The sequence below is a fragment of the Glycine max genome, chromosome 8, assembly GCF_000004515.6.
Source record: "Glycine max cultivar Williams 82 chromosome 8, Glycine_max_v4.0, whole genome shotgun sequence".
Classification (NCBI taxonomy): Eukaryota; Viridiplantae; Streptophyta; class Magnoliopsida; order Fabales; family Fabaceae; genus Glycine; species Glycine max.
Window position 1 is genome coordinate 37,217,253 of NC_038244.2, and position 144,179 is coordinate 37,361,431.

Here is a 144,179-nt window from a genome sequence, read left to right on the forward strand (position 1 = left end):
CACAGGGTAAAGAAGCCAATCATCCTATAATAAAACACGAAAAGAAAAACATTAATTATATTGCTAAATGCGAGTGCACACTAAGGAGATACAATTCAATTGGTTGAATAAGATGTGTAAGTATAATAAATTTTTAATACCGTGCTTAATTCTTACCAAAAAAAGAGTGGTGTGTACATAAAACTTACCTGAAGAAAATTCATTGGAGAGGTTCTTGATGACACCCAAAAGCGCCTTGTTTGATGCCTCCTCCACCACCTTGCAGCAGCTAGGTTTATAGCAAGGAACCAGCACTGCAAAACCATCATCACCATTGCTCCGAAAATCAGAGGCTAGAGGCTCCAACCACCCAATGGACCAATCTGAGTCATCAGATTCAGAACCAGACAAGCAACAATCACAGTTACAATCATTATCACATGGTACCAACACAACATCATCATCGTACTCTCTATCCACTCTTCTCTCTTCCTTGTTCCTTCCAACTTTCCTATGTGGTGGGCCCATCTTTGTCTCCTTAGCAAGACCCCATTCAGAAGATTGTTTGGAATTCAAAGCAGAGGCTTTGGAAGAAACGGGCTTTTTCTCCTTTCCTCTCCCTCCCCACATTGACCATGCCAAACGGGTCAAAGAGATAGACATGCTTCCAACTCCAACACCAATTCAAAGTCTTTTAGGAAGCCAAAGATTTTGTGAAGATAAAGGGAAGTCGCTGAATTTTTTTGTTTATATCATAAATATTTTCCACTAGAGATATTTTTGTTCGAGTAAGTCATCGAATTAAGGCCAAATATAGAACACCAACAAGAGTCGAAATGGCGAGTGGTTCCTGCCAGTGCAGTGACACCACTACATTAGGAAAATGATTAATTCAAAAATCAAAAAGGAAAAGAGATCAATTCAACCCAACAAAACAAAACAAACCCTGTTACTACAGAAAATAAGAAAGAATTAATTAAATCAAGTCTTTGAGAAAGGAAAAACAAGATTCAACAAGTGCAGTAAAAAAAAATGAAATGTCTTTCCTCAAATATCAAAATCGATTCAATTCCAAAAGGTACAAGTTAATCAATTGTGCTTAAGTCTAGATTAAAATCACTGGTCTATTTTCCAAAATTGAAATATATGAAGAAAAAAAACTTATATTTTTGCAGAATTCACTAAAACAATTTCATCAATACAGCAAAAAAATATTCTCTTCAGGGTTCAGGCATATGACGTTTTCATAAGACGCTAAAAAATGCACAAGAAAGTTTATTATTAGAACACCAAACCAATAAATTTTATCTTTATTTTTCTGCAAAAGCCAGAAATAAAACCGTAAAGGACTGAATCAATTCAAAGCCAATATAGCAAGTAGAAAATTTCAGTAAAGACTTTTGAAGTTAAAACCGAATCATGTGATCAATGAATCGATTTGTGTTCTCCTAGTGCCACCGGAATACGTAAAAAATTTGCTGGAAAATCGAAAAATAATGAAAGGAGGGATCGAAGCAGAGTTTTCTCCGGTTAAAGGGAGAAGGATAAAAAGGAGATTAAAATGTAAGATTGACTCAGTGAGTTGAATTTGAAACCCTAACTCGGTACTCACTAACTATCACTCCATGGTCGTCTTCCTCAGTTGCGCTGAAGAAAACCGAGTCAAAACTCGAAACTCAGGTTTAATCTCTTCTGAATTTAAAGAACTATTTTCCTTTCCTTTTTTGCACTCTTCATCATGTAACATCCAACGGTTAAGGTTGTGCCCAATCATGTGGTGCAAGTGCGGTCCAACTTGTCCACACGTGAGAACTAGTCAGCCTCCAGATTTGAGAATTTATATACATAATTTTTTTTAAAAAAAGTTAGCAATAATAACAATAATCTTTATATTAATAAAAGTAACAAAGTCTTTGAGCGGAAAAAATTTAAATAATTTATTTTTAAATATTTTTTTATAATTATAAATTAATTATTATCGGATAATCATGATAAGTATTGGAAAAGTAAAAAAGTATTTGAGAAATCCTTATATATTTGAGAGAAAAAATAGATAAATTTATTTCTATATAATTTTTTACAATTATAATAAATTAATTATTATCAAGTAATTATGATAAGTATTTAAAATTTTGAATCGTTAGATTAATTATTATATATATATATATATATATATATATATATATATATATATATATATATATATATATATATATATATATATTTTTTACAGAGATCATTCTATAATTTTAAATTTATTAAAAAAATAATCTGTAATGATAAATATTTAAAATTTTGATTAACTAGATTATTTATTATTAATCTAATTTAAAATTCTAAACAATTAGTTACATATTTTGTTATATCTTTTAATTTATTTATTTATTTGAATAAAATATGTTTTTAGTTCATTAATTATTTAAGATTTTTTTTAGTCCCTCAACTACATGACTAGTCTATAAAGATAAATATTTGAAATTTCAAATAACTAGATTAATTATTATCGATCTGATTTGAAATTTTGAAATTCTAAATAGTTAGTTACAAATTTTGTTATATCTTTTAATGTATTTATTTGGATAAAATATATTTTTATTCTCTCAATTATCCAAGATTTTTATTTTTAGTCACTCAACTAGTTATTGACTAGTTTTGATTCTTGAACTATTTTTGCGTTTGATTTTTGGTTCCAATATAACATATTTTTACAATTTTTAACCACCAAAAATTATATCGTGAACATTTAAAATGTGGTGGTGAATCATGATCTGACAGTTAAAAACCCCCCAAGAATTACTTTGCTTCAACTTCAAACAACTCAGTTTAAAGTCCAACCCAGAACCATATTATTTTAGTTCATCAAACAAAACCAGACAAGCATCGTAATAAAACCCAATATATGAATAAAGAAAAGAAAATTAATTTGTAAAAAACGAAGAAAGAAGAGAAAAAATAAACAACACAACAACAAAGACAAAGAGAAAGTTGTTCTTCACATTCTCACATTCCATTAATCAGATCCAAACATTTCAAATTCCTAGATTTATTTTCCCTTTCAATTTGCAATCCATCTACACTCCAATTTCTGATTCATGATTTTAATTTCGTATATCTAGAGATCAAATGGTGTGCAACAAAGGGATGAATCAATCAACGTTGGTGGTGTTGGCATCGGACGCATCGTATTTAGGTGTGCTTGACTTGGAGCAATTATGGGATGGGTGACTTTCTGAGAAGTTCCCTGAGAAGCGTGTGAGTGAGAACAGAACACACTGAAAAGTCTTGTGTTGGTTTATGAGGTCAGTCAATGATTTCGAAAGTAGTCAGGTGTTACAAGAGGTATAAGAGAAGGCATCTCTCTAGTACGGTGTGGTTCGAGGACGAGCCAAGCGAAAGGTAGTGGACATGTAACATCCCGGACATTAACGAGGGTAGGAAGTGATCACTGGTGCTCAAGAGATGTGGCACAAACAAGGAGCGGCTCCTGACAAGCTTCCAGCAAAAGGGATACATGAACAAATTGAATGCACACTATAATTAGAGGGGTCTAAAGGTTGTGCATGTATGAGAATGTACAGTTAAGGGTGACTTAAAGGAATTCATTGGTACTACCTATACCAACAATGTGCATATACTTTTTCGTAGCCCATCACTTAAGAACTTCATAGTTAAGTGTGTTTGGCATAGAACAATTGAGGATTAGGTGACCTTTTGAGAAATTCCTCGAGAAATGTGTGAGTAAGAACAAAGTATACTAAAAATTCTTTGCTAGTTTATGAGGACAATCAACAATTCCAAAAGCAATCATGCGTTACAATAGTATCCTAGACATTTATATTTCTTTTGCTCAATAGTCAGGAGGTTATGAGAGAGTACAATTTGAAAAGAAGAACATGTATAACCAAATTGACAAACAAAGTACAGAACAAGGGTGTGATGTTGAGGTTGATTTATAATACTTATAGTAATTATGATTGAATGATCCATTGATGTTTATAAGTCACACAGAGGATGAGAAGGGAAGGTCACAACACTTGTTCTGGTGTGATGGTACAAGTTAATTAGATTCTAAGCTGTTTGGAAATATGTTGGCTTTCGATGCGACTTACAAAAAATATAAAGGTTCAATAGTTATTTTTTTTGTGTCAACAACCATGATAATACTATTAGGTTTGCTACTACATTTGTTTCAAGTGAGACTGATGAGATATATATTCAGCTCCTTGAGCAACTTTTGGAGGTCATGAAAGGAAAGGTGCCCAATTTATTGTAACTGATGGAGACTTGACAATGAGAAATGCCATAAATAAAGTGTTTCCAACTGTTGACCATCGACTTTGTGCGTGGCATTTGAGTCTAAATGCATGAACTAACATTCCCAATCCAACTTTTTGTTGGAAAATTTGCAACTTAGATATTGGGTGACTATGACATTGGACACTTCAAACAGAAGTGATAATGCAATACTTTCAAATTTTGGGTCGGAGGAGAATATTTGGGTGAAAGACATATAATAAAAGGAATATGTGGGCAATAGCTTATATTCATGGAAGTCTTTTTACTGGTTTTTGGACAACATCTTAGTGTGAGGCATTGCATGCACTTATTACTATGTTTGTCGGTTCAAGGTACAACTTAACTGAATTATGTCAACATGACCAACATTTTATGAATTGCATTTGTTATGAGGCAATGGGGGCTGATTTCACATCTTGGTATGGAAACCATACTCCATGAACAAGGTTTATTGGACTTGAGATGTCAACTGCCAAATTTTACACCAAAGAGATATTTGCATTATTTATGTAAGTGTTGTGTATGGCTTCCATGTTTAGAGTTGTTGATTGTAGACAAAATTTAGGGTACTTCATTTATAAAGTTGTCAAATATAAAGTAGAATGCAAGGACTGGCATGTGTCACATTATCCATCAAGTGGTCAACTTATATTTTCTTGCCTAAGAATGCAATCATATGGAATTCCATGTGGTCATCAAATTGATGTGTTAGTTTCTTTGAACATTGAGAAATTGCCACCATCTCTTCTCCTATATAGATGGAATACGGTTGCAAAGGACAAGTACAAAGGGTGAAACATTGATGCATCAAATTTTTGGGACACACATTTTGTTGGAAGATATGTATGGTTGGTTGAGTCATGCAAAGAAATGTGCAACTTGGGTTCACAAAGTGCTGAAGATTTTAACTATGTCAAGAAAAAAGTGGGTGAAAATGTTCAATATTCAAAAATTAAAAACTCATATGGATACAAATATCCTCAATGAAGCTTGCAATATGACTTTGGGAAATCCAACAACTTCAAGACATAAGGGAGGTTGCAGTAGCAATCCAAAGGACGATTTGGCTCTAAGATCAAAGCAAACAATAAGGTGTGGTGTTGTTAGCGTACTGGGTCACAACAAATTAAATTGCCCTTTGGCAATAAACTATCATAGTGCATTGGACAATGTTAATGGTCAACCAATGGCAATCGAAGAGAAAGACATTTTTTCAAACAACAATGACCTAACATGTCATTGATCGACATGGTTACTCTAAAGAATGTCTTATGCTTTCAAATTTCTGATTTTTTAATAATTATTATCAAAAATTGGTGTGAAATATATTTAACAAATGTTTGATATTTTTGCCAAGGTAGTCGTAGTGGTTATTTGTATAAATGAAGTTGAAGAAGCTTATGACGTAATGAACTCAATATTTATTGTTATTTTTTATCAATATTCTTTTCATTTTCTAATCCCCATACTTGACATCAGACGAAAAATTGTGCATCCTCCAAAATATGTCCATAGGAAAGAACACAACACAACAAAACAAGAAGAAACTCACGAAAGTCCATCTTGAATCGAATGGTGAGTATAATGGTTGCACTAAATGTCAGTATATGGTGGAGATATACCAATGAGAGGAAGAGAGATGCAAATGCTAAGCCTAGTTTTCTCATGATTGAAAGAAACATCACTACAAAAGCCAATGATCTAACAAGTGCCACAAAATGTGTGGCAGTGAAGAAGAGAAACACGAGAGTGTCGTTGTTTTGATCAGTGCCACTGCCACCCTGTTGGGATGGTGTAAGCCACAACAAACACGACCATGGCAACAAGGACAACCACGATGGAACATAAGTACTAAGTTGTTTCCTTTATCCACACTTTTGCTTCTTTGTGCATTTCTAAATGCTCAATTTCCCAAACATCCTTAGTTGTTAGCAAGCCCGTCCAAGGCCAGCCCTGGGCATAGTCCAGGGGTGTGACCGCTCAAGGCCCATAATATATATGTATATAAGTTGAAGTAGGTTTGATTCTTATAAACAAGATTTTGGGTTTGAGCATTACTTGAAAAAAACATGGTTAAAAGAAAAGACTTTATTAAAGATGGTTAACCTTTTTTTTGTGGAAATCTTCAATAAAATTAGTAAATATTTCACACAAATAATATAATTTTGCCTAGGGTTCCTCAAATGTCAAGAGCAACCTTGAGCCTGTCTTTGTCACAATGCATAAGGTAGTGAGGAAGAACCATGTTTCTCATGCACTTCATATTCATGCACAACCAATTGAATTAGTAATTAATTTCTTAATTCCTTGAGTGTTGAATAACATGCATAAAAAGATAAAGGTAATTTATAGTGAGCGATGGATATATAGGGTGTTTACATGAATGTTGAAAAATTAATTTTGTAAATCAAGCATTCTACTCAAATTATGTTATTATCTTATATACTATTAATATGTGTAAAATGTTAGATCAATTAATTAACTAATACTACCTCTGGTCTTATATATAAGCAACAAATGATATTTTTCTTTGGTCCTAATTATAAGCAATAATGACCAATTTTCAAATCTATTCAGAATTAAATGTCTTTTATGCCCTTAATTTATTGCTAATTTTATTTACTAGACATTCACTCATTAGACTATAAGTTTTAACATTAAATGAGACCATCACTTACAATATTTAAACTTAAGGCTAAATTGCAAAATTGGTCCCCACTTTATCTCTAATTTCGGATTTGGTCCCCCTATAATGTAATTCACAAATTTGGTCCCTCAGTTTTATAAATACCTACAAAATTGGTCCTAGAAGCCCAATTTGGACGTTGACCGTTAACTTCAGACGTTAACTGCCACATGTCAATGTCATGTGTCAATGTCTGAGTGGTTCCTTGTAAAGTCTTCATTTTTTGTAGGTAAAATTGCACTTTTGGTCCTCCAGATTCACTCCAATTTTGATTTTGGTCCCTGTCATACCCTAATTTCGTCTGGGAACCATTGTTTGATGGCATGCAACCTTTGCTTGACCGCTTCGAGGTACTTGGCACCCATTGTTTCACAATACGTAAAGTTCCATAACGTGCCAGAAGTCAAAAGAGAGCATTGTTGCACGATCCGTGAAGTTCCGTAACATGCCGAAAATCAAAAGGAAGCATTGTTACGCAATCCGTGAGGTTCAGTAACAATCCGAAAGCCAAAAAAAGGATGATTACGTAATCCGTAAGGTTCCATAACATTACGGAAGGAAAACAAGTATTGTTACGGAATTCGTAAATTTCCGTAACGTTACGAAAAAAGAATCAGCAAAAAAAGGTAGGGGTGTATTTAGTAAACAGGGGCGGTGCAAATAGCAACCAGGCCCACTTGGGCCTTCCAGGATGTTCCTCTAGAAGGCGGTGCCTTCTGGAGGAAGCAACCTAGCTCGTCTAGGCAAGCTAGGTGGCAAGCTCCTCCCTCATTTTCCTATAAATAGGGGGAGGAAGGAAGAAGAAAAATGTTCAGCCCTCCTAGTATCTTAGGATCACTTGAAATTAGTGAAAAAATCGTTTCCATGAAGAAAATTCAAGCTAAGGCGCTTCTGTAACGCGTCCGAAACGTTTCCGTGGGTGATTCCGTGAAGATTTTCCGCCATCTTTCGTTCGTTCTTCGTCGTTCTTTGGTCTTCAACCGGTAAGTTCCCGAAATCGAACTTTTTAATTCATTCTATGTACCCTTGGTGGTCCCCACTTGTTTCGCGTACTTTTATTTCCATTTCATTTACTTTTCGTACCCCTTTTGACGTGCTTTAGTCATTTATTTAAGTCATTTTCTCGCCTAATCAAAAAATAAAATAAATTTCCACCGATCATTTGAATTGTAATATCTGTTAATTTCTGTTAAAATGAAATCCAGCCGTTCGGTTGTGCCGTAACCACGTTGGAAACCAAAAAAGAGGTAAAGTAATAATATAATAATAAAAAATATCTTTTAGTAAAATAAAACAAAAAAATCAATCGAACGTTTCTCTTTGGGATTCTTCTTTCTTAATTGAATTGACTAATAACTAAAGTGAAACTAAGGCTAAAATCAACTCACAAAATCAAGCTTTGTCCGCAAAAATCACTGAAAAAACGTTTTAAGGTCCAACGCCTCAACTTTTCTCACCAAGTAAAAATGGATCATTTTAAGGTCCAACGCCTTAAATGATCCCCTTCCAAGTAAAAAGAATAACTTGATTCGCCCCTTTTGAAAGAACTACGTAGGTCTGATTTCTTTATCGCAATTGAGGAATACGTAGGAGCAAGGGAAACACCCTTGTCGACCACCAAAAGATAAAAAATACAAAAAAGGCATAAAAAGACATAAAAAACGTAAAAGGGAAATAAAACAAATTGAAGTCATATTTGCACACTTGATTAAAGGTTGTCATCCCTTGTGACAGACGCGTGGGGTGCTAATACCTTCCCCGTGCATAAATACAACTCCCGAACCTTTCACACTTAAAGTTCATAGACCACGTCTTTTTCGGTTTTTCTGACATTTTCCTCGAATAAACATTGGTGGCGACTCCACGCATTTTCCTTTCTTGGAAGACTCACCCGTGAGCCCTCGCGTCGCCCTCCCACCGAAGGGTAGGTTGCGACAATCCCCCTATTATTTAATTCACACATTTGGTCCCCCAGTTTTATAAATGCCTTTATAAATTGTTCCTACAAAATTGGTCTTTTGAATGGTTTAGCCACTGGTGCTAGAGACATGGTAGGTCTTGATAAATCTCGTACTTCTTTTTCATCGCAAGTTTTTCACTCACTTGGAACCCAAAGAAAAATCATTATTTGTCTCTCTCCCACTTCCAGGGTTGTTCAACTTGGGAAAGTGGTGCATGAATCCCAACCTGGGTCTGAAATTTTCAGATCTCTTACTTTAACAGGTTCTGTAATAATCCCCTCTTTTTTTCTTTTTTTGCTCCCCCATGCGGTATTATGTGTATACGACTGCTTAAGTAGCCTATGTATGACAATGGTATTTTTGTTTGAATTTTGAAATACAACTTCTCCAGTAATGAAATTTGGTTGAATTTATAAAGGGATTTATAAAACTGGGGGACCAAATGTGTGAATTAAATTATAAGGGGACCAAAATCGAAATTAGAGTAAAACTGGGGGTCCAAAAGTGCAATTTTACCTACAAAAAATGAAGCCTTTACAAGGAACCACTCAGACGTTGGCACGTGGCAGTCAACGTCTGAGGTTAACGGTCAACGTCCAAATCGGGCTTCTAGGACCAATTTTGTAGGGATTTATAAAACTGAGGGACCAAATTTGTGAATTAAATTATAGGGGGGCCAAATCCGAAATTGGAGATAAACTGGGAGACCAAAAGTGCAATTTTGCCTAAACTTAAGGACACTTTTGGAATAAAATTTAAATTTAAGGTAATATTACATGTGACCACCACTTTTCTTGGTCTTGATGATTTGTACTACGTTGCTTATATATAGGACCAAAGATAGTATATTTTATGAAATAATGTAAATTATGAAATATCTAATTTTGGTCAAATAAAATTATCCATTTTGTATCTCTTTGTTTTTTTAATTTTCTTCTTAATTAAATAACTATGCTAACTTTTAAAAATAAATTATTTATTAGTTGTGGAAGCAAAGCTTTCCAAGTTTATTTTGATGATGCCAAAGACTCAAGTCAAGAATCAAGAGTCAAACAAGTTTCAAGAATCAAAGAGTCGTTCAATCAAGAATCAAGATTCAAGTGAAGATCCAAGAGAAGACTCAAGATATGCAAGAACTTCAAGAAAAGCATCAAGATAAGCATAAAAATATTTTTTCAAAAGAAAAGATTGAATAGCACAATTTGTCCAAAAGAATTTTTCAAAGAAAAATCTTTTACCAAAGTTTTTACTCTCTGGTAATCGATTCCAGAAGGCAGTAATCGATTACCAGAAGCCCAAATAGTTTTATAACTGTTTTACAAAGTAGTAATCGATTACCATGAGCATGTAATCGATTACCAATGTTTTTAAACATTGGATTTCAAATTTCAAAAATCACAACTTGTGATAAAACATTTTCAAACTTGTGTAATCGATTACACAATATTTGTAATCGATTACCAGTGTTTCTAAACGTTTTGATTTTTAAATTTAAACATGAAGAGCCACATCTGTTGGTGTGTAATCAATTACACTATGATGGTAATTGATTACCAGTGACTTGTTTTGAAAAATAAATTACCAAAAGTCATAATTCTTAAAGTGACTAGTTTCTGAAGATTTTTTAAGAGTCTCAACTTTTAAAGTGACTAGTTTTCAAAAAGAGTCACAACTTTTAAAGTGACTAGTTTTCAAAAGAGTCACAACTTTTAAAGTGACTAGTTTTAAAGAAATTGTCAAGAGTCACAAACTTTAACTTGAGTCATCAAATGACTATAAATATGTGACCATGACACGAATTTCAAAAACAGATTCCTTTCATTCAAAAAGAGAGAACTTTCTTACTCATTTCTCAACATCTTTCTAAGAGTTTTTTGTTCAATACTTTCTTTGTCAAGAAAAGTTCATTGGTCAAAAAACTTGTGCTATTCTTTTGATTCATTCCTTCTCCCTCTTGCCAAAAGAATTCAAAGAACTAACCGTTTGACAATTTTTTTTATTCTTTCCTTCTCCCTCTTGCCAAAAGAATTCAAAGAACTAACCGTTTGAGAATTCTTTTGATTCCCCAAACAAAGAATTTAAAGAACTAACCGTTTGAAAATTCTTTGCCCAAACACTGAATTCAAAGAACTAATTATCTGAGAATTTTGTGTGAGAAGCAGGTAGCTTCTAGGTTGTAATAGTGAACACAAGGGAGGGTACATCCTTTGTGGTTCACTTCAAGTAGAGGGTATATTTACTTGGTTGTTCAAAGTGAACAAGGGAGAGTACATCCTTTATGGCTCTTTGCTTGTAAAGGATTTTACAAGGTTATTAGAAATCTCAAGAACCGTGGGTTGTTTGGGGACTAGATGTAGGCATGGGTTGTGGCCAAACCAGTATAAATCTTGTGTTTGCTTTCTTCTTCCCTACCGTCTTTACTTTTCTGCTGTGCACTTTTTATTTCCGTTTTACTTTTGTCTAAGTTATTATTTCTATTCTTTACTTTCTCATAACTTAGTAGTAAAGCCTAATTGAATCTAGTGACATTAAGAAGCATAATTTTTAATTAGTCAAGACATGTTTATAATTAATTCAACCCCCTCTTAATTATTCTGAGGCCACTTGATCCAACATTAGTATCTATATATGTATATAATACACATTTTCAATTTGATTTTTATGAAAAACTAATTTAATTTTTATATGTTTATTTATTTTCAATTTAGTTATACAACTATATTGTGACAGTTATAGTATTATTTGTTAAAATTTTAACTTAATAAAATATAAAAAAATAAATTAATATTATTTTCAAATATAAAATATAATACTTCTGATTTCTATACATGATAATTATTTTTTATTCAAATTTTTATTAAATTTTCATCACCAAAATAATTGTTATCATTATAAACAAATGTCATTTTTTATCATTATGCTAATAATTTATAATTTATATGTAGTGTACACACACACACACACACACACACACACACACACATATATATATTACTTATTAATTTACTAATTAATAGAAAGCTTTTTAATTGAAAGTTGAAATCACAATTTCAAACCCTCATTTGCATACTCGCTCGCACCCTTTACATCACACATAGGGGTATTTAGGAGTACGGGTTACCAGTGAATCCAGATTGACCAAAATTGATCCGAACAGTTTGGGTTGGATCATTTATGTATTTGAGTTAAAACCAAATCGAACCGATCAAAACTGTTCATGTACGGGTTGGGTCACGAGTTTAGATTTATAAATTTGATCAAAATCGAACCAAACAGATCAAAATTTTGAGTTTTTTAGTTTAACTTTAAATACTGTTAATATTGGGACTCCCGTTGACTCCTTGTCAAGTGTACCGAGTTGTATGAATAATATTGAAACAGTAAGAAGTATCGAATTCCACAGGGACTATATTTGTACTCAGAGTTATATATATCCAATGATTAAGTAGTTAGTGACTCAAATTAAATCTTGTTCATTGATTAACTACAAATATAACTAAGTGAATTTACTACTAAGCAAGGAACATGAAAGGTTAAGAAAACAAACACTTGAATATTATGAGATGATGTTGTGATGAGTTATGGAACGTGTTGGGGGCTCTGCTTGCCAGAATTACTCTTGATGTGATCTTAATAGATTTTTCACTTTTTAACTTGAATATGATTATTACCCGCACCTTCTAACATACTCTAACCATGATCCCTCAAGTGAGAGAGGCTAAATTATCTAATATCGTTCCTAATCCCTTAAGAGTTATATTAAATAATTTGCATTATGAGCAAAGATGCATACATAGGCTAAACAATTTCACTCTATCCCTAGACATGGATTACCTATATATTCTTCTTCAGTTCTCAACATATAAATATTTATCAATGTCTAAATCCTAAAACAATTCATGAAAATGGATGATCAGACCAAAGACATGTGAATGAGCAGAGAGATGAACAATAATATCAATATCACATTAATAGATAGTTTAAAATCATTACATCAAAGAGAGTTTGGTTTGCAGAGCTCTCAACAATGGGTGGTTTTAGTCTCTTATTGTCACGAGAGATTTACAAATATAAAAGTGGGATGAAAAGAAAGAAAATGGAAGAGAAATGGATTGAAACATATCAGAAAGAAAATGCACTGCCTTCTTTGCTTCTTTGTTCCTCTGTTTCTTCTATGGTTACATCGTGCTTAGGAAATCAAATGTTTTCTTTCTTTTTATATGCTTCACCAACTGATGGATCAATAAGAACTTTCCTATGCACTTAGCGCGACATTCGCGCTGAGTGCACATGTCCAGTTGCATCAAGTGGCCATTGGCTAAGCTGCAGAATGCGCGCTTAACACTCTTACACATGACATCTGTCTTCCAATGTGGCTTCTTGCACTAAGCAACTTTCTTAGGCTGAGCGATTTTGACTCGCTGAGCGAGGAGGTCACGTTAAGTGCAACACTTCAATTCTTCAATCCTCTTCCATGTCTGTGCTACAACTATACACAAAATTCAACCAAAATTACTATAAAATCATTAACTTAAGCATCTACTGGAAGAAGCTAAGCTCTAATTGTTTTAACACAAAATAGACAACAAAAGAGAAGAGAATGAGATAATTTCTATGCGATTCCAATATACAAATGACATATGCATAGCACTTATCAACTCCAAGTGTTTGAATTGCAAGTGTTGAGACTACTAGTATTGGAACTTCTTAAGGTATTAAATTTGGATATGTTGTTATTTGTTTTACCTTTTTTCATATTTATTTTCCTATCATGTTTATAATATTAATGAATTATGTTTTGTTCATTTGTTTCAGCAAATCTAGTTGTAGTAAATCTGGTTGTAGAAAAGCTTATTGTAAAAAATTAATTTGTAGAAAATAGTTATGATTCAGACTATTATAATAAATCTCGTTAAAGAATATTTTGTTTTAATTTGTATTAGTCTATTTTAGAATATTACGTTGATGGTATTAAATGAATCAAGTTTACTACTTTCAGATATTTGACAATATTGTGTTAATTGTATTAAATATTTGGATGAATCATGATATAAAATAGTAATTCTAAGAAGAAGAAAAAATTTAAATGGATAATCCGTTGGTCTGAACCGAACAAAATCTTTTATGAATGGGTTGGGGTGGGTTTAAAAAAATTGTGAAAATCAAAGCGAACCAAACTAATCAAATTTGATTGGGTTGAGTCCTAAATTTGGTCAAAACTGGCCCGAACCAACCCGCGAACACCCCTAATCCCATGCTGCAACCTATGCTTGGCTGTAGTTAATCGACCATAGGTACGTTTCCTCATCTTCTTCTCCCACCCGCCTTCTCTCTCTATTGTATGTGCAATTTTTAATTGAAGCTAGTTCATATGCTTCTTCACTTTCAATTCACGATTCGAATGAATGATTGGCAGTGTCAAATAACGTTTATTTATTTTATCGTATAATGTCTGCCATGTAAGATATATACATACTGATCTAAACATGCAAATGAATTTAAATGCCATATTCACGTCAAACAACGGAAGCTAAAAAAAAGAGCACAAGCGTACCTCTAGTCATTGCAGATCAAACATGAAGCGGCACAAGCACGAATCCAAAGGCAGCTTTGTTTTTCCAAAACCTTACTCACTCTAAATAGATGGTGTATTTTTCTGAATAGAGAAGTAGGCTTGGTGATACAAAACTGAGAGCACCCCATTCTATTTATAGAATCTACCCATCACAAAGCTCAACCAATTTGTATCAGAACGTGGGTTTGCGGATAGGGACGTGAGTTTGTTACTGAACGTGGCAGAGATAAGGGTTGAATGTGGGAGGAAAATGGGCCAGATTTAGAAAACAAATTCCCAAAAAAACTGCAACGGGAAAAAATAATGGAAGGAGAACATGGACCCATCCAAAAATTCCATCATTCTCCCACTTGGTCCATTTAACCCAACATCAACCATAACAAGAAACATAATATATGAGTCATGGTGATAGGTCCTCTGATGATGAGTAATATCTTCCATGTACAACAATATATCAAGTCTCTCAACACTAGCTCTCAACTTAATGAATAGACCATATGTTTATTCTAGATCTAAATCGAATGATTTTTCTCGAAATAAATAAATATGTGCACAAATCAATATGAGAAAATATCTAACTGAATAAGAGTTTCATTGAAAATAACGAATGTACGTACAATGAAATTACATCATGGAACCAAGTCTCATTCCTACTACATGATCCTTAAAATTCTTTAGTGGCATGCCTTTAGTTAAAGGATCAGGAATCATCAATTCAGTGCCGACGTGTTCAATGACCACTTTCTTCTCTTTAACACGTTCTCTTATGGGTAAGTACTTGATGTTGATGTGCTTACTTCGACTTTCACTTTTGTTGTTGTTAGCCATAAACATCACAGCAAAGTTGTCACAGTACAACATTAATGGCCTGGAAATAGAGTCCATAACTCTAAGGCCAGACATGAAACTCTTTAATCATACACCATGCGAGGTAGCCTCAAAACAAGAAACAAACTCAGCCTTCATAATGGAAGTAGCAGTTAAGGTTTGCTTGGCAATTCTCCAAGATATAGCTCCACCAGTTAACATAAAAATATAACCAGATGTTGATCTTCGTGAATCAACGCAACCAGCAAAGTCTGAATCGGAGTAGCCAATCACTTCCAGACAATCAGTCCGTCTGTACATGAGCATGTAATCCTTTGTCCCTTGAAGATATCTCATCACTTTCTTTGCAGCTTTCCAGTGGTCAATACCTGGATTACTCTTATATCTTCCCAAAACTCCAACAGCATATGCAATGTCAGGTCTAGTGTAAATTTGAGCATAAATAAGGCTTCCAACAGCTGAAGCATATGGAGTATTCTTCATGTGTTCCCGCTCAAAATCATTTTTCGGGCACTGACTCAAAGCGAGTTTGTCACCCTTCACAATGGGAGCTATACTTGGTGAACAATCTTTCATGTTAAATATCTCTAAAACTTTGTTAATATAAGTCTCTTGAGACAAACCCAAAATGCCTCGAGATTTTTCCCTATGGATCTTAATGCCAATGACATAAGATGTCTCTCCCATATCCTTCATATCAAAGTTCTTCGAGAGAAATTGTTTCACCTCATATAGCAAACCCTTATCATTAGTTGCAAGTAAAATGTCATCCACATATAACACAAGAAAGCAAATCTTACTCCCACTGGCCTTTTGGTGTATACATTGATCCATGATGTTCTCTTCAAAGCCAAATGAAGTGATGACATCATGAAACTTCAGATACCATTGGCGGGAGGCTTGTTTCAAGCCATAGATTGATTTATTAAGCTTGCAAACTAAGTGCTCACCTTTAGTAGAGGAGAATCCTTCAGGCTGTTTCATGTAAACCTCTTCCTCTAGATAACCATTAAGGAATATCGTTTTCACATCCATTTGATGTAACTCAAAGTCAAAATGAGCTACTAATGCCATAATTATTCGGAAGGAATCTTTTTTAGATACAGGAAAAAAAGTATCTGCGTAATCAATTCCTTCTCTTTGAGTGAATCCTTTGGCAACAAGTCTTACCTTATGTCTCTCAATGTTGCCTTGTGAGTCTTTCTTGGTTTTAAAAACCCATCTACATCCAATGACTTTTACACCACTAGGCAACTGTACAAGATCCCAGACTTGGTTAAATGCCATAGAATCCATCTCATCTTTCATGGCATTGTGCCACAAGTTTGATTCTTTAGAACTCATGGCCTGTGAAAACGTTTTAGGATCATTTGAAACTCCACTATTGTAGTCTAATTCTTGCATATACACTACATAATCACTAGGAATTGCTAACCTTTTGACTTTAGTAGATCTTCTTAATGTTACCTCATCACTTTCTTAAGGAACTTGTTGCTCAACTAGTTGTTCAATAAGTTGTTCAATATTATCTTGATATTCCTCATCAATAACTTGATATGTATGATTGTTTCCAATAATTTGTGGATTTTCAATCATTGGCTGTCTAACACCTGTTTGTACTTGAGGGGTGTGAATGACAATCAATCTATCACTTGAGCTAGAGGGTTGAGCTTCATAGTGATCCTTTTCAAAAGCAATGTCCTGAAATTGATCACTCCCACTAATCAAGTCATTCTCAAGAAATTTTGTGTTTCTTGATTCCATAATCCTTGTGCTATGTGATGGACAATAGAATCTATACTCTTTGGACTTTTCAGCATATCCAATGAAATATCCACTAATAGTCCTTGGGTCTAGTTTTTTCTCTTGTGGGTTATAAACTCTCACTTCAGATGGGCATCACCAAATGCGTATATGTCACAAACTCAGTTTCCAACCTTTGAATAACTCGAAAGGTGTCTTTAAGACAGCCTTGGTTGGAACTCAGTTTAATATATACACAGTTGTCTTTAATGCTTCAATCCACAAGATTTGAGGAAGTTTTCTATTACTTCTCATACTTCTTACCATGTCCCTTAAAGTTCGGTTTCTTCTTTCTATCACACCATTCTGATCCGGAGAACCAGGCATAGTGTACTGGGCGACAATCCCATGTTCCTGAAGAAACTTCGCAAATAGACCAGGTGCTTGTCCATTCTCCATGTATCTATCATAGTACTCTCCACCTTGATCAGATCTCACAATCTTAATTTGCTTTCCACATTGTTTCTCGACTTCAGCCTTAAAATTTTTAAAGGCATCCAAAGCTTCATCCTTAGTACGAAGTAAGTAGAGATACATATATCGTGAATAATCATCTATAAAGGTGATAAAGTATTTCAGACTACTTGCATCCATATCTGGACAAAAAATATCTATATGTATAATTTCTAATAAGTTTGAGCTCCTCTTTGCACCCTTTTTAGACTTGTTAGTTTGTTTATCCTTAATGCAATTCACACAAGTCTCAAAATCAGCAAAATCCAAAGTACTAAGTACTCCTTCATTTACCAATCTCTTAATTCTCTCGATAGAGATGTGTCCTAATCTACGGTGCCACAACATAGAGGATTCCTCATTCACAACACATCATTTAACCCCGGCAGTAACATGCATAAAATTATAAGCAGCATCATTTTGCAATTCAATATAGTAAAGACCATTAAGTAATGCACTAGAACCAATAATTCTAGATTTATTAATTAAAGTAAAACCAGAATCCGAAAAATTAAAAGAAAAACCCAATGGCGTAAGTCTCAATATAGACATCAAATTCTTAGAAAGACTTGGAACATAAAATGTTTTTTCTAAATGTAAAATGAAATTGCTGCTTAAAACCAAATTGCACGTCCCAATGAACTCCACATGTGAGCTCATCTTGCCTCCTGAATAGATGTGCTGCTCACTTCCCACTGGCCTCCTTAGGTTTTCCATACCCTGCAAGGTATTAGAAACATGGATTGTAGAACCAGAATCAATCCACCATGTGTTATGAATAATACTAACCATATTAGATTCATACCAAACAAAAGCAAATGGAGTACCTTTCTTGTCCATCCAGCTCTTAAACTTTAAGTAGTCTTTCTTCATGTTCCCTTTCTTCTTGCAAAAGAAACACTTGGACTCTTTCTTTATGACTGGCTGAGCAAGTATCTTGCCCTTGTTTTTGGGTTGATCCACTTTGTTCTTTCCATGAATGGTTAAGTTCACCCTTTCGCCCTCTTCCATAATTAACCTTTCCTCTTCTTAAACACACATGGTCATCAACTCATTAATTGACCATTTGTCTTTATGTGTGTTATATAAGATTTTGAATGGAGCATATTGCAAAGGCAGAGTACACAAAATATAGCGTACTAGGAAAGAATCAGACATGGTAACCTCCAAGGCTTTTAGTTGAGCCACTATATCCCTCATGCACATGATGTGATCACGTACACCCTTATCCTTTGGAGCTTTAAGGATGAGAACTACATTATAAGGGTGTTGGCAAGGGCCTTATCAGATGTAATAAACTGATCATTAATGGCCTTCAAAAGATCCTTGACTTTTTCATGCTAATTGACAGAACTACGGATATTAGCAGATATATTAGTCTTTATGAACATTACGGACAAATGATTAGATCTCTCCCACTTTTCATAAAAATCGACGGCGCCTGGAGTGCTAGTTTCAGTAATGCTTGGTGGTTCGTATTTCCTAATAGCATAGTCAATATCCATCCAGCCTAAATGAAGGAGAATTCTCTCCCTCCAAACCTTATAATTGTCCATTTTCAATTCAGAAATATCACACTTAATATCAGAAATGTTTGCAGATTGATTAACTGCAGAGTTCAAAAATACATTCTCATTATTCATAATTTGAGACTCAATAAATTGTCATGTTTTACCAATGTAAAATATATATTAGTTCATGAACCTAGTGACACACAACTTGCCTGTGGGCCAATGTCCTACTCAATTAGATTCATACTTATGATAAAACTATCAAATTATGTTCCTTTTTCTCAATTCCTGTGGATAAATTAAGAAATATAACCTGGTATTTTATCCTAATTAATCATACAAACATAACAAAATTCTTGTGGGCATATTTTATCAACATTAATATGATTAATCACAACCAATGTTTTTTAAATGTGATTTTTTTATACTTAATATATAAATCTAATCAATTAAAGATGATGTGACTATTCTTTAATTAATTAAATCATATTAATCACTTAACATTAATTCTTAATAAGAGCTAAATATTTACATAATATTCTAAATAATGTAAATAAAATGAATAACATTACATAAAAATATTCAAGATAACTTTGCATGTATAAAATCATAAAATCATACACACAAAACTTCAAAAGTAAATAAATAATATATGCATACGATTATCCAATATTTGAAACATATAAGCTCTTAACCATTAAATTTAATGTGCATAAATTATTTAGCTTAATATTGCATGCTTAAATACCAAGATAAACATACAATTTATCTTAATAAATAATTCAAACACACTAAAAGGCACTTAATAACTCATTTAAATCATATTGATTAAGTAGATAAATAATAAATTAATATGCCTTTTCCTATAGGTGAAAAATGGCCTTATAAACTATCACAACTCAATCGAAGTTTCTAAATTTCCGTCGATGCAACAAAATCTCATATTGACAGCCTGGTGTAGTAAAGCACTGCTTTACATAATAAATTATTGAGATTTATCAAGACCTCTTATGTTAAAAGTAGAAGGAGAGGATCCAAAATCTTCTTTTCTTTCTTATTTTAACATATAAAAGTTTACGCTTTCAAACTTCCGTGATATTTCTTCCAACGGTGTCGTATTATACCTTATTCTAAATGATCATTACACTGTTCATCTTTCTTCTCTACTTTTCTTTCCATATTGAACAGAACAGAACATCATTACTCCATATAATTCCAAAACAGAAGCAAGGTAGAGGCATTTTAGCTCTAATACCAAATGTAATATATATACATACTGATCTAAACATGCAAATGAATTTAAATGTCATATTTAGATCAAACAGCAAAAGCTAAAAAAAAAAGAGCACAAGCGTACCTTCAGCCATTGCAGATCAAACACGAAGCGGCGCAAGTACGAACCAGAAGGCAACTTTGTTTTTCCAGACCCTTACCCACTCTAAATAGATGGTGTATTTTTTTTAATAGAGAAGTAGACTTGGTGATATAAAACTGAGAGCACTCCATCCTATTTATAGAGTATGTCCATCAGAACGTGGGTTTGAGGATAGAGACGTGAGTTTGTTACTGAACGTGGCAAAGATAAGGGTTGAACGTGGGATGAAAATGGATCAGATTCAGAAAACAAATTCCTAAAAAACCTGCAACGGGAAAAAACAGTGGAATGAGAACATGGACCCATCCGAAAGTTTCATCATTCTCCCACTTGATCCATTAAACTCAACATCAACCATAACAAGAAACATAATATATGAGTCATGGTGATAGGTCCTCTGATGATGAGTAATATCTTCCATGTATCATAATATATCAAGTCTCTCAATACTAGCTCTCAACTTAATGAATAAACTATATCTTTATTCTAGATCTACAACCGAATGATTTTTCTCGAAATAAATAAATATGTACACAAATCCATATGAGAAAATATCTAATTGAATAAGAGTTTCATTGAAAATAACAAATGTACGTACAATGAAATTACATCATAGAACCAAGTCTCATTCGTACTACATGATCCTTAAAATTCTTTGGTAGCAATCATCAATTCTTTGGTGGCTGTGTCAAATAACGTTTATTTCTTTTATCATATAATGTCTGCCACTGATCCCAATTCTGCAATATATGTGACTGATTCTATAGAGAAATATAGGTAATTAGGGGCAAATCTTTAGGTAGATTTACCAATCAAATACCTTGCCTTCTAATTTCCTAGAAGATGATGATGAACTTGAGCACATAAAAGTAGGAATATGGAGGGTGCATGCTAACTGGTGAGGTAAAGCAGTGCCTAATTGAAGTTTTGACTGAACTCAAGGAGAAGCGTCGTAGGGCTTGGTGGATGCATTTTATGGCTCTCAGACCCTTTCCCCACATGTTTGACTCAAGTTATCCTGCTTTTGTCTGCCCAAATATTGCTCGGAGATCGCTCGATAACTGGATTTATTTTGATTCTCAATACGGAAATGGGTTTTCTATGCATCGATTTTGTTATTTAGACTTGCTATCATCAAAATGTGTATCTTTTTTTTACCACAACTTGATAATTCAAATGGCAATAAATTTAGTTCGCCTGAAAAAATGGCTAACTGTCATGTCGCTTAACATTTGGAGTTTCCAAATATTATTTTCCTTAAGTTCGTGCGCCCATTTTGAGTACACTGCATGTAGCTTGCCTTTTGGCAACTTTTCTTTTTTCTTTTATTTCATATGTGATATGATTTTGTTATAAGAAATCGTCAACTTGGTTCATTCGTTATTCCTCAATAATATTGATTGCCACTTTGTAAACTTCCTAATTCAAGGACTTTCTCTGTAACGAAGGCAATATGTCACCTGATGTGAATTTCAATACCTCTTGTTCTGGATTAGATCAATTATGCAATAAATAATATATTGGTATTAAAATATGCTACCTGTAATTGTAAATTGTGGAACTTATTATTGTTATCACAAAACAAAAGCCAAGAATGTTTGATTAACCTACCACGCATTTGCCATGCTCTCTGCAGGAGTAGATGCCTGTCTGCCCACATCTGCAGTTACGTGGTACTCTAATTTGTTTGGTTAATTTTAATGAAGATATATATTCTATTTTCTTTTTAAATAATTTTGCTAAACTGTAAACTTTAATATTATCCGTAAAAAAATAGTATTGGGCAGTGTGCTGATATGCTCAACAGTATCATGTATATGTGGGTTTTCATATTAACTATACAAGTACAGCTTCATCAATAGGGCATGGTTGATGCAGGGTCCTTTGGAAAGAAGGGTTTATTGTGCTCAATTAACACAAGTCACTTTTGGTTAAGCTTCTCCACTCTTGCTTAAAACACCATTTGCTACAGAAGGCAATTGTGTGGATTGGAATTTGGAAACTCTTTTTTGATTTATTTATTTTATTCTTTTGATTGTTGCCACCCAGAGCCACTTTATATTGATGACTTAGAAGACATACTGGATCAAGGTATGCTTTCTCTCAATGTAGAGGTGGAGGATGGCAGCACTGAAGAGGTATCAATTTTCTTTTTGAATTTGTTGGCCTCAAATTGTTGCATTAATGATTATTTGTTATTAAACACTGCTAATAACTTTTCTAATAAGTATATACATGGCTAAAAGGTTTGAGAAATCATTGCGATTAGGTTGAAGGAGATAATATTGTTTATGTCGACATTACACTCACCCTCTGGCCTTCCCCATCTAAAGCATAATACATGGCGCTATTTTTTTTCTGCTTTGAAAAAGAAGATACTATTCTATGCTAATTTTTGTGTGTACATCATTATCATGTATTACTATTTTATTGTTAAAAGTCTTCCCTCTATACATGTATTTTATATTTTTCTTTTGAAGGATTTTTGAATCCCTAAACTCTACTCTACTGCCTTAGATGCATTTATTGAAAAAGAAGCAGCTTTAAATACTTTTATGGTATCCATATGATGCTACATAGACTAAACTTAATTACGTCCCAAGCATTGCTATCAATGGCAGATGGGAAAACATGACGGAAGACCAAAATTCTGCTATAGACACGCTATTGCAGCCTATGACATAGTGGGAATCCCTTCACAAATTGCCTATGGTGGTTGGAAAAAAACCATCACACAATTCCACCATGGTGGCCATAGGACCGCCATTTAACAACACTGGTCCCAAGTGATGAATCATATTAATTTTCTTGGGACTCAAATCAAATATATTTTGAGCTTTGTATATTCATTTGCTAGTGACTTGTTTTTTATATATTTATGTTTTGCTATGTCCCCTTGTTCTTTTTTTTCATATCCCTGTTCGTGATTATGTAGGTAGCTGAAAATCTCAGGTAGCTGAAAATCTCAGGAAATTGCCTTCTTTTTTTTTCATATTTATGTTTTGCTATGTCCCTTTTCATATTTATGCACGGAGAATTCTTAGAAGGCAATTTTAGTTCTTTTGAAAATCTCAGGAAAGCCAATCTCGAGGCTGCTCGTCCTCATGTACCACAGGTAAATTGAAGCCACAATATGCTCAGAAAGAAACCTTACTATTTTTATAATTAGATTAGATTCATAATATCAAATTTACAAGGTTACATATATTCTATAGGATTACTTTAGGTTTTTCATTTTCTACATGATGTGGTATTTTATAGGGGATGAACAGTAAGTTAGTATTTGTCATAACACGTGATTTTGGTATCTCCTATTCTATAACTATGTGCAACAAGATCTTATGAAGTAATGTATGTATAGTATTTTTGTTATATGGCATTGGATTGAAAGGGAATATGGCCTTTACAACCCTATGATACTTTAATCAATGCAGAATATTATGTACTGCCTCTCTTCTTGCCTCTCAAACTACCTGTCAATTTTAAGTCTTGAAAACTTTGCCATGGTAACTCAAACACAATCTATTATTTTTGCATATATTTGGGTACTTCTAGTATTTCTGTTTCATTTCTTGTTTCATGGCATAGAAGTTGGAATAATGGAATATATTCCCAAAACACAGATAAGTCCAGAATCATTATATTTCTCTATACTTGAAATAAGGAAAATATTAGGATGCTTCTTGTTTGTGAGTAGTGAAGTGATGTATGAAAGTTATTTATTTGTTTTTTAAACATGGTTATTGTTGGACTGTGACCAAAATCCATATGAAAGTTTTTTCTGTTATTTTTCTGTTTTGTCCCCTGTCTATATAAGGTAAGGATGACCTGTATTTTCGATATAGAAGAAGCTTCCACTTGTATATTGCATCAGTAATAAAAATTTTCTGTTTTCCCTCCCGTGGATGTAGCCTTATTCAAGGTGAACCACGTAAATCTATTTGTGTGTTCTTTCTCTCTCTCTTTCACCTTGCTACAATTGTGTGTATGACATTTCTGTTCTGCTGCATCTACTAATGCTGTTCTTGTTTGTTCTTCATCACTTTCATAACAGTTATGTTATGAAATAATACTGTTATGAAATAATATAAACAGGGACTGCTTCATCCCTGGACTTAAGCCCACTTCCTTTTTGCCTAAAATTTCCTTCCTACTCTATACACTAGTTCTTAAAACCTCCTTGCTAACTTCCCAAATGTGAACAGCTTTTCTGATGATCTGCTAACATGGATTGGAACTAGATGATGGTAATTGTCAATTGATTACATATGTTTGCTGAGCATGTTTGGTTGGTGTACATTTCTCCTTGTTTACATATGGCCTAATAATAATTGGATGATCTTCTACTTCCCTTGAATTTGAATGTAGTAATAAAGTTAGACACTTGTGATGTGCTAGATTGTAAATGATGATGAAGACGATACGGATGAAGATGTTGATAATGATGAAAACATGATTGTGGATGATAATTCTTCAAATATGAATCCAGAGACTTCAACATCTGTTGCAAACACGAATTCAGTGAACAGGACAGATAATGAGCCTCTGCCAAATGTTTCTGGCGAAGCAGATGATGAATGGGTTGTAGTTTCAAACAGAAAAAAATAAGGGTAGGAAAAATTAGATAAAAAATATTTAAATCTTTGTTTTATGGATCTGTAGTCTTCCTCGGTTTTCTTGTGCTTTTTGAGGCATTGTAAACCTTATTGAGGTATGTAACTATGTATCCGGATTTTTTGTTTTACTTCATTTTAAGGTCTCCATATGAGGTCTTTAGAAAAAAAAAAGGGATGAGCATATATTCTTGGAAATCCTACATTACTTTTTTGTTTGTCTGCCAGACATTTTATGTTTTTAGTTTATGCTATTGAAAGTTGTGTTATATCTTGCAGTAGAGCGATCCAATTATCTAGTAATGTTGGTCACCTTGCTTGTTCCTCGGCAAGCACACTTTTTCACTCCTAACTATATGACTAATAAAAACTAATAACTAACCTTGTCCGATAAAAAAAAAAAAAAAACAATAACTGATCTTCATTCAATCTTTACATCCTTGCCAATTTTCACTTGAGTACTCACACTTTGATCTTGGTTCTTATTCACAAACACATCCTAAGCTAAGCATACATTTTCTTCAGACTTGCAACACCAAAACCTTGTCTTATTTACACAGCACTAATTTTTCTATCCTCGTCCATACACTAAACACACGGGGAAAAGGGAGAGGGAAAGAGCACAAAAATGGCATCACTATTTCCTATATAACTGTTTCCTCCCTAACTCTACTATCCATGTTGACAGAGTGATTTGCATAGTTGCATTGAATATATTGATTTGATTAATGGTAACTGTATGAATTCATGAAATTTTATGGTGTTTTGTTCTCTCTTACTAATTACTTATGTCATGAACCAATCCATTTACTAGTTAGAGAATAGAAATGAGAAGAAAAAGAATACATGAGAAGAAAAAGAATACATACGACTTTATGAGATAAAAGGTGACTTAAGGAAGGAGGTTTATTTAATAGAAAAGAATGTAATTATTTTTTCCCTTAAATAACTTTCAAGTCTATGATATATACTCGATTTTTGTCTTAACTCCCTAATAATTTTTTGGTTGTTCTCAATCTCTCGTATATTAAATGTTTTATTTCAAACATTTTTCGTCAATTAAGTCATGACGTGACATCATTTCAACCACTGATATATATTAAAAGAGTTATTGAGACGATGTTACATCATTATTTAATTTAATTGACGATAATAATTCGAAACAAAACTTTAAATAGATCAGAAACTCAAACCAATGAAAAAATTTATAAAAGACACAACAAAAATTAAATATATATATTAAAACTAAAGGGGAATAATCTTAGGAAGGTCAACTTCATTTCAAGAGATACAGGAATACTAAATTCAGATATTATAGCATCCATGGAACTGATTTAACAAAAATGCAACAGTCAACTCAACATTTGTTAAAACGTGTGTTTTCCCGGCACGAAATATAATGTATTCATAATTACTTCCTTCGTAGTTAATGGAGCAACTACCCCTGAAATTCTGGAGATAAAACCTCTAGTTTAACTCAGTACTTTGGATCTCTTCCCATTGTTGACAAAACCTTACTTTGGTATATTCTCATTACTCACATTCTTGTCCACATTCTCTTGGAAGTAAAAGAAGAGACCTCAAAGGTGTAACCTAAGGTTAAGCAACTTAAGCTTATGTTAGGATATCCAAAGGACAACTAATAGAAAAAATCAATCATGTGATACTGATTTGTGTAACTTCGAATCTGATTGATTTCTAGATATAAAATAAATAATATTAAGAGTGGAATACTCATCTTCAATGCATTTACAATCCTCAACGAAGATTAATCACTAATCACTATTTCAGTAGCGGACCTACAGCCAGTCGAGGATGTGCATTTGCACCCCCTCATTTTTTAAAATTCATTAAATTTGTAAACAAAATCTTATATTTTTATATTTTATTTCATTTATATTTATATAATTGAACCCATTGATTTTTTTTTTTATAATTTACACTCACTGACTTGGAGTCTTGGATCCGCCAGCTTTTATTGGAAACAACTGTATTAATATTATGATAAAAAAAAAAAAGAGAGAAGATCAATCAAATGACATCCTGACATCCAACACTAAGTACATAGCAAATACCATGCAATTTCAAAGAGCTAATGTGTGAGATATTATTAAATGGGTATTAAATGTCCATCTAAGTTCTAAAGCAAGGAGCACGATAATTCATTAAAGAATTTGTAAGATGCTATCATCTATACTAGCAAGCTTATAAAAGTCGAAAAAGTACTTAAAAGACCTGAAGACACTTTGTATCTCTTGTATACGACTAATATACTTTTATACGTAAATCTTATGAGCAATTTCATACACTTAATTAAACTTTTGCCTTTCTATATTCATTTTACATTTATTTTTTGTTTGCTCTATTTTTTTATCATACCCAAGATTTTGCAATACCAACCATATATATGGAATAAGGTACTAATATTAAAAAAATGGCTTTATTGGAAAAGATAATATTTACTTCATATCTCTAATATATATAACTTATACATTTTTCAGTATACAACTTACCTATTTTTTTTCATAAAGAATATGTAAGTCATACAATATACGATGATGCAAACTTTTCATTTTATTAAAGAAATCATTATGCAAGTCGTATATTAGATACTCAACTTCTATTAAAAGAATAACTTTGATAACTCGTATTTTGAAAACATGAGTTACCTTTATATAACTTGAACACTCCATAAATAAATAAATAAATTGAAAAGTTTCACGCTAAATTAATAGTTTTAAAATAAAATTACAATGCTTTGATTTAAAAACGTGGCTAAGAAAAGAAAAAGAGTAAACTACAATAATTACCTGAGGTTTCGTGAAATTAGATAAACACCCTCAATTTTTTGAATCTTTACAAATTTACAATAAAATTTCTTTTATGGGATGTTAGTGTAACATATAAGTGGTGTGAGTATAATGTTTTCAAACATAAAAATGATTAGTGTAAGAATAGAAAGAAAAACAAAGATTGATGTTATACGTAATTTGAAAAAAAAAAAACTTAGGTTCAAGCGTAATTTACTAAAATATAAAAAGAATCTACCACTATGCTTATGAATTGCATTTCACATATGGGGATTTTTTTCCTGCACCAATCATTTTTTCTTCTACACAAGTAAGTGAAAAACCAAAAATATTATAGATTGACAATTCGTATGAGTCTTATGAATTGTCAATCCGTATGGTCTATATGGATCATTAAAAATATATTTTACCAAATAATTAAAAATTAATGAATCATGCAGATTTCAAACTTGTGACTTTCGTGTTATTATCACGACACTCTAACCAATCTGTATGGACCAATCCGTATGACCCATACATAAGGGTAATGTTGGAATTATCAAAAATCTGTTGGGTATAAAGAAAAAGGATGGGTGCAGGAAGCGTCATGGGCGTAGAAGAAATGATGGGCCAAACTTTTAGTTTCTTTTTTTAATTTCTCGATAATAATAACAACAAACTTTCAGTTTCAACGGCTAGTTCCATTTCGAAAACAAGATAACACTAAGTACCCTTTTTGTTTTTTTATCTCACTTGAAAAAGCGGTTGGTGCACTATAACGGTAACTTGCGATTTATTTCTCTTTCCGATTTGCATTTCACCATCTTCACTCACCAAATCACTCTAACACAACACTACTTTCTTCTGCTCTTCAAGCCAGGTTAGTCAGTTTATGGATTCCTCCTTTTTTATTTTGAAACTAGTTTCCCTTAAAATCTTGGAAGTATTGACAAGTTTTTCTATGATTTTGATCTTTCTGCTTTGCCCAAAACCAATGATTGCATGTAATTTGATGAATCGAAAGCAAAATACGAAATTAGATTATTTATTAAGGTTAGCAAGGAACGAGATTTAATTTTATGTGATTTCTTGTAGTCTGTTTATTCATAATTTTCAGGTCTTTTAGTCTTTGGATATTATAGGGGTTACTTTCCTTTATATGTTAAAGCGAACCAAGTAGCCTTCGTGTAATGTAGAAATTGATGGTTAAACGAGGAGTCGTACTATACACACTCTAACACACTTTCTATTGTTGGTTAAAAGCTTAAAAATAAATGGAAACTATAAAATCATGAGTGAAATTTATTAAACTACAAGCAATTTATTGGTAAAACACTAAAACTTCTAGCATTTCTTATGGTTCAATAATGTTCATTTTTGTTTGTTGAAATTCCTGGGTGTTTGGGGGTATGCTTTTCAACAAACAGGACAGGAGAGTCTTTCGGAGACCTAAAATGAGATATTTTTTCTTGGATGATTTTGATCATGATATCTAGTTATCCTAGGAAATACTCTTGAATGAATTTTGAATAAAATGTTCCCTGTTCAATATAATTTGTTATTTAGCTTCTATCATTTGACAGTATTGTACATACAGATCAGAGTCAATTTAATGCATATTTGGGAACCGATTAATTTTAGGAAACTGTGTTTTATTTTGATTTTTTCAAAGTACTTTCAGGATGGTTTTGATTAAAAACATATTTTGTTTCAAATTAAGTTTACCCAAACACGTACAAGTTAACTGAAATGCCAAGTTTGTGTTTTTACATCTATACCTCTCAAATTGATGTGCTATGATTTTTCGATTTTGGTCCATTGTTCTTCTTTCTTTACTTTTTTTTTCTTGGTATTGGTCAGGAGACATGTCTAATGTAACACTTGTTTTAATTTGCACACTGCTTGCAAAACAGGTATTTCTTGCATGTCATAAATGTGAAAAGAAATGGAGAAGGTTTATGAAGAGCTCGATGAAGCAAAAGCAGAAATTGAGGAACTCAAGGCACAACTAAGAGCCAAAACAGATTCCCTTGAGAACTTGAAGAAATCCCATAATGCACAGGTCAATCAGATACAGGAAGCAAGGTTCAAAGCTGAGAATCTGAACCAAAAACTTCTTCAACAAGCTGATGAAATCTCTGAGGCAAAGCTGGTTTGTGAAGATCTCAAAGGGAATCTGAATAAAAAGGAGTCCATCATCAAACATCTCAGTGCCGCAAATGATAGACTTCTAGTGGATTGTGATGACAAGTTCAAAAAGTGGGAAGACGAAAAAAGAGGGTTGGTGTTGGCCTTAGAAGAGGCAAATGAGAAGACACAGAACCAGGAACAACAGATTCATCAATACAAACAAGAGATTGAAAGAATGAAAGGCTGTCTTTCAGTTTCAGAGAAGAAGTGTTTGGAAACAAAGAAAAATTTAAAAGCATCCAAAGAACTAAGAGAAAGAGATGACATGTTCCAAAAGTTAGAGGAGGAATGCATGAAGGTGGAAGATCAATTAAAATGGAAGAAGGAACAGTTTAAGCATCTTGAAGAAGCACATGAAAAAGTCCAAAACCAGTTTAAGGCTAGTAAGAAAGAATGGGAGATGGAAAAATCTACATTGCTTGATGGGATTTCTTCACTTCAGAATAGGTTAGACTCTCAGATCAGAATATCAGAGGATTTACAGCATCAGTTACACACTTGCCACCAAGTTCTTGCTCATGTAGAAAGCCAGAAAAAGCGTCTGGAATTTGAAGTTTCAAATCTTAAGGTGCAGCTTGATAATGCTAGCAATGAGTACCAGGATGCTAGGTTACAGCTAGATTGCTTAAATACTCACCGCGACAAAGATATTGCAGATTTGAGATATTTGCTAAAAACAAAAGAGGCATATCATAAAGAATCAAAGTACAGGATGGAGAAGCTAGAGCAAGAAAATCAAGAGCTGTGGATGTCCCTCAAAGAACTCCAGGAAGCTCAAATTCAAGAAGCAGGAACCTCATATTCACAGTCAAAGTTGCGGTCCAAGCTCAGAAATTTGGAACAAACTCATAAAGAGTGTGCCTCTACTTTAAAGGCTAAAGAAGCTGAATGGAACTTTAAGCTAAAACAGTTGACAGCAGACCTGAATAGATGTCGGTCTGATTTGGAAATTAAAACTGAATCAGTGGAAGACCTCCAGATGGAGTTAGAAAGCTCTCAATCTTTAGCCATAGAGATGAAGTTATTGAATGAGGAGATGTCTGTGATGTTGATTGTGTTGAAACAGGGAATTTCTGAGGCTCAATTGAAGCTTGCAAGCCATAAAGATGAGATGAATCTTATCAACAAAGCTAGTGAAGAGAAGACTTTTCAACTGATGTGGCAGTTGGAGATGAAGGACGCTGCTTTGATCAATGCCCAGAAAAGCATAAATGAAGAACGTGAGATAGCAGCACGTTTGATGAGGCAGGTTGAGTCTTCTGTATCCAACAATGAACTGCAGCATGCACTGCAAAATGAACTTGATAGGCACAAGGAAATGCTGGAGGAATCAACAATGAGTCAGCTGATCCTCAAAGAGAAGGTTTGGCAGATGGAATGTAACTTTAAAGAACAGTTGGAGATGAAAGATGCTGCTTTGACCAGTGCACAGAAAAGCATAAAGGAAGAACGTGAGATAGCAGCATGTTTAAGGAGGCAGGTTGAGTCTTATGCATCCAACATTGAACTGCAGCATTCACTGCAAAATGAAGTTGATGATAGGCAGAAGGAAATGCTGGAGGAGTCAACAACGAGTCAGCTGATCCTCAAAGAGAAGGTTTTGCAGATGGAATGTAACTTTAAAGAACAGCTTAAAGAAATCCATGATGCTTTAGACAGTGTAATCATTGAATTGGATGAAACAATATGTGAAAGAAATGAAAAGGAATTTGAATTGCAAATATGGAAGTCAATTGTTGAGCGCTTGAAGAATGATCTTGAAGAAAATCATGTACTGCGTAGAGAACTGGAAACTTCACTTCTTGCACAAGTAGATTTTGGTGAAAGCCTCAAGCAAGAAAAAGTTAGCTTGGTTTATAAGTTGGAAGAGAAAGAGAGGAGCCTAGATTATCTGCAGCGACATGTTGAGCTATTGGAACGTGAGCTAAGAGAAAGGGGAGAATCAGAGGTGTCCTCTGAGTCTGATAATGTCAGGTATCTCCAGATCATAGCGGAGAAGGACAAGATTCTAGAAGAGCTCCAGAAAGAGGTTGTTTGGCTGGAACAAGAATCATTCAAAAAAGAATTTGAAAGTGCTGTGATTGAGAAAGGCACAATGGAAAGAACCTTTGAGCATGAGAAAGATTATCTTATCCAGATTATGAAAGGAAAAGACAGGAGAATGGATGAACTCATGCAGCAGGTGACTTCACTGGAGCAACAGTTCACTAACTCATTGACCACCTTTTCTTCACAACTTGCTGAGAAACAGGCTGAAATTAACCTCATCCGTGATGCTTCTGACAAGATCACAGCATCTCAGATTCTAGCTGCTCTTGAAATTAAAGAGAAGAAGTTGATGGTAGTGGAACTTGAGGATGATATTCATGCTATACAGCAGAAACTGAAATTGCAGGAGGAAAAGTGGAGCCGATCAGAGCAACTTGCATTGGATACTGAAGTAGAATTGGCTGCAAAACAGGTAAAGGCAATGGAGTTGAATGATCAAATGGAGACTACTAAGCTAAGAAAACCAGATGCTTTGCTTCAGAAACTACAGATGGAGAATAGAAATTTACTTGATAGTGCCACGAGACTGTCATCAGAAAGGGAAAACTTGTTGGCTTCTGTTCAGGAATTCAGTGATAAAATCTGTGAGTTCTCTACTGCAGACACGATACTAATGGACAAGTTGAGAAGCATGGTGCAGTCTTTTGAGAATGGTTGTCCAGTAATGATTTTGAAAAAGGATGATGGTTTCCTTGTAAAAGAGAATATGTTGGTTCAGTCTCCCACGAGGATAAAGAAACTTGAAGCCAATTCTGAAACTAGATCACCATTCAAGGAGCTAAATTTGCTAGAAGAATAGGATGTGTGCAGTCCTGTATTTTCAGCAAAAAGGTCATGCAGTTTGAAAAATGTCCATTCTTTGGATTGTATATGGCATTTATTTATTTATTTGTATTCGGTTATTTACACATTTACACTTTTTTTTTTGTCAATGCAGCTGTTCCACAAATATCCCTTTGTTACTTGAGCATCTAGAAATTAAAATCAAATAATATATGAAAGAAGATAAATGGAAACTAAGGGGGAGAAATTCCATCCCCAATACATACTAGAGAAGAGAAAAGGTAGAACAAATTTAGTAACCTGTGGCAGAGCCATAAACATATGCTGCAATTTAAAAAGAATGGTTTGCTATATATAGAGATAGAGTTGTAGATCTGGAATATGTAGTTACCTTTTGATTTTAATGATTGTCTTGTGTATGTAAACTAGGATGATGATTCTTCGTGGATGATTTACTTTTTTCGTCTTGTTTTATTTGTCGTTGATAGGGAGAAAGTATTTTTGTAGCTATGATTTTTTGGATATCATGAAATTATTAATTTGTTTTATTAATCATAAATATTTTTAGAAATATTTACATATGTTTTTTTAAAAATAATTTGTTCTATATTTCATTTCTATAGAATTTCCTTGAGTATATAAGTATTTTTTTTTCAAGAATACTTTTTCAGCAAAATAACTTCATTACATGACTATTTTTAAACTTAAATATTATTTTTTAATATTTTTCATTTACTATAAATCTTTATTATTTAACACATTTCATTATTGTTAAAATAAGGAAACATTTAGGCAAGTAGTTTTATTTAACTCGACAATACATTTCCTTGGTCTTAAGTATTTTTAAATACAATGAAGAGATTAAGTAGTTCTTTAAAAAATAATAGTATTTTCTTAACATGCCCTTTTTTTTATTAAGGTAATTCATATAGAGAAATAATATCAACATTTTTTTATTTTTGATTGAAATTTATTATAAAAAAAACAAAAGAGTTCAATATGCTAATAGTGTAAAATAATTTTATATTATTATTTAATATTAAGTTACCATGTAATATAAATTTATTAGCTTTACAAAATTATCTTAAAAGTCATATCAATAATGATTTGTTATTGGAGATGGTGTAAAATAATTTTATATTTTTAATGCATCATCATTAAATTCATAAAAAAATATTTGAATATATGTTTCGTCCTTGCATTTTCTTAATCCTTAAAAATTATGTTTGTTCTGTTTGTTGTCCCTATTGCTAATCTCCTCTACTAAAATGAAGATGTGGCAAACAAATTGATGATGCCATCATGCCACATTAGCGCGAGAATGCCACATCATCATTAATTTGTTGTAATATATGATTAAGTGGTTGATTAAGGGACAAAAATCAAAACAAAAATAATTTATAGGAACAAGCAAAAAAAATAACATATTTGTTGTAACATTATATTTTTCATAATATTTGATTAGGTGCTTTTAATGACATCACAAGAGTTATTAAATTTAATTTAAGTTTTTATAATTATTCGATAAATTATGAGGTAATCATTTGTGATGCTTGTATATGTGATTGTGATTAAGTATGTGAAAACTTTATTTTAGGTGTGAATAGTAAGTTTTAGAGTGGTTGGATCGATGAGTGGACCTTGAGTGATAGTGATGAGCTGGTTGAGTTTAGGAAGTGAAGGGGTGTGATTAGAAGGAATAGAGAAAGTCATTAACTCAACATAATGGGGGTTCAAATTTGAACCACACGACCTTGTAGCAGTGTTTTATCCGAGTTTAAGGGCTAGTTTAGTGGTAAGGAACTTTGTTCCTCTCATCTTTCATTTTCATTTTTCCTCCATACATGAGCACTTTTGGAAGTTCATATCATTTACATGATTTTAATGTGATTTCTGTTGGTTTTCGAGGTTTTGGTGTTATAGATGGTGTGGAGTTGTTGTGTGAGTGAGAGAAAGCTTCCATCTTAGCCCTAAAGTCTCCTATTTTCTTTGTAACATTCCATTTTTCATAAACTAATTTAAAAAGAATTGTTATTTATAAATAAATAGAGTTTAAAAAAAAATGATCATGTTTTTATAAAGAAATCAATAATGAGAAATAATGGTTTTAAAAAAAATATTTGATTTATTCATTTGATAGGGAATAAAATAGAGTTTCTTTTTATAAAATATTAAAAATAAATAAATAGAGTAATAATAAGTTGGGTGTATCCTAGGTATAAATAGCGATGTTAGGTCAGTTTTAGATGTCTTTTCTTTCCCTCATTTTCGTTTTCTCTCTACTCATCTCCAAAACTCTTTCTTTTTCCGCAGCCCACAAAACCTGTCTCAGAAAAATGATGATCTCGGACTCATTCACCGTTGGATCATCGTGAAATTTGAGTACCACGTTCGCAACCAAATTTCGAGCATTTTCACCGTTGGGAATTGTAAAAACATGTCAGAGCTAAGAGAAATACCCTTCGCACCGTAGCTTTCTCTTTTCTCGCAGAAACCCAAAACGGTCTCAGTAAAACTATGATCCCGGTTTCGTTAACCGTTGGATTTTCATGAAATTTGGATATGTTGTTCGAAATTCAATTGCGCATACTTTTACCGTTGGGATTTGTGAGATAAGATTTGTGGAGGGAGAAAAAAGAATCGCATGAAGACAGTACAAGTGGAGGCTTCAATATCTTCTCCGTCTCTCTGATGTTTGGGAATTCTATCGGAGCAGTCGGAGGAATAACTGGAGGAATCTTAGGGAACCGCTAGAGATACCTTTATCGCTGTCGGAAGACACGTGAGTCCGTTCAGAGGTAAGGAATGAGTTTATCGCAATTGGGGGTTAGAATAAATATGTGTAGAGATTCTTAGAGAACTAAATTTGGGTTTATTTTGGGATGTTTATTGAATTATAATTTTCTCTTTATGATTATAAATACAATATTATTGTGTTCTATGTACCAATTGATGTCCTGATGAGAATTGATTGATAAACTGGAGTATTCTTGATGTCTTTTTGTTTAACCCATGAATTTGATTAATTGATTTTGATATAATTGTGAGAAACTATTTCAGGGATTTTACACCCCATGTTGTGATGAAATCTTTTGTATAAATTGTTATGTTGAGGTTATGAAATGATGATTCAAACTATGATTATGTGATAAATTGAACAGTGACGGATGATGAAATACATGTGTATTGAGATGAGATGTGTGTATTGAGTTGTGAACTATGAACTGTGCAATCACACAATTGTAAGACCCTTTAAGGACGACGAATATTGTGATGGGATCCATTGTGGGAACCCGACGAGTTAAAATGATTTTGAAAACAATTGAGTAGTTGTGTATATTGCATAGTTCATAGGTAAAGTGAATATGATTCATGAGAAGTGATAACATGTTATTTTGAGATTATACCATTGTGATTGAGATTGAGTGTATGTGATAAATTGTGTATGTATGTGATTGAGATGTTGTGTGCATTGAGTATTAACTATGAATTGTACAATCACACGACTATAAGTCCCTTTAAGGACGACGAGTTAATGCTAAGTCCCTTTAAAGACGATGAGTTAATGTTAAGTCCATTTTTGGGCGACGAGTTAATGTTAAGTCCCTTTAAGGGCGACGAGTTAATGTTAAGTCCCTTTTAGGGCGTCGAGTTAAAACTATTTTGAGAACAATTGACGAGTCGTGTGTTTTGTACAGTTCATAGATAGAATCTGTGTGTTAAAATGTTTTCTAGGTTGGACCTAAATTAGGAGGGAGAGGCCCTGACGGACTCTTTGAAGTGTAGGCCTTGGAGGTCACACGGATTGAGTGCTCCTTTAAGCCTATGTTGATCTCATATGGTTGGAGCATTCTCGCAAAACACTGTGATCCTGACTGGTCTCCCTATGATATTACCTAGTGAGAGTGACTTGACTTGCTAGTGTGTGGTTTGTCTTGTCATGTACTCCTAGGCGCTCGACGAGGTTTTTCACTGACATGGTACCACATTGCATATAGGCTTGAGTCTTAGCATAACTGTTGCATACGCTTGCTAATTGTTTATTATGAAATTGATGTGTTATTATGTCTTGATCGGAGTGTGTGATTGTTGTGTATTGTGATTGATGATTGAAAAGTGAATTTGGAATGACAAAGTGATGAAATAATGTGAGATATGCTAAGTAAATTGTATTTGACTACTATATGTTGTCTTGTTTCTCTCTAGTAGTTAGGAATGTGATAACTCACTCCCAGTTTGTTGTTTGCGTTTGGATCCTGTGATGATCTTGAACTTTGTGTTCGGGGGAGCAGATGAATAGGTGGATGACTATGAAGAACCTCATGCTAGAGGACACGGGAACACAACGCTCTGATAGGATGTGACATTAGGATATAGGTTCTATATTAATTGTATGATGCTTAGACGGTCTTGTTTGAGCCGAGATGACTTTATTATTTATTTGGACAAGTTTGAATATGACGTAGAAGAAAGCGAATGTGAGCCTTTTACCCCTTTGAAAGGCTTGTATTTAAAAATATTTTTAATTAATATTTGAATTTTTATTCCTTTATTAGTATATATGTGAGGAGTAGAGGGTGTCACATTCTTCACTTCATCTTCTCAAAGCTAGTTCATTGAATTTGGATAAGTAGAAGAAGCTGAAATCATATTGTGTGTTGAATCATTGTTTTGAGTTCATTAGATGCGTTTTAATTTGATATTCTTGTTAGGCATTGAACGATTTTGAGTTGGAATTCATTTGGAATCCAATGGAAGGGATTTTTGAAGCAAAATCACAATCTCATAGACCTGTCAAGAAAGGGCACTTAAGTGCACTTTGAGTTGCACTTAAGTGTAATTTCTATCAAAACTTCCTTTTTGCATATTCAAATGAACTTCAATGTTAAAAGGTTCTTGTTGTATGTGTGAGCCATAAATGAAATGAATGGAGTCTATTTATTATTATAAGCATGTAATGAGCTTTGTTTTAAGAACTAGTATAAGATGCTTAAGTTATGTTTGGGTAAATACATGAACATAAAGATTTATAAATACTAATTGTTGAAGTGATAATCCATGAATATGTCTTAATTACTGAAGTGATGATGCATGGATATGTCTTAATTGTTGTAGCATGAAGTACTCATAATTTGGCATTGAAAATGATTCTTTTTTAATGCATAATTGAATAGACTATAATGTTTTGGAAAATGACATGAGATGTGGATGACATGATGTTGTTTTATGATTTGAGCTGATTTTATGTTGAGATCATGAAATTCACATTCATATGAGTTTTGGTGACTTGATTGCAAGAATTCAAGGTGTTGGAAAAGAGAGATTTGAGTGATATTAAAAGTGATCGGAAATTATGATTCACTAGTACCAATTTTCTCCCAACCATGCTCCTATGAAATTCCTACCCAAGTTAATTACCAATTCCCAAAATCACTTAAAGCCTTTGGTCTAGGTCAGAAGATGCTTCTTCCTTAAATCGATATTCCAATGGTCATGAATATATCAATTTAAGTCAAAGGAAAAAATCAAATCTAGGGATGCCTAATTTAAAGATAAACTAATTTATTGAAGATTACCTAAATAGTTTGGTCATGCAGTTTGGTATAAAACGTTCGCTACCTAGATCTACCAAACATACACAAATATTCACCACTGTATATTCCATTAAGTTATTAATAACGTCTCAATTAACAATAAACACAAGGTAGAAACTTAATTAACATAAAACATGAGAAATTTCATTAAGAATAAGGGGAAAAGTACAATTGGACAGTTACATCATAACCCCCCGGACTAGGGGAGATTAGTCACTCATGATCAAAACAAAACTAGAAAGCCTAGAAGAAATTAGCTTAGACAAACCAATAAGAAAGGAACGATGGTCATGATTTGTCCTCGTGTGTTGTCCACGCCTCAAAAATGCTCAAATGCTCTAAAAAAATGTAAAAGTATCAAAAAAGGTCCAAAAGTGCAGACTCTAGCTTCTTATTTACAGACTCCTAAAGATAATTACTCAAATTAGGCACACTACGGTTATGGTAAATCCACCACGATCGTGGTTGGAAGTTTGTGACATTGAAGGCTTGAGACGTCAAGACTTTTCCATGGCCTAAATGAATTAACCACGGTCGTGGTAAATTTTACCACGACTATTGTCGAAAGTTAGAGGCACTGGAGGCTTGGGACATCATTAAATGACCACGACACTTATGAATTGACCATGATCATTGTTGGTGATTGTGACGCTAATGCCTTGGGCTGTTGTAAACTGGTCATGACTCTCCTAATGAAATTGACCATGACCTTGTTGAAGTTGACCACGGTCATGGTAAATGAACCACGACCATTATCAAGTGAGAATAGCACCAAATCTTCATAAACATGTGCACTTTCCAACTCTTTCACTTAATTAAGCGACTATACTTCAGCAAGGTAAAACTAGTGTTCAAAACATGAGTTTTGCCAGGAAAATGACACAAAAACACACAAAAGTATCATTCAAAATATGGTTTATCAAGATAGTAGCAGTGAAGTGAAGGTGGCGATAATGGTGGTGTTCGTGGTTGTGTTGGTGGCAATGACGATAGTGATAAATTGTTTTTCATGGTTGAAATTTACAAAATCTTGATGGTGCTAAATGTGTCACATTATTAAATACACGAATTTTAATATTTAATTTGAGCTTTATTTTAATATTTAATTTGAGACTTAAAAATAATATTTTCATTCCTACAAATATATATATATATATATATATATATATATATATATATATATATATATTTAGTCCATGTAAGTTATATTGATTTTGGTTTTAGTCCTGGTAAATTAATGATGTCATAGCACCCTATGTTGAGGTGACATGATGGCATCATCATTCCATTTGTCATGCTTATGAAATGAAGACCGATGATAAGGATGAAAAACAAAACAAACATAATTTATAAGAACTAAAATAAAATTATAAGGTTGAAAAGAAAAAATATTAAATTGAAAGGACAACAAATATATTTAAGGCTAAAAAAAGTTACAAGTCTCTCTCATAATTTACACTTTTTCACTAAGTCTTAAACAATGATAAATAGTATGCTAAAGAATATGTCTTTAATATCCCTAATACTTACATAATTAATTGATTGTGTCAATTTTTATCATAAAATAATATTATTTATCTAAAATATCTTTCTATATTTTTTTCTCAATAAAATATTTTTTTTGTTATCATAGTAGTCAAGTACATAATCCATTTATCTAATTTTATTTATAACTTTTGAAATATTTTTTGTCTCAAACTATATGTCACTTTAGAATATAAAGAAAACAACAATAACTTTTTTTCAATAATAAGCTCAAGAAATAAATGCATTAATATATGTATAATTACAATTATGTTTGGAAAATATTTTCAATTTACTTTTAGTTTTTTTATTAGCTAACATTTTTTTTTCAATATTAGTAGTATTTATTAAATAAGTTTTTTCCTAATAACTTATAACATTCTTTCATACACTACTTCAAGTAGAATTTTAGTTTCTATTTTCTACATTCTTATATTTTATTTTTTTATCCTTAATTTATTATGGAATGATATATTTATTTTATTTTAATTTTTACATTATGTTTTAGATATGTTTTATTTTCATTTTTTTTCATTTCAGCCATAACATTATTTATACTGTTTTTTTATTTTAAAATTGTGCTTCAAAATATTGATAATTGATTAATATAACATTACTAATATGAAACGGTATTTTAAAGTACACAATGATGTTACCATACTAATTACGAATTAACATAGTGAAAATTTCGTATCTACTTATGTAAAAAAAAAGTATGATATGTACTTAATTTTATGTTATTTTAAACTTCATTCTGAATAGTTTAATATGTAATATAAGATTAATAGTAGAATGCATGTAAAATAATATATAATAATTTAAACTAAAAATTATAATCAAAATAATTGATCTTCAAATGAAAAATTATAAGATTTTAAAATAAATTAAGAAAAAAAATTAATTACCTAAATAATTTTCATTCATAGAATAAAATTAAAATTCATAAGAATATAAAACTATCATATAAACATATTTATTTCTATCATTTTACGTTTATTAATTACTTCAATAATAACTTTATCGTATAATTATAATTTAATATTTTATTTATTAACTTAGTTTTCAGTTAATACTTTACCAATTAATTTTTTTGCTTTGGTGTCAAAAAGAAAACTATTTTTTTTAGCATTTAACTAGCTTTTTAGCTTCTTTAGTTAGGCCATATGTACAATATAGTTAATCATGTAGAACAAAGGTATTTTTATCAAATAAAATCATTTTATCATGATAATTGATATAATTAATTGTTTTCTTAAGATGTGTATTATATTTTTATTGATAAATAAGGAGTCTAGAAATTGATTAACACGTTGAAATATAGGAAAATAAAAGTAATTAACACTTTATTGTATTTTATTTAATAATACAGTTTATTGTATTATAAAATAACAAAAAAATTGACACAAAAATATTTGGGTAAATGTCCAACTTTAATTCCTGTATTTGTAGGTTCACAATTTCGTCTCGAATATTATGAAAATGATCAATTTAGTCAACAAATGTAGATGTGACCGTCAAGTTACCTATATTTGTATTAACGATAAGCGCATACATGACATGTTGATGTTGGCGTGACAAATCCTTCGATAGAGGGGACATTCCACATCAGCCATCAATATTTTGGACTAAATTGTTAGTAAAACTTCTTTTTAACTATTCTATGAAAATTTACAAAGATAACTGATATTTTGAAAAGAAGGATGTTCTTTCTAATTTGATGCTAATATGTTCTTATGCAACAATAGAATGACTCCTAACAAATATAACTTAATGATAAAATGGTTAACGTGCATTCAATTGGAAGAATTCTTATTTCTTTAATTTCATTCTAAATCTAAATTTGAATCAATTCAAAGTTTTAAACCACAAGATCTCAAATTTAGGAATTAGGATTATTAACTTAAAATCAACAAATCTCTTAACCAATTAATTTCAAATTTCAAATCCTCCAAAATCCAAATCAATTTATGCACTTCAAAACAACTAAGATTCAGAAAAACAACAACAACAAAGAAACCAAACAAATCCATGACATTAATCAGTAAAACAAACAATACAAAAAATAAAATAAAAGAAAACAATGGAACATCAATCAATGGATGATTGTCGTTGGTGACCCAAACGGGGGTAGAGTTGAAGAAACCTTGTGATGGGTCATGGAGAGGGGGACGAACCACTCGATGTTGGTGATCTCTATGTTGACGTAATCGTAAGAGAAAACAGAGGAGTCAAATATGAGTGGGTTGGGTAAGAGACGGTGGCGAAGGAGAAATCGAAGATGAAGGTTGAGTTAGTAGAGGTCTTTGTTGCATTGGCCTTGCTCCGCAACAGCGAAGGAGACAAAGATAAGGGATTGAGTCAGAGCCCAAAGAGGACAACGGAGAAATCAAAGATGAGGAGGTTGAATTCACAGAGAAATAGATACAAAGAAAACATATGCAAAATGGTCAATTGTTAGCCACGGGTAATCCAAAGAGATGGAAGGAGCACACTTAGCAATGATGAATTCATCCTCTCTCCCACAAAAGGTAAAAATGAAGCACATAGATGAATGATCACTTTTGTGTGATGACTTTTGGAGGTAAAAAAATACATAGAACTAGCAATTTGGTAAACAAACACTTGGCCCAAATTACTTTCGTCACATGGATTTGTCATGTTGTCCTTCACATGTCACGTCATTAAAAATGGACTAAAATAGGCATTTACCCAAAATATAATACACGAAGATAACTTGTCGGTCAAATTAAATTATCAGTACAGTTGCTCATTTGTGAACTAAAATGATCATTTTTGTTATATAGAAATGAAATTATCTCTACCTACAAAATACCTAGACTAAAGAGGACATTTACCCAAAATATTTTAAGCCTAACAAAGAAAATAAGACGAAGCTAATATTGACATCATAATTTCTCTCAAATTTTCTATAGTTCGAAGGTTATATTTGTTACGTATTAAAGTTTGTATACCGGTCACGTCTTTAGTTTAAGTCATGATATTCTAAGCTTAGCCTATGTTCCTTTATTTCCGTCCCTACTCTAAACTAAAATAAGACAATAATAATTTGAGAGAATCCAAATTCTAATTTTTTTATAAGCAGCCAAAAAGATTTTTTATAAAGGAACAAGTCATTTATTTATATATTTTATAAGTTTAATTATATACTGAGATAATTAACAAATCATTCCAATTATGATACTCCTCAAATTTTTAACAATTTTGAAAAAAAAATCAATAAATCAACTTAACATTACAATCACAACTAACAAGTCAATGGACCCAATGATAAGTCCTGTAAGTAAGGTATGGGTTCAGACCTTGTGAAATAAAACGTGATGGGAAGGAGAAAATTCCACTAAGGATGATTAGTTAAATTTTTCAGTAAAAAATAATCATAAATAAAATCATTGGATATCAATAATATTATTAAAAAAATTAAAACGTTAGAGTTTTAAGCTAAAAGATAAGGTGATGCATATTGGAAATTGAATTTTTATCATTAAGATTTAGGTGGCTTAAATGTAAAGTTGAAGATTGTATTTTACTAAATGAAGATTATTTGAATAGATGCATTGAAAGTTATTTTTGTTTCTAACTTTCAAGAAAACTGATTTGTTGGATTATAAATAGAGAAAATAATTGATGAAAAAACAACACATGAAAAGAAAGTGTGTGAAAATAGAGATTGTGAAACAAAATGATTTATTGGGAGAAAAATATTTTTGTATGATAGTGTTATCATTTTTTGTAATTGAATAGTATTATCATTTCTTGTAATCATTGAGTGCAGTTTTATTTAGTGATACCCTGTTTGGGTGGATTACAATCTTAAATAATTTTATTTGTGTGGAAAAGTTGATTACCCAATAAAAACATTACAATCCAAAAGTCATATTTTATTATTCTTGGATCTTCCTACGGACAACGGTTCCCAAACCCACACCACTCGCATGTAATTACGGTTACGAAAGTGGTTGAGGAGTTGAGCTGCCCAACTAAACCGTTTTAAATTCAGTAACCAAATACACGAAATGAAACCTCCTCCTCAATAATTAACTAACACATCCTTCAAATATTCCTCTTCATTCTTCCACTCTTGTGTTGTCTTGTGTGTGTTTCTTTCTCTGTCTAGTCCTAGATCTCTCTCTCCAATGGCTGGTTTCTTCTCTCTTCTAAGACGCCTCTATCTCTCCCTTTACAATTGGACCGTTTTGTTTGGATGGTACACACACCCCTTCTATTATTCATCATGGTTATATATTTCTTACCCTTTCTCAAAACTCTCTCTTTATTAATCTGCGTAGGTGTCAAGTTCTGTATTTTGTTCTCAAGACATTGAACGAATCGGGTCATCAATATGTTTACAATGCAGCAGAAAAGCCTTTGCTTTATGCTCAAACCGCTGCTGTGTTAGAGGTACTTGCTTGATCCAACAAGTTTTTATTTGTCTGAACTGTGGACGCACCCTTTTTGTTTGTTTTTCCAAGAATATGCTTCTAGTGGGAATTATCTCAAGCTTTTTCTAACTTTTTTCACTTTCTGGTGCGGCGTTGTATTGAATTGTGTGGTAGATTCTTCATGGCTTGGTAGGTGAGTAATCCTTTGCTCAATATGTCATGCTTAATGAAGATGAAAATTGATGTTGGAGTTGGTTTGTTTATGGAATTCTCTTCCTTTTTTTTTTCAATGGTGTAGGATTGGTGAGGTCTCCAGTAACAGCAACATTGCCACAGATAAGTTCAAGGCTTTTCCTGGTTTGGGGCATCTTATGGAGTTTTCCTGAGGTGAAGAAAACTTTGAATTTGTTTCTCTTTTTGTTGACGCCATTTATTTGTTTATTCAGCATTCAGTCATATTATTTTATTGAAGAGTTGCAACCTTTTTTAATGCCAGACTCGGTCCCATGTGCTTGTTACCTCCCTACTAATCAGCTGGTCCATCACAGAGGCAAGTCTTTCATGATTGCTCTTTCATGTGACATTAAAATTATCTGTCTGGCTTTTTGTTATTCTGTTTGATTTTTTTTTTCTTGTCAAACAATAGCAATTAGTATGTTATGTTAATGGGGGGATTCGAAGCCATGACATCCTTATAACTCCAACCCTTATGTCCCTCCCCCCAACCACCAAACCACCTTATGTTAGGATATAAGGAGAAGGGAAAGTTAGTTAAGATGGTTAGACTAATAATGAGTTAGTTACTATAGTTAGGATATTGATCAGTTAGTTAAGGGGTTAGTTAGTTAGTTAGAGGGGTTTATTAGATATAAATAGGGGAAGAAGGATAGGAGAAGGAGATCTTATCATTTTTAGATTGAGCATTAGCTCTTTGTGCAAGGAGAAATCCTTTGTGATGGGGAAACCCTTGGAGAAGAGTTCGCTATCCTATTTTTTGTTCTTTTCTTACTAGTCAATAAAATCCTTTCTTTTCTTTCTCATTTGAATTCTTGGTTCCTAACACCTTATGACTCCATGTTATTCTGTTTGGTGTTAGCTAGCCATAACAAATAAGTTGGCACTGGCTGCTATAGGATGGTTATAAATTATAGAGCACTTCCTGCATGAAGATGATATTACTTGCTATATTTTTCCCCCCAAAAAAATGATTAATAAGTCTTAATGAGTGTTAACACACTGAGGGTGAGCATTAAAATTTACAATATTTTTGTTGTAATTTGTACTTATTCACTTGTTATTACATGCCCTGTCACAATTTGTAATTTCAACTACAATACTAAATGGAAAAAGCAGCAAAAACCACTGTATATTTATTAACTGACATTAATGATTGAGTAGAGTTTCCATTGTAGAACCCATGGTATAGAAGAAGGCAACAACATTCTAGGGATAAATTCTCTTACAAGAGTTGGCTATTAAAGTGAAGGAAACTATAGATTGTAGACTGTGTTGGGAAACATTTTTTCTTAAGTCCAAGTCACTAGTGCAGTAAGAAAAGAAAAACACTGAATTATTGTCACTGCAACTGAATTATCTTCAGCTTGCTTCTTTTGTTATATAATGAAATATATAGGCCCAGTAAATTTTTAAAGTTATCTCTTTATAGATTTTAATTAGTCTATGTTAATGTTTGAGAAAATATGACTGGTGCGAGAGACATAGTAGTCAATAACATGCTATAGAAAAGTAGCGCAGCAAACTATGGCATTCAAATAACAGAGCGTTTATCAACAGCTGCCAAAATTGTGGTTTTTTTCATGGTCTATAGTGGTGTTACCATGAAATAGGCTTCAAAAATTCATATTTGCACCTGAAACAACATTGTTTAGGATTTTTTGGGTAAAATTGTCCCCCACCCCCCATTCTAAAGCATATTTTTCCTTACATGATACAATTTGAAACCTTTCTTCCTTGACCATTACTAGTTTTGACTTCTGTTCCTTCACACTTTTCAAGACTATTTTTTTGTGTGTTCCATTCTTTCTTCTTCCTTTAGACTTCCCACGTCACATTCTGCTACTTTTTATCTGATTTGTTATGTTCTTATTTTATTAATTTCACCATCATCTTTCATTTTTTGACTTCATTAGTAAGTTCATATTGCTCCTAGATTGGTGGTGATTGTGTGTCTAAGTGAGATTTATTTTAGAGATATAATTGCATTAAGTGGTTAGAAATATTGAACTGAGTATCCTGGCATATGCTATTTTTACTTTGGCTGATTATAAGAAAACGCTTTTTTTACGTTTGTGAATGCATATATATGTTTTTGTTTTCTGACTGAAACAGAGTTGCTGGTGTCTGGTGGTCTCTCATTACAATTCACAAATCCCTGTTTCTACTGCCAAATTGTAGAGGAAATCTTAAGATGTCATAAAAAGCCTGCTCCCAAAGCAGAACAAATGAAAATGGTGCAACTGGAGATTGACCGTGCCAATAATGTTACTTGAGTGTGTCTGTCTTGCATAAAAATATTGATAATCTGAAATTTAAAGTATTGGCTGGAATGACAGTAAACCTTTTGGCTTCGTGCCCTATTTTCCTCAGTAATTGCTCTTTTGTTTCTGGTATCATATCCCTTTGTTTCCATGGTGAAGTCAGTGATTGAAAAGGTAAGAGAAGGACTAATGAAGATTAATATTCATCTTCTTTGTTATTGCAATTGCAGATCATTCGCTATTCTTTCTTTGGCTTTAAAGAGACTTTTGGATTTACTCCATCATGGCTTTTGTGGCTTAGGTATGGAGTTCAATTGTTACGCCTTGTTCATAGAGTATAGTACTGGGGAAATCACTTTTTTCTCTTGCATCAACTACAATTCTTCTTTTGCAGATATAGCAGCTTCTTAGTTTTGTATCCAACAGGCATAAGCAGTGAAGTTGGTCTAATATACATTGCCCTACCATTCATTAAGGTAAATAATTTGAATAGCAAATGTCCACAAAGCGTTTAGAATCGTTAGATCTAAAGCTGCAGGCTGTATGTTGTTTTTGTTAATCATCAATATATATCTACCAATCATTTTACAAAGGACAAATCTTCTAAGAGGATTTCATATTTGGAAACCTTGACCATCTGCAATTTCATAGCATTCCGAAAATGATAGAAGAGAAACGGAGAATAGTCTATCACTTGTGATTTACTCTGGTGGAAATATTTGATAAGCTGGTTTCTCAATAATTTGGAATTTCAAGCTAATGACAGTACTTTTCAGGCATCTGAGAAGTATTGCATAAGGATGCCAAACAAATTGAACTCATCATTTGATTACTTCTATGCCGCGATTGTTGCAATGGGAATCTATGTTCCAGGCATGAACAAAACATCTTTCTCACTGCTGCTGCTGATGTCCTTAGGCTAATATTTATTTCACTGACCTTGTATAGTTTAACTGGTTGAATGGCATGTTTTATGCAGGTAGTCCTCACTTGTACACGTACATGCTTGCACAGAGGAAGAAAGCTCTCTCCAAATCGAAGAGAGAGTAATGCAACTTCAGTAGTTTTCATTGATTTTGGGTCAAACATAGGATATACACATGTCATGTCTTGGTTTGGATCCACATATAGGTATCAGGGAAACTCTTGCTTTTCATGTTAATGTATCATTAAAAGGCAACATGCCAGAGATAAATAAACTAGTTATTTTGTTCTTCTGCAACGTGGTGCGAAGCAGCTTCCTATAGTTGATTGTTGGTTCTTAGTCATCTGCTATAGATATTCAACGTGAAACATAATCATAGTTCAAACAATTTGTTAGAGAATTGGCTGGACATTAACTTTAAGTTGCATGAAAAAGTCGAAATGCGATAAGCAAAGTATGTGAATTCACCTGCTAACTGCGTAGATACAACTTTGGGTGATAGGAGCATTGAGATTTATAACTATAGAGGTCTGCATTTCATGAGATGATTATGGGTGAATTTGTTTAAATTTTTTTTAAAAAAAACAACTTTAAAATAAGTGTTTTTTATATAAGCATTTTTTTAAGAAGCAAATAGGATTTGCTTATTAAAATAAGATAAAACTTTTTTTAAGCAGAAGAAATTTAGACAAACACACTTAAAAAATAGAAAGTTGTTTATTTTATTGAAATTAAAATAAAAGTTTATTTCAATAAATAAGTTTAAATAAACTAGCTTATATGTATTGATTGATTTGGAAACTGGTATGTTTAAGTGTGCAAATGAAGGGGAGTTAGGAGAGTCGTATTAAACTTTGGAAAAGGTGAAAAGCTAGGAAAGAAGCTCTAAAGGGTTTTGTTAGGTGCACCTAGCATTATTGCTGGTGCACCCAACATTTTTTAAAAATATCAAAACTACCCCTGCGCTTTCTTCGCATTTGTGATGCGTGTGCGTGAGGGTGGTCTATAAATCTTACGGATCAACTTGATCCGTAAGCCTTTTATGGATCAAGTTGATTCATATGTTGATATTAAGCGCATACGGATCAACTTAAAGGCTTACGGATCAAGGATATTTCAGTCTTTTCCCCTTAAGTGTAGGGTGCACCAGCAATAATGCTGGGTGCACCTAGCAACACCCAACTCTAAATATGAAAGTCCCGAGTAATAAAGTGTAGGTTAGGACTCTTAACGGCTCTACCATCCTCTAGTGACCCTATCTAGTGATGAAGTTAATGTTTTATTTATAACTAGATAAAGTGACTTGTGCAAATGTACCAACAAAAGATCTGCATGGATAGCTTCAAATATTTTATTGTCTTTAATTTTGTAATATTTATTCTTATTATTTGATTTTGTCATTCTTTTTTGGATTTTGATGGGACTACTATTTTGTGACACTTGTCTAAAATGAGAAACACTAACATCAACTAAAAGTTGAAACCATAGCAAAAGCGAACGACAAAAAATACTCCATGAGGACCACTCTTTCTTCCATGGAAGGACTTCTTACTCTAGGTGGGTTTTCACCTCTTTTTTTACTACAACCACTTCCCTCAGCCACCACCTTTATCCTCGCCTCCCTTTCTTTCTCTCTCAACCGCCATTTACGTCTTGTCATCTTTTCTAACTATCTAGTTTCTCTATTTGTGTATGGTGTCATTCTCTTTTACCTTACCCTTCTTCACATTTCTCCTTTTTAATGATTCTTGTTAGAGTCACTACTAGAAAATAAGATTTTTACATCGGTTATTTAAGACTTTCAACATTGGTTATTAACCGATGTTGAAAGTAATATCGTTAATATCGGTTTTTCAAAGCCGATGTTAACTAACAAATACAATATCGGTTATTTAAATAGCCGATATTATATGATAAGAATTATGAAAAAAGAAAGTTATAAATCTACATATCAACATCGGTTTTTTTAAAAAAATTGATGTTAACTGGCACTAACAACATCAGTTTTTTAAAAAATTGATATTAACTGGCACTAACAACATCGTCCCACAAATTCCCATATGCTGGAAAATCATTAATGGTACAAAAAAATATTGCACGCAAATGAAAAGTCTCATTTCGAAACCCATCAAACACTAAAACCCCCTTGTCCCACAACTTTGTCAAGTCTTCAATCAAGGGACTTAGATAAACATCAATGTCATTTCCTGGTTGTCTTGGGCTCAATATCATCATAGACAACTGCCACGAACTATGTTGAGTGCTTAAACTGCCATATGGATTCATTCCATCAGTGGCTAGTCCAACCCTAAGATTTCTTGTCTCTTTGCCGAAATCCGGATACAGACGATCTATCTTTTTCCACTGCGAGGAATCAATTGGATGACGGAGTATTCCATCGTAGTTTCTCCCATTTGCAAGCCATGTAAGGTCTTTTGTGTCGTCTCCATTAGAAAACAGACGCTTAAACCTTGGAATGATCGAAAGATACCACAACACCTTCGTTGGGGGGCCCTTGTTTGAGTTTTCATCCCTACTACACTCCTCATCATCCTTGACTTTGTACCGTGATACCCCACACCTAAGGCATTTCGACATTTCTTGAAATTGATGTCTGTACAATGTGCAGTCATTCGGGCAAGCATGAATCTTCTGATACTCCATACCCATCGGACACAATATTTTCTTCGCCTGATAGTAACTATTAGGCAATGTATTTTCCTCTGGAAGCATGTCTTGCACTACTTGAAGTAGCGAACTAAAACTTTTGTCACTCCACCCATATTTGGCCTTGACATTAACCAGACTTAACACCGCCAACAACAGCGTCAACGAATTCTTGCACCCTGGATACAAAGGTTTCTTTGAATCAGTTTGCAATGTATCATACATAGGGGCATGTGCTTGCAGAAAAGACTCTTGTCCAAGGTCACACTTGAAGATTGAGGTGAGTTAAGAAATATTCTCACTTTCTCTCTCTGCTTTATTGATTTCAAAATAACACATAAATACAAGATACAAGAGAGAGAGAAGGACAGCTGACAGTGACAACACACTACTGCCTTCTGAATAAAGCTAACCAACTAAGCCACCACACATAGAGAAATATTAAAATATTCAACACTCCCCCTCAGGTTGGAGCGTATAAATCATATGCACCAAGCTTGGAACATATAGACTGAATTTTAGATCCTCTTAAGGACTTAGTCAAAATATCTGCTGGCTGATCATTAGAACTAATGAACTCAGTGACAATCTCCTTGGACAGAAGCTTCTCCTAAATGAAATGACAATCAACCTCTATGTGCTTAGTCCTTTCATGAAAGACTAGGTTTGAGGCAATATGAAGAACAACCTAATTATCACAGTACAACTTCATTTGCAACTCTTCACAGAACCTCAATTCTTGCAGAAATTGTTTAATCCAGATGAGTTCACAAGTAACCATAGCCATAGATCGATATTCAACTTCTGCATTGGACTGAGCAACAACAATTTGCTTCTTGCTTTTCCAAGAGATAAGATTTCCTCCAATGAAGACACAATAACTGGATGCAGATCTCCTATCCATGGGACAGTCAGCCCAATCAACATCACAATATCTCGATAGTTGCGTATTACCCTTGTCTTCATACAACAATCCTTGTCCAAGAGCTCTCTTAACATATCTTAGAATACGCATGACAGCATTCCAATGGTCCAAATGAGGATTCTGCATAAATTGGCTAACCACTTCCACAAAAAAGGAGATATTAGGTCTGGTAATGGTGAGGCAAATGAGTTTTCCCACAAGCCTCCTATATCTCTCGGGGTCAGGATAAACTTCACTTTGATATGTCATGAGCTTCAGATTTGGATCCATAGGGCTATCAACAGGTCTACAATTTCGGATACCTGTTTCTTCTAAAATATCAAAAGCATACTTCCTTTGGGAGATCACAACACCATCTCCTGATTGAGCCACCTCAATACCAAGGAAATACTTCAAATATCTCAGATCTTTGGTCTGGAAATGACTGAATAAGTGCTCTTTTAGCTAGGCAATCTTAGTAGTATCATTCCCTGTAATCACTATATCATCAACATAGACCATTAGATAAACACATTTTCTAGGAGATGTATGACAGTAAAAAACAGAATGATCAGCTTCACTTTGTTTCAGTCCAAAAAGTTGAACAACATGACTAAATTTACCAAACCAAGCTCGAGAAGATTGCTTTAACCCATAGAGAGATCGGTGAAGCTTACACATAAGGCCATACTCCCCCTGAGCAACAAACCCCAGAGGTTGCTCCATATAAATATCCTCCTCAAGATCACCGTGGAGGAAGGCATTTTTAATATCAAGTTGATGGAGGGGCCAGTGACGTATGGCATCCATAGCAAGAAATAGACGAACAATAATGATTTTGGCTACAGGAGAGAAAGTATCACAGTAATCAAGACCATATATCTGTGTGTAGCCTTTAGCTATCAAGCGAGCCTTAAGCCGATCAACTTTACCATTGGGCCCAACTTTAACAATATAGACCCATCTACAACCCATAGTTGTCTTGCCAGGAGGAAGAGGAACGAGCTCCCAAGTACCATTATTTTCAAGAGCTTTCATTTCATCAATCATAGTCTGTCGCCAGCTAGGATGATCAAGTGCCTCATGGACATTGGAAGGAATAGTAAGGGAAGACAACGAGGAAACAAAGGAACCATATGAAGGAGACAAACGGGGATAACTTAAGAAATTATAAATAGGATGAGGATTACGAGTAGAGCGAGTACCTTTCCTGATGGTAATGGGCCAATATGAGTTAGAATGATGAGAAGAAGTGGAAGGAGAATAAGGATCCATGAGTTGAGGGCTGGTTGAGGAAGGATGAGGATCACGAGGAGAAGCTTCAAGTACTGTAGATCCAACCTGCCTTGTCCTGTGTTGATATGTAATCAGAGGTGGAGAAGCAACTTTAGGTGAATTTGGTGGGGAAGATGGGACTACACTGACATTTTGGTCTGAGTTACCTAGAGGACAAGGAGAAGGAATAGGAAGAACTTCCTGGAGGTAAGAAGGATGGTCTACGGAGGGTGAGAAGAAAGGTGTGTCTTCAAAGAAGGTTACATCCGCAGACATGTAGTATCGTCTTGTGGTTGGAGAGTAACACTTGTAACCTTTTTGAAGATGAGAGTAACCCAAAAAGACACATTTGACTGACCTAGCAGAAAGTTTGTCTAAACCAGGAGACAAATCATGGACAAAACAAATACAACCGAACACTTTAGGAGGAACATGAAATAGTGGATCATGAGGGAAGACAATTGAGTGAGGGATTTGGTTTTCAAGAGAGGAAGAAGGCATCCTATTAATTAGGAAACAAGCAGTAAGCACTGCATCTCCCCAATGATGTGTAGGAACATTAGAATTTAGCATTAGGGAACGTGCAATTTCAAGAAGATGACGATTCTTTCTTTCTGCTATACCATTTTGTTGTGGTGTGTGAGGACATGTGGACTAATGTAGGATACCTTTGGAAGACAAAAAGAAAGAGAGATCATGAGAGAAATACTCTTTAGCATTATCACTTTTGAAAATTTTAATTATTTTTCCAAATTGATTCTCAATCTCATTGTAGAACGACATGAATATAGACAAAAGTTCATATCTGTCTTTCATTAAATAAACCCAAGTACATCTGGAGAATTCATCAATGAAGGTTACAAAATATCAAAAACCAAAAGATGTAACACGACTTGGTCCCCAAATATCAGAATGAATGGTAGAGAAAGCCGAGTTACATCTTTGTACAATTTGAGGAAATGATGACCTGACATGTTTTTTCTAGTTGACAAGACTCACACTCTAAGACTCGAAGATTCTTAAGACTAGGAACCATCATCTTTAATTTTGGTAAACTTGGGTGACCCAGACGATCATGCAAAAGTTTGGGTTTTGAAGTTGCAAAACAGGACATAGGTGGGCTGGATTCTAGGTAGTAAAGTCCTCGTGATTCGTGTCCTTCTCCAATCAGTCGACATGTCCCATGTTCCTGAATAAAAAAAGAATTAGCAGTAAAGGTTACTGAACAATTTAATGAATGAGTTAGCTGACTTAATGAGATTAGATTATAGGGACACTGAGGAATGGATAATACAGAATTTAATTTCAAAGAGGGAGACAATGAAACTTGACCACTTCCTTGAGACACAACCTTGGAGTCATTAGCTACAGTAACAAGGTGAGGAATTTTTGGAAAGGAAAAGGATGAAAAAGAAGACTTATTTCCAGAAATATGATCAGAGGCACCTGAGTCGAGTATCCAAGGACTAGGACCTTCAATGGATTGAGAGATACATGCTGGTTAAAAACATGGTACATATGAGGATTGAGCTTGGTTGTTGGGTTTCTTGGATTTAAGCTTCAAATACTCTTGATACTCCTCATCAGAGAATCTAGACTCTGCTTTCTCTAACCTAGAAACCTATGCAACCTTGTCAGGAAAGCCATGCAACGAATAACAATTCTCTTGGCTGTGACCCATCCTCTTGCAGTAGGTGCAATGAGGACTTCCACCCTTTCCACTGTGGCCTCCTCCTTTTCCACGAGATGCAACCATGGCTGACGTCTCCACACCATCAGCAGGATTTTCATCCTTCAATACATGAGGCACGCGGAGAAGTCTAGTGATAAGGGAATCCATTGATGGAACTTGGTCCCCAGCAAGGACTTAATCACGCACATGATAAAAGTCTGAATGTAAGCTTCTCAAGATGAGGACCATGTAGAACTTGTCCAATTTTGTGTTCACTTCTTACAATGAATCAGCCACAAGAAACTTTCTCAACTCTTCCACGACAGCCCGAGCCTTACCCACATGTGCGATCATGTCATGGCTGGTTTGCTTGAGGGCTATAACCTTCATGGTTGCATCAAACAAGCTTTGGATATCATTGGCAAAGATTTCCTAGGCCTTCTTCCAAAAAGAACGACACATTTTAAATGATATAAGAATCTCCAAAATATCTGGCTCAATTGATTGCCATAACACAGCGCAGAGTTGATAGTCAAGCTTTTCCCACTCAGGTCTTTTGTTGTCTGGAACAGAATCAGAAGCTTTCTCCAAGTGGTCATGGTGCCCTTGACTGAGAAACCACAACTCCATGGAAGTAGACCACGATAAGTAATTCTTCCAGTTAAGTTTTGCAGTCGTGATGGTTGGGGTCCCAGAGAAAAAGAAAACAGGTCCAGAGGAAGCCATTTCAGGTCACAAATAGAAACCCTAACGCAAAAGAGGAAGAACACACAAGGGCTGATAGAAAGGCTTGCCGGAAGTGGAAGGTAAGACTTGAAACGAGCTCAGGGGCTGATGACGAAGTTGCCGGGACAAGAAGGGTCAGCTTCTGACGGCGAGACGGCAGCACGTGGGCTTCACGCGCCAAAAATTGCGCGGGATACGGACGTCGCGTGGCGGTGCGACTTCCAGGGATGAGTCACACTTTTCGAGGCAAACCTAACCCTGGTCTTGCCGGAGAAAATGGTCGGAGATGACGGCGACCGATGACGGACGACGGCGGACAGCGGACAAAACCCGCTTTGATACCAACTTGAAGATTGAGGTGAGTTAAGAAATATTCTCACTTTCTCTCTCAACTTTATTGATTTCAAAATAACACAGATAAATACAAGATACAAGAGAGAGAGAAGGACAACTGGCAGTGACAACACACTGTTGCCTTCTGAATAAAGCTAACCAACTAAGCCACCATACATAGAGAAATATTAAAATGTTAAAATATTCAACAGTCACGAATCATATCCTCCAAGCGATCTCCTATTTCTACATCAAACGGTTCAGATTGGGACTCACTCCGCATGTCTGTCAATTCACCATGCCATATCCACGTCGTATAATTCCTCTTAATTCCATCACACAACAAATGTTCTCGTATGTCGTCGACTTTTTGTTGTCTCCTGTTCAAACAATTTATGCACGAACAAAAAAACTTCCCATTTTCATCCGGTCAATTTCTTTCTGAAGCAAATTATAGGAACTGTTCCATGCTTTCCTCACACGCAAGGCTCAAGTGACTTTCATTCATCCAACTTCGATCCATCTAAATAATAACTCCGTCATACTCCGAAACTCATTCAATGCATGAAATCTTACTTTTTCATTTAAGGTGTGGTCTTATCCCATTCAAGAACATACTTTTTTATGGTAGATTCATGCGTCAAGGTTAATCTTATTTTGTTAAATTTGATGAAATTTCGAAAGCATTTCGCATTGGTCTCCAAGTACACGACATGAAATCGGTGACATTAATTCCCCGATAATCAAGTATGCACTCAAAGAACAACTAGAAATGCATTGTACCGAAATTTCATCAAATTAAACAAAATAATGTTAACCTTAAAGCATGGATCTACCATAAAAATATGAGTCTCCCCAAACTATCCAAATGGACAATTCAAGATTTAATACAATGATTAATGCAAAATTGTCTACAGGAATCATTGTATTTAATCTCAAATGAGAATCTAAGGTTCACTCTTTATGAACAAAACTTGTATCTAATTAAAGCAAAATACATTAATAACATACAAAAATAATTGTAACAAAATTAAACATAAAAAGTTTATGAAAAAATTTGGTACCTGTGATGATGACTAGAACAGTGTGCAACAACGAATGTCGTGATCACGATGCAAAAACCTAGATGATAATCAATGAATAAAGACCACTGATGTTTGTGAATTCCATCGAGAACATTAGCCTTAATTCATTAAAAATCATATCAAGCCTATTTGTCATTTTATCCAATATATTAACCTTAATAAAGAATATATATCCACTTTCATAATTCCTATTTGAAGCCAAGTTAATATCACGTGCTAGAATCCAAATCAACATGTCCAACCTAAGAAAAAAATGCATTAGTTTGCTTTGTTACACTATTTTTTTTTTTTTGGAAAAGCATGTCCAAACAATTAACTATATTAATTGAATAACATAATATGACTTGAATGAAAAGGTATATGAAAACTTTTGCCTCGGGTATATTTTCTACTATTTTCTAATGGCCTTGTAGCCTAATTAATCTCAATCCTACTGTTAAAATGTTGTCAAAGGTTGATATAAACAATTGCAAAATTGTTTAAGCCACTGAACACAAAGACTTAATTTTTTTTTTTTACATAGGAAAAAGTATTTGAAAACTACAAAATAATTCCATTCCAGTAATATAAACAAGCTCATTAGAAGATTAAACCTTTACAAAATGGTAAAGGCTATAAACAGAAGTTAATTAAGTGCAATTAAATAAAATTAAAAAGTAAGGTTTTCCTCATCTGCATTCATAAGTGATTCAAATGAAAAGCTTACCAATTCTTTGAGGGAAGAAATTGACTTTTTAGAGACTAAGATATTCATAAGTGATTCAAATGAAAAGCTTTTCCTCTTACTCTACAAGCTTGGTCATTCGCATCATTTTTATTTTATTTTTTATTATTCATAATAACTCTCGGATCATTTCAAAAGAAAAATGTCCAAATTATTTATAAAATTATTCTTAACTTATGCAGCTCAAATCATAATATATATTTATATATATATAACAAAGATAATTATAAATAATTGTCTATATCAAAAGAATAAAATCCACCCTCGTCTATAATTAAAAAAACTCTAGTTTAATATATGTGTTTATATATTATATTAATCAATGTATTATATTAGCTGGCTTAAACTCAAAAAGTGGTTGACCTTAATAAAGATAAACTTACATTTCTACTTTATTTCTTTACTCTTTGTTAACAAAACCGAATACTATATATAATCATGTCCTGTTTCATGTGGTCTAGTAGTGTTTTTCTAGTAGTGTCTTCATATTTTATTGTTCAACGTGATAATGGACATGCAATTTTCTAATAGAGAGATTAAATTAAAGTCCACGTGGACTTAATTCAATAATAGATATGGAGTAAAGGTAACAATTTCAATATATTTTGAGCAAGGGGAAACTAATTAAATTGAATTAGTGGGTTGTTCTTAATGGAAAATCAATGTTTCGTAAATATTAAAATAAAACTTATTTTATTTAAATTAAGATATGTATATATGAAGGGAAAATATATATATATATATATATATATATATATATATATATATATATATATATATATATATAACAAAGATAATTATAAATAAATGTCTATGATCAAAAGAATAAAATCCACCCTCTTTATGTAAATTTGAATTTAACATTAGCAAGTTTCATTACATAAGAGACTAGTAAATGAAACGCATAATGAATTACAGTATAATGTTTTTTTTTTTATAAAAAAAAAAGCAATTTATTTGAAGCGATAAGATTTTCGTTCACAAGGGAAAAATAGTTGTTACTTGTTACGCATTCCTATTAAACTAACTAGTCCTGCTTGTTACGCATTCCTATTTAACCTCAGTCAGTCAGCAAGCTCAGCCAAATATTGCTTTCCCGCAAAGACTTAGCTGTCAGTCAAACTTGAGCAATAAACACGAAATCACATTTTGAACAATTTAAACCACCAGCATAAGACAAACAGAAAATCAACAGATAATTAAACGAAGAACACTAGTTGGATGAAACATTAATGACCAATATCTACTCTTACATACACAAAAATCAAATCTAGTAAGAACAGTATCATATTCAACAAGCTTTCTAGATAGGTACATTGTACACCTCAAGGCCCAGTTAAAACAAAAATAAATAAATACTAAAAGATTTTCTGTTTTTAGATATTATTCTTAAAATGGAGAAGAGAGAGAAGCGAGATTTCCTCTTTTAGTACAAAAAAAATGCAAAATAACCTAACCCTCAGTTTATAAAGAAAATAAAGCAAGAGAAGCGCGGAGTGTACACCTGATCTTTCTTTAAAACTTTGTAAGAGCTTGTGTTGTGGGTTTAGTGAACACTAGCTGAGAGAGGTGGCACACGCAGAACAGAAAGGGCATTCACCGCACCAACACGTAGCAGAAGCTAAAATTCTGAAACCGTTGTTGAATTCATATTTTTAGGTAGCAATGTGAAGGTGTAGCGATGAATCTAACTAGTTTTTTGGTGGTTGTTGTTGTTGTGTGTGTTGGAATGGAAGGAGGAACAGTTGGCTAAGAAAGAGAAATGGGAGAGGAAAGAGGCAACAAAGAAGTCTCACTCACTTTACTGCCTGAAACACTGTCCACTAAGTTATTACAACCGAACAACATCACATCTGCATCATTGCCATTCGTTTTGCCCTATGGTCTCCTTTTCTTCTCTCTCCTTTTCTCATTCTTTTAATATGTTAGAACAATTATTTTAATATGAGAAAAAAAAGTCATACTAACTTATGTTGTTGAATTTCTGATGAACTTTTTTAAAATAATTATTTTAATATACATTTTTTTATTGGAATTTTACCTACACTATATATTTGTAGGTAAAAAATTTTAAACTTTATCTACACTAATGGACTGTAGGTACAAGTTTTATAAGATTTTACCTACACCAAGTAATCATAGGTATATATTTTTTGAAATTTTACCTACATTAACATTTGTAAGTAGAAGTTATTTTGACTTTTACCTGCACCAAATGATAGTAGGTACAAATTTTTTAATTTTACCTATGATAAGCAATTGTAGGTATAAGTATTTTTTTTACTTTTACCTACAGTAATTTATGTCTGTAGGCAAAAGTCTCTGTAGGCATATGTCATTTTTCTTGTAGTGAAAAGGGTTTTGGATCTTTTTGGTAGAGGATCTTCAGAGCACTGAGGCTAGATCTAAGGATGACAAAATGAAAAGAGATCTAAATTTCAGTTAAAGAGATCTAAAAAGAAAAGGAAATGCAGTGAAATTGCAAGAAACATTTGATTTTGGTTAGAATGATTGTAGATGAAAAGGCAATGTGGTGAAATGGCTCATTAGGGATTAGGAAGAGAGAGCAACATCGTTTGAGAGAATAAAGAATTTTTTTTTTAATTTACCAAAGTATAACTTATCTTTTTTTTCAATGCGATGATGTTGTTCAGACTTATTTTTTCAACGCGGTAATATATTTTATTTTCAAAAATTTATTACAGTAAAGTTATATATGTATATATGATCCATCTCAGTTTTTTAATTTTTTATTATTAAAAGTTAAAATCTAATGTTAAAATATAATTATAATGTTTTTATAGTTATTTAAAAATCATATTTTAATATATATTTCATTAGAAAAAAGAAAAAAAACTAAAATCATAATTTAACATACTATTTCAATTTTTAGAAGAAGAAAAATGTTTTAAGCAAATAAAAAGCAAAATCGTATTTAGATATATGATTTCTTTATTATGAAATTGTATACCAAAGTATAACTTATCTATTTTTGTAATTTAAAAAATACCATTTATGATCATTTAAAAAAAAAATTCACTTCCCTAATCAATCCGAAGTCTGAACAACGTCACCGCATGGTTAGACTGATTTTGGCTCATTAGGGATTTACTAGAGTATAACTTATCCTTTTTTCATTTTCATATAATAAATAAAATATAAAATATGAAAAGAGGCTACAAGTAGAGGGGTTAGTTAGCATATGTTTTAGAAAATGTTTTTATGGATTTTTTTTTCATTGAAATAAATTATTTAAATAAATAAAGTATTATAACTAAGTTACAAATTTTATATTTTTCTATAAAATAAAAATTTAATAAATAATCTTAATAATTATTTATGCATATTAAAATTAAAATCAAAACATATTTACATCACAAAAATATAATTTTTTAAAATAATAAATTATATATATTTAATCTACAACTAATTATATCCATAGTTAATTATATCCATAAGTAAAAGTAACCGTAAGTATAATTTTGTAGAGATTTTAAAATATAATGATAATTTAATATTTATTTATTGAATGGTGACAAATATCTCATAAAATATACTTTTTAAATATTTATTATACATTTTGATAATAAATAATATATACATTGTATGTATAAATGTTTTTGTATGATAAATTTTTTATTTTTATAATAATTAAATAAAATATATTAATAATAAATTTTATTTGTTTGACGATATAATTGTTTTTACCAACATTCTATAAAAATTCTATAAAAGTTAAATTCTACTATTAAAAATATTTTTTTTTAATTTTCAAATTAACTAATATGCAATAATTAATATAAATGTGTGTTATATTTAAATGATAATCATGAAATAATAAAATTAAAATTATAGAATTTAGTTTAATTTTTAAATGCTTACCTTTTGAATTTGTTATTGTTTATTAATTATTATATTTTTTAATTAAAATATAATTAATAACTCAATATATGATTTTTAAAAAAATATATAAATAATTAAAGAAAAAGAGTTTATATTAACATCGGTTATTTTAAAACCGATGTTGTAAGTACTTAACGACATCGGTTTTAAAATAACCGATGTTAAAATCGCACTAAATCGATCTATTAACATCGGTTATTTGAAAATCGATGTTGTTAAGCACTTACAACATTAGTTTCAAAATAATCGATGATAAAATCGTACTAAATCGATTTGTTAACATCGATTATTTGAAAACCGATGTCATTAAGCATTTACAACATTGGTTTTAAAATAACCAATGTTAAAATCGCACTAAATCGAGCTGTTAACATCGATTATTTGAAAACCGATGTTATAAGTGTTTAACGACATTGGTTTTCAAATAACCGATGTTAATAAAATGATATTAAAACTTATTTTTTTAGTAGTGAACCCCTTATTACAATTATACCCTGACCACCAAAGGTTAGATTTAGGTTGTCTTTGATCTAGTAGTTGGGCACGTACCAATCCGTAAAATATAACAAAAGAAAGAAAGAAAAATTAAAGAGAAGCTCATGGTTTTATCAAGTTTTCTTTATAATAGGAGAAATTTATGTATTTTTATTTTGTTTTTGTGCTTTTAAGTTCAGGATCACAAACTTGTTAGTTTTGAGTGGGGGTGTGTCTATCTACCATTGTTGATATGCAAAGCAATGTTGTAACGCTCCTATTAGCACCCGGTGTATGTGCTTGTGTAAGTCTTGTTAGAATATATTCTTTACTATTACCTAAAATTTGCAAAATTATAAAATTAAATGAGCTCCATCTATCATTTAATGAGTCTCACTTAAGGATGGCATTGGATAGGGTACCTTATATTCGTACCCTCACTTTTAATATATTCCCGTACCTAAATCCATATCCACGTTGGTTTATTATTCTTACTACTAAACCAAATGAGAAACATACTATGGATCTTAATAAATTTGGGATGTTTGATGCATATGATTTGGTCAACATCATTGCAGAGGACATGGGGTTGCTATCGTGTCATCCTTTCGTGCTTCGGTTTAGGTGCACCAATAGTGGCAAAATTCTACCAGTTGAGACCGATAATGGTGTGCTAAAAGTGTGTGTGTGTGACTAGAATTAAATTTCACATCACTGCACCCCATGTCATTCACAAGTTCAATTACAGTTTCATTCACATATGCATTCACACTATCATTCACCCTTCATTTACAGGTTCAAAATTATTCAGACATAGAACTAATGGTTGCTTCCAAATCTTAAATTTTCAATGTTAGTGATTCTCTAAATCTTACAAATTCTTAATTGTTTTCTTTTAATAACAAATATGGAAGTTGACTTTGTTTCTCTTTTAACAAATATGGTACGATAGTTTCACACTTTGGATATGGCCACACTGGATGTGTACTTTCGTCAAATATATAGTGGGTGTGTTATATTAGTTTTTGTGTGGCTTGGTTCAAGAGTTATTGGTAACCAGTGACAGCAACAAAGATTGGTCAGAAAGTGGCAAATGATACTGATCTAGAGTTCTCAAAAGGAGGAAATGAAGATGAGTATGATTATGAAGTGTCAATGAAAGTGTAAGACCCAAGTGATGCTGTAAAGTCAAAGAAATATGACCAAATATATTATTTTTCAGTTTCTAGCAAGATAGATTTAATATGATCAAGTATATTAAATTTTTTCACCTTTTTTTTTATTTCTCCCTTGGAAATATAGACGAACAATGTACAAGATAGGTGATGAATAATTTGTCTACGCTCCCTCATATGTAAAGCTTAATAAGAGCTTTTTATTTTACCTTTATAATTACTGAATATATGCTTTTCTTGATCGAGTTTTTTCTACTTTTGAAGACTTAAGAAAATGTTTCTGCAACATTTACTAGCAGGTACCACTTTGGTGGTGCTTATTGGCATCACAACTTGGCTTGAATTGTTTTTCCAGTTCGGCAACACTGTGACAAAGATTTATACTTTCTCAATGGGGACAAACTCATGTCCATGATAGATGGCATGCTTCTCACATTTTTGGGTACTATTAGGCATCTTTTCTAGCATAAAGGAGTATATCAATACTATTCTTGAATCCGTTGAATACAGTGATAAAGAAACAATCTATGAAGTCGATGGTTGTTATAATATCTTGTTTTGACCTGATAGCTTATAAGTTGGTATAACATATTACATGTGTTTGATTGTTTGCTTGATACTGGTTATATTTTTATGGATTTTTTTTTTATATAATGTAGTTATATCATTCTTGATATTAGCTTGTTGGATTCATGTTTAACAATAAAGAGCAACTAATGTCTTAGTGACAAGTACATGTTAGTGATTTCATAATCACTAAGGAGAACTAAACACTTTTTGGAACTTATTTAAAGTAAGAGTGATCAATTAAAAAACATAATTGTTATCTCCTGAAATAATCCAAGTTCTAATAAGATCTAGATTTGATTCGTATTCCCCTATTGTATACCCAAATTAAATTCCAGCCATCAATCATTGTTATCACAATTCTTGTTGTTTGGTTTATTAATTTTATTCTCTAAAATAATTACTATAACTATTCCTAGTATTTTAAATAATTATCTTTGTGTCCAAATTTTAATTGTGATAATTGTATTGTATCCTAAATTACATCCTACTCTTGTCATTCAACTAAACTTATACAACTTTTATTTTTACTACTTCTAAATGTGTTCCATGTTCCCAAACTATCTAATAACCTCTTGTCTATTTGTAAAATCACTTGGGACTTAAACTGTGTTGTGACGTTTTTTCACTCCTATTGTGTTTTTCAGGATCTTGTCATGGGAAGGACGATTGGAATTACTAAAAAACAGGGCGGGTTATACTACTTGTAGCATAAGGACAATGAAAAATGTACCAAATGGCTTTAGCACAGGCGTCTGGGTTATCCTCTATTTAGTGTCCTTAAGTCTTTATTTCCTTTTTTGTTACAAAAATGTCAGTCGAGTCTTTTCATTGTGATGTTTGTGAGTTTGCTAAACAACATCGAACAACTTTTCTTCCTAGTACTTATAAAAGTTTTAAACCTTTTGATCTTGTTCATTTGGATGTGTAGGGACCTACACCTATCATTAATATTTCTGGTATAAAGTGATTTGTTTCTTTTATTGATGACTGCACTCAGGTTACCTGGATATTTCTCATGAAAGACAAATATGAAGTTTTCCAATTGTTTTTAAACTTTTACCATATAATGCAAACATAATTTGGGAGCTCGATTAAAATATTGCGTTCTGATAATGGGAGAGAGTATGTGAATCAAAACCTTTCCAATTTCCTCAAAGATAGTGGTGTTGTTCATGAATTAACTTGTGTGGACACCTCTCAACAAAAAGGGGTCGCAAAAAGGAAAAATCGACATCTCCTTGAGGTTGCCAGAGCTTTACTCTTCCAAATGTTTGTTCCTAAGTATTACTAGGGGGAAGTTGTTCTAACCGCCACTTACTTGATAAATAGGTTACCCTTTCATTATTTAAATGATGTTAGTCCTATTCAACTCATGACCACATACTATCCTTTTGCTCCCCTTATTACCAGTCTTCAGAGTTGTGTCTTTGGATGTCCTGTCTTTGTTCATGTTCATGGTCCTCGTTGGGGAAAGTTAGATCATCGGGCTATCAAATGTTTCTTCATAGGTTAAGCCTCAAATAAAAAGGGGCACAAATATTATCACCCTCAAAGTCATCGTGTCTATGTTTCCAAGGATGTCACTTTTCATGAAGCAAAGTCTTTCTTCACTAGTCCTCCTCTTCAGGGGGAAAGTAGTCTAGAAGCTGAGATCCCTAAGTTGTCATGTTTTCCCTTGTTACAGGATTCAACTCCTACAGAGGATGACAACGACCCTGAACCAGCATCATCACTAGTTCAACATAAGGAGGACAGACGCTTCGGGAACCAGTACCAATGAAGCAAAAAACTCGACCTGGTCCAACAGCAACTTCAATCATCCGAACCGAAGGTAAGAACTTATTCTTTTGAGGACACCTTAGATGCCACCTTACAAGTATTCATGTTATTTTAAGGCTTTACTCTAGTCTGCTTGTTTTGTTGAGCTTCTTTATATTATTGTTGTTGTTTTTATTATAATATTTGTTTTGTAGATGATCTCTGAACTTAATTTTTGGTTGTATATCCTTTATTAGGATCTATGTTTCTCTATGTCTCTTTGCCATTCAAAAGTGGAACATGTTTCAACTAAGGATCTAATTGAGTTGTTAGACATACAGAAGCAAAATTGGTTTTAGTCCCTATTTCAAAATGATATTTTTTAAAAGATAATTATTATAAAAATTAACAACTTTTATTACGTGGTAAATAGTAAAAAAATCTATACAATTTATTGGTAAAACATTTTAATTAAATTCTATTTTCATTCTTTAAAATAATTATTATGAAAATTAACAACTTTTAATTACATGGTAAATAAACATTAAAAAAACAACATCGGCTTCAAAAAGTTGTCTTAAAATGTATGCATTCTAAGACAGTTTTTCCAAAAATATTTTTACAAAGTAGACTTTCTAAAATAGACTTTCTAAGATAGTTTTTCCAAAAATCATCTTAGAATCCTCAATCGGTTTTTAGAAAAGTAGACTTTCTAAAATAGTTTTTAGGAAAATCGTCTTAGAATTCTTAATTGATTTTTAGGAAAACCGTCTTAGAAAAATTATTTTTCCAAAAATCTTCTTAGAATGTCTACTTCCAAAAAAATTGAGGATTTCAAGACAGTTTTTGGGGAAAACTGTCTTAGAATCCTCAATTTTTTTTATTTTTTATTTAAAAAAAACATTCTAAGATGGTTTCTACACAAACCGATGTAGAAACGAAGTTTCTAAGTAAGGTTTGGAAATCGTCGTGGAAAGTCAACACTTTCCAGGATGGCGGCTTCAAAAACAGTTGAAAATCATCGTGAAAAGTGTCAAATAACCGATGTAGAAAACAATTTTTGTAGTAGTGACTTAGTATATTACCAATTTGAGTAGCATGCAAATTATTTAATAAGTGATTTTTTTTCAATGCTATCTTTAAAATAATTTTCCTATGATTAAGCTTAAATTATTTTATCATTAGTGTACTTAGATGTTGTCAGGGTCTTGACTACATGGTAATTTGTGAGAAATTACATGAAAGATGAAAGAGACATGAGAAAGTTGCAAGACTGTAAGTACAAATCATTCTAAGATGAAGTCTATAATTCAGGGGTACATGGGTGTGACACAATTTTGACCAACAATAACCTATTTTTGACTTGTTACATTTATAAAATAATCCCAATTGGCATTTTAGATTTGTACACTATCAATTTTTAATAATAATAAATAAGTCCCCCTAAATACTCCTCCCCATGCATTATGAAATTCATAGATGATGAGGTTTACCACCACCACCACCATCACTACTACTAGTACTGATAAGGAAGGAACTCAATGTGTTAATGGCATCCGCTATTTTGTGACTATTTAGAGAGTAGGTTCGATGTAGAAAGCGTTCAATATATATATTTTGACAAATGACGCCTTTTAAGTTATTTCTTTTTACAATTAAAAAATTAGCATAATCACAGTGCAATTTGCGGGAGTTTAATTATGATTAATGTGATTGTGGGACCATGGATACATGGATGTCGATGGATCTATGAAAATAACCAATGGTCTTCCAATAAAGGAGACATAAATCACATATATTATAGCTTGCTAATGAATACAAATCAAGATTCAAATCAGAACACAACAAACACACAACCTTCTTTAGAGTTCAAACTGTTCATAGAGAAAGTCTCAACAATACCAACGACAATGACTCCGACCAAGACTCAACAAATGAACCAAAGCGAAACTAAAATCCCACCTAGAGTTAGTGATTGAGCATTTGTAGTTTAATATTTTTCTATTCTTCTTAGCTCAATTGAAATTTCTTTGACCCTTATTTTCTCACCTTAACTCATTTTTGGTCTATGGCAAAATGATTGAGATTAATTGAGAATTGTAGCTAAATTTTAGATTTTGTGCTTGCTTGACCTATCTGCTTGTGTAGAGCCTAAAGGACACTACAAAACTTCAAATGAAACATGTAAGTAGTCCCTGGAAAGCTGAGAAAATGATATTCAATTTTGTTACAAATAAGCTTTGTCCAATTCTGTCATTTCGAGGGTCAAATTGAGCTTCTAAGTTAGAGCCTTTGCACTTGAATAATTAGGCTACGAGTTTGGGCTTTATTTTTTGTAATTAGTTTAATTAGGTAGATTAGATGGGCCTAATCAAGGTATATCACTTCCTTCTAAGTAGTCACTCTATATATTAGTGGAAGTTAGTTAGTTCGTTACTTCATTTTGTAAAAAACAGAATTGGTTACTTGTTGTGCAAGTTTTCTCTTATCTTTATTTTCCTCTCAATTGTTCTTCATTCTTCTTCCTCTTTTCACTTCTATTCTTCCATTTTCTTGCACAAAATTTTGTGGCTTTTCCATTGGTGATGATCATGGAGGGCTAAACAATTAATCAATCCATGGACCCACTCCAAGCAAGGCTGAATTTAAGTTCTGGTTCAATATTTCTAATCTTTTGTGAATGTTCATCTTTCTCTTCAATCCTATTTTCGATTTTCATGATTATGATTATGCTTAGGATTGAAAATGGATTAGGTTATGGATTCATTTCCTAATTTCAAAATTTAATCACAAATTGTTTGAATGATTTTCCAATCTAATATGTGATCTCAAATAATTTAGAGATTGATTCGATTGAACTTTCTCCAATGCATTTGACTGAACTTTCACACTGAACATCATTCGTAGAAACTATGATAATTCAACTCTCATTGGTTTGATGAGTTTGATTGATGTTATTAAACTTGACTTGTATTTTGTTCTTTTTTGTTTTGTTTCTTCATCTCTATTTCTGTGTGTTTCCATATTCTCTTATAGTCGCTTACAAACTGTTCGATAAAATTTCCCCCTTGTTATTTATAAGTGAATGAATGTATGAACCAAATTGAATCATATTTTTGAGTTTGACCAAGGTTAATCTTGTGCTACAAAATTTCCTCGTTTTATTTGTTTTTGAATGATTCAACGGTCGTTATCAGTTAGTTAGCACGAGAAAGTTAGAGCCACGAACAAAACACCAAGATTTTTGACCCCTTGACATTCTCAACTTGATGTCACTTCAACCATAACTTGATGTTATTGTAGAACTTATGTTGATGACTTCCATGTGATTTCTTGTTCTTGAATCGACATTGACTTTCTGTTAATTTTTAGGAATTTATTTTTTGTAGAACATCTCTCTCTCCCCCCTGTCTCTCTCTCTCTCTCTCTCTCTCTCTCTCTATATATATATATATATATATATATATATATATAAATATATATATATATATATATATATATATATGATAAATTTTGTGTTGGAACTCAACACAAGATTTTTTCACAGAGGCAAAACATTAGCAGAAAAACTCATGCATATGAGAAGATCCTTAAGCCTGAACCACATACATTACCTTTTGAGCCTAATCCCACTGTGTGTGTGATGTATGTCCACTTGAGTTATACATTTGGTTTATCTTGAGATACATATCCTTGAGAAAATTTCATGTGTGCATTGAATTGATTGAGTCAATTTGTAGGCTTTGTTCCTAAATCTAGATCATTTGTTGAAATATATCCCCTAGTTGTCCCCTTTAAGCTGAATTGATATTTTTTGTTACCCAATTGTGTTAAGAGTCTAATGCTTGTTACATGGTGACTTGAAAAATAGGGAGACATCACCGAATATTGATTTGGGTGGAGCAATGATTTGTCTTATGGTTCTTCTCATTCCGCAATAAAAAAATCTTAAAAGAAAGATAAGGCGGTAAAAAAGGTCTTAAAAAAATGTACTGAAAAGTTTTGTTAAATAAGCAGAAGGAGAAGCTTGGTTCCCAAAAGAATAAATTTTTGGATGTGTAAGTGCAAAAAATAACAGTTGTCCCCTTGGGTAGTGTGTCATTGAGTACAAGTTTTTTCTTAGAGCCTTTCTTTATCATGTTCCTTCAGTAACCACCTTTCATAGCCCCATTACACCTTGTGATGCCTCATTGTCTTGCATGTTAGAATTTTGCTTAGGTTGAGTTGATCAATACATAAAATGAATGCATGCTTCTTGAGTTGTGATACAAGTGCTTTGTCCTTTTCCTTAAAACAAAGAGAGGTGAGATGAGTGATCTATTGCTTTTTGTGGAATTGAACTTGTTGGTTGACATTAAAAGCCTAATGGAATTCTATGGGATTTATCTTATGAATGTGGTTTTTTGTTCCTGTCAACTATGTGTTGTTTTGTCTATAATAAATTGAGGGGTTCTTTGTAAATGGTTTCTTGATTTCATAGAAAGTTGTGTTAATCTCTAATTTAGAATAATTGCTTGAGGGTAAGCAATACTCAAGTATGGGGTGGTTGATAATTATTATTTGTCTACATTTAGACCCCAACTTTTGTCTCATTTTGTCTTGCTATTTTTACTTTATTTTGTTTATAAATGGGTATGTCTCGAGTGTGAACAGTTGATTAGAGAAGCTAATAAAGAGACAAGAGAACCAAAGGAGATAAAAAAAAGGGAGGGATTATGAGCATTTTTTACTAAGCACAACCCATGCTGAACCTGCAGGTCATGCTGATCTAGCATGGCCTATGTTGAATCAGCGTTCCAAATCCTCGTAGAAGGTCATGCTCGATCACCCAGCACAGCCCATGGCCTCCACCTTACAGTATAATTTCAATAGTATAAATAGAGTAGGGAAATAATTTTTTAGGTTATGCTTTATTTTATTTTTTGAACAACAAGAGCTTTTGAGAGGAGAATTGCATCAGGAACAATTGGGGTCCAAATCTATAAAGGTTTTAGACCTTTTTTATTTTAATGCAATATGGTATGTTGTTTAGCTATTATATGACCATGTTTGGCTTACAAAAATATCGCGTATTAGTAAGGGAACTTTACCTCGCTAATTTTTTTTAATCCGTCGCAAACGAGATCTGCGAGGGAGGGATTAGTAAGGGATATATCCTTGATGTGCCATTATTTTCTCCTATTTCTTAACCCTTTTTGAACCATTTTAAGTACTGATTAATTTTATTTGTCAAATTAATTAGACAATTTTATAATTTGGGCCCATTCAGCTAATTTGATGTTTTTAATCTAATTTCAAGAATTAATGAAGCATTGGGCTTGAATCCAGAATTGAGCTTGGACTTAAAGAGGGCAGACTATTTTATTCTACAAGATTTTATCTTATCTACACTTTATCTTATCTAGATATTATTTAGATTTGATCTCATCTAGATATTATTTCATCTAGATCTTATCTTATCTTATCTTATCTAGATTTGATTTAATTTTATTTATGGGCTTGGATTTAAAACAGATTTGTAAGCTTTGGGGCTGGAAAACTATATAACAACACCAAGGTTCTAGTTTAGGTCCTCCTCACCTCTCTCTCCTATTTTCGTTTTTTTAGTTTTAGGCTTTTTCTTTGAGACATTTTTTCGTTTTGCAATTCTAGTAGCAATAAAATTTCGTTCTTCAATTTATAAGTTTGTTATCTATTGATTAATGGAAGGCTAAGTCCCCAGCGTTGCTTTCTCTTGAGGATCAAGCGCAGTTCTCTTTGAGGTTCTATTATTACTGTTAAATTCTGTTCAGTTTTTCCTCTTCACTAATTACTCTAAATTTGTTGCTATTAATTCATGCATGCTTAGTGCTTGATTAATTGTCTCTGCGCTTAATTTACGTTCATGCTTAATGATCGTTTATGAGTAATTGATGTATGTGTTGCTTAATCACAAAATGAATGCCTTATGTTGAATTTCACTTAGTAATTTAATTTAGGGTTGGATTAAGTGGTTGAACTGATAAGGGATAAATTCTCGCAACCTAGGATAAGAGACTTGCTTGTGAATCAAGGGAAAGCAACGCATTTTAATTCTAATATTTTTCTAATTCTATTTTACTCGTTATTTAATTTACAAAAGCAAACAACCCCCCCCCCCCCAATTTGTTACTATTTCCTACTATTTGTTATGAACATTTGGTTTATCATTGCTCGTTGGGAAACGACCTTGGATCACTTCCTAGTTACTACATTTTAATGTTTATTTGATTCGAGTACGGGCTCGATCAAATTTGGTGCCGTTGCCGGGGAGCAGTGTCCAAAGGTTCATAATAGCTAGTGTCGTGTTAGTGTTTAATTATTGTGTTCGTGTTTAATTCTTGTGTTAGTGTTAGTGTTGTGTTAGTGTGTGTGTTAGTTAGTGTTTTTTAGTGTCTTGGTATTTTGTTTAGTTGTGTTCTGTTTTAGTTTTTCTGTTAAGCGCTTCCCCTGTTTTAGTTTTGGGTGTTTTGCTATGAATAGTGTTTTGCGATGGATTTTGCGACCACTTTTGCTTGCGGCAAAATAGAGTAGTAGTGGAAATCATGTAGTGACGGATTTTAGCGACCACCCTTGCTGAATTAATTAGGATTTTTTGTTTTGGTAGCTAGAGTTGTTATTTTTGGCTGAATTTTTATGTGGTCACTTCTTTTGATCCATATTTTGTGGGAAAAATAGTTGGAGCCCTTAGTATGGTCAGATTTGAAAGTTCCAAAAAAGTAGCAAATTTGATTTTTGTCAAAACTTCAAACGGCCATAACTTTTGCTCCGGGTATCAGAATGACTATTATTAAATATGTATTTGGGGTAGAAAAAAAATTCCCATGATGTGGAAGCCTGCCATAGGCTGGCTGAGGGTCTCCTTCTTCCAAAAATTGCAATTCTGTCAAAAGTTTTTTATTTTCCAAGTATTATTCTCTTATTTTTCTTAACTTATCATTTTTAGCTTATATAGTTAGACTTCGAATTTTCATTTGAAATTTTTTGTGCTATCTTCTCATCATATTATAAGGTTTCTCACAAAATTTCAAGTCATTTGGATATCATTTAATGGTAGCTGTAGTTCAAACCTACATTGTTACTTGCATAAGAAGGCAACTAGTTTTGCATGCTGAATGTAGTGTATGACTAGAGGCAATCCATTTGACTTACAACCCTTTGATCTTGAGATAGATAGGGCATTTCATATATTAGTTAGACAACATTTAGTACCTTTTGAGCATCCTGAGCATTCTGTTATTAGTGATTTTGAGCATTACAGTTTTGAACATTCTGATTTTGCACATTCTGAGAATATGGCACAACCTCCACCCCGTGAGAGGACTCTAAGGGAAATGGCTGCACCTGATTTCACCTACGAAAGCTTGTGCATCCAATACCCTGATGAGGATGTCCCATATGTTCTTAAAACTGGACCGATCCATTTGTTTCCAAAGTTTCATGGCCTTGCAGGTGAAGACCTACACAAGCATCTGAAAGAATTCCATATTGTCTACTCCACCATGAAACTAGCAGATGTCCAGGAAGATCACATATTTCTGAAGGCCTTTCCACATTCTTTAGAGGGAGTGGCAAAGGACTGACTATATTACCTTGCTCCAAGGTCCATCACGAGTTGGGATGACCTCAAGAGAGTATTCTTAGAAAAAAATTTCCCTGCTTACAGGACCACGACCATCAAAAAGGATATTTCAGGCATTAGGCAGCTCAGTGGAGAGAGCCTATATGAATACTGGGAGAGATTTAAAAAATTATGTGCTAGTTGCCCTCACCACCAGATTTCTGAGCAGCTTCTCCTCCAATATTTTTATGAAGGACTCAACAACATGGAGAGAAGTATGATAGATGCTGCCAGTGGTGGAGCCCTTGGAGACATGACCCCTGCTGAAGCCAGAAATTTAATTGAGAAGATGGCTTCAAACTCTGAGCAATTTAGTGCCAGAAGTGATGCTATTGTCATTAGAGGAGTGCATGAAGTAGCCATGAATTCATCAGGTGAGACTAAGAAGCTTGAAGGTAAACTAGATGTCTTGGTTAACCTGGTAACCCAACTGGCCATGAATAAAAAATCTGCACCTGTCGCCAGACTCTGTGGTTTATGCTCCTCTGCTGACCACCACACAGACCTTTGCCCCTTTGTGCAATAATCTGAAGCAACTGAACAGCCTAAAGCTTATGCTGCAAACATCTACAACAGACCTCCTCAACCTCAGCTGCAAAATCAGCCACAACAGAATAATTATAACCTCTCCAGAAATAGGTACAATCCCGAATGGAGGAATCATCCCAACCTTAGATGGTCGAATCCTTCACAACAACAGCAGCAACAACAACAACCTTATTTTCAAAATGATGCTGGCCCAAGCAGACCATACGTTCCTCCACCAATCCAACAGCAACAACAACAACAGCCCCAGAAACAACAAACAGTTGAGGCCCCTCCGCAACCTTCCCTTGAAGAACTTGTGAGGCAAATGACTATGCAAAACATGCAGTTTCAACAAGAGACCAGAGCCTCCATTCAGAGCTTAACTAATCAAATGGGACAGTTGGCTACACAGTTAAATCAACAATAGTCCCAGAATTCTGATGGATTACCTTCTCAATCTGTTCAGAATCCAAAAAATGTGAGTGCCATTACATTGAGGTCAGGAAAACAGTGTCAAGGACCTCAACCAGTAGCATCTTCCTCATCCACCAATGAACCTGCCCAACCTCACTCTACTCCAAAAAAAGATGATGACAAAAATTTAAAGAGTAAGTTACCTAACAATTTCTATGCAGGTGAATCTAAAGAGAAGCAGCATATCCCTCTTCCATTCCCTCCAAGAGCAATTTCCAACAAAAAAATAGAAGAGGCAGAGAAGGAGATCTTGGAAACATTTAGGAAAGTAGAGGTAAACATACCTCTGCTGGATGCAATAAAACAAATTTCAAGATATGCTAAATTCTTGAAGGAGTTGTGCACTAATAAGCGAAAGCTTAAAGGAAGTGAAAGAATTAGTGTGGGCAGAAATGTCTCCGCATTGATTGGTAAATCTGTTCCCCAAATCCTTGAAAAATGTAAAGATCCAGCTACATTCAGCATACCTTGTATTATAGGGAACAATAAGTTTGACAATGCCATGCTAGATTTAGGAGCTTTTATTAGTGTTATGCCTCTATCTATTTTTAATTCTCTATCTCTTGGTCCCTTGCAGTCAACTGATGTGGTAATTCATTTAGCTAATAGAAGTGTTTCCTATCCTGCAGGTTTCATAGAGGATGTCCTAGTTAGAGTTAGTGAACTGATTTTCCCTGTTGATTTTTATATTTTGAATATGGAGGAGAGATTTTCTAAAGGATCAGTTCCCATCATTCTAGGCAGACCTTTTATGAAAACTGCTAGAACTAAGATAGATGTATATGCAAGCACACTATCTATGGAGTTTGGTGATATAACTGTTCATTTTAATATTCTTGATGCTATGAAACACCCATCCGAAGATCTTTCTGTATTTCGTGTTGAAATAATTGACCATATTGTTGATGAATACATGACTGATCTTCATTCTAATCTGCATGCCTGTTACTCTTTATGCATTGAATCTGAACTTATACTTGATCATATGACTGAATTTGATGCTGAGAGTGAATCTGAAATTGATATTGATTACATGTCTGGTGATGTTTTACCTCTTGAGATTGATTTTATAAAGTCAGATAGAACTAACCATGTTTCAGGAAGTACACATACTTCTGACTTTCTTTATGAGGTACAGGCTGAGAAACCATCTCTTTCTACCACTATCCAGCAAGCCACACCAGAATTGAAGCCTCTACCATCAAATTTAAAATATGTTTACTTGGATGATAACAAAAGTTTTCCAGTAATTATATCTGCCTCCCTTGCTGATGAGCAAGAGGAGAAGCTGTTATCAATTCTCAAGAAGCATAAGAATACTATAGGCTGGACCCTAGCGGACATTCCTGGTATTAGCCCATCCATATGTATGCATCGAATAAATTTAGAGGATGGGGCTAAACCAGTAAGACAACCACAAAGAAGACTCAACCCAGTGATTCTTGATGTAGTGAAGAAGGAGGTAACCAAGCTTTTACAAGCTGACATCATTTATCCTATCTCCGACAGCCAATGGGTGAGTCTCGTCCAGGTAGTCCCGAAGAAAACCAGCCTCACCGTGATAAAAAATGAGAAAGAGGAGTTGATTCCTACTCGGGTGCAGAACAGTTGGAGAGTCTGCATCGGCTATAGGAGGCTGAACCAGGTTACCAAAAAGGACCATTTCCCCCTGCCATTCATTGATCAGATGCTTGAACGCTAGCAAGTAAATCCCACTACTGTTTCCTTGATGGTTTTTCTAGTTATATGCAAATCACTATTGCTCCTGAGGATCAGGAAAAGACCACATTCACCTGCCCCTTTGGCACTTTTGCCTATAGGAGGATGCCTTTCGGCCTGTGCAATGCCCCTGGTACCTTCCAGCAGTGCATGATTAGTATTTTTTAGTGATTTTTTAGAAAATTGCATAGAGGTGTTTATGGATGATTTCACTGTGTATGGATCCTCTTTTGATATTTGTTTGGATAGTCTGGAAAAGGTTTTGAATAGATGCATTGAAACTAACCTTGTTCTAAATTTTGAAAAATGTCATTTTATGGTTGAGCAAGGTATAGTTTTAGGCCACATTATTTCCAATAAGGGCACTGAAGTAGATCCTGTAAAAAATTTTGTTATTTCACAATTGCCTTACCCCTCTTGCGTGCGAGAGGTGCGATCTTTTCTTGGTCATGCAGGATTCTACAGGCGCTTTATAAGAGATTTTAGCAAGGTAGCCCTTCCACTATCCAACTTGTTGCAAAAGGAGGTGGAGTTTGACTTTAATGATAAATGCAAAGAGGCCTTTCATTGCCTCAAAAGAGCACTGACTACCACCCCTATCATTCAGGCACCTGATTGGATAGCCCCATTTGAGCTAATGTGCGATGAATCAAATGACACATTGGGGGTTGTCCTTGCTCAAAAGATCTCCTTACTTCAGCTTACTTCTTTTCCACCATGACTTGGGGAGTTTTTCTTTTCCTATCTCCTTCTTTACTTTTATTACATTTGTCCGATTCTATTTGATGGTTTAATTGCTTTTAATCTTTTACTTGTGCTACATTGAGGACAATGTGTTGTTTAAGTATGGGGGGAGTGTTATTTGGTTTTGCTAGTTTTGTTAGTTTTGTTAATTTTGTTAGTTGTGTTAAATTTGTTAGTTTTGTTGGGTTTCTAGTTTAATATTTTAGGTCAATTCTGTTTGCATGTACAACTTTACATATTTTTCTTTGAATTATAGGATATGTTCAAGAAATGGGTAATTGTTTTGAAAATAAAAGTCTCTTGACATTTTGTGATTTGAAATCCTTGTTTTTCCTCTACATGTCATGATAATTTTGAAAGCTCAATTTGAAAGTGATAAGTTTACCTTTGTGAGAATTTGAGCCATCCATCATCATAATCTTTTGGTGTGTTTTGCCCCATTGATTGCTTGCAGAATAACCTTGGCTTGATTCTTGTTGATGCTTCCTAATTCACATGCATATTTGGAAATGATTTAGGCAATTTTGTTCTTATAAGCTTCTAGCCAAATGGACTTACCTTGAATTAATTCCTTTGATAGCCCCTTTGAACCTATGTTCCCCTTTCTTTGTTTTAAAGCTCATTACAAGCCTTAAGTGAAAAACCATGATATCACCTTACCCTTAAGGAATTTTGGAGCTTTGGAATTGTTTTGGGAATAAGTTGGGAATAAGTGTGGGGGGTATGTTTCATTGGAAGATATAATTTTTGTCCATGCTTAATGTTTTATTTTGGCCATGCTTGATGTATACATATATTGCCTAGTTCTTGCTTTAATCTTCAAATTCGTACTGTTAAAAAAAATTGGAAAAAAATGATCAAAAAAAAAATTTTCAATTGCTGCAAATTCGTACTGTTCAAAAAAAAAAGAGAAGAAGAAAAAAAGTGACGTTGAATAAATGAGGTCTTGTTATGAGGACTTGATTTGAGAGCCTTGGTTGATTTTGTTGATATTAGAGGGTTTAGGTTTACTACTTGTGCTTAATTTCCACTTATTCCCCATTGCTCATCTATTCCTTTGGGATTTAGCTACTTATTCCATATTTTTCCCTACCTTGTCCTTGGCCCCATTACAACCTTAAATGACCTTTTGATCCTTATGTGCTTGTGTTTATGGGTTGATTGTCAATTTTAGAATCTTGCCAAGTCTATGTGGTGTTTGTTTTCATGGATGCTTCGAGAGTAAACAGTAGCCTAGACACTTGAGAGATAGAGTGTATATCTTATGAGGCTTTATCACTTTTCATTATTGAGCAGATTTACTATTTTGCCATGATTGGGTTGCTTGGATGATTTTCACGAATGTCTTAACTCTTTGGATCTCTTCATGTTAGATGTTACCCATTCCTTGATGTTCATTGAGAAATATGTAAATGTTTTGTTTGTCTCTCTTTGATATCCTTGGATTTTGTTCTTTATTTCATTTTGCCCAGGAGTGCAAAAGGCTAAGTATGGGGGGTTTTGATGTGTCATTATTTTCTCATATTTCTTAACCCTTTTTGCACCATTTTAAGTACTGATTAATTTTAATTGTCAAATTAATTAGGCAGTTTTATTATTTGGGCCCATTCAGCTAATTTTATGTTTTTAATCTAATTTCATGAATTAATGAAACATTGGGCTTGAATCCAGAATTGGGCTTGGACTTGAAGAAGGCAGACTATTTTATTCTACAAGATTTTATCTTATCTACACTTTATCTTATCTAGATATTATTTAGATTTGATCTCATCTAGATATTATTTCATCTAGACCTTATCTTATCTTATCTTATCTAGATTTGATTTGATTTTATTTATAGGCTTGGATTTAAAACAAATTTGTAAGCTTTGGGGCTGGAAAACTATATAACAGCACCAAGGTTCTAGTTTAGGTCCTCCTCTCCTCTCTCTCCTGTTTTCGTTTTTTTAGTTTTAGGCTTTTTCTTTGAGACATTTTTTCATTTTGCAATTCCAGTAGCAATAAAATTTTGTTCTTCAATTTATAAGTTCGTTATCTATTGATTAACGGAAGACTAAGTCCCCAGCGTTGCTTTCTCTTGAGGATCAAGAGCAATTCTCTTTGAGGTTCTATTATTACTATTAAATTTTGTTCAGTTTTTCCTCTTCACTAATTACTCTAAATTTGTTGCTATTAATTCATGCATGCTTAGTGTTTGATTAATTGTCTCTGCACTTAATTTACGTTCATGCTTAATGACCATTTATGAGTAATTGGTGTATGTGTTGCTTAATCACATAATGAATGCCTTATGTTGAATTTCGCTTAGTAATTTAATTTAGGGTTGGATTAAGTGGTTGAACTGATAAAGGATAAATTCTCGCAACCTAGGATAAGAGATTTGCTTGTGAATCAAGGGAAAATAACGTATTTTTATTCTGATTTTTTCTAATTCAATTTTACTCGCTATTTAATTTACAAAAGCAAACAACCCCCCTCCCCCCCATTTGTTACTATTTCCTACTATTTGTTATGAACATTTGGTTTATCATTGCTCGTTGGGAAACGACCTAGGATCACTTCCTAGTTACTACATTTTAATGTTTATTTGATTCGGGTACGGCCTCGATCAATCCTCTCGCTAAAAAACAAATTGCAAATTAGTGACGACCAATTTCCCTCGCAATTCCTTTGTTATTTCCCTCACCATGGTCTCGCCAATCCTTCACTGGTCATATGAACAAGTGTAGGTTATTCCCTCGCTAATTAGAGGTTATAGTCCTTCGCAAATGGCTTACAAATTATCCCTTGTTATTCTCTCGAAAATCTCACCAATTATCTCTCGCAAATCTCTCACTGATCCCTCATAACTTGTAGTACAATGACATTCATTGATCCCTGGCAAATTCTTTATTGATTATAAAAAAATAAATTTGCTTACGAAGCTTCTTAAAAATTAATATTTGTCAATTTGGAAATATTATATGCAATTTCATATATACCTATTAAAAATGAGTATTCAAATAAAGCATAAAATACATATAGCTTACAATAAAACATGTAACAAAAACTCTAAATTTAATTTAATCCTATCAGTATATACAAGTGTTAACATAATTAAAAATATTCAATGAGTCTTACAAAAAGATAAACATAATCTAATTCTCCTAAGCTAGTAGCACCATCATAATGTTCATGATCATCCTTTCCTAGCTTGTTTGATTGACATTGGTGTTGGTGTCTGGAGGGCAAACAATATATGTTTGAACAAATTGAATTTGTGTCTACATCCACATAATAACATATAGAGACTTAAAACTTGAATTTGTCTTGACCATAAAGATGGTGCTAATGAAATCAAAAGTAGGAATAAAGGAAACAAATATAAATAACTAAACCAAATTTAGAACACTACACCAGTTATTTAGAATACCATCCCATGCTAGGAAATGAATTCAAATTTAAAAGAACAATCTTAATCAAGATGTAATTACTATTATTCATATTCCAAAAATTTCAATAATATATTTAAGCCTATGTGAACACAATTTTAGTCTTTGACAATTCCATTACAATAACATATAATAATCTCACACTTACGGACAATTTTAGCATGTGATACATACAACAAACCATATAGAGCCCACTAAATGCCATCATAGCCTATCTATCTATACATATAATCTAGTAAAATTCTTAATCAATCAAAATTACTCAATCTAGAATCAAATTTAAAAATTATATTCCTAAGGCTACCTAAATCACAACTTTCAATTATGTTTTAGATTATCAAATGAAATTATGTGGCAGTGGATATTTCTACACCTATTCTCAACCAACTAAGGTCATGTACACAATATTGCACTTTAAAGTTGAAGCTCCAAAAGATTAAGCTAAGTGTTATCATATATTTCACCAAATAATTGGATTTTTCTATTTAAAATATAGGATCCCAAAAATGAAATCAGCAAAGACATAGCCAAATGATCTTTTGGTAGTAGATATATAACATCATTTTAAACTTAGAAGACAAATACTCATTCAGTCTTGATTATACCATTGTTGTAACTTCTCTAAAAACTAAAGCAGATCATTAACGGTGTTTGTAAGGAACTTCCCAGCTTTCCCCCAAAGTGTTTCTTGAAAGTCAAGTGTTCTTCAACATCATGCTTTATGATCTAAATGACCACAATCAGAGGAATTTCAAAATAATTAGAAGAATTACAGAAAAAACAACCATATGATATCTTCATAAACTTAAAATAATGTAAACTTAAGGCAAAAATAAGACAAAATTTAAATTTGAGTGAAGTACATGGCAACATCTTTCAATTAATGACATTACTAATGATCAAAAAGCCTTGCAAAAAAGCAAACAATGTTGGAATATCTCTAATCGTTATTCTTTATACGGAAGCTAAAAACTCACAGGTCTATAATCTAGGACAATTCACCAAAAAAAAAAAACCTAGGATCTACAACATGTTTGACTATTAAGGATTAGATAAAATACTTGGATCCGTAGTTGATTCTTGATCTAAGTGTTCTTTGAAATTTGTTGTAAGATCTTTGCAGTTATCCATCACAATCACGAACAATGACATTATGATTCTTCTTCAATCGGAGTCTCTTTATTCATTAATGGGACCTTCGTAACTCTTTAGATGGGGTGAAGAGAAATTATATGTGATGGCTCGGTATAATGGGGACCATAGCTTTTTTATAGCATGTTAACCTAATAGGATGCTCATTATCCCCTAATAGGCCAACACTGACATCTTCTCATTAAGTCAATATCATCTTATTTAGTTGTCTAAAGGGCTCACTTAATTTGAGCATATAAAATAAAACTCACTAATGATAAATAGCTAATATAATTGTCTTATAATATTAGCCCACATTAATTATCAGAATAGAGAATTTCAACAATATCCTACATATTGTAACAATTATATAAAAAATCCTTAGGCGTGCATTCATACACTATTTATCTTTAGACTTTCACCTTAACAACCTGATCCATCTCATGTATCAATAATGGAGTCACTGTGGTTTTCCTCACTACAACATATATGAGTAGACACCAATGACCACCACATTAATACACTCAATGACATAGGTCAATATGGATAACCAACATGGAAATTAAAATACTTAATGGCATCTTAATGTTTGTAACAACAGGCAAGCCAATGACAAAATTTAGCAATCATAGCATATGGTTTGATGCCTTAAAACAAGATATTAACTCCGCCATTATGTTTACAGATGTACCCTAATGTGGAGTCTCTTCTATTTAAGCATCCTACAAAATCAGAGTCAGAATGCCTTATGATCTCTAAATTTTTAGACTTTCGATATGCAAGCATGTAGTTTCTTGTTCTCTTCAAATAGCACATTACGTGCTTTACTACTTTCTAGTGTCACATACCATAATTACTCACATATCTCCCTAAGAATCCCACTAAGAAAAATATATTTAAGACGAAAACAAACTTAAGCATACATAAGACTTCCCACAACTAAAGCACAAAGAATCATTTGCATCTATTCTTTTTCAATATTACTAATATGGCACTATTTGAGACTAACTTGTCTCCTTTACCAACATGTGTATCTTTTGGTTTATCATCTTTCATGTTGAATATATACAAAACTATATTATGATTAGAAAGTTGTCATCAACATATATAATCCAAAAGGACAATTTTACTCTCATTGAAATTTTGGTATATGCAATCATCAACCAAAACTGCCTCAAAACCATAAGAGGTAATAGCTTGATGAAATTTGTAATACCATTGACGGGAAGCCTATTTAAAGTCATAGATATTTTAATTTGCACACCATAAACTTTGAATCACCTTTGTGACACCCTCTACCTTGACATACATATAATGAAAGGAAACATAGAATACCAGAAGTAATTTAAAAAGATTTACTCCACAACTCAATATAAAACTTCTCAACGGAGTAAAAGGTTCACATTCAGTAATTAACCAAGTTAAAAGTTATCGATAAGAATATAAAATCATGTTGCTAATATGTTGTCTTGGGATTATGAAAGTGTGGTGAACTGTGTGTAAGTGACAAGTTGTGTACGTGTTAAATTGTGAGATCACATGTGTATTAAGATGTTGTGTGCATTGAGATGGATGCATGTTCTGTATGTACATAGGGGTGCAGTGATCCTGTTGGATATCCCTAAAGAGAGAAGGAGACTGGTTTAAAAATTATAAGCATCCCTAGAGAGGGAAGAGGATTGCTTAAAATCTTTAACTATCCAAAGTTAGTGCAATGTTGGAGCCCATGTTTCATACTGTATAATTGCATGGAAATAGTATAAACTTGTCAGTTAGCACCTGTGGTTCTTCACGAGGAATAATCTTGGTACTTGGTGGGTATTTCACTCGACTTGGAACTCCCTTGAGACTCATGCTGATCAACATAAGGGGGAGTAGCCTGTGCACGACATGGTGACCTTGACAGTTGTTGTCATGTTTTCCTAAGTGAGAGTGTCATGAGGACATGCTTAGGCTATTTCCTATTGAATGGTACCACATTGTATTTGAGAGTTGAGTCAAGTGCATGCATCATTCCGAGCATAATTGATTTGAATTGTTGAAAAGTTGATGACTAGTTTGTTTTGTGTGTGTCGAGCTGATGAACTATTGAGAATAATTGTGATTATTCGTTATTGTTTTCTTTCTAATCATTGTCATATGATAATTGTTAATCTTTTATCATAAAATCACCCTTGTAATTTTGTACTGTGTGGTTGGTGCCTGTGATGATCTCGAACTGTCGTTTGTGGGAGTAGATGAGCAATAATAAGTGATTTTTGAGGGAGATTTTTATGTTGGAGTCGTCGAGCCGACGTGATAATGTTGGAGTTCTTTTAGAAGAGTTGTGTTTTGTTATCAAACTCTTCCTTAATTGGTTCCTTGATTTTTTTATTGGATATGTAAAGTTCATGTTTAGATACATATAAAAATTGAAATTACACCTTGACATGTGAATGATATATAGTGATTCTATTTATACACAAGACACACATATATTTGTGTGTTATTTGGTGAATGTATATCGCGAAAAAATTAACCACCGTTTTCATAGTCAAATTAATATACTTTTTACTTAAAATTAAAATGTCGTGTTTTAGAGTAGTGATATCGTAGCGACGGGACAAGTTATTACTACACTTCGACATCTAAATTTCTTTTGTTTGTTTATTTCTCCTTAATCCACTCAATACAGATTTAAAAGTTTGATAAATTTAAGGGTCCAAAAATTTCTTCCCACACAACCTTTTGAATTCTCTTTATAGAGATGTGGTCTAGGTGTTTAAGTCATAAAGTGATAAAATTCTCATTTAATTTATGTTTCATATTGTGTGAATCATTCACAACATTTAATTATAAGAACACTCAATATCAATTAAAGAGCCATAACCAACATAGAGATTGACTTTATTACTTTCAAATGAACAAAAATAGAAATGAAAATTGAGATTCATCCTAACCATTAATTTTAATCCTATGATTATTATTTATTTAAATTGAAATTATGCATTTTTTAATAAATTGAAGAGATCCATTCCCATGATTTGATACTCAAAGATGTTGTTAAGGCTTCAGTCAAAGAGAATGGGTCAAGAGAAAGAAGGCTTTCATCTCCTTGGCTTCTCGAATACGCTCTAGTTTCCCAAATGCTGATTTCCCATATTTTAATTGTTTTGTTTCTCTTAAACATTTATTTACTAAATTAAATTTAATATTTATAATTCAATATTTTTATGAATAAGTGATAAATACACGTGGTAAAGAGTTATAAATGTTGCATACAGTAATTTGCCATGCCGTAACAACTCATCACTTAACAAACTCCCAAATGGCGAGGAAGACCGGTAAAAAAAAGTTGTTGAACTAAAAAACAAATTTTGCTCTTATTTTAACAATAAATATAACGGTGATTAAACATTCTTCATCGGTATATCCAAATTTTAGAACTGTATCCTTTAATGATTCGCCTGTTGAGGCATAGGAACAATACTTGTCTTCACCATACTAGATGGACGAGAAACATTGTCGCAAACCGTCTAAACTAGGATAATCTTTCTCACTTTTGTTTCAGTCTGATTAATAGACTAATATCATGGTTTTGAACTAAAAAAAAAGTTATAAAAGAAAAATAAAAGTAAAATAAAAAAAGCAGAAACTTTGAGAAGCAGAATTTTACGTGAAGGTGAAGCCAAGTAGAGCACCCTTCACGTGCTTTGCCTTATCCTAAAAAAAACTAAACTCTCAAGACACAGCAAAGCAGCAATAAGTAAGTGAGAGCGAAGGTTGGACAAACAAGAGGCACAAAATATTATGTGAGCCAGAAAAGCCCAACAATACGCTGTCTCACTCTCCAAACGACGCCGTTTCGCCTCTCCCAAAACCAAAACCTGCTTCTCCCTCCATTCATTATCACAGCCCAAAACCAAACGAAAAAGCCACAACAGCCAGAAATGATGATAAAATTTAAAATAAAAACCATAAAGCGTCTCGTAGTATTCATTCGCATTTAATTATTTATATTCCAAATCACTTTATATTTTTTTCTCTTCATTTCAAATTCGAAAAGAAAATTTCAAAGGAGAGAAAAGAAGAAGCGAAGTGTGATTGGGAACAATGGCTGAACAAAAGAACCGGTGGAGCTGGGACGTCGCCGGCTTCGACCCGTGGAAGTCGTCGCCTCCGCCGCCGCAACCGGCAGCGGAGCACGGTGATCGGAAACCTAGTGCGCCGTTGGTGCGACGGTACTCCATTTCGGCCACGTCGGTTCTTCCGCAACCGAAGCACGCTGTGGCTTTCAAGCTTCAGCGGTTGAAGGACAAAGTCAAGGTAATGCGTTTTCGTCTCCACTTGTAACTGCGCCTTAGCTTCTTTTTCTCTTCTCCGCAACGGCGACGACGACGACGTTTTGGTTTTCTTCTTAATTCGTAAAGTGTTTCGGTGGTTTTAGCTTCTGCTTCTTTGCTGGTTTTCGCAACGCCTGTAACTGTGCCTTAGCTTCGTTCTCTTCTGCGCAACGGCGATGTTTTGGCCCTTTTCTTTTTTCTTCTTATTTCGGAAAGTGTTTCCGTGGTTTTAGCTTCTGCTTCGTTGCTGGTGTTCGCAACGGCAACGTTTTAGCTCTCTCTTCTTATTTTCTTCTTAGTTCAGAAAGCGTTTCGCTGGTTTTAGTTTCTGCTTCGTTGCTAGTGTTCGCGACGACGGCGTTTTAGCTCTTGTTTCCGCACTTGCGTTTGCGTCGTGGACTTGGGGTTTTGTATGAATAGTTTCAGCGTGTGAATTCGAGAAAAAGGGAAGGTGTAGTGTAACGCATGAGCTTGGAGACTTTGTAGAACCTCAACGTACTATGCTGACGTGGCGCTGGAAACTATATAAGGTTTCTTTCAGAGTTGTTGTGTGTTAAAGGATGTTCTCAGTTAACATGAGCGCGTTGATTTTTTGAATGAATGTAGATTTGGTATTCTTCATGGTCCTCATGTGAACTTCAATTACTTGCTGGGACTTGAGAGGGGTATATTGCAGCTTGTGCTCTTACGGTGCCAACATTTTGAATTCAAGCTTAGGGTGTTTTCGGGATTCCAGAGGCTTCTTAGAATAATATGATATGAGCAAGAAGAATTCGGCAAAGGAAAAATTTTGGATCAACCCAGGAGCTTAGTTGGGGATGCTAAAGATGTGATGGGGTGCATGTTTATAATATGAATTGTCGTATGAAAACAGAGTGGTGGTTGTACCCGATCGAATAAAAAAGTTACCTGAGTGGTTGAATTTTGTTTGTTTGTTTCCCGTATATGTTATGTAACCAGTAAAGAATGATTAAATTCATATGTTATCAAATGATTCTACTATTCTAGTATGTAGAGTTGTATATTGAAAACTACTTTTTTGTGATGGATTGTGCTGATTAGGGATTGGGTAGTTTGGTTTTAGGTTCAAACCTCCATGCAGCCATTTATCTAGAAAAAATAAGATGGCTAGGAGATTTGCACCTATAGAATATCTTCTATACTATTTAAAATTTTAAAATACTTGCTCATTCTTACTGGCCTGTCTTCTAGCTGGTCTGAGCTATTTTTTATGTAGCATCATTGCCAATTTTTTTGGATCATGCGATTTTGGGTTTAGTCATGTGTTAACAATCACATCAGATATTTTGCACAGCTTGCTAAAGAAGACTATTTGCAATTAAGACAAGAAGCAAGTGAACTTCAAGAATATTCAAATGCAAAACTTGACCGAGTTACACGATATCTAGGTGTTCTTGCAGAGAAAACCCGCAAGCTAGGTAAGAAACTAATTTTATCTTGACTCATGGATCATGCTTAAATGAGCAGAAGGTTTTGGAATATTGACATTTGTCCTATCAATTCTTTTGCTTCAGTGAAATACTTAATTAAGTGATAACATGAGACTCATTCTTTAAACTCATGTATGGAAATGAGAGTCATGTTTTTCACAAGTATCAAGGTCTGATCTATGCTACATTAATAGATTTAGCAGTTTTAGCATTTACTTTTTTGAAGTAAATGAAGTTAAGCAAGATTTTATCTTTTATTTTTTGTTTCTAGTACCCTATAATTTTTGGAGGAAGGGAGGTTTCCCTGTTAAAATTTTGGTACACTATTTTTTTTATATTTATGTGCGAAGTTCTTGTACTGTTGGTTTTCTGTCTCTAAATTTTGAAATTTGTGGTCTACTTGTGAATTTCAGATCAAGTCACCCTTGAAACTGAAGCAAGAATATCTCCAGTGATCAATGAGAAAAGAAGATTATTCAATGATTTATTAACATCTAAAGGTAGTTTTATGTGGAAATTTTCCTTTGGTATTGGGCAATTTCTTCATATCCACTCTATTTTGGTCAGCCAAACACACTGTTTATATAGTAACTGGAACTGAAGCTATATGAATACACAACGTTCCTATTATTTAAGCATACTCATACATAAGTTTTTCTGAACTGAAAAATCCAGCAATTAATATTATTTGCAGGAAACATACGAGTATTCTGCCGTACAAGGCCATTATTTGAAGATGAAGGTCCTTCAGTTATTGAATTTCCTGATGATTATACCATTTGTGTAAATACTGGTGATGAATCCTTGTCTAATGCCAAGAAAGATTTTAAATTTGACCGAGTTTATGGACCTCATGTTGGTCAAGGTAAAACGATTTTATCCTTTCTTACTATCTTTCTTGAGTTCAAACATTGTCTTTGATATTTACTATATAGATTGCTTGTTTTACCTTTGATATTCTGTTTTCAGCTGAGTTATTCAGTGATGTTCAACCACTAGTGCAGTCAGCTTTGGATGGATATAATGTTTCCATATTTGCATATGGACAAACCCATTCTGGAAAGACACACACTATGGTTGCTCTTTCTTTCTTTTGTTGTTTGTGTGCGTGTGTGCGCAAATCACTTCCTCTCTCAAATAAAACACAAAAGTAAAAAGGAGTTGGAATTCAATGTTGTCTAACAATTGAAAATGAAATGGCTGCCTATGGGTCAATTATTTTTACATCTTTTGTCTTAAGTCAATGATGATTGGCCTAATCAATTTGCTTTTTTGATGTTTATTCATTATTCCCAGGAAGGATCAAGCTATGATCGGGGTTTATATGCTCGTTGTTTTGAGGAGTTGTTTGATTTAGCCAATTTAGATACAACCTCTACTTCTCGATATAAATTCTGTGTTACAGTTTGTGAGCTATATAACGAACAGGTCTCTTTCTGTTTTCACTTATCATGTATTTTACACTTTTCCTGATGTATTTGTAGTGTGCTTCCCAATTTTCTGTTCAGTTAGGATCAGTAAATTTTCTTCTTATCTCCTTTTACATGTTTTCAGACAAGAGATCTACTTTTGGAGGCAGGGAAAAGCACGCCTAAACTCTGCTTGGGATCACCTGAATGTTTCGTAGAGCTGGTGCAGGAAAACATTGATAGCCCTCTTGAGTTTTCTGCAGTTTTAAAAAGTGCACTGCAGACTCGGGAAAATGATTTATCAAAGAATAACATATCTCATTTGTACGGTCTAAATTCTCTGCCTACATTCTACATAGTTATGTTAAAAGTGGTTTTATTTATGTCATTTTGGGTTGCATGATAGATAGACTGTTTTTGATAGCATAGTTTTACCAATTTAGCTGTTGAGATTAATGCAAAAAATGGAAGATTGATTTGTGGGATCAAATCTACCATGCTATATATAAATGTGTGTGTATAGTGTATGTCATTTTAATTGGCATGATAGACTTCTTTTGATAGCATACACTGACCAATGTAGCTGTTGAGATTAAGTGCACAAATGGAAAATTGCTTTGTGGGATGCATATATATATATATATATATATATATATATATATATATATATATAGGAAGCATATCAAGAGAAATTTGAGAGTGTAAAGGAGCTAGTTTCAGCTTTATTATTTATATGGATGGTTAAGATGAAAAATAATTAAAGCAATCTTGATCATTTGTGTATGGTTGTATGACCATATACATATATGGTTTGGGAAGAACACAATAGAACCAAATCCACAGATCAATGCTGAAGAAAAGGAAGTGTTTTCTCAGACAACACTGAAGGTCAACAAGGTGCATGAAAGGAATGAATGGGTGGAGAGACACACAGAAGAGTCAGGAGCAGTGGGATCACCAATAGAATTAACCCAAGAAAATGTGGAAATCAAAACACAAGCAAACTTTAATTGGTAACTGGCAAAGAGCATGGGAGTTACCTGCCAATCACAATAAAACACAATGATATCCAAGTTGATACAACTGGAGGAAAGGGATAAGGAGGAAGCAAAAAGGTTGGGAAGGAAAGGGTTGCCCATATGAAGATCCTACAATACAAGAGGACTAGGGAGGGGTGTTAAATGGGCTGCAATACGAAAACTGGTCAGAAAAGAGAAGGTGGACATGCTGTGTTTACAAGAAACTAAAAAGGAGATAGTGGACAAGATAATGTGTCAAGCAATATGGGGTGATAAGGACATATCATTGGCAATGCAGCCAGCAAATAACAGTGCAGGGGGAATCTTATGCATATGGAATGTACACATATTCAAATTAGAAAGGAAACACACAGAGACAGGATTTATCTATTTGGAAGGAACACTGGTATCTGAAGGTGTCAAAGTCAACATTGTGAATGTATATTCACCTTGTGATGTGATACTGAAGGACAATCTGTGGGAGCAAATCAGGCAAATCAGAAACGCAAACATGGGAGGATTATGGTGCATACTGGGTGATTTCAACAACATAAGAAGGCCTATGGAAAGAGTTGGCTCCAGCCAAACACAACATCATGAAAGGAGTATCAAAGAATTCAATGATTGGATTTCTGATTTAGAGGTAGATGATGTACCTTGTATTGGCAGAAAATATACATGGTACAGATCAAATGGAACAGCTAAAAGTAGGCTGGACAGATTCCTAGTTTCTGCAGATTGGTTGAACAAATGGAAGGACACCTCCCAATTCATCCTACAGAGGAATTTCTCAGATCACTGCCCACTATTGCTGAGATCATCCAATGTGGATTGGGGCCCTAAACCATTTTGGGTACTGGATTGTTGGGTTTCAGGATAAACAATTCAAAAAGGTGGTATCTGATTGGTGGGCATCACAATCAATTCGAGGTTGGGGTGGCTATGTGCTGAAAGAAAAAGTAAAAGGACTCAAACAAAGGTTGAAGGTCTAGAATAAGGAGCAATTTGGGGATATCCAGAAGAAAATCAACAGGATTGAGCAGGAACTGAACCTGTTGGAAGTTGGTGGTGATGGGAGACAGTTAAATGATAGGGAATTGGTGCTGAGGCAAAGTGGATAAAAGAAGGGGATTGCACCACTAAATTTTTCCACATCACAGTTAATGGTAACCGTAGACATAATGCGCTTAGAGGATTGATGATAAATGGAAGCTGGATAGAAGAACCTGCTACGATCAAAGAAGAGGTTTGCCAATTCTTTAGGAGGAAATTTGAGGAAGACGACAAAGAGAGGCCAACACTTGAGGGAACCTCTTTCGAGACAATTTCACAAAGCCAAAATGAATTTCTAATGCAGCCTTTTGATGAGAAGGAGATCAGAGATGCAGTGTGGGATTGTGGGAGTCATAAAAGCCCCGGACCAGATGATTTGAATTTCAATTTTATCAAAGAGTTATGGGATCTAATGAAACCAGAAGTACGCAGATTTTTGGACGAATTCTACGTAAATGGCAGATTTCCTAAGGGCACAAATGCATCATTCATAGCGTTAATCCTAAAAGTGTTGGAACCTCAAAACCTTAATCAATACAGGCCTATATCGCTCATAGGGTGCATATATAAAATAGTGGCCAAAGTGCTAGCAAGAAGATTGAAGAAGGTGATGCCAAAGATCATAGATGAGCGACAACCAGCTTTTATTGAAGGAAGACACATGCTTCATAGTGTTTTAATTGCCAATGAGGCAGTGGAGGAAGTGAAGAGAAATGCTAAGAGCTGTTTGATATTCAAAGTGGACTATGAAAGAGCATAAGACTTAGTTAGCTGGGATTTTCTAACTTTTATGCTGAGGAAGATGGGCTTCTGCCCTAAATGGATCAAATGGATGGATGGCTGCATCAGAACAGCTTCTATGTCAATCCTCGTTAATGGAAGCCCTACAACTGAATTCATTCCACAAAAAGGAATAAGACAAGTGGATCCACTGGCCCCTCTCTTATTTAACATTGTGGCTGAGGGCTTAACGGGTTTAATGAGAGAAGCATTAAAAGCAAACAAGTACAAGGGGCTACTGGTGGGAAAAGATGGAATAGAAATCATTATCCTGTAGTATCGAGATGACACCATTTTCTTCGGTGAAGCATCCATGCAAAACGTGAAGGTCCTCAAGGCAATATTGAGGAGTTTTGAGATGCTATCAAGCCTAAAAATCAACTATGCAAAAAGTCAGTTTGGGGCGGTTGGAAAATTTACCCAATGGTTGAATGAGGCTGCCTTGTACCTCAATTGTAGCTTGCTAGCTGTACCGTTTACCTATTTGAGTATCCCCATCGGGGCAAACCCAAAAAGTTGTGTGACTTGGCAACCCATAGTTAAAAAATGTGAGAGTAGATTAGCAAAGTGGAAACAAAAGCCATTATCATTTGGGGGCAGAGTGACTTTGATAAAGTCAACCCTAAACTCAATTCCTATCTATTTTATTTCTTTTTTCAGGATTCCGAAGGTGGTACACAAGCTAGTCACAGTACAAAGAAGGTTCTTATGGGGTGGAGACATGGATAGCCACAAAATTGCTTGGATGAGCTGGGAGGCAGCATGTCTATCAAAAGAAAAAGGAGGCCTGAGAATTAGAGACTTGACCAAATTCAATCAGGCTCTCATAGGAAAGTGGAAGTGGGATTTATTTCACCATCAGGGAAAACTTTGGGCTAGAGTGTTGGACTCCAAATATGAAGGTTGGCGGAGCTTGGATGACAACAATACACCTCAAGTAGTCTCCAAATGTTGGTATGACCTGAAAAAGGGATGCCACAATTCAGGGGAGGAAAGCTAGTTCCAACAAGGCATAAGATGGAATGTAGGGTCTGGTTCAAAAGCTAGATTTTGGGAAGATGGATGGACGGCTGATGGGATCCCTTTAAAGGCAAAGTATCCTAGATTGTACCTGAACTCGAAACAACAAAAGCAATACATTTTGCAGATGGGAGACAATTCAGAAGGGAAATGATAATGGTTTTTTTTATCGGCTAAGATAATATTGTATTTATATAAAATGAAGTACCAGGGGTACTGATATACACATATAAAGTATACCTTACTGCTGGTTCCACAGTCAGACAAACATAGTCTAAAGGAGAACCAAAGTAAGTATATAATTGAAATTTACATGTGTTGCTCTGCAAACTGTTCTAGCCTCTACTGATACAAAAACCTTGACTAATACTACTTGACCATTGGTTAAAATGGATTGTGAAATCTTTCGCAAAACCCCTGAGCCAAGTCCAAATGAGGAATGTAGCATCTTCAAACAATTTATTAGCATTGAAGGTTGCATTAGAGAACACTATACTGTTTTGGAGCTTCCAAATATACCATGTTAAAGCTAACCACCAACAGTGCCATCTCTTGAGCCTTACACTTTCAACTTGAACACCTATGTGTTGAAGAAAATGTTGTTGTGGAATTAGAGGAAACTGTTCGAGACTGAAATAAGTATGGGGGATGATTTTCTGGAGGAAATACAACCTATTAATATAAATCTCTAGCAATCGGATAAATGGGTATGGACAAATGATACCACTGGAAAATACATAGCTAGAAGTGCATACCAATTACTGGACAGGAACTCAAAAGATGATAACACAGATGGAATTTTTCATGCCATATGGAAGCTAAAAATACCAAACAAGGTAGCATTTTTTGTCTAGAGATTAATGAGGGACAGATTGCCCACTAAATTGAACTTAACGCGAAGAAATATAGACATCAATGATACACTCTGTCCATTCTGTACAGAAAAGGAGGAGGATGCAGGACATTTGTTTTTCAGCTGTCACAGAATTAGGCAGATCTGGTGGGAATCCTTGTCTTGGATCAACATGGTGGGACCTTTTTTGCAACACCCAGGACAGAATTTCATGCAGCACACGTTCTGCAACACACATCTTGGTATCAAGTCACAGAGATGGTTAATTTGGTGGGTGGCACTAACTTGGAGTATATGGAACCATAGAAACAAAATCATATTTTCAAACGATAGCCCCAACACCAGTAAGATACTAGATGATGCCATTTTCTTTTGCTGGAGCTGATTGAGGAACCTGGAAAAAGGATTCGACAATCCTTTTCATCAATGGTCAAGCCATATCAGAGAAGGGTTTTGTAATTAGTGGAAAATAGCTCCACAGATAGGGATCACCAATATATACTTAGAGTTTTGGTTCTTTAATCCATCATGATTAGTTTTGTATTAGGGAACCAAACCTCCACATGGGAGACTTCATTGGTGATTGTAAAAATCACAGTACGACTTGTACTGAAACTTATCTAATATATAATATTATTTTTGCAGATAAAAAAAATGGTTTGGAAAGACATTGTCTATTTTCATTTTATGTTTTCACAAATAATTTTAAAATGCCACCTTGTTTTTACTTTTCTTTTCACTGTTTTCGAAGATTTGTACTAGAAACAACGTAAATAACATTCTATTAAATGTATCACTGTGATATTCTATTATCAAAAAGAAGATTGTAGTTTTTTCATTTGCAGTTGTTACTGTTTTGATAATCCTGTGCATTTTTTGCCAGATTTTGTGACTGCTGTAGACTAATTCAGCTCTGTGGATTTCATGCCTTTCTGTGTCAGGATTGTCACGATACACATATTTTATAACAATTTGATCACCGGTGAAAACTCCTATAGTAAACTCTCTCTGGTTGATTTAGCTGGAAGTGAAGGCTTGATAACAGAAGATGATAGTGGCGACCGTGTCACAGATTTGCTGCATGTCATGAAGTCTCTTTCAGCGTATGTAATTTCAATGCATTATTTTTCTCTTCATTAGCAAATTTACTGGTATTTGCTTTATTGCTTAATATTTGGCCAGGTGTGTGTCCATCCATGTCTTTGTGTGTAAGTGCACTTCAAGTATTTTCTGTTGTCTTAGATTTGTTGCTTAACAGTTAGCTTACCAGATTGTGAATTCTGTTTCTGCTTGGGGAACAAATGTTTAGATGCTTAGTTTCCTAATAATAGATCTGGGTTTGCATTTCACTTATGGTGTTCAGGTAGTACGTTTACTGTGTTACCTAATTCCTTAATTCCCCCATCAATGACTAAAAGGATTTCAGAAATGAAAAGAGAAAAGCTATTTCAGAATGGAGTTTATTTGATATAACTAATCCAACTAAAAGTAGTCACAATCTCTAGTATTTATACTAGAGTTAGTACAGCTGTAGAGTTTATTTGATATAACTAACCCAACTAAAAGTAGTCACTACTCTAGTATTTATACTAGAGTTAGTACAGCTGTAGACAGCTGTCATTACAACTGTCAACTAACTCCAAGGTTAGTTGAGTTAACTATAATAACTAACTCTACTAACAGAATAAAAAGAAAGGGAGTAATTCTACTCTTCTACTTAATAACGACGAGCGGGATTTTACAGCTGCAATACATCCAATTCACAATCCAGTTTGTTGGTAATGGTGATTAGTTGAGGGTTTCTGATAATCCTTTCTCTGCAAGGAAGATTGAGGGACAACCATAGTGTAACACTTGAACCTGGTCCTGTTCCATGTACTGTATTTAGGGGTGGGTATATGGACCATTGGACCAAGGTCTGCGGACCGGTCCATTAAGTGTCTGTTCAGTAGAGTGGAAAGAAAGTGAATTGAGATGAAAGTTTTGAATTAAAGTAGAGTGTAAAAGTGTGGGTCTCACATCAATTTACTGTTTATTTCTTCCCATTTCCTCCCTCTTTCTCTTCAAATGGACGGACCCTAAGTTTGCGGACCGTGCAAATAACGGGCCTCTTTTTTTTAGAACCCGCATAATTATAGGCAAATTTGGGCCCGGTCCGTGAAGCCTGTGGACTTTGCAGGCTAAATCCGTGGCTAGCCCGCATAAGACATGCGAAGACTTCGATATTTAATTTAGAAGGTTTGATGTTGTTATAAATCTTGATATATTTTAGTTACAAATGTTAGTGTATTTTAGTTTGATAGATTTTAGCTTAAAAATGAAAGAAAAAAAGAAATTTCTTCTAATTTGATAGATTTGTTGTTGTTTTTTTTTAATTACTATTTGGGCTAATGGACCGGTCCGTTTATCTGCGGACTTTTGTGAACCGGATATGGGCCTGAAAAAAATACCATTTATCTCGTGGACCAGACTTATTTGGCCCATATAAAATGTGGACCTAGCCTTAAACTGGTCGGACCGGTCCGTATACCCACCTCTAACTGTATTGAACCATACGTGGATAAGATAACCCTTATTTATATCTACAAAAATAAAATGTAATTTGATTCTCCCTAACTCCTCTCATGTTCTGGCTATTGTCTTGTCATATATATAGATTTGCTTTTTCATTCTTATTGATGTTTTGGGCAAGTTTAGTGAAAAGAATGTGGTGCAGGGGATATTTTATTTTCTAATTTGTTGCCTTTTAAAAATGAATATGCAGGTTGGGAGATGTTTTATCTTCTTTAACATCAAAGAAGGATATTATTCCTTATGAAAATTCGCTGCTAACAAAACTGCTTGCAGATTCGCTTGGTAATTATTTTCTCTTCCCTCTTTTTATCTTTGAAGTTTGAATTTATTGTGGTGGCATCAATTTGGTCTTTGAGTTGTTACACCTCATGGAATGTTGATATACTAGTAACACAATTGTCTCTGCTTGTTAAGATGCCAATGAGATTTTACAAGTCAGGTGTGGTTTTTTCTTTGTTAGAAGTCTGTGCTCATTTATCACATGCTACAATGAATTTTGTGTTTGTGTGTGTATCAGTGTCTAGGAAGCACCTTTTATTATTACCCTAGGGAACAGTCTCCACTAAGTGTATCTAGAGTCTATATATATTGATGACATGCTGAACTATTATACTACATTTGAAAAGAATAAAAACCTTTTCATTTTCTAAATTCTCTCTAAAAAGATTCTGTTTTCCCTCTAACTTTAACATGGTTGGACAGATCTCCTTACACAGACCTTGTTGGGTGTCTTTCTGCATTCATGACTTTCTATTTTATATTTTCTTTTATTTAAGTAACGTGTGTTTATTTGTAACAAACTGAAAGTTTAGTAAACTTTAGCTTTGGGGGCGGGGAGTGTTAGAAGTGTGCGTGATTCATGTATCACATGCTACAATGAATTTAAGGTTCATGGGTATTAGTGTTTAGGAAGTTGCATCGCATATTATAATTCTTGGGAATAGTCTCCACTAAGTCTATATAGAATCTATATATAATATGGATAACATGCAGAAGCTTTGTACTATGTTCTACAAGAATAAAAGCTTTTTATTCTCTAAATGTAGTGCAAAGCTTCTATTTGTATCCATGTTAGTGTGCTATCATGGATTCCCTCTGAAATAATTATTGTTCTCTAAATCTCTCCCTTTATGTTAGTGTGCTATCATGGATTCAACATTATGTTAGTGTGCTATCGTGTCAAATACTGTTAGGAGTCCAACATTGAATTGAAAAAGAAACTTAATGTGTTACTTAAGCCATGAGGCTTTCCCACCTATTGGACTAGTTTTTTGGGTTGGGCTCTCCTCTTGTGCTTAAATCTTAACAATTGGTGTTTCTGTTGAGAGTCAGGTTATGCAAATGAGTTTCTCATCTCTTGAAGGCTTGCTATTGTGAATTTTATTCCACCAAAGGATACCTTTTACTATGTTGAATAGACAAAGACATTGGTACATGAAGCAACACTTAAAATTTACCTGCATTTTATGCATAAAAAAGGATTTACCTTCATTTGAGTATGGTTTTTCTTGCTTTTCACTTTCTGTTCTGTAAATTGATTCCCCATGTAATTATATAAGTTGTTTCATTATTCATCATGATTTGGGATTAGTTCTTTCTGATTGAATTCAGGCACGTGATCTAATTTTTCCTGTAAGTGTTTTTTAATGTTTGCAGGTGGGAGTTCAAAAACTTTGATGATTGTGAATGTGTGTCCAAGTATTTCAAATTTATCTGAGACATTGTCGTCTGTCAATTTCTCTGCTAGAGCTCGAAATTCTACATTAAGCCTTGGAAACCAAGACACAATTAAAAAGTGGAGAGATGTTGTAAGTTCCCATTCCCATTTATGTGGATAGAATGATGTTGAGTGTAAACTAGGAGTTAATGGTTTCAAATTTTCTATTTATATCATGTATTGTATTTGTCATTTTTTAATAGGCAAATGATGCGCGAAAGGAGCTGTATGAGAAAGAAAAAGAAATCCATGATCTAAAGCAAGAGGGTTTGGAACTCAAGCAAGCGCTTAAAGATGCAAATGATCAGTGCATTCTGCTCTTCAATGAAGTGCAGAAGGCACGGAAAGTTTCTTCTGTATTGCAAACTGATTTAAAGGTTTGGTATTTGAATTAGCTTGTCATTGTTTTCCAGTTCTATGCAGTGACTGATTATTTGGTGGCTTGAAATTATATTTTGAAAAATGGCGTGCTTGGGTTATGTTAATCCGTTGAGCAATTCCACATTATTTTTGTGCTGCAACATGTTAAGACATGTACCCAACATTTAAAATTTTAAATCAGTCTCTTGACTGCATAATCACAATTAAATATTCTATCAAATCCACCATTGTGCATTTTCTGAAATCATTTTGATTTAGGTTTGCTGAGGTAGGTGTTCTGTCAAATGTTTTGACATTGTGTTAAGTTCTGGTCCTTAAATTTATAATGATAACTATTTGACTATTGTCATCTTATCCCAACTTGAATATATTATTTTGCTTTTTCTAATTCTATGAATTGTTCAATAAGCTTAATAACATTACTTTGTTTAGTTAACATGTTCAATATTTTGGACTGCAAAATGTGCCCAAAACATGCCTGAGAACATTCATATTGTGCTATTAACACTTAGTTGATATCATTGAATATAAAAGCTTTTGCCTTGTCAGTGAGCTACATTATTGCTTTTATTTGTTGCAGTCGGAACATGTTTTGCTGTCAGATAAACACAATATAGAGAAAGAACAAAATAATCAGCTTAGAAATCAAGTTGCTCAACTTTTACGGTTAGAGCAGGATCAAAAATTGCAGATACAAGAGCAAGATTCAACCATCCAAAGTTTGCAGGTTGGTCCTATGTTATGCTAGTTTGCTTTACCTATTCATTAGGACTTCTTGAATGGTCTATTGTTCCAAATTCTAAGTACTTTAACAACTTCAGTTTCTTGATGAAAGTTAGAATGATCTTATATGTAACTTTTGTAAGTAGTAAATGTTAATTAGTTTTGTTCGCTGGGATGCTTTATGTTACTTGCTTTTTTAAATTATAATTGATCCTTATATTCTTCGGAATTGCTTCTCAACCCCAAATTCTTATTACCTTTTGTTCTTTCTCTCTCTCCCCACTGTGTTTTGGACTATATACATCCGGTTCGATGCTGCCTGTGCAGTTCTTTCTATTGCATGCTACCAAGTGCTACATCTTATCAAATTTATGTGTGTACTGATGACATGCCCAGCACAAAGTTGTACCAATAGCACTATGTCATAATCTGGATCACTGCAATTTGTTCATCATTGGGGTGGTTTGAACACTATCAAAAACATCCTTTACTGAATTCTCTGATTTGAATACAAATTAATTTAGTTAATCCTTAGTTGTAGGTGTGGTGATGTATGTTATCTTTTTTCATGCTTGCCAGATAATTCATGTGTTCTATGTTTTTCCTCTCTGATGCAGGCTAAAATTAGAACTCTTGAAACTCAACTCAATGAAGCTATTAAATCTAGTGAATCTAGGTCAACATTTGTCTCCGAGCCAGAGTTTGCTGATCAATCCAATTCCAGACCAACTGGTGATGGCATAGACTCTTCTGCAGTAACCAAAAAACTAGAAGAGGAACTCAAGAAACGTGATGCACTGATTGAGGTCTGTTATGCTTGGCAACTGCGTCTGATTGCGTAGTCTGCTAATTGTTGTTTCCTATTAATATATGGTTATTGCTTGACTTCTTTGTAGTTTTTATATAGCAAAATTTTTCGTAAAAAACATTACTGGCCGTAGCACTCTGTACATCTTAAAGATGCAAAATGTTATACATACAGGAACATGGTATGAGTGTACCATCATTTTTGAAAGCAACAATTAAGTCTAAAACTAAAACGGGGACATAGTTAGTACGGTGGCTTTGTTAATATATATGATGAAAGGGAAAAAAGATATAAGTTAAACCTGGAGCCAAGTAAACACAGCTTACATTGTGTTTGGTTGAGATGATTTTGTGAGGAATGAAAGTGAAATGGATGGAAAGGAGTTGAAAGAAGAAAAGTAAGTGTGTTTGGTTGAAATGAAAGATGTATGAAAGTTTTGAAAAAAAATGGGCCCCACAAAATAGTTTTTCATTGCAAAATGAGATGAAAAGAGGGGAAAGCTACAGTGATTGAGAGTGAGAGACATTGAAGAATTATTTTTACAGAACTAGCCTTGCTCACCTCTGGGACGAATGCTATGAGGTGAACAAAAGTGATAAGAATATGATCTAATCTGATCTGTGTGAGGTCATTAGTTTTTCAACAACACGATCACTTGATTTTTTTTTTACTTCATTCACTTGAATTAAAATATTATATATTAGTCATGATTTTTTATGCTATTTAATACAGTTTTTAATGTTGTTTCAGATAGTCAAAATTTTAGCACATTTTCTTAAATGATAACACTTATTTTGTTAATTTTATTTTTTTGGATTGAGTAGTGTTTCCTGCATAACTATTGGACACTTTATGTAATTAAGATTCACCTTGATAATTTTTCAAATTATATGCCTTGTTAAAAAAAGAAAAAAAAAGTGTTTCTGCATGTTAATTGTGATATGGGTAAAAATGTATTTTTTTATTGCATATATTTCTTTTTTCTTTTCTTTTCTTTTCTACCAAACCACTATAATTCAAATATGTCATCTCTTTTTCATTCTCTTCACTTCAACCAAACATTTAATTTCACTCTCTTTCTACTCTATTTCACTTCTTTTCATTCCTCAACCAAACACAGGCTAAAATTTTGGTTTGTAGCTTCTGTTCTGATGATCTTCTAGTTTGTAGAAGATATACTCAGTATAAAAGTTGTCGCTTTAAGTTCTGAATATTTATTTTGGGTAAGGGACAGCACAACACAATTATTTTTCCATGTTTGATTTTTGTTATAATTATGTGTATCTATTGAGAGATTTTCTGTTGTTTAGCTTTCTTAGTTTTCCTGCTTAGCTTGTTGTAGAAGACAGCAGTATGGCTTGTCTCGTCAAGCTGTCCCTTTCTTCCTTGATGTATATATATGTTATTTTGAATGAAATAAAGTAAGCAAGTGAGAGAATAGTTCTTCCTCACTCTAGTCACAGCTTCAACTTGGCATCAGAGCTAAGTTCGTCCGCCGCCGCGCCGCCGCCGTCGTCGCCATTTTTTTTCCGGCGACAAGCAGGGTTTGGTGCGCCTCGAAAAGCGCAACCCAACCCCACAAGTCGCGTGACCATCAGGTCACTCACGCGCCGTCACGCGCCCTCGCCGTTCGTTGCCCTCACCGGCGCGTGGCCACCACGCGCCGTCTTCCCGGCGCCGGAATCCGGCCAGACCAGTGCCAAACGCCTCGTCGGCGCGTCTTGAGGCCATTCCAGCCCACAGTTTTTGGTTTCGACACTCGGAACGTGTCGACCTTGCTCATCTCTCCGTTTTCTCTTAGGGTTTTGTGCTCTTGAGTAGAAATGGCTTCGTCTGGTCCAGTTCTCTCCTTCTCCGGAACTCCAACCATCACAACAGCTAAACTCAACTGGAAAAATTATCTATCTTGGTCCGCTTCAGTGGAGCTGTGGTTTCTCGGCCAAGGTCACCATGACCACTTGGAGAAAGCTGCTGAGGAGGTTCCAATCGATAAAAGATCTGAATGGGAGAAGCTGGATTATCAGCTTTGTGCAGTTTTATGGCAATCAGTTGAGCCAGACGTTTTGGAGATCCTTAGATCATTCAAAACATGTTGTTCTTTCTGGAAGAAGGCTCGAGAAATCTTTGCCAATGATATTCAGAGTCTGTTTGATGCAACCATGAAGGTTACAGCTCTCAAGCAAACCAACCACGATATGATTGCACACATAGGTAAAGCTCGGGCTGTAGTGGAAGAGTTGAAGAGGTTCCTTGTGGCTGACTCACTGGAGGAAGTGAACAGAAAGCTGGATAAGTACTATATGGTTCTTATCTTGAGGAGTCTACATTCAGACTTTGATCATGTGCGTGATCAAGTCCTAGCTGGAGACCAAGTTCCATCGATGGACTCTCTCATCACTAGGCTGCTTCGTGTGCCTCATGCACTGAAAGAAGAAAATCCAGCTGAGGTAATGGAAACATCAGCCATGGTTGCATCTCGGGGGAGAGGGGGAGGTCGGAACAGTAGAGGAGGTCGCAGTGGAAGAGGTGGACGTCCTCAATGCACATATTGCAAGAGGATGGGCCACACTCAAGAGAATTGTTACTCCCTGCATGGCTTCCCTGACAAAGTAGCTCAGGTAACTCAGACAGAAAAATCAGAGTCTAAGTTCTCTGATAAAGAGTATCAGGAGTATCTGAAGTTAAAATCCGAGAAATCCAGCAGCCATGTTCCATCTTCCTCTGTACCATGTTATTCAACAGCATGTATTTCTCAATCTGTTGACGGTCCCAGTCCTTGGATACTTGATTCAGGTGCCTCTGATCATATTTCTGGTAACAGGTCCTCCTTTACATCCATTTCTTTTCCAAAAATTCCTCATCTTGTTACTGTTGCTAATGGCTCCAAAGTTGCAGCTCAAGGGAGTGGTCAAGTATCTTTATCTTCCTCACTGAAGCTGGATTCTGTTTTGTTTATTCCACAGTGTCCCTATAATTTAATTTCATTGAGTCAGTTAACTCGTTCATTAAATTGTTCAGTAACCTTTACCGCTAATTCTTTTGTTATCCAGGAACATGGCACGGGTCGACTGATTGGAGAAGGACGTGAATCACGAGGACTTTACTACTTGAAGTCCAACTTTTCTGTCTCCTGTTCAGCAACTTCAAATCCCAAGCTTTTGCATGATCGTCTAGGACACCCAAGTCTACCAAAACTAAAATTGATGGTCCCTAGTTTGAAGAATCTTCGAGTCTTAGAATGTGAATCTTGTCAATTAGGAAAACATGTTAGGTCATCTTTTCCACAAACTGTTCAAAGATGTAATTCAGCTTTCTCCACCATTCATTCTGATATTTGGGGACCAAGCCGTGTTACATCTTTTGGTTTTCGATATTTTGTAACTTTCATTGATGAATTTTCTAGATGTACTTGGGTCTATTTAATGAAAGACAGATCTGAACTTTTGCCTATCTTCATGTCCTTCCTCAATGAAATTGAAAACCAATTTGAAAAAACAATTAAGATTTTCAGAAGTGATAATGCCAAAGAGTATTTCTCTCATGATTTCTCTTCTTTTTTATCTTCAAAAGGCATTCTACATCAATCTACATGTCCCCATACACCACAACAAAATGGTATAGCAGAAAGGAAAAATCGTCATCTCCTTGACACCGCACGATCACTCATGTTAGCTTCTCATGTTCCTACACACCATTGGGGGGATGCGGTGCTTACTGCTTGTTTCTTAATTAACAGAATGCCTTCCTCCTTCCTTGATAATCAAATTCCTCACTCAATCATTTTTCCTCATGACCATTTATTCCATGTTCCACCTAAAGTGTTTGGCTGTACTTGTTTTGTCCATGATCTCTCCCCTGGTTTAGATAAACTTTCTGCCCGAGCAATCAAGTGTGTATTTTTAGGTTATTCACGTCTTCAAAAGGGTTACAAATGCTACTCTTCATCTACCAGGAGATACTATATGTCTGCAGATGTAACCTTCTTTGAAGACACACCCTTCTTTCCATCATCTACGAACCATTCTTCTTCCATCCAGGATGTTCTTCCGATTCCCTCTCCATGTCCTCTAGGTACCTCACACCAAGATGTTAGTGAAGTTCCATCCTCTCCAGCACATCCACCTGAAGTTGCTCCTCCACCACTTCTTACATATCAACGCAGGATACAGCCAGTTGGTTCTATAGTATCTGAAGATCCTCCTGATTCTCATCCTTCCTCAATCAATCCTCAGGCCATGGATCCTGCTACTTCTCATCCGTCTGATTCAGATTGGCCCATTGCCATCCGCAAAGGTACTAGATCCTCTCGTAATCCTCATCCTATCTATAACTTTCTAAGCTATCATCGTTTGTCTCCTTCATATTCTTCCTTTGTTTTCTCTCTATCTTCACATTCTGTTCCTTCTAATATTCATGAGGCACTGAGTCATCCTGGATGGCGACAGGCTATGATTGATGAAATGCAGGCTCTTGAACATAGTGGTACTTGGGAACTTGTTCCCCTTCCTCCTGGTAAGAAGGCTGTGGGTTGCAGATGGGTTTATACAGTTAAAGTTGGGCCTAATGGTGAGATTGATCGACTTAAGGCTCGCTTAGTGGCTAAAGGTTATACTCAGGTATATGGCCTTGATTATTGTGACACTTTCTCTCCAGTCGCTAAGATCACTACTGTCCGTTTGTTTCTTGCTATGGCTGCCATGCGTCATTGGCCCCTCCATCAGCTTGATATTAAAAATGCATTCCTTCATGGTGACCTTGAGGAAGAGATCTATATGGAGCAACCTCCTGGGTTTGTTGCTCAGGGGGAGTATGATCTTGTGTGTAAGTTGCGTCGATCTCTCTATGGGTTGAAGCAATCCCCTCGGGCTTGGTTTGGTAAATTCAGTCATATTGTTCAACTCTTTGGGTTGAAACGAAGTGAAGCTGATCATTCTGTTTTTTATTGTTATTCATCCCCTGGGAAATGTGTTTATTTGATAGTATATGTTGATGATATAGTGATTACAGGGAATGATGCTACTAAGATTGTTCAGCTAAAGGAGCACTTATTCAGTCATTTCCAAACCAAAGACCTAGGGTATTTGAAGTACTTCCTTGGTATTGAGGTAGCTCAATCAGGAGATGGTGTTGTGATCTCACAGAGAAAGTATGCTTTTGACATTTTGGAGGAGACAGGCATGCAGAATTGTAGACCTGTTGATAGTCCTATGGATCCGAATCTGAAGCTCATGGCAGATCAAAGTGAAATCTATCATGATCCCGAAAGATATAGGAGACTTGTGGGAAAACTAATTTATCTCACCATTACAAGACCTGATATTTCCTTTGCTGTTGGAGTGGTGAGTCAATTTATGCAAAATCCTCGTGCTGATCATTGGAATGCTGTTACACGTATTCTTAGATACATAAAGAGAGCTCCTGGACAAGGATTGCTTTATGAAGACAAAGGTAACACACAAATATCTGGATATTGTGATGCGGACTGGGCTGGATGTCCCATGAATAGGAGATCCACATCAGGATACTGTGTCTCCATTGGGGGAAATGTTATCTCTTGGAAAAGTAAGAAGCAAGCTGTTGTTGCTCGATCTAGTGCAGAAGCTGAGTATAGATCTATGGCTATGATTACATGTGAACTTATGTGGGTCAAACAAATTCTTGAAGAGTTGAAATTCTGCAAAGTGATGCAAATGAAGTTATATTGTGATAATCAGGCTGCTCTTCACATTGCTTCAAACCCAGTCTTCCATGAGAGGACCAAGCACATAGAGATTGACTGTCACTTTATTCGGGAGAAGCTATTGTCCAAAGAGATTGCCACTGAGTTCATTAACTCTAATGATCAGCCAGCTGATATTTTGACTAAGTCCTTAAGGGGGCCTAGGATTCAGTTTATATGTTCCAAGCTTGGTGCATATGATTTATATGCTCCAGCTTGAGGGGGAGTGTTATAATTATGTGTATCTATTGAGAGATTTTCTGTTGTTTAGCTTTCTTAGTTTTCCTGCTTAGCTTGTTGTAGAAGACAGCAGTATGGCTTGTCTTGTCAAGTTGTCCCTTTCTTCCTTGATGTATATATATGTTATTTTGAATGAAATAAAGTAAGCAAGTGAGAGAATAGTTCTTCCTCACTCTAGTCACAGCTTCAACTATTTTGAAAATGATTGTGGGACAGGACAAAAAAGATGATGATGGACAGAACAAAAATATAAATTCTTGTAACTCACTTCTTCGAAGATCATGTTCCACTTTGCAAATATTCTCTGAACTCAAATCACATTGCAAACAAAACAGGAAGTCAAAAGGAAAATTGAAAAGTTTAAGCTACAAATCAATTAAAAAAAAGAACTTGAGAAGACCCATAAGAAGGAAAAAAAAGACATGAAACCTTTGGTATGTGAATCACAATTTCAGAATCCCAATAAAGAAATCCAATCCATAAAAAAAGTAGCTAGAGAAAAGGATAACATTCAAAAACCATATGATGAATAGATCAGAGATGGGAAATCACTTATAGCTGAAAGAGTCTATAGAAGAAAAGCAATGACACTTGGGAAGGCCATTTTTAACTCTGACGAGAGAGAGAGGGTCACAGTAACACAATCGTGGCTATTAACAGTTATCTAATATATTAAAAGGGTATTCCAATTAACTTTATATTATTTTGTTTGTGCTGTCCATTGTACACCAAATAATGTACAGACCCAAAGATTGTCCAGTAACTTGAATAATTGACCTGTACTGTTCTCATTGTACTTTACCTTAGTGTATATCAAACACACCTTTTGTTTAATTCTTTAGCTGTATTGAATTTCGATAGGCCTACTAAAGTTTTATATTGGACTGGTTAGAGGCTCAATTTTATATTTGGTGGTTTGCAGAGGTTGCATGAAGAAAATGAGAAATTGTTTGATAGATTAACTCAGAAAGCATCTACGGCCGGATCACCTAAGGTAGGAAGGTTTCACTGCATACCAGATTAACTGTATACTATCACTATGAACTGTTGTATATAAAGGGAAGTATTGTTGTCAAGCTTTTCAAATTTGACACTAACTATTTTAATGTTTGTATATCAAATTATGGTCCTTTTTTAAAATATAAGTTACACTGTATATGGCCCTGTTATATTTTTCTTTTGATGACTGTGGTTGTGTCACTAAACCAAATGTTTCTATCTTACCCATAAGTAGTTGATTTTGAAGAACTTTTGATTCATAAACTGGCTTCTATTTTCATGGCTGCAACCATAGATGTCTTTTTTTCCTACCATTGCTTGCTTTCTTTTGATCAATCAGGAAATCAGCAACATGTTGTATTGTAATATACATACCAATTGTCATAAATAGCATATCCAAACATTAATGTAACAATTATTTATATTAATAGTCATGCTTCTTTGCTGTGTGTGGGTATTTCTGGCTCCCTAAAATTCATGCCTTACTTTCAGTTGTCAAGTCCATTAGCCCATGGATCAGCAAATGTTCAGCCTCGGGATATTGGAAGGTACTATTTATTCTACTCCTTGTAAGTTTTGTTTTGTTTTCAAGTATATGATTATTGAGTATTGACTAAATTCTGGTTGGCTTGATACAGGAATGGCACCAACAACAATACAAGTTCTCGTTCTATGGATGTTCTTCCTTCACCTTTGGCCACTGATAAAAATGATGGCACGGTTGCTCTAGTTAAAACTGGCTCTGAAATAGTTAAGACTACCCCTGCCGGTGAATATCTGACTGCTGCCCTGAATGATTTCGATCCAGATCAATATGAAGGGCATGCTGCTATATCTGATGGTGCAAACAAGCTTTTGATGCTGGTATGTGTGAATGTATTTATGATTCATTTTACTGAAAACAGCTAATATGTGCAGTTGTGTTATCTTGTATGTTATTTTCAGTTATGTTAAGCTGAGTCTTCCTCGGAAGAATATCTAAATTCTGATCATACATGTGAAATTGAACATTTCATATGCATCTAACCTCTTTCTAGTTACTCACTGGATAATGCAATGACTTGGATGCATTAAAAACTTCAGGGAAATTACACTAATCCCAAGGTTAGAGCACATTACACTCGTGAGACTCCTGTTGTATGGGACACAACACCAGTCTTTGTTGATTGTAAGGTGTCAGCTGCTGTATAATTTATGGGTAAAATGTCTAAAATTCCTATTCAAGCTTGCCTTTTCCTCATAATTAAAAGCATAAATTTCCATCTTCATCCTCACACCTCTAAACCTCACCAACCCATGACCTAAGCCTCACCGACCTGTTCTCTAATGTATTCCTTCAAGCACCCTCATAAATCCCTTCATGAAATCATTCAGTTTCCATCTTTTGCCAGGACAAAACACAAATTTGATGGATACTAAATTATTTTTACCAATTGATAAGAACCTTAGACATTGTGTTTCAATGTATGCCTTTTGTGCACCCACATAAATCGCAAGGGTCTTATCAGTTGGTATATAGCTTTTCACCATGCCTCAGGTTCTCAGCTACAAATGAACAGCATGGGTGGTGATGCTGGCATTGTATTATTTGCTTAGGACCAGTCAAAGGGCGAGTGCATGGCCAACTTGGATGGATGTTGGGGCTGTTGAGTGTGGATCATGGTGGGATGCTAAGATCCTATTGCAACTTTGCATGGTATGGCACATGAGGCCCACATTGAAAGTGGGGATTCTAGTTTGATGGGTTTATAAAGAGAGTCAAGACACCAGAGAAATATACTGGAAATGGCAAAGCATTGCCAGCAAAAGAAACCAGAGGACAACTAGCTCCTTGCACTGTCACGTGCTGACATGAGAGAGGACTGAAGCCTGGTGACAAGCCCTTGATACCAGGACACTGCTGCTGACTGCCAGAATATTAGGATAGGAAGATAGTAGGGTTCTGAACCTCTTATAATGGGCAGTGAGACAGTAAGACCTAGGTTCACCCAAAAAATCAGGGCAAATTTTGACCAACTCTTGATACCCTATTAGGAGAAGCTGTTAACGATGGTGGGAGCATGCTGGAATATGAATGTTTTATTCTTAGGCACTGTACATGATATATATAATCATGTGTGTTTATAATACTAACTGTTAATCCCTATAATTGTGCTATTCTAATTTCTACATTTACTAAGAGAATATTTACAGCTGGAATTGCTCCCATTCTATAACAACTTGAAATAATCATGTGCTTAACATCAAAAGAGGTTATACATACAATTTTAATCATAATAAATGAGGTTGATTGCTCTGCATATCAATAAAATGTCTGCACCAATTTCATGAGCATATTTTAAATTGGTTGCAGGTTCTGGCTGCTGTCATCAAAGCTGGTGCCTCTAGAGAACATGAGATACTCGCTGAAATTAGGGATTCTGTTTTCTCTTTTATTAGAAAGATGGAACCAAAACAAGTAATGGACACCATGCTTGTTTCCCGTGTTAGAATTCTGTATATAAGATCTTTGCTTGCTAGATCCCCAGAGTTGCAATCAATTAAGGTAATAACAGTAGAGGCTGTTGGATTTCTCTTTGAAAAGAAAATAAGTTCTAATAAGGTTTTCGCTGTGTACTTTTGGGATGCTTTATTGAGTCTAGTGGTATGCATTTTGTTGATTTTGTATGTCTTGCACATTGAATTGGAAGGTTTTGCCAGTTGAGTGCTTTCTCGAAAAGACTAATACTGGGCGCAGTAGAAGTTCCAGCCGAGGGAGTAGTCCTGGTAGGTCTCCTGTGTTATATGTTGATGAGCAGATCCAGGGATTTAAAGTGAATCTAAAGCCAGAAAAGAAATCCAAATTTTCATCTGTTGTGCTGAAGATACGTGGTATTGATGAGGTAGCTGCTACAACTTATTATTATATATCTTCTTATTTCTCTGTACAATAAGAAACAGAAAAGCTCAGTTACGGTGTAGAAAACTATTGGGGAGGGAAATTGTAGTTTCTCCTGTGACTTCTTTTAGATCTTTGAACATTATAAATGCCTTTTTGCAATTTCTTGGTGTCCCTATCATATGTTATCTGCTAAATGACTGATAACTGGTTGAGAAATGAAGGTTGGGAAAGTAAACATTTCTTACACTTCAAAGTTTCCATAAAGACATGCCATTTATTCTTTTTAGTTTTTGTGCTGCTTTTGTGTTGTTTCTTTTCTGGCACATACCTGAAAAAAACCTTTCATTGTTTGAACCTAGGTCACATGTAGATACTTCATTTTTACTTATTCTCTTTGCATTTTGAAATAAACTGTGCATAGGACATCTGGAGACAGCAAGTAACTGGTGGAAAGCTTAGGGAAATTACTGAGGAGGCCAAAAGTTTTGCAATTGGGAACAGGGCTCTTGCTGCACTATTTGTACATACACCAGCGGGTGAGCTGCAGCGTCAAATTAGATCCTGGCTTGCAGAGAGTTTTGAGTTTCTATCTTTAACGGGAGAAGATGCATCAGGGGGGTCAACTGGTCAGTTGGAACTTCTTTCAACTGCAATTATGGATGGTTGGATGGCGGGACTTGGTGCTGCTCTTCCTCCCCACACTGATGCCCTTGGCCAGCTATTATTTGAATATTCAAAACGTGTCTATACTTCTCAATTACAACACTTGAAGGTATGCCTCTAGTTAGTTCTGTGTTGCATGACTTATAAATGCATACCTCAAAAGTTCTCGATGGAAGCCTTGTTTACTTTAGGACTTTGTTGAGAGATGACACTCATACAATTCATTGCATTCAAATATTACAATAGTCTAAACATAATACGGAGTCCAGCTACTTGTTTTGGCATCTTTGATTGGATGAAGTACTTTTCATAGCTTCTTTATAATATTTAGATAATGGTCACTTGTTTTGGCATCTTTGATTGGATGAAGTACTTTTCATAGCTTCTTTATAATATTTAGATAATGGTCACTTCGTATCGTCTTTGGTGGATATTATCTATCAATCTAGTTTAAACTTAAATTTTATTTCTTTAACCTTCTCTCATACTAATTTTCTAGATCTAGGTACACAGCGGCTGCTCCTTTATATAGATTAATTACAATTAATTATAGGAGATAATGAGATATTGTTCCTATAGTTCTGATATGATAATAAAGACATAGTCTGAAATTGATCCTATTTTGATTCTCAACAGCTACAAAAGAAAAGAGTGCTACTTAGAATTTTAATATATTATTTTCCCTAACTTCTTACATGCATTTTGAATTCAGACATTCTTCCCTAACAGAGGTATGCATCTGTTTCAGAAGGTTACATAACTAACATATAACCTTCTGAAACAGATGCATACCTCTGTTACCTTCCGTGGAAAGTTAGATTTACGTGATTTGATTGTGTTGTGGATGCATACCTTAGACCAAAAGAAATGAATGAATCCTTTTTAATTAATTTCCCTTTTATGAGAGCATGATCTGATATTAGGCTCCTTAGATAATGTGTCGGGCTTCTGTTTTCTGACATTTGATTGCCAGGATATTGCTGGTACCTTGGCAACAGAGGAGGCTGAAGATGCAGCCCAAGTAGCGAAGCTACGTTCAGCTCTAGAGTCGGTTGATCATAAAAGAAGAAAGGTTCTTTGTTTTTTTTCCAATTGTTAAATCTTATGCATGCCTGCAATTGTGTTATACTATATCTTTAGTTGCTGCATGAACTCACACTTTTGTAATTTCATTGGTTATGAGATAAAAGTTTCCCAATAAATGCTGTTATAACCCCTGATTATAATGCAAAAACATTTATTTATTTATTTTGACACTAGAGGCTGAGAATTGATGTAATGATATGGTTGTTGCCTTTTGACCTGATAATGTTGGTAACAAGTTCTAGTTGTATAAACAACTCTCTCCAACCTATGGTAGGAGAGTGCATATAGAACGGAGACATGAATTAAATTGTGTGCATTTGATATTGGGTCCCGTGGAAGTCACAACCAATATTAGCCACCATTATATTATCATCAATGGAACTATAGGACTAATTCTCAGTGAAAAGGTTTAAATTCATCATTCTTGCTCTCCCCATCAATGCTGGGAATAGAGCATAGACAAAGCCAATCACCAAAAATTATGATGAAAAAATTTCAAAGAGAAAGAGCTTCAAACCTTTGTAAACTTGGCAGTAGTGTAGTGATTGGATTGGTTTACAAAGGATGGTAAAACTCATATATCATATAATGTCGAAATTATAGGAATTTAGGCTATGTTGTCAATCACGGGTGTCGCGGCGGAGCGGCCCCCATCCGCGATGGGGATGGACGTAGCGGCGCGGTTCAACGTTGCGGTTGGCACGGCCGCTATCGCGGCGGAGCGGCACGGGATCTGGATCGGATTTTTGCGCCGCTACACTGAAGCCGTGGAAATTCCAAAAATGCCCTCACTTAATGCGGGAAAGTGAGGGTATTTTTGGTATTTTCGTTTTTGTATTACCTGCTCAGGGCTCCATAGCTGGAATTCGAAAACCCTAGCGCGTTGCTGCTCTGCACACTTGCAAGGCTGCGACACCCCGGCGAGGCTGCGACCCCGGCGACGCTGCAACACCGGCAAGCGCCGCCACCTCCTCCATGCCCAGGAGCACGCTGCGAGTCTGCGACACTGTTCATACCTTTCTTTCCCAATACGCTGCGAGTCTGCGATACCGTTTCCTTGCTTGAGGTTTTCTATTTATTGTTTCTTTGTTTTCCTAATTATTTAATTGCCCTTTTTTTCAGTGTGGGTACCATGAGCTGGGATATGTGTGCATATAATCAGTTTTCAATTCATTATATTTAGATATTAATTAATATCGCCCTCTCATGTTTTATTATTATTTTTATTTAGTATTGTTTTGATGCTACCCACTTGTTTTAATTTCCACGGTCAATCAGTAGTTCATAATAATCAATGTTTATTTGCTTGACTTTCTACTTTATGTTTTGTAACTTTTGTTTAAGTAATTATGTTTTCAGTTATTCTTCTATTTTTGAACTTATATATATACATATTATTAATTATTTAACATATATAAAAAACATTAGAATAGCGGTCATCCCACTATCTGCTATCCCGCTATCCCACTTTTGGGGTCGACCACTCTGCTCCGCTGCGCCGGTATTGACAACTATGAATTTAGGTAGGAAAAGACATCAACAAAGACTTATCCCACTAGGGGAGGTCGGCTACATGGATCATACAATGCCATTTAACACGGTTAAAAACCAAATTTTTAGAAATATTATTTAGCTTGAATCTCAATCTCCCTTGTTGATTTCCTCCAACGTTCTTTTTGGTCTCCTTTTCACTGTTTTAAAAATCATGCAATCTACTCTTCTAATTGGTACCTCTAGTGGCCTTCTTTGTACATGATGCCCAAACCACTTTAACCGATTTTCTGTCATTTTTTCCTCAGTTGGTGCTACACTAATCTTTTCTCATACATAATCATTTTGTATTCTATCATTTCTTATATGACCACAAATCCATCTTAACACTCTCATTTCTACTACTCTTACTTTTCTCTCATGTTGTCCCTTTAAAGTCCAACATTCACTACCATATAGTATTAGCTGAAAGAGTGAAAGTATTTAGGTAGGATTGTAGGAAAAGGCTGTTAGATAATATTTATAGAATATGATATTTTTCTATGATGTATACTGATACATTACAGGAGACAAAGCACTAGCCCTTGTTTATAGCATTCTTGGATTCCTTATCCTGATCAAATCTTAATGAATCAAATTAAAAAATACTGAAATTGAAACTACTCCAAAGTGATGATCTAAGACAACTGTTGCAATTATGGGGTTTTAGATAATAGAGGGAGAGAATAGAGAGAAAACTGAGTTTAAATAATATTTATTTGTATAAGATATGATGTGATGATAAAACCTAATGCACTCATGCCTATTTATACTTAATAATCCTAAGGTAATGAATCATAAAATATCAGAAAACATAAAAAAAAAAAAAAAAATACTCAAGTTAAGAAAAATGAGGAAAATAGAGAAACTAATCTTGAGATAATTTTTTAGATACTCAAGTTAAGAAAGATATAATATAGACAATATGAGATAAAAATTTCGTACCCCATTGCCCAGAGGCTCTTCGCTATGCGAAGGTATGGGGAGGGATGTTGTACGCAGCCTTACCCTTGCATATGCAAAGAGGCTGTTTCCGAATAGACAATATGAGATAGTCTAACTAAAAATTACTCTATGATTCAATCAAGTTGCAAGAGAAGATATCATCCAATGGTTTGATATTGGCATATTAGGGTTCTTCATTTGCTTATATTGAAATATCAGAGCCTTAATTCTTTTTAAATTTTTTTTGCATTTTATTTTGCTTGGAGGACACTCAGAAGGTTTTAACTTTTAATAAAATTTAATAAGGAAAAGAAAAAGAAAACATTATTTTCAGGCTTTTTTTCCATGGTGTATAATTATATTCCTGGAAAAGAGAAGTTGAGAGTATGGTGATCCCATATTTTGCTTGATTTTTGTTCCCATGCCAAGTGATAAGTATTTTGATTTCCCATGACAATTTTAAGTTATCTTGTAACCAAAATATTAATTTCCCTTTCCATTTTCAGTCTTTTCTCCTATCATTTGAATTTTACCAAATTATATAGGCTAAAATGTATTTTTTGTCCCCGTAAAATATTCAAAGTTTGGTTTTAGTCCTTACAAATTTTTTTTGTCTGTTTGTCTTTGAAAAATTAATATGTGTGACTTTTTGGCCTCGAGCTAAGTTTGGACGAATCCAAACCTATCCAACCCTACATGGATTTTTTTTTAAATTAATTTAAAATATAATTTCTGGAGGTTAAAATTCCCCCACAAAATATAAAAAAGCTGCCACAAATTTTTTAAATAATTTCCTGTCTTGTATATCTCATTGAGCTTCTTCCCGTATGTGTCGAGCTTTGCAAACGTCATGTCCAAATTGCTTTGCATTAGAAGCTTCCTGTTGTAGGACATGTCCACGCAACACTGACACAGATCATGGCACTCCGCCACTGGCAGCCATGACAGCGATGGGCTCTCACTGGAGTCGCAGTTCTCTACGGTGATTAGATTGCCGTGAAGCTCCTCCTGGTTGGCCTGAATCAGCTGCAATTTTCTGGCGAAGACGCAAATTGAATGGGAGAGAGAGAGAACACACAGAAAAGAATAGCTTCACCGTTCACCAGAGACCCGAAGCTCCGGCAAATGCTTCTTCATCGCTGTCGTCAGTGTTGCCTACGTTGCAGTATTTGATGTAGAGGAGGAGGAGGGATGTGAGGGAGATTATGGTTGTCAAAACGCACACCACCACTGCATGCTATGCCTGGTTTGAACGTCAACAGGAGGGGTTGTTCTCTTGGGGTGGTGGAGCAATGACGCTACTACCATTGGGAGTTGGGGGTGGAGTTTCTGTGGTCTCTGCTGCATATGTAAGGAATAATAGAATGAGAGCGAAGAGAAGGAAGGTTAGGGTGAAGAAAGAAGGTGCAGTAGCAGCCATGAGCATCAGCATGTGTGTGCGGTGGTGACATTGTTGTGTTAGCAGTAATAGGGACAGAGAGTGGTTAGTTGAGGATGGTGAAGCTGAGCATTAATTTTTGGCAGCTTTTTGTATTTTGTGGGTGGTTTTTAACCCCCAAAAATTACATTTTAAAATTTAATTAATGTCATGTAGGCTCAGATAGATTTGGATTTATCCAAACCTAGCTCTGAACCAAAAAGTCACGTTTTAATTTTGTGCGGATGTAAAACAAACGAAAAACAAACTTTGGGTATTTTACAAGAACAAAAAACATATTTTAGCCAATTATATATTAAGATATTGAATTCTAACCAAACTTCTTTTATAGTTTACCTAGAACTAACATTCTTGGTCCTAGTATTAAAAAATAACATTCTTCATCAATCTCATTTATTGTCCATTAAAGAAGTCTGTTGTAGTGGGATGTTATAAAGCTGAAATTCTATTCAACTCAATAAGAAATTCATTTTTGTTATGCTTCTAGGTCGGAAGAGATTTTATGTGTATAATTGTTTGTAGCTTCTTTTAGAATGTGAGCTTGGACCTAACACAACCCCGAAAGTTAACTCATGGGTCGAAGGTTGCCCTCCACTTGTATATTTTATCTTGGTACTATTTCTATCCGATATGAGACTTGGGTTTTTCACAATATACCCCTTACGCCCAACACTTTTGGGCTTGGTGCGTGGATAACATGATAGGTGGCTCATTTAATTGATCTAGGATAGACTTTAATACCATCTTAGAATGTGGGTTTGTTCCTAACTCAACTACAAAACCTATTCCAAAGAAGGATCTTTCTGCTCGTTATCTTGAATGATTTGTTTATCATACACTGACATTGATTTCTTCATTTTTCTTTTATCAGATTTTGCAACAAATGAAAAGTGATATAGCTTTATTGACGTTAGAAAATGGTGGTTTCCCTATTCAAAATCCTTCTACTGCAGCTGAAGATGCGCGATTAGCATCTCTTATTTCGCTTGATAGCATATTAAAGCAAATCAAGGTTTTTATATTATTGTTCAAATCTATTTTCGAAAGTTAGTGTACTGATTGGATATTATTAATAATTCAACGCTTTATTTAAACAGGATATGACAAGACTTTCTTCCGTGAACATCTTGACCAAAAGTAAGAAAAAAACGATGCTTGCTTCTCTTAATGAATTAACAGAACAGATGCCTTCGCTTCTTGAAATTGATCATCCATGTGCTCAGAGGCACATCGCAGATGCTCGCTACATGGTTGAGGTATGCGAAGTATTGTGTATTGTATGCTTAACTTCTTTCATCCGTTGTCCAAGTTGGTAACAATTTTATAATATGCTAAAGGACTCAACTGATGAAAATTAATTTGGATTGATTTTCTTTGATGCCTGAATCCTTTATTTTGTTATGATACAGTCAATTCCTGAAGAAGATGACCCCATTCAAGATATATCTCATGATCGCATGCCATCAACAGATCTGGGCTCTGGATCTGAAACTGACGTTACACAGTGGAATGTACTCCAATTTAATACTGGCTCGACCTCACCATTTATAATAAAATGTGGTGCAAACTCTAATTCAGAACTAGTCATTAAAGCCGACGCACGAGTTCAGGAACCAAAAGGTGGTGAAATTGTGAGGGTTGCCCCTAGACCCTCCGTTTTGGACAATATGAGCTTGGATGAAATGAAACAAATATTTAATGAACTACCCGAGGCTCTAAGCTTGCTGGCTCTAGCAAGGACTGCAGATGGAACTCGGGCACGATATTCTAGATTATACAGGACCTTGGCTACTAAGGTTCCATCGCTTAAGGATTTGGTCGGTGAGCTCGAAAAAGGGGCTGCACTCAGAGATGTGAGAACATGACCTTTGAAGGGAGCTAGATGGTTCTTAACTTGTATGTGTAGAGGTGCCTGTGCTAAATGTCTAATGCTCTGCGGGAGTTTGGTCAAGTGGTATTGCATTTCCGTCTGGCTTGCTTTATTCTTGGGGGAAGCAAATTCCCTGTAATGTTATGTACAATGTATGTATTTGTCACTCTGCTTGCACGTTATGTCTGTATGTAGTAATTATTTTTTTAGTATACTTTTCCTGCAGTTTTGCTTGGGATAGTTAATGAATGTAGCTTAAAACGCTGCTTACCGGTTCAGTTCAACCAGGTGCACAAGTTGCACCATCTGATTCCATTGACAAATTCGGTTTTAAATATAATATTCATATTCAACTTTTGGCCGTAAAAATTGGGAGTATTTGTGGTTCATTGTGAATTGATATTTAGGTAAAATTATTTGATCTGATCATAAAATTATTGGAATTGACTAATCCCTCACAACTTCACAAATCAATGTTCAAATTTTAGTTGGGAGTGATGTTTATATTTAGTGTCCAAATATGTCTCGATTAGGATTGTCTCTAAATATAAAAATCAAATAAAAATGAAAATTAAAAAAATTGAAATTATTAACATTCGCTTTTTGAGTATTCAAAAGCGAATTTATTTTCAAAAACTTCATAAATTTCGAAAGTCTCACCTTAATTATAAAAGGAACATATTCACCACCAAATTTCAAATTGGGGGACTTTGCTCAAAACTGCATATAAAATCCTCCCTTTCTGCCAGTCACTTTCATTTCCCCTCCTAATACCAAAAGAGAATAATGAAACAAAGAGGTCCACGAGGCCGCCAACAACACGTTTTGAACAATGTGCCCTTACTTCTAGTACCAACACGAGTACGAACTATGAAGCACCAACACCGACACGGACACCTGACACGACATGGACACGGACACATGGACACCTGTAATGTCCAAAATATAGAACGTAGTACGGGTGTCGTGTCGGTGTCTGACACGGACGCGGACGCGTGTCGGACACCGGATACGACAAGGGACTGGAGTGTCCGTGCTTCATAGAGTACGAATGACACTATGAGGATTGCACATTGAGGTGTTCGAATTGTCATAGGACGTTCCACGGTGTGGCGGACATTGCCGTCGTTGGAGGCGGTGGTGGCGAGAAAGGAGAAGTATTACTGCTACCACGTGAGTATTCATGCTCCTTCTGATCAAGGTTTGAGTGTGAAAAAATATTGCCAAATTCAACCCACTGTTCCTTGGATTTTTGGTACCCCAACATCTCCTCCTGAGTAAGAACCAAGCCATGTTGATTCTCCAATTCCTTCTCAAGATAAGTCGTATCTGAAGTATATCTAACACCAAGTTTTCTGTGAAACACCTTTTAACTTGGCTTCAATAATTTGTTTATGACAAAAGATGTTTCCAAATGTCTCATCATTAAATTTGGTGAATTCATCGACAATATGCCTTGAGCTTATGAATATTTTCGTAAATATTTGTTTTATAATTTAAAATTTTTAAAAATATATTATTTATATTAATTATGTTTTTATAAAATAAAATATTTGTTTTAGAATCTATTACGTAAAATTAAAATTTTTATATTTTAAGATTTTGCTTTTAATATATATATATATATATATATATATATATATCCTCCTCTAGCAAAAACATACTAGTAGAAAAATATTTTTTTTTCTTTTCTTTTTTATAAAAATTATCTTTTTGAGAGCAATAATATTGGTATCCAGAAGGTTCGAGAATCTTTTCATTGCACACGATCACAACCAACTGGTTGTCATATCTTTGGAGAAGAGCGCAATCAGAATTTTCTATCAGTGTAGTAGGAACATTTTCTCTTTAAGGATAGCGTTTGTACGCTTTAATCCAAGTTAATTAAATTTTTTTCCTTAAATTATTTTCCTTTGTACTTATTGTATGTTATATTGTATTGTTGATTCATGTTTTGTCATATTTTGAAGTTACTTTGCTATTGTTATTTAGTTTAAGGCTTTACATTTTCTTCTCATTTATTTCAATTTCCTAACAAAACAACAATAACAAAGTAACTTCAGAATATGACAGAACATGAATCAACAATGCAATATAATATACAATAAGCACAAAGGAAAATAATTAAAGGGAGGAATTTTAATTAGCTTGAGTTGAAACGCACAAATGCTATCCTTTGAGAGAAAATGCTCCCACTGGTAGAAAATTTTGATTGCGCTCCTCCCCCAAGATACGACAACATGTTAATTATAATCGTGTGTAGTAAAAGGATCATCAAACCTTCTTAACACCAAAGCTCTTACTTGCAAAAAGATAATTTGTATAAGAAAGGAAAAGAAAAAAGAAAATTGTTTTTTCTGTTTGTATGTTTTTGCTAGAAGAGGAGAGAGATATATATAGAAATAGACCCCCTTATGCAACAAAAAAAAATCTCAATGGAAAACTACATGACCGTTGGAAACCAACATGCAGAACAAAACAAAAGTAACAAACACATAACAAACACCATTGACCCACTTAAAGCAAAATCTTAAAAGATAGGAATTCTAATTTTATGTAACATATTCTAAAATAAATATTTTTTTTATAAAAACAGAATTAATATAAGTAATATATTTTTATAAATTTTATATTATAAAAAAATATTTACTAACATTCCCCCACATAATTTAAAATTTTAAAAAATATAATTTGTATAGAAATGTAAAAGAAAGAGCAATGTGATATTGTATTTCAGTATAAGGAACCTTCCGGGTTTGAGCCTTATATCTAGTGTTTATGAATTTTCACCCGAGAAAATGTAGTAACTTAATTGTCTTGAACTACACCTTCTTTAACCAGATTTTAGTACACAACCCCTACAATATTGACGTTCATTTAGGTTCTAATCAGTGGTAGCGCGTTACACGGTCTTGCACATGTATCTTGTTTCGTGAGTGTCACTTAGAGATTAATCCATATCTCACAGTGGTGGCCCTACCACCACACTCACTAGGTGAATCCTCAAAGAGTGGTTTGTGACTCCACCCCTACAATAATTGTCATTGAATTCATTAAGAGATTTTTTTTAACAAAAAATACACATATAAATACCTCAACCTTAATATTGTCACAAATTATAATACACCTCGTCATAGGAATGAGAAATGAAATAACTCCACAAAATTTTATTTTGGTGTACTTTAGTCAACAAGCAATTTCGTTGTTACCCATTGAACTCCATTCATGGGATCACCAATCACACGGAGATGGATGTCCATTGCTGTAACTAAATAATGGGCTCTAGTCCCATTCCCATCGACAACTCAAGTACTTGTTGGTGTGTCAACCCTGTTATAAGCGGATCTCCAATATTATTTAATGACCTGACAAAGTCAAGAGAAATGACACCATGAGAAATCAAATTTCTGATAGACTTATGTCTTACTCTTAAGTGTCTCCTTTTTTCATTAAAATTTTTGCTGGTAACTTTATATATAGCAACTTGAGTATCACGATGCACTGGAATTGGAGGTATAGGCTTATTCAACAATGGCAAATCACATAACAAATTTTTAAGAAACTCAGCCTCACTAGTAGCAGCAGATTTCCATGATACTGCACCACCAGCTAAAATAAGGACATAACTACTTGTCGATTTTGTTTCATCAGAATCATAAATCCAATTTGCATCACTAAACCTCTCAATTACTTCCTAATCTACCAACTGCATATACAATATCAGGTCCAGAGAAGTTTGTCAAATGCAACAAAGAACCAATAATTTGAGAATATTTATGTGAAGAAATTCCTTTACTCAAACTTTTCTTTAACTTAATGGATGAGTCATAAGGAGTAGAAACATGTTTCACATCAAAATAATTAAACTTCTTTAATAGCTTTTCAACATAATGTGATTGGGTTAAAACCATGCCATCATTTTTTTTTTGTAAGCTTAATACCCAAAATCACATCTCCGGGACCAAGGTCCTTCATATCAAAATTACTAGACGGGAAGGACTTCAAATCATTTATGAAATGCATATTACTGACAAATATCAATATGTCATCCACATGTAAACATAAAATGACACATCCACTATCATCAAATTGTTTCACATACACACATTTATCAATATTATTGATTTGAAAATCAAATGAAAGAACAACTTGATCAAACTTTTGGTGTCATTGCTTTGGTGCTTGTTTCAACCATATAAAAATTTAACAAGTTTACAAACTTTATTTTCCTTACCCGATTCTACAAAACCTTCAGGTTGGCTCATATAAATTTCTTCTTTTAAATCACCATTTAAAAAATCAATTTTTACATCCATTTAATGAAATTCCAAATTAAAAACACAAACAAGTGCAATTAAAACTCTAATAGTAGTAACTTTAGAAACAGGAGAATATGTATCAAAGAAATCTACACCTTCTATTTGTTTACAACCAATCACAACAAGTCTTGCCTTAAATTTTTCTACAGACCCATCAGTTCTTAATTTCTTTCGGAAAACTTACTTACAATCTATACTTTTACAACAAGGGGGAAAATCAGTAAGAAACTAGGTTTTATTAGTTTTAAGAGAACTATTTTCATCATTAATTGCTTCTTTCCAAAAGGTGCATCAATAAACCTCATGACCTCACCATAAGTTTTAGAATCATCTTCAAGTAGAAAAGAGCAAAATTCAGAACCAAAATCCTTAGCTTTTTTAGATCTTTTACTCCTCCTAGGTTAAAAAACAATGTCCTTATTAGCATTACTACAAGACGATAAATTAGAACAAGAAGTATCACAAACAGATTTAGACAATTTATTTTTCAAAGGAAAAATACTTTCAAAGAAAGTGATATCTCTACATTCCATAATAGTATCATTAGAAATTTTGGACACTTATGAATTAACAACCAATAATCTATAAGTAGTACTATGCAAAGAATATCCAACAAAAACATAATCAACAGTTTTTGGTCCAATTTTCTTTTTCTTATAAATAGGGATGTTAACCTTTGCTAGACACCCCATACTTTAAGATATTTCAGATTAGGTTTTCTTTTTCTCTATAGCTCATAAGGAATTTTTTAATATTTTTTATAAGGTACTCTATTAAGAATATGACGTGTAGAATATAAAACTTCACCCAACTGTTCATTTTATTGTTTTGTGTGTTGTATTTTCACATGTTTATTTTTTTTAGCAAGGAGCTACATATATAGAGGGAACCAGTCACCAATGTGTAGCAACAAAATACTTGTAACAATAACGTTAAACAACAGAAAATAAAAACCAACTAACAAACTTCTTAATTTTAAAGACTCGTAACGTTCACAAATGAATTTGATCAAATAAAAGATAATTTCCTAAAATATATGAATATAAGTAATGAGATGCTTTTAATTTTTCACATAGACTAGTTCTAAAAACATTTTATCTTTACAAAATATAATTAATAAAGAAAATATATTTAAATTTTAAATTTTAAATTATAAGAAAATATTTTCCAACAGAATATTCCCTAATGTTTTCCTCCAAGTATTCGAAACAAGAATTCCATAGTCCAGATTCATAGTCCATGCCACCTAAAAACTGAATGGTCTTGATCTTCTTGTTATGAGACTTAACACAACTAACCATGATAAGATTATGGTCAGAGTTATTGGTTGCGAGAAACTCTACAAGCACATGAGGAAAGACAATCCTATAGTTCGTGTTTGACATACAATCAAGTCTCTTGCGTATATGTTTCCCATTGTGAATATTTTTCCTCCATGTGAAAAAACAACCACTAGTATTAATGTCAATGAGTTTGTAGTTATCAATAGTTTCCCCAAACTTGCAAGCTTTAGAAAAAGCAAACTTTCCCCCTAAGACCTCTTGGAATAACAAATCTCATTCATGACACCAGTAGCTAGCCAAGGGCCATTCAAATTTTTCCCTAGGGTAGTCAAATAATCCTAGAAAGAAGAACCAAGGTTTGGGTTATGCAACACGTACACTACTGAACAATACTAACTCACATTGCACTTCTTTATTGCAAAAGCTATACATTGGGGAGTTGAGTCAACCAAAGAAAACGAGAGATCATACCTTGAAGTCAAGATCCCAATACCTCCCTTGTGACCTCGAGCTTCATACAGAAATTACTCATTCAAAATAGTTTTCAATCTTAATAAGATGTTTTTTCCATCTACTGATTATTTTAAAGAACTAAAACAAGCGCATTAAAAATTAAAAAAATGATTACGTTTTTTTAAAAAAGAAAACAAGTTATTCTTTTATGAAAAAGTGTAACAAAGGAACCCTTAATCTATTTCAAAATGTTTTGATATAACCTTAGAAAGGATTAATTTTGGTTTAAGAGAAAACCTTAGAATTTTTTATTTTTCTTCGGTTAACAGAAAATAATTTGATTTTAATTGACATAGAGATTAATCTAGAGTTAATACATGTATAATCTCATAAATCCTCGTAAAGTGTAAGTGTAATTTACTAAAAATCAAACCATCTATAATTATAACAAAACAAAATCATAAAATACAAAAGTCTCACTTTATCTATAATTATTAATAAAAAAAATTATCCTCCTTAGTATATATATATTTTATTCCTAAATTATTCTTTAATATATATAACTGTTTATATTTTTTTATAAATTTTTAAGATGTAATTACTATCATTTCTCCTAAAAAATTACTATTATTACTTTCTTTAACTGTTTTTTATTAAATAAAAATAGAAGCATGAAATACCTCTTTTACAACTATTTAATTATAAAAGGAGCATACCTACCATCAAAATTTCAAATTGAGGGACCTTACCCAAAAACCAGAATATAAAACCGTCACTTTCCGCCACATAGTCCTTCCACTTCCCCTTCTCAGAATACCCAAAAAAAAAAAAAAATGAAACACGAAACAGACAACATTAACAACAACAACGGAACCCACGACGGGTCCGAAGATTCCGTCCTCCGCCCCTGTCTATCCCTCCTCAAGTGCCGCAGCTTCGCCGCGTGCCACGTGTCCGCTAACAAAATCTCAAGATCCGACCCGAACGTCTCCCTCCACGTGGACCAAATCCTCGCGGTGGCGGACGTCCTCGCGGCGGCGGAGCGCCGCCGCGTCCCCTCCCACCCGCACGACTGGTACTCCATCCTCCGCCTCCTCCCCGGCGACGGCGACAACCGCGACCTGACACGTCAGCACTTCAAAACCCTCGTGCGGCTCCTCGACCCTAACAAGAACAAGCTCCCCTTCGCCGATGAGGCTCTCATGCGCGTGCGAGAAGCGTGGTTCGTTCTCTCAGACCCAACGCGCAAGGCGCGCTTCGATAAAGAGATCAACGACGCCGCCAAAACAAAAACGACATCGTTTTGGACAATGTGCCCTTACTGTTGGTACCTACACGAGTACGAACGGAAATACGAGGACTGCACGTTGAGGTGTTCGAATTGCAAGAGAACTTTTCACGGCGCGGCGGTGACGTCGCCGCGGCCGGAGGCTGTGGCGGCGGGCAACGAGGAGTATTACTGCTACCACGTGAGCTTGCCGGTGAGGTATCCGGTCGGCGGCGAACGGTGTCGTTTTGGGGATGGGGCGAGGAAGAGGATGAGGGTTAAAACGGTGGCTAATAGAATGAAAAAGAAAGGGTTTGTTGTTGATGCTAATAATGATGAATCTGATTTGGATGGGATGAGGTAGTGTGTGGTTCTTGTCACAATTTTTTGGGAGAATCTGAAAAGGGGGGAAAGTTTAACTTATTAGGGTTCTTGTTGATTATGTGTTTTTTGTTGTTGTTTTTAGGGAAAGAAGCATGCATTGCTTGTATTTTTGCAGTTTTGCAATGTCGCTTCTGCTTATTGTAATATTGTATATAATGAATGAATTATACTTTTTGGAAGGAAGACTAATTTGGGTTTTAGAGAGGTAATTGGGAAATATCTTGCACTTATGAATAGCTGGAAGGACTTTGATTCTCTTGTTGAAGAAGATTTGGTTCTGTTCTTCAATTTGCTGGAATATGAGTTATGAGTTTGACTTGATGATGCTCGAAGAGTGTTGGAACCATAACGCCTAGTATCTGAATAGGGTAAAGACATTCTAAATTTTTGCTAATTATGTTTTTTGTTGTTTGTTAGTTGGGTAATCACAGTGACTAGTAACTGAATTGTGTATGCATTTTGAATTTTGGTTAATTTCTTTGGTAAGACGTGCGACTAGTGTTTTTTTTTATGATGAACGAACTTGACTAGATCTGGTTCAGTTACAAAACAGACGATAAAAATGGAGGAGGATTTTTTGGTTTTATGATACTAGTTTATTAATAATTAGGCCATCGGCATACACGAAACTTGATTTTTTTATATTTTCAAAATGCATTGGTGTCTTGCTTAAACAAAGGTGATACGTTGTGTATCAAGGATGAGAGTTTTGGCTAGGCTCAACATGGATGAATGAATCAATAGAATAAGAACAAGGAGGATGAGAGTTTTGGCTAGGCTCAACATGGATGAATGAATCAATAGAATAAGAACAAGGAGTAAGAGATTTCAAGAAGAGTTTGACACTAAATTCTCTCATGGAAGAATGAGAGGAAAAAGCAAAGCTTAACTATTTTAGCCAACTTTTATAATATGATTTATTTTCACTTTTTAATTATACGGACTTGTGGACTGCTATCTTTTTAATGTTACTGGATCTTGGGTTCTAATCTAGGATTATTAGTAGGAGTTATAGATAGGCTCTTAAATACTTTGTTGGCCGTTTATATGAAATTTCAGGTTAAACACACTCAAGAGAGTGTCTCTCTTGGTTCTTGTGTGAAACTTTAGGTTTTTATCAAAGAATTTTATTCCGTGTGTCTAATCATTCTCAACTTATCAATCAATTTTCAAAGAGTGTGACGTTATTATTTTCATCTTCTTCTCTAATTCCGCTTTTTTCTTTTAAAAATTGAATCCGTAAATTAGGATTTCATTAATTGGTATAAGAACTTTGGTTCTTGAAATAAGATGTTATCTATCCTTAGTGTTTTTTTCATGTGTATTTTCTCCTTGGTTTGTTCTCTGATTTATTTGTTTAACTCAATAGTATTATTTCATCTTCCTTTGTTTTGTTTCTTTGAATCTATCTTTCTTATCTTTCTTTTTTGAAGTGTATCGAGTATCAATATCTTTTTATCTTTTTTTAATATAGTATTAAAATTTGTGCAAAAAAAAAAAGGAAGAAAGAAGTAAGAAAAGAAAGAAATCAAGTTTTTAGATTTGGAGGCAAAATTCTGTCTAGATTTGGATTTTTCCAATCACATCTGCATTCAAATTTGAATTGTGTGCCAAAATAAAAAAAAGTGCAGAGATAATAAAAAAGGAAGAAAAAAAATGAAAAAAAAATCTTCATTCAAAGTCTTTCTTGTTTTTACATACTTTTATTTCAAAAAAAAAATTGTGTCTTGTTGATTATTTACATCTAATATAGTTTAATTTTTGGACAATCCTTTTCTTCATTCTGGAGTCTTTTAGTTTGTCTTAGCATTCCTTTTGAGTATTTCTTTCATTATTTTGTTTGTCTTTAAAATTCCTTAGTTTTTTTAATTGAAATGCTTTTATTTTCAAAATTTTGTGTGGATAAAAAAAATTAAAATTGTGAGGGTGAAAGAAAATGAATGCAAAGATAAGAGAAGATATGACTGGTGTGCTTCTAAAGAGAAGAATATTGATGCGGCATGGGGAGTCGCAGGGGAACCAAGACACGACGGCGTACACCACCATACCCGACCATAGCATTTAGTCAACAGCACAAGGCATGACCCAGGCCCTCCACGCCGACGAGCACCACCACGTGATAGGTAGCGGCGACCGCTCCCCTAACTGGCGGGTGCAGTTCTACGTGTCTCCCTATGCCCGCACTAGATCGACGCTCCACGAGTTCAAACGGTGTTTCTTGAAGAAGAAGATCATTGGCGTGAGGGAAGAGTTGTGAATTCGAGAATGGGATTTCGGGAACTTTCAGGTGGAAGAGAGGATCAAGGTTATAAAGGAAGTACACAAACCTTTTGGAAGATTCTTCTATCAAGAAGAGAATTTCAATTTCTCACCTTTTAGAAGGAAATTAAAATTTTACATTTTTAGTTGTTTAAAATTCTATTTTAAAATTTCAAAAATTTAAATTCTTCATAAAAAAACATTCAAACAATGAATTTTAGATTAAAGAAATTTAAATTCTCTGATAAATTACTTTCCTCAATTAAAATTCTCTATCCAAATGCACTCTTAGAGTATTTCTTTTCTTGGCTTCTTGAGTTGAGTTTTGATTTGTGACATATTTTACATTGAATACTTGTTGATTTTGAGCTTGAAGGTTCTGCATAAGAACTGAAAAGAAGCAAGAGTGCTAAAAGGCAAGAGTGCATATTATCAAAGAAAAAGCTTTGAACAAGTGATACACAAGTGAACTTGAGTGAAACATTAAGTCGAGTGGTGAGGTCCTATTCTATTGTTTACTTGTGAACTAACTTTTCTTCTAGGTATGGCTTCTACAAGTGGAGATGCTACTCCACCATCTCCAAAAACCGCAAGGCTCATGGTGGAGATAATTAAACTTGGTGATCAAATGAGAATAATGAGTTATGACAATGAAGAAAGGATGGAGAGAATGAGAAAGGAGAATAATAAGAGTTTGGGAAGAATACACAGGAGTAATAAAGCTTTAAGTGTGAGGATTGAAAATATAGAGCGAAGAAGAGAGGAAAGATCATCTAATTCTTCTCATGGAAAAGATGAGGGAGGATGGAGGAATGAGAGGTATAGGGAGAGAAGAAATCATAAAAGATATGGAGGTAGGCAAAGAGAGTAAGGGATTGAGGGAGTGAAGGTGAAGATCCCTACTTTTAAAGGGACTTGTGATCCGGAAGTGTATTTTGAGTGGGAGATGAAGATTGAGCAAGTCTTTGCTTGCTACAACTACAATGAAGAAAAAAATATCAAATTGGCCTCCTTGGAGTTTGAGGGATATGCCTTAGTGTGGTGGAATCAAGTGAGGAGTGAAGTTGAGAGGATGAGAAGGTCGTTGAGTAATACTTGGTAAGACATGAAGAGAGTTTTGAGAGAGAGATTTGTGTCGTCCTATTATAGGAGAGACTTTCACAACAAGCTCCAAACACTAATTCAAGGAAATAGGAGTGTGGATGAGTATTACAAAGATGGAGATTTCCTTGATTAAGGCTCAAATTGAGGAGTCTTAAGAGGCCACCATGGCAAGGTTTTTGCATGGTCTCAATAGGGAGATTCAAGACATTGTAGAGTTGCACCACTATGCCTCTGTGGAAGATCTCATTCATCAAGCTATCAAGGTGGAGTAGCAATTAAAGAGGAAGCAAACATACAAGAAGTCCCCTTATGGCTCTTCAATTTGGAAAGATAAGGAGACATTTAAGAAGGAAGGAGGACTTTCATTCAAATCTCATGAAAAAGGTGTTGCCCTTGGTAAAAATAATTCTAACCCTACTCCCACTTCTTCACAGGTGAGTTCTAAATGTTTTAAGTGTTTGGGAAAGGGTCATATTATCTCTTAATGTCCTAACAAAAGGACTATGGTTGTATTGGGTAATGGGAATATCATTAGTGCTTCTTCTTCTAGTTCTTCTAGTGAGAGTGAAAGTGAATGTGATGTACAGCCCCTGAAAGTTGATCTTTTGATGGTTAGTTGGTTAATGGGGAGTGTGTGCAAGGATAGAGATGAAACTCAAAGGGAGAACATTTTTCATACTAGGTGCATGGTCACGAGGAAAATATGCTCTTTGATTATTGATGGGGGTAGTTGCACTAATGTAGCTAGCCAAAGATTGATTGGAAAACTTGCTTTGAAAACTTCCCCTCACCCTAGGTCTTAAAAACTACAATGGTTAAGTGAGAATGGGGAGCTAGTTGTAGATAGACAAGGTTTGATATGTTTCTCCAATGGAAAATATGTTGATAAGATACTGTTTGATGTAGTCCCTATGGAGGCTAGCCATCTCTTACTTGGAAGGCCTTGGCAGTATGATAGGAATGTTGTCCACAATAGTGTTACAAACAAATTTTCATTTGTACATAAAGGGAAAAAGGTTACCCTTAAATCTTTGTCTCCAAGTGAGGTTTGTGAGAATCAAATAAAAATGAGAGTGAAAAGAGAACAAGAGAGAAAAGAAGAGAAAAAAAATTGATGAAAAGAGAGAGAAACATGAAAGGGGAGAAAAGAAAGAAAAGAATGGAGATAAAAAAAAGAGTGAAACTGGAAAAAAAGATGAAAATTAAGAGAGAGAAATACAGAGCTTGTTCACGAGAAAAAAAGAGGTGAAAAGAGTGTTGCTAGCTAGGCTACCTATGTATTTACTAATGCCTCATGATTATTGTTTGTCTTCTATTGCTAGTTCTTTTCCTCTGGTGTGGAAGAATTACCGAAGAAGTTTGGGGACATCTTCTCCCAAAGACCCCCCCCCCCCCTTATGGGTTACCTCCTTTGAGAGGGATAGAGCACCAAATTGATCTCATGAGAGAAAGCTTGAGCCCATATGCTATGCCCATCATCTTGGTGCCAAAGAAGGATGAAACTTTGAGAATATGCACAAATTGTAGAGCCATCAATAACATCACTGCAAGTGATCATGAATCCCTTAAGCATCTAAAGGGCCAGGGCAAACTCAATAAGTGGTATGCCAAATGGGTAGAGTATCTAGAGCAATTTCCTTATGTGATCAAACATAAGCAAGACAATGCTAATGTTGTGGCTGACGCCTCTTCTAGGAGGTATTATTTACTTTCCATGCTTGAAACTAAGATGCTTGCATTTGATCATATAAAGAAGTTGTATGCTTGTGATGATGACTTCTTTAATTTGTTTAAATTATGTAAAAAGGGTGCTCATAATAGATACTTTAGACATGATGGTTACCTATTCAAAGATAAGCAATTGTGTGTGCCTAAGAGTTCCATGCTTGAGTTGTTTATTAGAGAAGCTCATGAGGGTGGTTTGATGGGACATTTTGGAGTTGCTAAAACATGGAACATTTTGCATGAACATTTCTTTTGGCCACATATGAAACATGACATGCATAAATTTTGTGATAGGTGTTTAGTGTGTAAAAAGGATAAATCAAAGGTCATGCATCATGGATTATATACTCCATTACCTATTCCTAAATCTCCTTGGATCGACATTTCTATGGATTTTGTGCTTGGTCTCCCAAGATCCAAGAAGGGGAGGGATTCTATTTTTGTTGTGGTTGATAGGTTCTCAAAGATGGCTCACTTCATACCCTGCCATCAAGCGAATGATGCTTGTGTGGTGGCAGATTTATTTTTTAGGGAAGTGGTGCATCTACATGGCTTGCCCAAAAGCATTGTATCAGATAGGGATTCTAAGTTCCTAAGCCAATTTTGGAAGACCTTGTGGACCAAACTGGGCACAAAACTCATTTTCTCTACCACTTGTCATCCTTAAACAGATGGACAAACTGATGAGAATCCTGAAACTGGCCAAATATAGGCTAAAGGCCCAAGTGGAGAAGGACGAAGGCCCAAGTGGAGAAGGACAAAGCCCCCGAGTGGAGAAGGATGAAGGCCCAAGTGGAGAAGGATGAAGGCCTAGAGGCAGAGACATTATCAAGACTATTAATTGTTGCTGAAGGCCCAAGTTAAATATGTTTTTTAGTTATAATTTTTATTTATTGTAATTTTGGCCCAAACTGTTTAGAAGGCCCATGTCTATTTTTATCTTTTTGTTCAGATACACTATAAGTATTGGTTTTTGTTTTCAATAAAAAACTTTTGGCATTTGATAAAATTTGGTGAGAGCTTCTCTCTGGGTTTCTTGTTGAACCAATCTCAGACTTATCAAGGTAATCCTTGTGGCGTCTATCCTGACTTATCTTCCTTCACTGGAAGTGGCGTCATCCAAAACTTCGTAGCCTGTATCAAACGATCCACTCCTAGTCAGGTTCACATAATCTGGTATCAGAGCTTCGGCTCTTGATACAGGTTCTATCCTATCCTATTCTTTTTCTTTTTAATTTGTCCAAGTTCGTGTTTTGTCCTTGTTATGTTATTTGCGTTCTTGTTTGTGTCTTGTTTCGTTCTTGTTTGTGTCTTGTTTCGTTCTTGTTTACATCTTGTTTGGGTCTTGTTGCATTCTGGTTTTTGTTCTTGTTCTGTTATTTTCGTTCTTGTTCTTGTTTCTTGTGTCTTTCAGACTTTGTGTAAAAAAAAATTGTTTGAGTTCTGTTTCAAGTAAAAAAAAAGTTGCAGAAATTTTGAAAAAAAAAGTGGGTATTTGATCTTTGAACACGAAATTGAGGCGATTAGAGTTGGCAAGAAAATCGTGGACCAAATTCCCTTATCTAGATTCTCCTCTTAATTCTGAGCGTTTTGATATATAGTGGGCCTCAAATGGACAACCGTAACAAAAGTTATAAGCATTTGAAGTTTACTTGTCATATCTGTTATCCTATCTGTTATCTTATTTGTTATCATATCTGTTATCCAAATTAAATCTAATTTGTTATCCAAATCCAATCTAATCTGTTATCCAAATCAAATCTAATATATTATCCAAATCAAATCCAATATGCTATCCAAATCAAATCCAAGTTGTTATCCCAAATCAAATCTGTTAGTCAGTCTGTGATAATTATATTGTCTTTCCTTTTATTTTATATTATCTTGTGTGTCTAATTTGGTCCATCCAGGAACTTAAGAGTGAACACGAGTGGTAAAAGGAAAGAGGGAATACATTACACAAAACCCTATATTGAGAGCATCAAACACGAGTGAACTATCATCAAAGAGAGAAACACGTGAGTAGAGTGTGGTGAGGTCCTGAATCTTTTTTTAAATTACTGCAAAATTCTTTGTTCCTTAATCATGGCAGGAGCTGGTGACAATGGTGGTGTATATCATCAACTGAACGGATTTCAACGCTTATTACTGGACGCGATGACTACACAAATGCAACGTTTGTTGAATCGCAACAATGAAGAGCTCTACAGGCGAATAGAAGGACTAGATTGTAAAAACAAGTTCGGCAAAAACAAGTGAAATGCTCCTAGATTGTAAAAAAATAAAAAATAAAAACCAGTTTGGTTTGTAAAAACCAGCTCGATTAACCAAATTGGTTTTATAAAATAGTGCCCTTATTTTTTCTTGAACTAGTTCGGAGAAAAAAGTCAATTCAATTTAGGTTCAGTTACAATTCGGTTCAATCCGAACTAATTTTTTTTAACACCCCTACTCCTCGGTACAGCTAAAAGCCTAAAACTGTAGATGCATAACAGACTAAGAAAATAACCACCTTAGTTTTCAGAAAGCAAGTTGGGGCGTTTCTCAAGCATTCTGATGCAACTCCTCCATATGCCCTGGCCAATCCTCCGGTGCCTAATTTGATACCCCAAATTATCTGAAATTTAATATAGATCACAATACAAATTATAATCCAAATCCTGCCAACACCAAAACAAAACAGCTCAGTGCTTAACTCACATAACATTGGCTTATGTACAAGACCATCCAAAAGCACATGCCACAGGGAACTTTGTAAAGGAAAAAAAAAACAATCCTGATTTTTTCACACCTCAAGGTGATGAAGGTAGAACTAGGACTAGAGAATATTTGAAGAACTACAGAGCTTTAGGGATTCTAATGGAAGAATAGAACCCGAATAGTTTCATTGCATTTAGTGAGAAAGATTACAAAATTTATTTTTTCCTTTCCCTGCCACCCCTTATCTATACCCACGAAAACAAAATCATAACAGAAAAAAATCATAACAGACTAGGTGCCACGTGGCTTCCTTATTAACTTCCTACATCAATTCCCCTGCCTTCAAAACATCCTTGTCCTCAAGGATTAAAAGTTGGATACGTCATCTTCAAATCATAGAAGAACTCCCAAGTAGCATCTTCGATTAATTGGTGTTTCCACTTGACCAACACCTTTGTGACAGCCCTGTTACCTCTCTTGACAGTTGATCTATCCATAATTAGTTGAAGTTCTTTGCCTCCCATAACACCATCAGAACTGTAGGAAGAAAATTTGAAACTGGTGCTTCACCAACATGCCTTTTAAGCTGTGAAACATGAAAAACATCATGGATTTTAGACCCCTGTGGCAGCTTCAACTTGGAAGCTACAGCCCCAATTCTACCCTTGATCTGAAATGGTCCAAAGTATTTAGGTGCTAGCTTTGCATTAGGTCTGAATGCTACTGAAATCTGCTTGTATGGATGGAGCTTAACATACACAATATCACCAATCTCATGTGATTTGTCACTTCTCTTCTTATCTGCTAATTGCTTCATTCTCTCCTGAGCCCGCTTCATGTGAAATTTTACTAACTTTAATGCCTCCTCTCTTTTCTGCAAACTTCTGTCAATTACCTCCACCTTTGACTCACCCGACAAATAAGGAAGGTAAATTGGAGGAGGCCGACCAAACATAACCTCATAAGGACTGCACTGTATGGAAGTGTGATGGTTGGTAAATTTATTATGGAAGTAACTAATTTGTTTAAAATATTGGTTTAAATTTAATGAAAATTGGTTTAAATAATTATCATTCAAATTTAATGAAATAAAGGTTAAAAGGAAAATAAAAAATAAAAAATAGTAACGTACGGATCAAGTTGATACGCGAGTAACTAACGGATCAAGTTGATCCGCAAGTAACATACGGATCAACTTGATCCGTAACTTACTTGCGGATCAACTTGATCCGTATGTTACTTTAAGGCATGGGCAGTTCTAGAATTTTAAAACAATGCTGGGTGCACCTAGCAACACCCCAAAGCAATATGTTCAACTTCTCGGGAAGCACAAAAACCATCATGTTAAGTGATGGATCGGGACGAGTCACGATCCGTTGAGTCGAAGATTTAACTAGAAAATCGGTCAGGTTATACTGGGTTTCCCCGGACTGAATGAATGCATATCTGATTCGATAGGTGATCCAAGGGTGTTGTTAGGTGTACCAACATTATTGCTTGTGCATCTAGCAATTTTATTAACAAGATTATTCATAAATTGACACACCATAAGCAAGCATAATGAGTTTAAAAGGCCTTCAAGAAAGTGAAATGCTCCTCGGTAGGAGTGTGCAAAAACTAGTTCGGTAAAAAAACCGAACCGAATTGTTTTCTAACTGTTTTAACCGGTTTGATTTTATATCCAAATAGTCAAACTGATTTAGAAACCAGTTTAAAAGCGAATTGGTTTTAAAAAACTGGTTCTAAACTGAGCTAGTTTTTAACCCGTTTTAAACTAGTTCTATGGGCCGAACTAATTTCGAACTACTTTTTGAACTATTTTTTTCAAATAAAAAAATAAAAAATAAAAACCAGTTTGGTTTGTAAAAACCAGCTCGGTTAACCAAATTGGTTTTATAAAATAGTGCACTTATTTTTTCTTGAACTAGTTCGGAGAAAAAAGTCAATTCAATTTAGGTTCAGTTACAATTCGGTTCAATCTGAACTAATTTTTTTTAACACCCCTACTCCTCGGTACAGCTAAAAGCCTAAAACTGTAGACACATAACAGACTAAGAAAATAACCACCTTAGTTTTCACAAAGCAAGTTGGGGCGTTTCTCAAGCATTCTGATGCAACTCCTCCATAAGCCCTGGCCAATCCTCCGGTGCCTAATTTGATACCCCCAAAATATCTGAAATTTAATATAGATCACAATACAAATTATAATCCAAATCCAGCCAGCACCAAAACAAAACAGCTCAGTGCTTAACTCACATAGCATTGGCTTATGTACAAGACCATCCAAAAGCACATGCCACAAGGAACTTTGTAAAGAAAAAAAAAAACAATCCTGATTTTTTCACACCTCAAGGTGATGAAGGCAGAACTAGGACTAGAGAATATTCGAAGAACTAAAGAGCTTTAGGGATTCTAATGGAAGAATAGAACCCGAATAGTTTCATTGCATTCAGTGAAAAAGATTACAAAATTTATTTTTTCCTTTCCCTGCCACCCCTTATCTATACCCACGAAAACAGAATCATAACAGACTAGGTGCCACGTGGTTTCCTTATTAACTTCCTACATCAATTCCCCTGCCTTCAAAACATCCTTGTCCTCAAGGATTAAAAGTTGGATACGTCATCTTCAAATCATAGAAGAACTCCCAAGTAGCATCTTCGATTAATTGGTGTTTCCACTTGACCAACACCTTTGTGACAGCCCTGTTACCTCTCTTGACAGTTGATCTATCCATAATTAGTTGAAGTTCTTTGCCTCCCATAACACCATCAGAATCTGTAGGAAGAAAATTTGAAACTGGTGCTTCACCAACATGCCTTTTAAGTTGTGAAACATGAAAAACATCATGGATTTTAGACCCCTGTGGCAGCTTCAACTTGTAAGCTACAGCCCCAATTCTATCCTTGATCTGAAATGGTCCAAAGTATTTAGGTGCTAGCTTTGCATTAGGTCTGAATGCTACTGAAATCTGCTTGTATGGATGGAGCTTAACATACACAATATCACCAATCTCATGTGATTTGTCACTTCTCTTCTTATCTGCTAATTGCTTCATTCTCTCCTGAGCCCGCTTCATGTGAAATTTTACTAACTTTAATGCCTCCTCTCTTTTCTGCAAACTTCTGTCAATTACCTCCACCTTTGACTCACCCGACAAATAAGGAAGGTAAATTGGAGGAGGCTGGCCAAACATAACCTCATAAGGACTGCACTATATGGAAGTGTGATGGTTGGTATTGTACCACCATTCTGCCAGCGAAAGCCATTTAGACCACTCATGAGTAACATCACAATACATACACCTTAAGATTGTCTCTAAGCATCTATTCACCACCTCGGATTGACCATCCGTTTGTGGATGATAAGCTGAAGAGAGTTGTAACTGAACCCCTTGAAAGGCCATCAAATCCTTCATAAATTGGCTGACAAAGATAGGGTCCCTGTCACTGGTTATAGAGCCTGGAAAACCATGTAACTTGAACACATTGTCCAAGAAGGATTGAGCAACTTCAGTAGCAGTGTAGGGGTGTGTTAGGGACATAAAGTGGGCCGCCTTACTTAATCTTTCCACTACCACATAGATCACTTGTTTTCCTTTGGAATTTGCTAGACCTTCAATAAAATCCATGGTGATATGTTGCCATATCCTCTCTGGAATTGGTAAAGGTTGTAGCAAACCCGGATAGGCAGATTTGTCATATTTACATTTCTAGCAAACTTCACAGTCGAGCACAAAAATTCTGACATCCTTGGTCATGCCTCTCCAATATACAACTGATTTCAACCTCTTCAATGTGGCTTCCCTACCTGAGTGGCCACTAGTAGGACCAGCATGTATCCATTGTAACAAATCATTCCATAAAGTTAGATCCTTCCCAACTACCAATCTCCTCTTCCTTCTGAGTTCATTATGGTTCCAAGTATGATGTTTATGTGAAGAAGCATCGGTTTGCAAATCTTGGATCAATTTTTGAATGCCAGGATCAGCCTGCCAAGAGCTATGATTCTGTTCAACATGTTGCTTTCCGGTATGAGAGTTATGATTGTTTGATAGTCTACGGCTTCCTGTCGAGATAGGGCATCAGCTGCTAAATTTTCTCTTCTCTGTTTGAATTCAATTATGAAATCAAATTCCATCAATTTTACCAACCAGTTCTATTGGAAGGATGTCATCAACCTTTGGCTCAGTATATACTGTAGGCTTCTGTGGTCTATTCTGATAATAAAGTGACTATTCAATAGATAATGCCTCCACTTTTGGACTGCAAAGACTACTGCTAACAGTTCCTTTTCATATGTGGAAAGTGATTGTTGTTGTATATTGAGGACTCTGCTGATAAAAGCAATTGGATGGTGATTTTGCATCAGCACAACACCAATGCCATAACCTGAAGCATCCACCTCAACCACAAACACCTTAGAGAAGTCAGGTAATGCTAATACCGGTGATTGAATCAGACTATCCTTGAGGGATTGAAATGTTGCTTTTGCTTCGTCAGACCAATGGAAATTATTTTTCTTCAACATGTTGGTTAAAGGCCTTGCAATCCCACCAAACCCTCGAACAAACCGTCTATAGTACCCTGCAAGTCCCAAAAATCCCCTCAGTTGTTTCAAGGATGTTGGTATTGGCAAGTTCTTGACAACCATGATTTTTGCAGGGTCAGTTGACACACCATCTTTTGTGATAAAATGGCCTAAATACTCAACTTTTTCTACACCAAATTAACATTTAGATTTCTTAGCATACAAGGAATTCCTTCTCATAGTCAACAATACCATATGTAAATGAGAGAGATGGTGTTGTAAATCCTTGCTATATATTAGGATGTCATCAAAAAACACCAAAAGGAACTTTCTCAGGTAGCATTGAAAAATATTATTCATGAGACCTTGGAATGTGGCTGGTGCATTGGTTAGGCCAAATGGCATGACTAAGTACTCAAAGTGGCCTCCATGTGTCTTAAATGCAGTCTTGTGGATATCACTGTTCTCCATTCTCACTTGGTTATAACCTGACCGTAAATCAATTTTGGAGAACATCTTAGACCCATGCAACTCATCCAAAAGATCATCTACTAAAGGAATAGGGAACCTGTCCTTAATTGTCTGCTTATTAAGGTCTCTGTAGTCAACACAGAGTCTCCAAGAGCCATCTTTCTTGCCAACTAGGACAACAGGACTTGCAAAAGGACTGCTGCTTTTTTGTATTATACCAGACTTAAGAGAATCCTGCACCAACTTGTCAATAACATCTTTTTGTTGCTTAGCATATCTATAGGGCCTCTTATTAATAGGATTAGCCCCTGCAACCAAGGGAATTTTATGATCATGACCTTTTCTCTTAGATGGAAGTCTGGTAGGTTCCTGGAAAATGTCCTCAAACTGCAATAGTAACTCCTCTATAGATTCAGGAGTAGCTTGATTGGTAGCATGTGTGGTTAATGAGTGCAGTAGGAAATTATTATCCGCGTCACACAATTGCAGCATGGATAAATGCACACCTGAGGCAATTGTCTTTTGTAACTGTTTTTTTCTGGCCGGTTTTAGTCTTGCACCTGCTGCCCCTCTCAAGACCAATTTCTTACCTTGGACATAAAACTGCATCAATAACCTATCAAAGTTCCAGGTAATGTCCCCCAGAGTAACTAACCACTCAATTCCTAACACCACATCATAACAACCCAAGGGTATAAGAAGCATATCTAAGGTAAATCCAATGTTTTGAAGTATCCAGGAAAACTGCTTAACAGTAGAAGTAATGTTTACCCGAGCTCCATCAACTATTGCCACACTTAAGGTAGGAATGTTTGTTATAAGACAACCCAATTTCTTAGCCACCCCCTCATCCAAAAAATTATGGGTGCTGCCACTGTCGATGAGTATATGTAAGGGTTTCTTCTAATGGTAACCAGTCACTCTAATAGTTTTGAAACTAGCTACACTAGTCAGGGCATTAACTGATATTTGAGGGTCGAAAGAAGTACTACCATCTTCCTACGTGTTGTCAAACTGATCTACAATCTCCTCCTCAGTATCACTCACCTCCAGAACATGAATCTCAAGTTTCTTATGTGTTAAAGCATGGTTGGGGCTATATGGTTCATCACAAAAATTACAAAGTCCTTTGGATCGTCTCTCAGCCATAAAGGCAGGTGTGAGTTTTTTATTAGGTTGTCGTTGAGTTGGGTTTAAGGTAAATTGTGAATCAATAGGCTTGTGGGTAGGGTTAGGTGTGGGTAAAATGGCTTTTGTACTAGGTTGTGTTTTTTGGAATTTAGGGAAGGTTTTGGTAGGGATGTATGAACTGGAAGCGGATTCATACAGTTTAGCCAATTGGAATGCCTTTCTTACATCTTGAGGCTGAAACATTTTAACTATCATTTGAATATCCTTTTTTAACCCTCCTAAAAAACAGCTTAACAAATGAGCAGCACTTATGTCTAATCTAGAACTTATTGCATCAAATTGATCATGGTATTCCACCACCGTACCATTCTGTCTTAATTGCATATGTTCAGCCATTGGGTCGTCACATACTTCACCAAAACGATCGATCAATATGTTTGTAAATTCAGTCCACTTAGGAAGGTTACCTTCTGGAAGAGTCTTCACAAAGGAGGTATGCCACTGTAGTGCCTTCCCTTCGAAGTGTATTACAACCAATTTCACCCGAAATTTCGCAGGAGTGCCATCAATCGCGAAATACGTTTCACATTGGTAGATCCATTGTTGAACTGCATCACCACTAAAGCGCGGGAAATCAATTTGCGCCAAACGCGTTCCACAAGAATAATTGGAATTTGCATGGCGTTCGTCTCTATGATGAGGTCCTCGGTCCATAGCATTAATCTCTGAATCAAAGTTCTTTTGTAACGTTTCCAAGATTCGTCGATCGATGGAAGAGTCAATCGCTTTCCGTATTGAAGATGTGATCTCCATTATGCACGCTTCGAGTTTTGACGTGATCCGGTGTTCCAAGTGCTCTTCTTGTTCCCGCAACGCTGCTTGATTACGAGTTGCTTCTGCCATAACTGCCAATGGAAGGTCCAAGCTGATACCACTGATGAAGGTAGAACTAGGAATAGAGAATATTCGAGGAACTACAGAGCTTTAAGGATTCTAATGGAAGAATAGAACCCAAATAGTTTCATTGCATTCAGTGAAAAAGATTACAAAAGTTATTTTTTCCTTTCCCTGCCACCCCTTATCTATACCCACGAAAACATAATCATAACAGACTAGGTGCCACCTGGCTTCCTTATTAACTTCCTACATCACAAGGATGTATATATCCCATTAGGGCTTCAAAACATAAATTTTTTGGGGTAAAAAGTGGTACACACCAAATGTACGCAAACCAACTCAGGTCATTAATTCAAAGTAATAGACATTAATATGTACACGTGAAATGTTAAAATAAGGTTAAGGTTAACCTGATCACAACCACCATTACTCTATCGATTCCTGAAGAATCAATAGCAGTTTGTATTGGTTTCCCAGCGGTTCCTGAAGGCTCACCGTCATCATTGGACCGGTATTGATCCCCCACCTGTTATAAAAGATGAAAGGGTAGTAAAACAAGAAAAAATAAAAACAGAAGAGCAAATCCAATCAACACCCTTAATGGAAGACAATATCTGTTTTGTGCATAGTGCAGACAAGTAACAATTCATTATCTGTTTTATGCATAATATGCTTCATTATGTTTTCTATCTTCACTTATGCCATGCCTCTTCTCTGTTCCAAATCCAACCAACACCCTTAATTTGTAAATAAACTAGCTAATGAGCAAAGTATAATCAGCCACCTTTAGGCTGAGACTATTAAACTATAATTGTCACAATGATAGCTGAAACCATTTCCTACTTATACCCTTCCTTTTGAGTGAAACATTCATATAAATCTATGAAGCACGAATTTTGACGCGGACACGGGACGAACTAGAAAGGTGTCCATGCTTCATAGATTATAAATGGAAGACAATAAAACAACCTGGGAAAAACACAATGCAGTGGCAAAAAACACAAGCAACCACCATTCATTGTTTCATAATAAATAAATAAATAAAAGGCTTTACGGTACCTTATAAGCCCAACAATTGTGGGTGGCACGTGGATCCCGTACCTAATAATAAAGGAAGCCAAAACTTAAAACCAATGATTTCTTTAAAAGAAAAAAGTAAAATAAGCGGAAGAAAAGGGAGAGGAAATGAACCTGGGAAAGGAAAGACATGGCAGATTTTTCGTCCGGGATGGGGCCAGCAATGGCAATGAACTTGCTCTTTTTGATCTCTTTCTCGAAAGTGACCCTTTCTTGGATGGTGGTGAAGGCCCCACCAGAATTGCTGCTGTTGGTGCTGGCCATGGTGGTTTTCTTGGCCTTGGTGATGGAGAAGAGTAAAGCGTAGATGCGGTGCTGATAACTGGGTATTGTTACCGCCACAGGCATCTGTAAGGTGTGTGTGTGCACTATGATTGCTGTAAGGTCTTCACCTGTAGGAGGATTTAGCATTTCTCTCGTTGGAAACCATGGCCTTTTCTTTCTCCTCCTCCCTTCAATCTCTTTCTTTTGTTTTAATAATAATAATAGTAGGAAGCCTTAACCGGCGATTTTGATTTTGTTATTTAAATTATCATTTTTTTTTCAATTTAATTATGATTAATTGATGACATAATTAATAAAGTGTGTCACATCAATAAATTCAAGTCATTTAAAAACATTTAACTCAATAATCATGTCATTTTCATAACATATTTTTTTCAAAAAATAAAGATTTTATCAGGTGTCAAAATCAAATAAAAAGGTTAGATACCAAAATCCAAACACTTTTATTTTATAAGTACCCAAACACCTTTATCGTTTTGAATTATTTTACATCTTTAGATTTAAAAGACGTTTTAATATGTTTTCCCTTGTTGACATACTTCTTAGAAAAGATGAGTTTTCTCGCCAATCTTAGACTTTTCTTTTTAGGCAATTCTGAAACATGTTTCAAATTAACATGCCCAAGTTTTATTTTTATGTCAAATTCATCTCTCATCTTTTCTAGACATCCGATATGTTACATTTTGTTTGCTAAGATCTATAGATCAATCTCATATAGATTGTTGTGTCGTCTGCATTGAAAAATAACTTGACATCTTTTGTCTCGACTATATACTTGTCTTTATTAAAAGACACAATATAACCATTGCCGCAAAATTGACTTATGTTCAACAAGTTATATTTTCAACATATAAGACATTGTCTATGGAGGCTGGAGAAGTAATATCAATTTTATCTATACCAGTGATCTTTCCTTTCCTATGCCTTCAAAGGAAACTACTCCTCCTTCAAGTGACTTTAGGTCAAGGAACATAGACCTTTCCCCATCATCTGTCATGAGCAGCCACTGTCTATGTTCTTATCAAGGATATCTCCAATAGGAACAATTTGAGATTTTGGTACCTAAATCTTTTTGGGTCAACAACATTAGTACCCTTAAACATTTGTTTCTTCTTATGGACGCATCTGAACTTGAAATGTTTAGACTTACCACCAAAATCACATGTGTTTGGATATGATTGTGACTTGGAGGAAGATATCCCTTTTTCTAAGACCAAGCCAAACTTATGATAGACATGTTGATGGAATCTTAAAAGCATAGTTAAAGTGTTTAAACTTTTGAAAAACTTTCTAAAGTCTTTTGTAAGATAGGCTACCTATTCTCTCGGCTTTTCAACTATAGAAGATTCGTTTGTCTTACTAGCCTGACTCAAACTCTCTTCCAAATTCTGGATCTTCTTTTCCAGAACTTCATTTGATTTATTTAATTCGGTGTTTTCATGAACACATGTTTTATATTTTTTTCTTTAAATTTTTCTCACTGAAGATAAATCATAATAGTTTTGAAGAATAATATCATAAGGCATTTCCTCTTCATCATCTGATGAAACAACAAAAGAGGTTTCAAATTCATAACAAGTTTTTACATCAACTTTTTCATCTGTGTTGATCATCAAATATATATTAACTTGTTCATCATCTGAACTACTACTTTTCTCACTATCTAAGTCATCTAAATGACCATTATACTTTTCTTTTTCTCATCACCAGAATAACTCTTTTTCTTTAGTTGAGGATACTCAACTTTCATGTGTTCAGATTTTCTGTATTCAAAGCAAATGATCGTGTTGCTCTCCTCCTTTATTTCTTCTTAAATATGGGGTCTTTCCTTCTAGAGGTTTACTAAAATTTTCCTTTCTTTTTTAGTATATGTTTGAAATTTCTAGACATCAGAATCACTCCATCATTTGTGAATCCTCCAAACTATTATCTGAAGCATCATACTCATCCATCTGCACTTTAAAAGCTTCATAAGAGCGCTTCTTTTCTTCTCTTTTGGATTTGGTCTCTCTAAACTTGAGGGCAATGAAATCTTTCTTTGGCAGATGATTTTTGTTCTGAAGGTGAACTTCATGAACTCAAAGGGAACACAATAGCTCGTCCCACGCAAGAGTTTTTAGATTTTTGATTTCCTGAATGACTATTGTTTTATGATTTTGTTTTTGTCATAATAATCCTTATAATATATATTAATTTATTTTTGTTCCAAATGTGTGTATGCTATTGTTTAGTATTGACGTATAATCTATCATGTTGGAGTGACCTTCTGCGAGTCATATAAACAATATTAACATAAGCAAATTAATATGAAAGATCAAAACTAAAAACAAAAATATTATATTAAAGAAATCATTTTAAAAAATTAAGATCAAAACCAACGCACAATTATATAGTCAAGAGAGGCACTAGCGCCGTTCACAAAAAAAGAAATAAAAGGAGGCATTAGCGCCAATTATTTCATATAATATTTTATTAGATAATAACTTAGTATAATTAATACTTAAAAACAAAATATTATTTGAGTTTGTTATCTTATTTAGTTAAGTTTCCATTGCGTTAATTTTTTTGAAAAAAATAATCCTTTTTAACACAATAGAAGTCCTAAACAAGTTTCTGTTGTGTTACGTTTTTCTAAAAAAGAATTTTTTTTAAAACATATTTCGTTGAGTATTTTAAATTCACACCTAGGTTCAATTTGTGTATTAGGTATGCTTGACCTAGTGAGAGTTAACATTGTGATGATGTTTTGGACATGCAAATAGTTGACTAAGGAAAAGAAAAACATAGATTATTTGTTTCTATTTTACTTTATTTCTGGAATTTTTTCATACTTAAGTTTTTAAGTAAAATTGATCATCCTTTGCTTTAGGCGTTCAACGACTCGTTTAACCGGTGAAATTATTTTCTTTAACTTGTAAACTTTAAAAGAAAATTCTGATTTAATGCCAATTATTCATTCAAACAATCAATACAACGTAGTCAATCATAATATATATATATATATAATATTGAAAAATCAACAAATTCAAGTCATCAAATATTTTTTCAGTTAGAAGTTTAGGTGATAAACAATCATAATTTTTTTCATAACTTTTGTTTATTATACAGAATTTTTATTTATACTTCTGCATTATCTAAGGCTTTTAGCATAGTATATACGAATTTAATATTCTCTTTTTAATTTATTTAGGTAGCAATAAAAAAGTGGTGATCTTTGTTATTCTATTTTTAATTACGAGTTGGCGTTTAGGCCTTTCAAATTTTTAAAATCGAAACAAACAGCTTTTAAATAATTAGATTATCATTATTCGAATATTCAATGTTGCTTTGGCCGAGTGGTTAAGGCGTGTGCCTGCTAAGTACATGGGGTTTCCCCGCGAGAGTTCGAATCTCTCAGGCGACGTTTATATATACCAGAAATTCGTTACGTCTTAACTCAGATCAGCATCATAGTTTTCTCATTTTACCTTTCAAACATTGGTTTCAGATTCATCAATCATGTTTGGGTGATCATTAATAAAATTAATCTCGACAATTTTTTTTAAATTGTGTGATTTATATTCTGATTTTTTTATATTTTAAAATTATGTAAGTTGATAACATGATTTCTAGAATTTTTAATTCTAAACCGGAGTTATATAAAGTTTTCTTTTTTCTTTTTGGTTATCATAATCTTGATAAGAAATATTGACGAATTCTAGTACTTGTTAACTTTTAGACAAATAATTAATATGATAAATAAACAAACAAAATTTAAAAAGATAGAATTATCATGCCCCTTAACTAGATAATTTTTTAATAACTAGACATGTTTTATCTCAAGAAGGAAGGATTAGTGGAAAAATATAATTGATTATAAAATGAAGACAAAAGGTATTTAATTATCTTAAATTTATGTCTTTTACAAATAAATACCTTAAACTTTAATTTTATCTTAATTTGATCCTTAAATTTGATCTCATTTACAAAATACCTTTAACTTTAATTTCATTTCAATTCATCCTTAAACTTCACCATCTTTCCACATAAACACTTTAATTTTAATTTCA

General features: G+C 34.4%; 7 protein-coding genes, 2 non-coding genes and 1 pseudogene across 12 annotated transcripts in view; 6 read left to right on the forward strand and 4 right to left on the reverse strand.

Moving 5' to 3' along the window:
- Positions 1-1,691, reverse strand: part of LOC100817595 (uncharacterized) — a 3,428-nt gene extending 1,737 nt beyond the window's left edge. The window contains exons 1-2 of one of the 2 annotated variants that reach the window (XM_006585862.3): positions 1,592-1,691; positions 189-829 (exon numbers count right to left, since the gene is read on the reverse strand). In XM_006585862.3, coding sequence (XP_006585925.1) covers positions 189-642 — 454 coding nt within the window. In that variant the 5' untranslated portion in view covers positions 643-829; positions 1,592-1,691. Of the gene's footprint in view, positions 1-188 lie in introns of both variants that reach the window. The other variant, XM_003530562.5, reaches the window with a different exon arrangement.
- Positions 1,692-22,948: 21,257 nt separating this feature from the next.
- On the forward strand, positions 22,949-25,641 carry LOC100819196 (uncharacterized; annotated as a pseudogene).
- Positions 25,642-28,573: 2,932 nt separating this feature from the next.
- Positions 28,574-33,018, forward strand: LOC100819733 (uncharacterized protein At4g38062). Its single transcript, XM_006585863.4, has 2 exons — positions 28,574-28,749; positions 29,783-33,018. Exon 2 carries the CDS (start codon positions 29,815-29,817, stop codon positions 32,905-32,907), a length of 3,093 nt encoding a protein of 1,030 aa, XP_006585926.1. The 5' UTR covers positions 28,574-28,749; positions 29,783-29,814; the 3' UTR covers positions 32,908-33,018.
- Positions 33,019-44,025: 11,007 nt separating this feature from the next.
- LOC100527150 (protein tyrosine phosphatase-like protein) lies at positions 44,026-48,127 on the forward strand. Its single transcript, NM_001248696.2, is given in 9 exon segments — positions 44,026-44,234; positions 44,317-44,428; positions 44,584-44,602; positions 44,708-44,796; positions 44,906-44,959; positions 47,138-47,208; positions 47,302-47,383; positions 47,684-47,780; positions 47,887-48,127. Coding segments are annotated over 9 exon segments (666 nt in total). The 5' UTR covers positions 44,026-44,163; the 3' UTR covers positions 47,958-48,127.
- Positions 48,128-51,187: 3,060 nt separating this feature from the next.
- Positions 51,188-51,694, reverse strand: LOC102664192 (uncharacterized mitochondrial protein AtMg00810-like). The gene has a single exon (XM_006586466.3). It carries the CDS (start codon positions 51,692-51,694, stop codon positions 51,188-51,190), a length of 507 nt encoding a protein of 168 aa, XP_006586529.1.
- Positions 51,695-72,789: 21,095 nt separating this feature from the next.
- On the reverse strand, positions 72,790-72,896 carry LOC113002441 (small nucleolar RNA R71). The gene has a single exon (XR_003268003.1). It is a non-coding gene; the product is annotated as a small nucleolar RNA R71 (small nucleolar RNA).
- An 11,660-nt stretch (positions 72,897-84,556) lies between these two features.
- LOC100796816 (kinesin-like protein KIN-14B) lies at positions 84,557-116,614 on the forward strand. 3 transcript variants are annotated; one of them, XM_006585864.4, is made up of 23 exons: positions 84,562-85,069; positions 86,402-86,525; positions 86,951-87,037; positions 87,232-87,402; positions 87,507-87,613; positions 87,834-87,965; positions 88,092-88,270; positions 93,613-93,774; positions 95,436-95,527; positions 96,902-97,053; positions 97,166-97,339; positions 97,924-98,070; positions 98,684-98,872; positions 105,756-105,827; positions 106,325-106,380; positions 106,471-106,696; positions 108,186-108,377; positions 108,523-108,714; positions 109,135-109,485; positions 110,350-110,448; positions 115,247-115,387; positions 115,473-115,631; positions 115,785-116,614. In XM_006585864.4, exons 1-23 carry the CDS (start codon positions 84,857-84,859, stop codon positions 116,238-116,240), a joined length of 3,873 nt encoding a protein of 1,290 aa, XP_006585927.1. In that variant the 5' UTR covers positions 84,562-84,856; the 3' UTR covers positions 116,241-116,614. The 3 variants fall into 3 exon arrangements, with proteins under 3 accessions (XP_014634786.1, XP_006585927.1, XP_040873773.1); XM_041017839.1 differs by having other exon boundaries at positions 84,932-85,069; positions 86,389-86,525; XM_014779300.3 differs by lacking the exons at positions 115,247-115,387; positions 115,473-115,631; positions 115,785-116,614 and adding an exon at positions 111,066-113,645 and having other exon boundaries at positions 84,557-85,069.
- A 6,326-nt stretch (positions 116,615-122,940) lies between these two features.
- LOC102664100 (uncharacterized) lies at positions 122,941-124,130 on the forward strand. The gene has a single exon (XM_006585867.4). The coding sequence runs from the start codon at positions 123,134-123,136 to the stop codon at positions 123,929-123,931; it is 798 nt and encodes a 265-aa protein (XP_006585930.1). The 5' UTR covers positions 122,941-123,133; the 3' UTR covers positions 123,932-124,130.
- A 9,391-nt stretch (positions 124,131-133,521) lies between these two features.
- Positions 133,522-140,329, reverse strand: LOC100797344 (IMPACT family member in pol 5'region). Its single transcript, XM_014779302.2, has 4 exons — positions 139,960-140,329; positions 139,828-139,869; positions 139,179-139,294; positions 133,522-133,912 (listed from the first exon to the last, which is right to left on the reverse strand). Exons 1-4 carry the CDS (start codon positions 140,254-140,256, stop codon positions 133,759-133,761), a joined length of 609 nt encoding a protein of 202 aa, XP_014634788.1. The 5' UTR covers positions 140,257-140,329; the 3' UTR covers positions 133,522-133,758.
- Positions 140,330-143,451: 3,122 nt separating this feature from the next.
- TRNAS-GCU (transfer RNA serine (anticodon GCU)) lies at positions 143,452-143,533 on the forward strand. The gene has a single exon. It is a non-coding gene; the product is annotated as a tRNA-Ser (tRNA).
- Positions 143,534-144,179: the final 646 nt, after the last annotated feature.

Bases quoted from the DNA above. Each gene is read 5' to 3' on its own strand.
- LOC100819733 (XM_006585863.4), top strand. From the start codon at position 29,815: ATGGAGAAGGTTTATGAAGAGCTCGATGAAGCAAAAGCAGAAATTGAG.
- LOC102664192 (XM_006586466.3), bottom strand. From the start codon at position 51,694: ATGGATCCAAATCTGAAGCTCATGACATATCAAAGTGAAGTTTATCCT.
- LOC100796816 (XM_006585864.4), top strand. From the start codon at position 84,857: ATGGCTGAACAAAAGAACCGGTGGAGCTGGGACGTCGCCGGCTTCGAC. The intron at 87,966-88,091 runs GTCTCTTTCTGT...ACATGTTTTCAG, and splicing joins GTGAGCTATATAACGAACAG to ACAAGAGATCTACTTTTGGA. The intron at 105,828-106,324 runs GTAGGAAGGTTT...CCTTACTTTCAG, and splicing joins CTACGGCCGGATCACCTAAG to TTGTCAAGTCCATTAGCCCA.
- LOC102664100 (XM_006585867.4), top strand. From the start codon at position 123,134: ATGAAACACGAAACAGACAACATTAACAACAACAACGGAACCCACGAC.
- LOC100797344 (XM_014779302.2), bottom strand. From the start codon at position 140,256: ATGCTAAATCCTCCTACAGGTGAAGACCTTACAGCAATCATAGTGCAC. The intron at 139,870-139,959 runs GTTCATTTCCTC...CTTTATTATTAG, and splicing joins CCATGTCTTTCCTTTCCCAG to GTACGGGATCCACGTGCCAC. The intron at 133,913-139,178 runs GTTAACCTTAAC...ATTAAATTTCAG, and splicing joins GTAATGGTGGTTGTGATCAG to ATATTTTGGGGGTATCAAAT.